The sequence below is a fragment of the Paramisgurnus dabryanus genome, chromosome 18, assembly GCF_030506205.2.
Source record: "Paramisgurnus dabryanus chromosome 18, PD_genome_1.1, whole genome shotgun sequence".
NCBI lineage: Eukaryota > Metazoa > Chordata > Actinopteri > Cypriniformes > Cobitidae > Paramisgurnus > Paramisgurnus dabryanus.
In genome coordinates this window covers 4,088,723-4,232,901 of record NC_133354.1, presented here as the reverse complement: position 1 = coordinate 4,232,901, position 144,179 = coordinate 4,088,723, and the positions used below count along the sequence as shown (strand labels likewise).

Here is a 144,179-nt window from a genome sequence, read left to right as displayed (position 1 = left end):
CGCTGCAGCATTGGGGGAATTGGTGATTCTCTGCCCATCTTGACCTCTGAGAGACACTGCCATTCTGAGAGGCTCTTTTTATACCCAATCATGTTGCCAATTGACCTAATAAGTTACAAATTGGTCTTTCAACTGTTCCTTATATGTACATTAAAATTTTCTGGCCTCTTATTGCTACCTGTCCCAACTTTTTTTGGAATGTGTAGCTCTCATGATATCCAAAATGTGCCAATATTTGGCATGACATTTCAAAATATCTTACTTTCAACATTTGATATGTTATCTATATTCTACTGTGAATAAAATATAAGCTTATGAGATTTGTAAATTATTCCATTCCTTTTTTACTTATAATTTCTACAGTGTCCCAACTTTTTCTGTTTTGGGGTTGTAGCTTAATTTTTATTGTATTATTTGGTGGTATATTGATAGAAAAAAATATATACTGCAAAACGTAAAATAAAATGAAACCACACCACTATACACTTGTTTCTAATTTTTTCAAAAGTCTTCATAAGCCTTTACCTTTGACAAATGTTAATAACGATATTGTAATTAACAAAGTATCTAAACCAAGTCAAATAACTGTAAATATTGGTATGTACCAGCAGGTGGCAGCATATGCATATTATACAGCAGGCATCTGCATACATTTTTGTTCAAAGAATATATTTGATTTGACACAACTTTAATAAAAAATCTAGTGCTTTTAACACAATCCACTCAGCAAAAAAAAAGACAATTGGGGTAATGCAGATTTACCTGAATGATCTCTTGGGTCATAAATAGTGTCTGAACTATTTGTAGGACCACCCACTTTTAAAATGTTCGCATCACATGAACTGAGACCCTGCTTTTCAGGGACTAAATTAGAATTGACAAAATATTATGTTTTTTGTAAAATGTTTCAACAATGTTGAAAAAAAGTCAAGAAACTTTGCTCTTGTTGTCGTACCATGGGTGCAGCATGCGCAATGATATTACACAGTGCCCGAAAATAGTCCCAACTGCAACTCTGCAACTACACAAACTAAGTTCCGGTCACATTAAAAGTTACCTTGCATGGGGACTATTTTTGTGCATAATATCATTTACCATGTTATAACATATACGTATACGTATACCTTTTTGTAAAGTGTTTACTATATCAGAACGCTGCAGTTAACTTAAACAAATGCGCTTATGGATGTTACATTTTTAAGTATACACTATTATGACGTTTGAAACACTCAGAAGCAACATAATTCAAAGTTGTTTACATTATTATTTAAGGTGTTAAGAAGTTATACTCATAGAGATTTCATGGTTAAATCACATGCTTTAGTGAAACAACCACAGACACACACAGCAGCTTAATTCTATGGAAAACCCACATGATGTCAATATTGTTTGCTATACATCTGCTGCAATATTTTACTGATATATTACTGCAGTTTGCATTGCAACAGATCTAATTAAGTGGAGTGCTTAAATGTGTGTACTATTTAAAATATAGAACTCATTCTCTTGAAAATGCACACCCCAAATGCATTGTACAGAAAGTAGGGATGCTTCTATTGTCATCCATTTTAATGTTACAACTAGGGCCGGGCATAGATTAATCTAGATTAATCTCATACAAAATAAAAGTAATTTTTTGCATAATATATGAGTTTGTGGTGTGTGTAAATATTATGTATATTTAAACACACACATACATATATATACATTTAAGAAATGTTTTATTTAAATATCATTTTTTATTTATATATAATTTAGAATATATAAAAATATAAATAAATATATATACACATGTAAATGTTTCTTAAATAATTACATGAATGTGTGTGTATTTATATATACATAAAAATTACACACAGCACAAACTCATATGTTATGCAAAAAATAACTTTTATTTTGTATGAGATTAATCTAGATTAATCTATGCCCAGCTCTAGTTACAACAGATTACGACTGATTGCCCCTTTGCAGTTAACCAGTAACTGATTTGAGAGACTGCCAGTAAAACCAATGAACATTTCTTATAAAATGATGTTCAACCAAACGATGCTGTAGGTGTGTAAACTCTTTTACAGGACGCCCACCCACATTTGTTTCAAGGTGCATTTTCTCATCACAGCCTATATCCTCATCTCTCATCAGCCATATACAGTAAAGGCCACTGACAAGGGTCTGTCATTTTATTCACCTCCTGACAGACCAAAGATGGATCTGAACATCGTCATTGTTCTCCTTGTTACTTTTATTGCTGGAGGTACAGTATAAAACACAAAAGCTTGCAGAGGTGTAAAGTACTCGAGTAAATGTACTTCGTTACTGTACTTAAGTATTTTTTGGGCTACTTTGTACTTGTACTGAGTATCAAAAATATAGGCAACTTTTACTCTCTACTCAATTACATTTTTGATTGGGTATTTGTACTCTTTACTCCACTACATTTGAAATGACACTTAACGTTACTCGCTACATTGTTTATTCGTCAAATAAAAACGAGACGAAAGTGTCAGAGGGTGATGATGGAAAGAATCTGTGATCGCGAGGTTACACGCACACACACAACTGAGGGACTTCATTTGGCTCTGCGCAGAGCAATCGTATGAAATCAAAGTACTGCGAGAGCGAATCAAATGCATATGGAGAAGTCTGGTCTCGCGGTACTTTGATGTCAAACGCTGAATGGCTTGCGTTGAGCCACCGTAGCGGGACATCTGCGTGCTGCGTATGCCATAAACTGTAGAGAAAAGTTCGCGTCTGGTCTGAGAGAAGAGATAAAGAGCAAACATATGGATGCATATCACATTTGCTTCAGTCAAGGGACCCTTTGTTAAACATGTGATGCTACAATCAAAACAGAAGTGATGCGCGATTGCAGGAGGGTCATCCCGCAACTCAAAGGCAAGCACAAATGTTTATATACTCTGATGCTACCTTATCAGCTAACCTGAGCTTGTACATAACTTGATATAACTTACTATATAAGCCAAAATAAACCAGCGAGGTCCTGTACTGATTGCCCGAGTAACTTAAGTACATTAGAAGATTGATAATAAGTGTAGCCTACAATTTCACTGTCCTCACATTTAATCAAGTATGCTGTAATGTATTTACTGTAAAGAGGGATGCATGACGGAAGAAATGTAGTGCACTTAATGTGAGATGGTGTTACGTACTACATGTGTTTTCAATTAATCTTTCAAATGAACAACTTCACGTTTTTAATATGCATTATCATATTTCTGTTAGTGTAATTTTAGTTTACTGGAATTTTCTAAATATAAAAATTATATCTTTTTTAGGATAGGCCTATATAAGAATATTTGGTAACACTTTACAAAAAGGTTCATTAGTTAACAGTAGTTAATGTATTAACCAACTTGAAAAAACCATGAGCAATACATTTGTTACATCATTTATTCATCTTTGTTAATGTTAGTTAATAAAAATGTAAGCTTTAATTGTTTGTTCATGTTAGTTCAGAGTGCATTAACTAATGTTAACAAGATTTTAATAAAGTATTAGTAATTGTTGAAATTAATATTAACAAAGATGAATAAATGCTGTATAAGTGCAGCTCATTATCAGTTCATGTTAACCAATGTAGCTAACTAATATTAACCAATGAACCCCACTGTAAATTGTTACCATATATTTATATCACAAAGTTAGGCTATATATTTTTCAGCATGGCACATTCAAGTACACAATGACACTAGACTAAAATTAAATGGGTTTAAATTAAATGTAATTTAGATTTCTAGACTAAAATCTTATGGCATTTAGATGAATAAAATTAGACAAAAAAACTAAATCAATTCAGATGACAAAAATATGACTAAAACTAAATAAAAATTTAGTCAAAAGAAGACGATGACTATGTTTAATCTGTGTTTGTTCTCCCAGGTCAAAATTTTGAGGTGTTTGATTTCTTTTCTATATTAGGAAATAAAACCTCATAAATAAACTTTCTTAGTTTTCACTGCCCAGACCTACAATGTCTCTTTGTGTTGAGGACTAGTGCATTTTTGAGCCAACATTCAGTACGAGTAAAAATACTTGAGTACTTTTAAATTGGGTTACTTTAATACTTTTACTCAAGTCGTATTTAAATTGGTGACTTGTAACTTGTAGTGGAGTAATTTTTACAGTAAGGAATTTGTACTTTTACTCAAGTATGGCTTTCAGCTACTCTTTACACCTCTGAAAGCTTGTTTAATATTTTATTAGCTACAGACACAGATAAATGTTTTTCCCTCATTTTGTTTTCTTTTAGGACACTCACTCATATGTTATGAGTGTACAGGTGAGACAGGTTCTTGTAAAGGTGTAATGAAGACGTGTCCTAATACAGCTAATACATGTTCTACAACTAAACTGGTGGTATCCATTGGTAAGTTCAGTATATGATGGAGAATACATTTACTGTAATGCTAAAAAGTTCACTTAACTGAAATAAATGCTAACTGAATATTTTTCATTATCTTAAAATGTTTTCTTGTGAAGGCATATGTCTACGTGTTTGAAATTATTTAGGTTTGGGAAATATAATTGTGCCACGATATTCATTTCTTTCATTACAAAAGAAAACATAAGTGACTTGGACTTAGTGATGATAAAAAACACCCATAAGAGCTCAGAATAGATGTGAACCTCTTCAGTATTTTGTAAAAATTATCATAGGGTGAAACTGAAGATGATAAAATAGAAAAAAAATATTTTATAGCTCTGATTTTTTGGATTTTTAAATAATAACATGAACATTGTTACTTTCATTTCAGTTATTTGATAGTTTGATGTGTTTCTTACTATTGTAAGTTTGAAAAAGGTGTTACCAATTATTTTTTAATTGATCCAACTATTTACAGTAATGTAAAGGATGACCTTTTAAAACATTTGACTGGTAGTGCATGATGGGAATAAACCATCTAAAATGCTTTGAATATTTATATTGCTAAATGCGATATGGTGATATAAATTAAGTTTGCGCTCTTGCTAAGTGCGTGGACGCGATTCGGATGAGCAATCCAGTCAAGCACAGCTCTTATCGCAAAGTGTGTCAAAACTATTATTTCCAAACTTCCCAATTGCCGAACACAAAATGTTGTTCTCGAGTGTCCGTACAGTATGAGCATAAACCTGTTGTTCATATAAAGCTCTCCTGTCTCTAGAAGACTTGTATTTGATCTAATAGGTTTGGGGGTGAGTACATGATGACACTATGTGCATTTTTGTATGAATTATACCTTATAAATACAGATTGTTTGAAAACACTAATTCTATATCAAACAACACTTAGATAGCCTATATATCAACACAGTTTTATATTGCAAAATCAATACAACATGTATAGTTACACCCCTACTTTTGTAGCACATTTCTTTCTGATAGTGTACTTGTTGTTGTTTAATCTTATGCTTGGCAATGTGTTGTCTTCACAAGTAGAGAAAATTGTGTCTCCATCTCAAGATTATCAGTTAAATTATCATTAGCTGTGAATCAGTAATTTTACACAATGTGATGCATGCCTGTTGGTTGCTTTTAAGAAACTCAAATCCTAAGATCCCTGATATGCAGATCATTTTTACTCGACTAATCAGATGTGAAGCATAAAGCATTTCCTGTTTTTTAGGTGACAATAAAGTCAACGAGCTGACTAAGAAATGTGACATGAAACAGAATTGTGTAAGTGGATCCCTGAACTTCGGAGTTGCAAGGACAACGTTATCTACACAATGCTGTAACACATACCTCTGTAATAACAGAGACGTCCCAGGTATTGTCTTTGAAATGTAGCACTATACACATATCCTAACATTGAGCATAAACATTGCAGATGAAAGAATAAGATTTGTTTTTTTTTACAGATTCCAGCTTTAACAGACCCAATGGGAAACAATGTTACTACTGTGATGGGATGAGTTGCTCAAACAAATTAAACTGTTTAGGAACTGAAGACTCCTGCATTACAGCAAAAAGTAAGAATTAAATCATTTTTTCTGAATAGATGATTTTCTCTCTCTGTACACTGTGTGAACCAAAAATCAGAGAACATGATTTTTTAAAATAATATAGGAATCAAATTAAAATCAAAGAAATGTGTCTGATATTTTCCATACATGAAAATGTAAACATCTTTAACATATTTCTATATCTACTGTATAAAATACATCTCAATGAATAGGTTTGTATACAAGATTTATCAGATTTTTAGCAATCACTGATGACTCGTTGACTTGTTTTCTTTACATTAGCAAATTCTGGGTCTGCATCGACAATTGTAAAAGGATGTGCCTCTAAATTTTTCTGTGATGCTGTCACATCAAAAGATATAGAAGGTAATACGGACTTCTCATGCTGTTACGGTAATCTGTGTAACGGTTTCACTCAAGACAATGATAAGATCCTCACTCAGAACATTGACGAGATCTCCACTCAGAACAATGATGAGATCCTCACTCAGAACAATGATGAGATCCTCACTCAGAACAATGATGAGATCCTCACTCAGAACAATGATGAGATCCTCACTCAGAACAATGATGAGATCCTCACTCAGAACAATGATGAGATCCTCACTCAGAACAATGATGAGATCCTCACTCAGAACAATGATGAGATCCTCACTCAGAACAATGACGAGATCCTCACTCAGGACAATGACGAGATCCTCACTCAGAACAATGATGAGATCTCCACTCAGAACAATGATGAGATCCTCACTCAGAACAATGATGAGATCCTCACTCAGAACAATGATGAGATCCTCACTCAGAACAATGACGAGATCTCCACTCAGAACAATGATGAGATCCTCACTCAGAACAATGATGAGATCCTCACTCAGAACAATGATGAGATCCTCACTCAGAACAATGATGAGATCCTCACTCAGAACAATGATGAGATCCTCACTCAGGACAATGATAAGATCCTCAATCAGAATGTCCTCATTTCTTTGTGCTTATCTTCCTCTACATCCTGATTCACTGAAATAAGCTTAACTTTGCACTTTGCTTTACTGTATGCAGCAAGTGAATGTAACATACATTTAAAAGAATATAGCAGCTTAACATAGCAACAAAGTTGACATATTTTGGAATAAAAGTGAATGCTTTTTTCGCAGTAGCCTAATTTCACTTCATTGTATTTTCCTTGATGTAATGAATTTAAGAAAAAATATATACTGTAAACAAAACAACATGAAATAACATATAACCACAATACTTGTTTCTAATTTTGTGTTTAATAAAGCTTTATAATACTGATTGACACCAGAGTGAAACAGAAATAATCAGACAAAATGTAATAATAATGTGATAAAGTTTTAAAACTAAAGTACTATTCGGACAGGATTAGTTTTACATAGGAAGGTGGGGTAAATAAATTTTTTATTAGAGCTTCCCAGTGTAAGGACAATTTCCTGACTAAAGATAGCCCCTTCCCGGGGAAGCACAGCATGACTATTTTTCCTCGGATAAAAGCCCAGGTTTTTTTTTCTCCTAGGGGGTTTTTCACCCCGGGGAGGCAGCCTTTTTGGGCTTTACTTAGCTTCCTCTTCTAGACGTTACTTTAGTAATACGTTCGCCTATAATATTGAGTCATAGCCACAGCAAATTTAACAGCTTATGCTATCATGTATTTTGTTGTGGTATCTGTCGTTTTTCTGTGCTTTTCACTGCTTCTATTTATGTAAAGCTGCTTTGAAACAATTGACTTTTGTGAAAAGCGCTATATAAATAAAATTGAATTGAATTGAAAAATTGAATTGAATGACTTCACCATGCAGGCCCAGGAAAACAACTCTCTACAATTCACAGTGGACTTCCCATTGAGACCATTTGGTTTTCAAAGATCACACTTTTAGGGTGTCATACATTTGTATTCTCATTCTCTCAAAGCAAACTGTATATGAAATGCTAAATGCACAAAGAATCTGAAACTGATCTTATTTGTTTTCACTTAATGCAAGTGGTTAATGGTCTCACTCATATAACTACAGAATTCAATGTTAAAGTATTAGTAAAACTTCATTCAATGTTGATAGACACCTCTCATGAAAACTAAGGACAGCCCTGAGTTTTACATCAACCAATCAGTACCAAATTCCTATATGCTTTGTCTCTCTGGATATTTAAGGAAATTTTGTAAATGGTTCAGCGGGGCTTTCTGTACTTAGAAATTCACCCCATGATGCTGTATCAAAGATCATGGGGTGAATTTCCAAGTACATGTATTTCATTTTACTTTGAGAAATCTGTAACCAGATCTTCATCATTTGCCATGTATGCATTATTCTCATTTGATTATATTTGTCTCTTCGTATTTGAATTGGAATGTAAATAGACCCTTTCACACATGTTGGGATCAGAAAAGTCATTACAGCAGACTGAGTTGTGTATTATTCGGTATCGTCAAAAATGACTACTTTCGTGGGCTTTGAAAATTATTCCGTAGGATTGAAATCAGGCTAGGATCGGCCCAATCCCAGTTAGATAGTGAATAATATAAGCTGAGGATTTGAGAGATACGACTATAGCACTTGCCGTTAGTTTAAGTGTACGTAGAAGCAGTGGCGGATGGCAATCGGGAGAGTCGGCACTTTTCCCGGTGGGCCGGTAGTGTTTTAAGGCTGCGAGGGCTGGTCTGATAATAGCCGTGCTTTCAGTCTTTAGTCATGCACTCCGGCCACACTAAAACCTATTTATCATATATTTAATATGCTTCAGCGCTCAAAATGTATCTGGCCGCACCGCTCTCTCTATCAAGCCCGTCTCCCCTGGAGTTCTATCAGCCAATCAAAAAATAAAGAAAGAGGCTACACAATAGCCAATCAGAAAATATGTGTACTGTTGTATCTAGGTAAGATTTAACGCAACAACCAATAAAAAAGCATAGCCTCGCACACCCATAGAGGAATGGAGCTCCGAGCATCACTTTGAGCAGCACAGAGTAAGTCTGATCTCCTGTTTTAATGTTACAACAAATGCACAACTTTGACACAAACAATGACAACTTGACTGCTGTTAGAGAATGTTTCCCAGATAATCAGCATCAGTTTTTCAAGAGTGTCTGTAACTTAGCCAACAGTTTACAGCCTGTTCACTGAAAACACCTGCTCAGAACACGCAAGTTAGTTTAAGCCTGGTTATATTTTCGTTATCACACAATGACTGACATTTTGTCACATAAAATATCTCTCTCCAAACAGGCTTAATAATTTTATAAGCAACTGCTTTGCAACCAAAGTAAGCTTTAGCTTACATAAAACAAGGGAACTGTTGACACGATTTATAGTAGGCTATCCATAGCTTGTGCATAGCTCTGCGTAGCCTGACGCGCACCTCACAAAATTTCTAACAGCGCGTTGGCTCTACGCGGACCGCAAGCGCTGTGATTGGTCCACCAGAACCCCTCCCGTCAGGTAAAAAAAACTGCGTCAAAGGTATTTCCGTTTCAGACGGTGAAAACAAAGATGAGCCAAGTTGAGGAGTGATTTAACTCAAACTGCAACATAAGTCGCTGTTTATTTACTTCCATCATTGCTGGTCTTCTCAAATTATACACAACAAGTTGCTATTTCTTCTTCGTTTGTGGGTTAACTTGCTTAGCTTCTTCTTCTGTGACGACTTCTGCTGCTACTGTAGTTACACGTGTGATTACTGCCAACCAGTGGTTTTGCGTGTGTTTGCACGTCGACGCGGACGGCGACGCAAAAGTATAAATGAAAACCGATGCGGAACCTACGCCGTCGCGGCTACGCCGTAGGACCTACGCACGACTATAAATCGCCCTTAACACCAGTGATTTTACAATGAAAAAAAACAATGTCAGTAAAGATTACAGCGACTTTCACCTTCTTTAAAAAGGTCCTAAAAAGGTGGGATGGTTTAATATAGTTAGACAAGACAAACATATATGTTAGGAAAAGCAATGTCTGGCCATATGCCATATTAAGCAGCAGAGGGGATTCTAGGGTTAGAGCTTTAGGGGTGCTGAGCACCCAATGAGCTTCCCTGCCACCATTCACCCTTTTTTTACACAAACCCCCCTAATATGTCTATTGTAAAAATAACTTTATAATTTTAACATTGGTTCAACTAAATCCAAAATTAAGTTTTTTTGGAGAACTTTCAGGCATGAAAGAAGGAGTGAAAAGGTGAAAAGGATATTACCCCTCTAGGGGGGTCTGGGGCATGCTCCCCCGTAAGAATTTTTTTTATATTACATATTTTAAAGCATCAATCTGATGAATTTTGAGATGCATTTTTTTGCCAAACTTTTTACTTCTGATTAATGGCGAGCTAGCACTTTTTTTGCCATTAATGCCATATTGAAGTCTCCTGAGGCATATAAGGTTGCCAACTGTCACTATAAAATACATGACAAAAGGTGGGCTACAGCAGCAGTGCGGGTATGGTTTTATGTAAATATACAGTGTATTGTTTTAAGCCTTTGTCAAAATGACAAATCTCCTAATTTATATCTTTTATGCCTACAACATATGGTTGGTTTATTAATATTTTGGTAATTTAACCATTACCTTTACTGTATGTCTAAAACAAAACACTTGTGACTCCTGCACTAAGGGTCAAAAAACATTATCCCCTTCATATTACTCTATGTGTGACAAAAAAAATGTATTGTCTAGTTTGATAGTTAGACACAACTGAAAAATAACAGATATAAATCTAGGAATAAATAACAATTAATTTAAAAAGCCATAGTTAGTGATTTCACACATAACTTACCGGTACTGCTGGTATACAGTAATATGTCGTTTGTTTTCACTCTGGTCTGGTCCAAACGCCATGTTTCCATGACGACTGACCAGAAAAGACGCACGTGGCGTCGTGTTTACATGACTCCTGATTGTTAAAATGAGTGAGTCTCAAATTAAAGATAAACTTTAAGAACAGAGACACGTACTCAACTACACACTGGGACGCAGTTTATGTTTCTTGCTCTAGCGGTTAATAAACAGAACTGCATGCGTCTTGCGGAAGAACATTGTAACCGGCGCTACTTCTCTCCGTTTAAGTCTACGGACAAGTCACCCAGGTACTGTGCTACTCCGCAGCCCCTAAAAAGGGGCTAGCCTCGCCCATGTTAAGCAGGCTACAACGTAAAACACTTTCCATTTTATTGGCGGTTCAATCAGGGGCATGTCTAGAGGAGGGGCACGGGGTGGCACCGGCCCCCCCTGGAATATGATTGGCCCCCCCAGTGCCCCCCCTCCAATCTCATTGGGCTAGCTAGATTTACTGTCAACCTGAATTGCCCACCACACAATTGGGCCAGAGAGCTGTCAATAATTGTTTGATTTTCTCATTACAGCTTGTGTATTTAGGTAAAGGTTGAGTAGAGGAATGATAACAGCAAGAAAAATAATTGATTATTAATATTTGTTTAATTAAATTCTTCATCTTTACCAAGCATTGTATGAAATTATTTGATTCTCAGTTTGACTTTTTTCTTTAAAACCAACAAAAACAAAAATATTCAACCAAAAAGGCTTTGATGCAAAGACTTAAATATCAACAATGTCTTATATCCCATATCAACAACAAGATATTACCAGAAAGTACAAGAAAATACATTCATAACACCAAAACTTGGTATAACACCAATGACACAATGTAACACCAATGACAAAATTAGAATATAATAATAGATAATGAATATGATAAAACTTAAAAAATGTTCCATCTTGTTTTGTTTTTATGCTTTTATGTTGGTCAGTTAAATGAATAGTGCTCAGGAAGTACTCATTAGAGAAGTAACACCAATGACGGGTAACACCTATGATTGTAACACCAATGACAATTTACAGAAAAAACTATTTTTTTAACAAAATGGCTGCCATTAGCCATGTGCTATTTCATCAGCGATGTAACAATCACATACTTATTCAGAATTTTTATTTTTTTTCACTCCCAGCTATAAAAAAAGAGTAACACTAATGAGATCCAAAAAAATCTTATCTCAAAATTCTTTGAAATATCATGATATTTTAGACAAATAAGATAAGACATCTCACAAACCTTTTGCCTTCCTCCACTGCACTTCTTCCACTGACCTCTTGACCCTTGAAAAACTTAAAAGAGCTGATGCATTGTTTCAAAATAAAAGTACTTTGGGTAGGGTAACACCAATGACATAAATTTGGTGGACAAATATTTATTTGATATTACTCATATTAATGTGTGTATTTGTATCATTTCAGTGTTGTAGTACATTAATACAGGGTTAAAGGTAAATGTAAATTAGATTTCTTTTATAAAAAACATGGTTTTAAATAATAAGTACATAGTTCAACTCCCATGTATGATCAAAGGGACAGGGCAATTTTCAGGACCAGACATTTAAAAAAAAGTTTAAAAAAGGAAAAAAAAAGAAATTTAAATAAATAAACTCTCTCATCATTTTAAGGATAGTCTATATTTATTAAATATATATCATTATGGGATTATTGGGTCAAATTAAATGATTAAGGGGTCTGCAAATGCAAGGGACAAGCATTTCCACTTTTTTGTAGAATGACCCTCCTAATGCTGACCAGGTGCTTCGAGATCAATTTGTGGAGCATGTAAGGGATGTTACTCTACGACGTGAACTCAGACAATTTGTGAGGTAAAAGCCTTCTTGTTCCTTACTAGATGTAAGAGATGAAGCAATTAGGTGGGTGGAGGAAGGAGAAATAGTGACTGTTACGTCAGTGCCACAATCATGGTGTAATAAGACTCAATTAGAGTAGTTCAGTTTGTCAAGAAAATAAATAGGTTTGGGGAGTCTACTGAATTCAATGAAATTAAAGACATGCTTAAGAGTCAGCAAAACAGACGCTATTACTAAGTGCCTTAATGAACTAAAGCCTACCTCTGATAATACCCTCTCTTCTCCTAGAGTGAACACTCGAAGATGCTTGCGCTGTAATAAGCTTGGCCATATTGCCAGATAATGTCGTTAGCCATGGCCTATTGATGTTAGCTCTAGACCACCAACAGTTGATATCAGTAAAGTTTCAGCTGAAGAGCCTTTAAACTAGTACCCTCTGTTGTCATGAGCCAGACAACAGAAGAGGGTAGTAATGGCTCAAAGTCATCTATGTTCATCTAGTGTTCTTCTGTTTTACAACGTTTGGTCTGCCAGTGTCCAAAAGTAATTGTTCAAATGGGGAAAGTCACTGTTCCCTGTCTTTTGGACACTGGTTCCATGGTAACTATGATAACTGAATCATTCTTTAATAGCCATTTTAAATCATTTGGTGAAGGGGTTCTTAAAGAATGTAGTTGGCTTCAGTTGAAAGCAGCAAATGGTCTAGAAATCCCATACGTTGGGTATTTCGGGACAGATATGTTAGTGTTGGGACAAACTATTTTGAAAAGAGGTGTTTTAGTAGTTAAATATTCTGTTGACACTGTTTTACATCAAGACAGGGTGCTCACTCCAGGATTGCTGGGAATGAATGTTATTGGCCAATGTTATAGTGAGTTGTTTGAACAGCATGGCACAGCATTGTTTTTAGCACCTTCAGTTAAACAAGCTGAGCCAAGATGAAAGGATGCCTTAGTGGAGTGTCAGAAAGCTGAGAACACCCATATAGCTGGCTTTGTGGGTCATGTACGAGTGCAGTCTGATTATCCGCTGCAGATTCTGGCAGGCACGTTAAGGTTAGGACCTCTTGTCCGAAAGGTTTTGGCTGCGAAAATACAGTTACATTATTGGAACCACAGGAATCAGGAAGTAATGGGTTACCATCAGGGATTTTGATTTCCCCTGCTTTGGTTCAGTTAAATCAAGGTCTGGCACTGATCCCTGTGATAAATGTTAGTACTGTCTCTGTCAGTTTGCAACCAAGAACTAGATTGGGAACATTGGTCAGGGCAGAAGTAATTCCTTCATAATATCAGGGTTTCTGTTTTGAAAAAGTAGGTAACACACATACTGTCATAGTTCAATCTCAGATGTGCGTTTCTACAGCAGAATCTGACATTGATTTGGAATTACCAGAGCTTTCGGAATCCGAACAGGGATTTGTTAAGGATCTCTTAGCCCTGTATAGTGATGTTTAAAAAAAAATTATGGTGATCTTGGATGTAGTTCATTAATTGAGCATCATATCCCTCTGACGGATGACATTCCAGTGTGCCAACGCTACCGTAGACAGTTGAATGCTAAAACTCATAAGGATGCCTTTCCTTTACCCAGGATAGAGGAATATTTGGATGTGTTGACTGGTGCAAAATGGTTCTCGACACTCAATTTGGCCAGTGGCTACAATCAAGTTCCGGTAGCAGAAGGGGATAAGCCTAAGACTGTTTTTTGTACACCTTTTGGTTTGTTTGAGTTTAATAGGATGCCATTTGGATTGTGTAATGCACCAAGCACTTTTCAGCAATTAATTGAGAGGATTTTTGGTGATCAGAGTTTTCTCTAATCGAAAAGGCAAGTCATCAAAGATGTGTCTAAAGAACAGCTGAAGATTGTGAGTATGCCTTCCAAACATTGAAAGGGTTGTTAACAAGTGCTTCCATCCTGACATATGCAGATTTTAGTAGACATTTTGTTTTGGAAGTGGATGCAAGCCATCAAGGATTGAGAGCAGTTTTGTCACAAGACTATCAGGGCAAGCTTAGACCTATTGATTTTGCAAGTCAAGGTTTACGACCATCTGAACGTAATAACTATAGTTCAATGAAATTGGAATTTCTTGCTCTAAAATGTGCCGTAGCTGACAAATTTAGAGACTACTTGATTGGGCATAAGTGTATTGTTTACACTGATAATAATCCTTTAAGCCATTATCAGACAGCTGAACTTGGAGCATTGGAGCAGAGTTGGGTTGGACAGCTTGCAGACTTTGATTTGGAAGTGAAGTATAAGCCTGGCCGATATAATGGCAATCCAGATGCATTGTCCAGACAATATACAGCTTCAATGGCTGAGATTTCAGTGACCACACCTATTCCAGAGAAAGTAAGACAACATGTCACCACTCAAAAGGATATTTACCATTGACACTATTTCTGCTCTTCCCATCCAACTAAGACTAGTTGAAGGTAGTTTCAGGAATCAGATCCAGTCATCGGTCGGTTTTTGGTGTATTGGGAGTGCCAGAAGCCCCCAACACAACAGGAGAGGAATTTTGAACCTTCTGCAGTGGCTGAGTTAGTTCGCCAGTGGCAAAGGTTGATGCTATTTTGTATAGACTGTTTCAGGCCCCAGGTGGATATAAGGAGTTTTGTCAAGTAGTTTTACCTCAGTGCTTAAGGGAAGAAGTGTTAAGTAGCCTGCATGATGATCACATCCATCAGGGGGTAGAGCGGACTGCTAGCTTAGTCAGAACACAATATTACTGGCCTGGGATGTACAAGTTATTGAGAATTGGTGCAAGCAATGTGAGCTCTGTACTTTAGCGAAAGAAGTTTGACCGAAAGTTCGGAGTTTTATGGGTCACCTTAGAGCAGAAAGGCCATTGGATATCTTGGCCATTGACTTCACATTGGTGGAACCATCATCCAGTGGAACTGAGAATGTGTTGGTCATGACTGATGTTTTCTTAAAATTTACTCAAGCCATACCAACAAAAGATCAAACGGCGCAGACTGTAGCAAGAGGGTTGGTTGAGCATTGGTTCGATTTGTTTGGGTTACCGAGGCAAATTTACCCCGATCAGGGCCGATGCTTTGAGAGTAAAATTATTCAAGAATTGTGCAGAATCTATGGCATTGTTAAAACTCGTACAACACCATATAGGCCTCAAGGCAATGGTCAATGTGAGAGATTTAATTGAATGATGCATGATTTATTGTGAACACTTCCCATTGAAAAGAAATATCATTGGCCAGAGTTTCTTTCGCAAGTGGTGTTTGCTTACAACACTACAGAGCATCAGTCTACAGGTTATTCTCCCTATGTTCTTATGTTTGAGGAGGAACCCCAGCTACCAATTGATTTTATTGTAGGCCAAGATAATCTGGAGCCCAGTGGAGAACCATGGATAGTCCAACATAGAGAGAATTTGTAACAAATATTCAACGACGCTAGGGCCCGCTTGAAAGCTGCAGCAGCTCAACATGCTCGATCAAATAATGAGAAGGTGCATCATGACTCTTTGCAAGAGGGTCAGTTAGTGTATCGAAGGCCCCATAAGGTTAGAGGGAGACATAAGATTCAGGATGTGTGGGATCCAACACTTTATAGGGTTGTCCAGCAGATGGTATTGGTTTAGTTAAAATAATACATCGAAGTGAGTTGCGTCCTGTTCCCAGTTCTTGTGATCCAGGCCTACCTCTGCATATGAGAGATGAAGAACTTGATTTAAACACAGAGTCTGTATTGATTATATCAGAGTTGATGGATGAGGTAGGGTTGCAGGATGAAAGTGTAGAAAATTCTAGGTCTCCAATTGTTGTATTACCACCTCCAGAGTGTGATGGTAGATTAAGACCCAGAGATCTACTGCAGGATGTCACCGGAACCCATATCATCTTCCCCAGTCTGTTTGTACTAATGATCAAAGAGCTCTCCCTGTGACAAGGTCATCCAACAATTCCCAAAGTTGTTTGTTTAGACCATGGGTGTGAAACGTAGGTTTATTGACAGGACGTCATTTTCTTTTAAGGGGGTGGATTGTAACGGGGTAATATGAGTTTGAGACTGCATTTCCCATAAGGCTAAGAAGTAGCGTAATGTTTACATCAGCACGCACTATAAATAGGCGCACGTAGCGTAGCATGCCCTCCTTTTTCATTAATTGATTCTGCCAACAAGCTAACATGTGCTTAATTATGTTTGTTTGTGCAATTATATAGGGTGTGCAGTAGCATAACACGCTTTAGTTTCATTCATGTATTGATTTTGCACACAAGTATTTTCTACTAGGTATTTTGCGCTCCATGCTGTCTGTAGGTACTATAAATAGACTCATAGTAGTGTTGATTGCTTTCACTTCATTCGTTCGGGTCTGCAAACAAGCGCATCTATCTTCAGGTAATATGGTCTCTGTGACTATTGAGGGGTATATTTTAAGTAAGCAAGCTAATTAATGCCAAGTAGTTGATCGCTTATCTTTAGAATTGTTTGTGTGTCTTTAGGTAACTGTTCACTTAATTTAATGTGGGTATAAGGCATCTTCATGTACGGATTTTACTGTTAAGAAAACCGTGCGTGTTAATGGTGATTGGCCTGACAACAGAGTCTTCAGAGAGTATGAGTGATGTGTGAGCGAAACGCTTGTTAGAGGTAATCAGTATTATGTATAAGTCTTTCTGTTAATATGCTGAAAGATGTTTGTGTTCATAAAAGGTTGTTTTGTAGGTTCCTTTTTAATAGAAGAAACAGATAATTCTCTCTTTCTCAGATCCAGATATATTTTAAAGGTATTTTTTAATTTGGTAAAACCTCTAATTTAATGTAAGGGTTGATTTAAGGAAGTCACATTAAGTGTTTGTTTTACAGGTCGAGCACGACTATTGTTACTATTTTATATTTTGATTTTTGTGTTGAATTACCCCTTTTTAATTGTATAAGTGATTTATGACTATTATTAGTAGTGTTATGATTTGAGGGTTTTCTATTCATCATTATTATTTTTATTTTATTTTTGTGAATGTATGTTTAATTTAGTTTCCTCTCTCTGTAGTTGTATCCTTTCTGACTCTCGGCAGCCACAGGGGCTTCCCTTGTGGGTGCGACTGGCACTGGTGCGGTGGTGGGATGTTCTTGTGACGTTCTTCTGTGGGCAGTTTTTGAATCAGTATCAGTGTTGCCAGGTTTGCGGTTTTTACCGCACAATTGGGCTATTTTGAAAGTACAGTTGCAGGAAAAATTTTGGAGCCACAGGTGGTTTTTTGGGCTATGTTTTTTTGGGCTAGTTTTATAATGTGGCATGGCCACGAAAATGTTTATCTGTATACTTATAAAATGAACGTTCTTTATATTCCTAATGTGCATGAATCCCATAAGAAATACCTGTCAACCCAAGGATTGCTGTTGCGTCAGGAAGTCCGTGGAAAAGTAAGTGGAGGGGCGCATTTTGCTCTTAGGGGCTGTACACACCAAAGCTTTTACGCCCGCGGCCGGCGCATGTTTTCAGTTGTTTCCAATGGAAGCTCGGCGTTTTTAAAATAAGCCAGCAGCTAGTGTCCGGCGGTTTTTCTGCGCTCAGCACTGAGCACCAAGAGGCATTCAGTCGTTTTCAGACGCGTTTAAAAGTTTTAGTGTACACAACCCCTAACACATCAGAAACAAGAAATTACCTTACGTAAGGAGTTACGTCTATACTGAGAGAATATTTACAGACCATGTGAACCCATCTTTGTATGATATTTTCAAGTTTTAAATACATAGATAGTACAAGGTGTTTTTAAATGAAGGCAGCTCAAACATGCATTTTAGTATGGGACTATGGGATATACCCTGTCCAGGAACCCCACCGCCCCATAGGACCTTTTTAAAAAAGTACCACCCCAGTGACAGCTTAGTTTTCTTTCTGAAAGTGTAGTTGTTATATTACTTTCCACCTTATGTTATTACTGTTGTTAATCTTATGTTTGGTGATGTGTTGTCTTCACAAGTAGAGAAAAGAGGGTGTCTCCTTACCAAGATTATCAGTTAGTCAAGATGATTAATAGCTGTGAATCAGGCATTTATTACTATGAGTACACTGTAAAAAATACTTTGCTGCCTTAAAAATTTTTGTTAAATCAACTCAGATTTACAAGTCATGTCAATGAGTTGTCACAACTTATAAAATATAGTTGAGAAAAGTCAACATAATTTTATAAGTTATAACAACTCACCTGTACTTGTAACAACTTATTTCTAGTCAAGATAAATAATAGAAAGTTGAAATGACTTGTAAATCCGAGTTGATTCAACAAAAATGTTTTAAGGCAGCAAAGTATTTTTTACAGTGTAGAAAGTTTGTCTGTTGACATTTAAAAAACTCTACAGTAGAGTATGAGGACTTTTTATTTCAAAATATTCACCAATAAATAAATTGAAGTGTTTTATTAGAGTTTAATAATCACCAGTCATCTTATTCCTCTAATATAACAGCTTACCTCTTACGCAGTCAGAATGTTATATTTTTTAACCGTTTTAGACATTTGTACTAAATTTCATAACTGAGCCCTTGGTGTGAGTTTATTCTGCACATGACAGAGAGCACTGCAGCAGTATTTCAGATACATTTAAGTTTAGCATTTTTGTATTTTCTGTATTTTTGTCTCTGGACTAAATACATTTATTCCTTATTCAACAATTATATTTAAATAAAAAAATGTTATAGTTAATGGTAGCCTTGGCAAGCTAGCAGCGTGTGATTTTGAAATGTTTTCCATCCTGTCTCCAGTGTGTAAGATGTGAGTTTAAGGTCAAGCTGCACCACATTAGAGAAAAGTGGTTAAATGCAAGCTAGAGCAACAGTTTTTCTGGTCAAAGAACTGTTAAAGTTTCCATTCTCACACCATATTTATTAAAAACAAAACTGCAGAGATGATGTTGGGACCGCAACTCTCTGTGGTCTAATAACTTCCTTTAAAACAATGTGTCAAAACCTTTTAAAGTACGTGACATAAAAAAAAAATGCATAAAATATATCTAGCTCATCTTTTGCCACCATCTTTGACCTTTACTGTGTAAAACATGCGGTGAGCCACAAAAGTTAACGGTGGTGAGAGACAGAAGCATGAATAGGTTTTTTTATATATATGTATATATATATATATATAAATACATATACACAGTATACATAAAGATTCTACTGCATTGCATAGATGAGCTGAACGTGCTGAAAGTCGCAGAGGGGAAGAGACAAAGTCTGCCCTGCTGACGTTTTCAAATGAAATTTAAAGAGAAATGACGCAATCACAAATTCCTATACAGTTTATGGGGCTAACATTTTAAAGGGGGTTGAGAGGAATTTTGGAAGGGCTAAAGCCCCCCTAAAAATGGCTGCTACTGCAACAACAACATATACATTTAAGGATTGTTTGTTGCTGATGTGTGCATTTTATGGTAACACTTTACAATAAGGTTATATTGGTTAACATTAATTAATGCATTAGCTAACATGAGTAACATTGAGCAATATATTTTTCATCATTATTAATCTTTGTTATTTTGTAAATTTATAAAATGCACTTACTGTATGGATGTTACATTTTTAAGTATTTACTATTAAGAAGTTTGAAACACTTAGAAGCAACATAATTCACTAAAGGGATAGTTCACACAAAAATGAAAATTCTGTCATCATTTACTCACTCTCATGTTGTTATAATCCCGTAAAATAAATTTTGTTCTGATGATCACAAAGGAAGATATTTTGAGTAATGTTTGTTCGTAGACCCCATTGACTTCCATAGTATTCTTTTTCCTACTGTGGAAGTCAATGGGGTCCACAAACGGTTTGGTTACAAACATTACTCAAAATATCTTCCTTCATGTTCATCAAAACAAAGAAATTTATACTGATTTGTAACAACATGAGCAGGGCCGGCCCTGGCCAATTTGCTGCCCTAGGCAAGATTTCACCTGGTGCCCTTTAGAATCACAGAATCACAATTGTGTTCCAATCATTTTATTCATAAACTTACACAGAAACAAACAGCACAGCTTTGTCTTGTTTTTCTTTATTTTGAAAATGTTTTGGAAACACACACAAACACACGAACACATACACACAATACCCTGTTACTCAGGCATTTGATCTTGACATTGTTAAAATCTTGTCTTTTTTACATGTTTTAACACTGTACATTTAACTTAAAATATTTAATTGTGTACAAGAAAACAGCTCTTATTAATGAATTATTAGTAGCATGTTGTAGTGTCTCGGGAGATTGTGCTCATTGTTAAATAGCTTTGTACTGCACTGAAGCGGCAGTTTAAAATATAAACCCAGAATTCAGCGAACGTCAAGAACAAGAAAAAAACAATAAGACCAAGACGCGGGATTTATACGTTACACGGACCATGTATAAATTTCAATGTTTCTGGACAGAAATACCAACTTTGTCTGGTATTAATAAGCTGCACATTGGAGTGCTGGCTGCTCCCCGCGGTGCTGAAGACGCGTGATGGCACATATACACAGATATCTACAGTACGTGCAATCTATCGGAAATGGAGGAGTCATTAGCTGGGTTAGTAAAATAACGAAATTAAAGCTTTTAAATAGAAGAAAAACGTTTTTTTTTTTTTTTTTTGTAAAGAGATATATTTTTTTTTAGTTTAAAAGTGCAGAACTCTTCTCAAGGGGAAGAAAGCTATACTTTTCTCCTTACGTGCAACCTATCGGAAAGCGCAGATGAGTTAGTTGGGTTAGTAAAATAATGAAATTATAGATTTAAGTACAAAATAGTATTTATATAAAGAGAAATATTGAAAAAAAAGTGCAGAACTCTTCTTAAGTGGAAGTAATAAAGTAAAACAACGAATACTAATTATATAATAACGAATAATAGTTTCCAATAGGTTGCACGTAAATATCTGTGCTGCCACCAGTACTCCATCCGAGCGCGTCTTCAGCACCGCGGCCAGCACTCCAATGAGCAGCTTATTAATACCAAACAAAGTGAATAAGTTGGTATTTCTGTGCAGAAACATTGCAGTTTAAACATGGTCTGTGTAACATTATGTAAATTCCGCGTCTCTGTCTGATTGTTTTTTCCATTTTCTTGTTCTTGACGTTCGCTGAATTTAATTCTGGGTTTATATTTTAAACTGCCGCTTCAGTGCAGTATAGCCACAGAGTTATTTAACAAGCACGATCTTCCGAGATACTATGCTACTAATAATTCATTGATAACTGCTGTTTTCTTGTGCAAAATATTTATATTATAAAATATATAAATATTTATTGTTAAATGTTTATATACATATATTAAAAAAATAATAATTTGGGCGCACGGACGCCCCAAGGGGTCGGCGGCGCCCTTAGCATTTGCCTATTCCGCCTATGCCCAGGGCCGGCCCTGAACATGAGAGTGCGAAAATGAAGACAGAAGTTAAATTTTTGGGTGAACTATCCCTTTAAGAGCAAGAGTCAAGATTTGGACGTTGTTATTGGTCACACAAGAATTATTTTCCCACCACCTCTGTGCGTGACTGATATGCAGTCACAAAAGATATATTTAAGGTGTTAATGATTCGTACTTAGAAATATCTTTTGTGAGTGAATGGTGTGCTTTTATAAAACAATCACAACCACAAACACACAGCGCATTTCTAAAGAAGTCAATTTTGCCTTATATCGGATGCAAGGATGTTTTAGTATAGACCATTTCAGCAGTAACAACATAAACAAGCCGCTGTCGCGGTCCGCACGTAACTTCCGGTAAACTCCGCTAATAATAAATAACAACAAAGTTCTTTAAACATAGTTTATTTATATAACAAGCAAACAAAACAACACATAGATTACCTAGGAAACGAAAACATTTGTTATTTTTGACGAGTTTAGCAACTAGTCAGACCATTAAAAAAACGAAACCGGAAGTAAGGTTCGGATCCAGACGTGTATCACGTGCGTCCGATGAAACCGTCTATATTTGTAAACATTAATGCAAAGCAAAATTGATGCTACATTTCAAAATTTATTTGAGCTTAAATTTGTGTTACTATTTAAAACAAAACTCATTCTCTTGAATATGCAAATTCCAAACATGTTTGGTGTAACATATATTACTTCACATACATTACTGCACTTCATCAAAACAACTCGAAATACAGGGTAATATACAGTAGTAACATGTAAAACAGTTGTTTTGGCCAACAAATGTAATTTAATCAATTCATGTTACTGTAGTTTTATATGCATCATTTAAATTCATATAGCATTTGTAATGCTACAAATGTAAATGTCAGGAAGAGGTTTAGTGTCAAACTAAGAGTTCTTAGTTTTCTACTACAAAAATTTATTTCCTGTAAGTTTTTCGGGAACACCTGTAAATATAATGATATGCTCTGTTAGCCTGCTGAAAACCTGTATTTCTTTCAGTCTGGTCAGTTAACATTCAGGTAATGATCTCTAATCAGGTTTAAACAGCACTGATGGCCCATTTGCAGTAAACCAGAACATTTAAGGACTGCTAAAACTAATAAAGTGCACATTTCTGACAGTATTTGTTACAGAGGTCAGTTTAGTTACAGTTTTCCAGATCGATAAACAAAGACCTGAAGTAAATTTTTGGCCAGACACGTAACCCTGACAACACGCATGCGATGCGTCCAATGAAATCGTCTATACAGACCCAAATATTTTTGTGCTGGTATATTTGAACCTTGAGTGAGTTCCTATTAAATCAATAACTGAACTTTGACAAAGTCCATTAAGAGCAAAAAAATTGACGATGACACCAAGCTGGAGTGCTTGTGTGTTTTAACCAAAAAGTCTATTTTGAATAGGTAGAGTTTAGTAATCATAATAAAAAACAGAAGATCCAGTGTTGTTGTGAGGGGGCTACTGTATGAGGGGTGTAACATTTTTTTACTTAAAAATATATACATTTTACAATTATGATTAGAAATCTGTATAAATCAGGATAAGAAAAAACAGATCCTGTTCTGACCAGCAGCTGGCCCTGTTGTCAACAAGCAAACTGTCACTGAACATCATTCACAAAAAGAGCTAATGAGGCAGGGCACCAGACCAACTTTTCCACTGGTTACACTGGTGCTACCAACTTTCTTAATTGGTCACATCAGCACATGATTTGGTCAAATCCTTTATTTTTACAACAACATGGAATTAATTAATACTGATGAATAGTTGTCTTAATCTTGCCTTTTGCACTGATGTAAAAACACTGAAAATAATACAAGACTCCAAACAAAATATGTCAGTAAAGAACATCTCTATAGATGATTACGCTTTTGTTCCATCTTGCCCAGTCGTGTGATACTGAATAGCAATCTGTCTTTTGAAGTCACTTTCTAATGTTTGTCACAGCATTTTTCCATCTTAGAAATATAAAAAAAAATGCACCACATTGTCTGCTTCAGATGCAGAGAAGTTTATCCGTGCATTATTGAACTCAAGAATTGACTATTGCAACTCATTGCTGGGGATGTCATGCAAATCAAGTCAATAAGCTCCAGCTAGTTCAAAATGCAGCTGCACCTACAAGATTAAAGAAATACGACCATAAGCCTGATTCCAGCATTATTACACTACCTGTCAAATATCGCATACATTTAAAAATATAGTCATATAGTTTGGAATGGAGTACTACTTCTTACATTATTTAAACAAGAAACAAATTGAATAACTCAATGTAACTACAAAGAGTCCATCCTAAACTATATTTTAAAACTGCCCTGCTTTTGATGTTCTTTGCTTTTCTGTTTTCTTTGTTTCTTTGTCTAACTGTAGCACAAAAATAAATAAATGAATGGAACCAACATACTTACATAATGGAATATCTAGCAAGTCATTTTGCATTAAAAGCTCCCATTGCCCCAAGAAGCGTATAATAAAAATGACAACAGTGTCACCTGCTGGTCCAAATAGGTACTGTTTGACATCCCAACAGGATGAGCTTCACAGTTGAGTTTAGAAAAAAAAAGTGTGAGCAGTAATCACAGACAGATTTCTTGTACTGGGAGAGCTTGTACTGTACTTACAGTATTCCACTGTATTAAAAATATGGATATCACTTGAGTTTTTATAATGCAATTGTTTATGTACTTAAAGGCGGGGTGCATGATCTCTGAAAGCCATTTGAAATCACCTAAACAAGCACACCCCTATACCCCAAAAGAATCTGGACCTTATTTTGATAGACCCACCCCACACATACGCAACCCAGGCAACGATGTTGATTGGCTACAAGTGTGTTTTGGTACTCTGCCCGACTCCCTTTTCCAAAGTGTTTTTAAAATTCCATGTACCCCGCCTTTAATTAAAATATATACTTATTAATTTTTGTAGCTCCAGATTTCACTCTCTTCAAAACGCACAGATTTGGAAAGCTCTGTGTCCCTGATTGGCCAGCTAATTTGTACGTTGTGATTGGTCTAAATACCTCTGAAGTCAGGCAGATGTGTAATGCTCCTTACCATGTTTGAAAGATTCGCTCACAATACAGTGCTAACACGAGTTAACTTACAGGTTGTGAGTCTGAAGTGGGAGGAATTATGATAATGTCGATCTTCTCTACATCACCAATCCCAGGAAGTAAACTGTTGCCTACAATCCGTGTGTTTGGTGTAGACCAAAAAAAAGAGATTTACGTCGGAGATGATAACTCATCGTCATCGTTTATTTTGGGCTTTGTACCTTTTGCATATTATTAACATGAACTAATACCCACTTACACACCAAAGGAAATGTAAAAACATGAATCGGACAATAGGTGCTCTTTAAAGGGGACTAAAGTGATCACGAATCCATGTACAGGTTGTGAAATATAGTTTTTTTTTGGGGGGAGGCAGACATTTCAGGGGGATAAAACTTAAAATTGGCCTAGTGACACCACAGCATAGTTGTCCTAGACGTGACCACAGACTGTAAAAAAGATGGACGCCACAATGCCGCTTCCTTCCATACTAATGAACTGAACGTAAAATGTACAACGATGAGCGCTGACACGTTACGCAAAAACGTCAGTTTGGAGCCAGGGCATGCAAAGAAGGAATCGCAGTATCACACTTCTGCCTAAACGCTTGCACGTCCAATTCAATCACGCCTCATTTGACTGATCTGCTAAAATAAGGTACGTTTAATACAACTTATTTTGTCGGGGTAAAATAACACAATAAAATTATTAGTTAGTTATATCTTCAAACTTTCCTCGAACCTTTGTGAGTCCGCTCAGAGAAGCTGTCAATCATAAATGTTAATTATAACGACACGCCCAGTTTTTATAGCATCAAATTATTAGCTAGAAATGAAACTTATCACAAAAATGAACAATTGAACATATATCAGCGTGATAACAACTACCTTAAAGGACCAAAAACATCTTTCAGAAAAATGTATTGGAAGTGTCATTTTTTTTGGCCCTAGTCCCGTTCGTTTGCATAAAGAGGGCGGGGTTTATGACTTGTACTGCATCCAGCCACCAGTGGGCGATCATAGAGCCAGCAGTTTCACTTTTTTTAGGATGTATGAGGCACACCTGGTACAAACTGATGGTAACGCTTTAGATTACAGCCCGGAAAGTACTGGGTATGTACAGCGAATTTACAGCGTATGTTTCTGTAATTATAGTTTACTTATGAAGTACGTACGTGTAATTATAAGGGAACAATTTATAATAATTGGGGAATAAAGGGGTAACAACCAGGAAAAAATACAAATAATATATGCAGTAAAGTACTGTGTAAGTACAGCAAATTTACAGCATACATTTCTGTAATTATAGTGTACGTATAAAGTACATACATGTAATTTTAAGGGAACAATTTATAATATTTTGGGAACAAAGGGGTAACAAGTGCCACTTTAATTTACAGCCCGCAGATGTTGTATTTACTCTGTAACTACGTGAAACAAGAGGGTAACAAGTGCCACTTTAATTTACAGCCCGCAGATGCTGTCCTTACTCTGTAACTACGTAAACCAAGGGGGTAACAAGCGCCACTTTAATTTACAGCCCGCAGATGCTGTACTTACTCTGTAACTAAGTGAAACAAGGGGGTTAAATTTTTTGACTTTGACTGTAACAACACAAAACAATGGTATATTTACACAGTACACACTCTTAGAAAGGATGTGTTAAGTTTTTAACACATTATGTGTAATTTTAACACATTATGTGTCATTTTGTGTTGATTTTGTGTTAAAATATAACACAAGATGTGTTAAAAGAACACAAAATGTGTTGTTTCCATAATAGCACAGAAGATGACCCAACAAATTCCTATACTCTTTTTCTTTTTTAATGTTAGTAACCTTTATTGAAAATTCTAAATAAATTGTATCGTACTAATAAATAGCATAAACACATTTACTGAATTTCAAGTTTTGTTGTTTAGTAATGTCCAGAGGTGGGTAGAGTACCCAAAATCTGTACTCAAGTAAAAGTACAAGTACTTATACAAAAATGTACTCAAGTAAAAGTAAAAGTATCAATCTAATTATTTACTTGAGTAAGAGTAAAAAAGTATTAGATGAAAAAACTACTCAAGTAGTTAGTTACTCGTTACTTCCGATCTGATAAAGAAGTAGCGCAAAAGCACTAAATTTAGACTACTTGGAGGGTTTTCACAAACCTCTCCTTAAAAGTCTCATTGTTCTGCTTATATACAAGTAAAGCAGCCTATCTCAGTCCTGCAATGGGTACATTAACATCACATAACGTGTCATTTGAGAAAAAATCTCAAACACACACACACACACACAGATGTTTTCTGACGGTTAACTCTGTATTTATTTTCATGTTCACAACAAAAACTTGTCAGCATCTGCCTTTAAACATGCAAACAGTAAACAAAAAAGGACATGTGTGTCTGTTTGTTATCATGTTTTTATATGAATAGGTTATTTTCATTGCCATTAAAGTGCAATTACTGAACATAAACACGAGCAAATCAACTCTACATTTATTATAATATATAATACATGTTTTCTTTAAAATTCTTTAAAACTTTATTCTTTTATTTTTATTCATACATGCTTTTAGAAGGATTTAAATAAAATACAATCCCGTTTATTTGAATGTATTTTCTACACATTAGTTACAGTAGGTGTCAGGATTTGTGTACAAATGCAAGACGTCCTTACATTTTGGTGTTCAGTGGGGAAATTATACGGAAATGTGCAGATGAACGTGCTGTTTGTATGGTTTAACTTACACTAGGTTTTGTCATCGCTTGCACAAGAGTGCATATGGCAAAAAAACTCGGACAGTGTGTGAAATGACCATTAATAGTGTTCAAATAGACAATACTGTGACACTTACTTCAGGTTGGATCTTGAATTCCTGTACGCTGAGATGTCAGCTCGTTTATTGAACAAAGCATGCATCACATTATGAAACTATTCTTTTTGACCTCTTGGAGTGAAAACATAGACCGAACTTGAAGCCGCCATGCATGATCTGCCTCCGATATCTCGCACAATGCACACGCGCCCTCATCTGCTTCTCCTGTCATCTACGCGCGGTCGCGCGCGCTAAAGGATGACCGCGCGGTCGCGCGCGCTACAGGGTGACGCAGCCTGTCTCGCGAAACTTTCGAACACGCCCTATAAACTTAAAAAATATATATTCATTAATTATTACCAGTTGAAAGTAGCGCAGTAACGCCGCCGAATGTAGTGAAGTAAAAGTACAGTTTTTTCACTAGAAATGTACTTGAGTAAGAGTAAAAAGTACCCATCATTAAATTTACTCTAAAAGTACTAGTTACCCAAAAAATTTACTCAAGTACATGTAACGAAGTAAATGTAATTCGTTACTACCCACCTCTGGTAATGTCCATCATCATGCATCATGAAATGATAAAATATGTACCCCCGGTTGTTAAAAAAATACTTAGCCTATGCCTAAATATATTTTAATAGCCTACCTTTATTATTACAAAAATATATGTGGTGTATGACTATGATTGAATGAAAACCCACAGTTTGCAGTATCCATGTGAAAGCAGCCATGGTATGACGGCAGTGCGATCACCACCCACCAGCTATATGGAGAGGAGTGTGATCGAGCCAAATCAGTGAATGTGTGTGTTCTCGCTAAATTACTCTCAAACATAAGATTGTTTTGCATGTAGCATATGCCATATCACGTAGGCCTAATATTTGAATCGTTAGTCCGAAGTTATGAATTACTGTATAGATAATTTGTAATTTCCCATGTTTTTAGCAAATAAGTCATACATACCATGTAATATTAAAATAGTTAGCCCTTAGTTATAAAATACTTACTGCATAAATTATTTGTATTTTTCCTGGTTGTTACCCCTTTGTTCCCCAAATATTATAAATTGTTCCCTTATAATTACATGCATGTACTTCATAAGTATACTATAATTACAGAAACATACACTGTAAATTCGCTGTACTTACGCAGTACTTTCCGGGCTGTAATCTAAAGCGTTACCATTTCAAATTAATTTTTTTTTTATTTTAAAATACTTTTACTTTGTTTCGGTTTCATAAAATGCCAACAAACCTAAATAAAGTTTGTACACTTGTTACATTCAAATGTGTAAGGAAGGGGTGTGACATAACATCATTTATTAAAAATATTTATTTATTGGGTGAGGCAATAAATCTATGCCGTGCAAAAATCAGGTGGTTAATTTACAACAAAATGTGTTTAGTTAACAAAGTGTGGATGTTGTTTTCAGTATTTACAGGTATAAACAAATAAACACAGCTTGTAAGGTGTAAAGGGGTTTGGTAAATGCAGGTGCTCAGGGGTAAACAAGTTTCATTTTCTCTGAAAGTATACTGATCACAGATATGGTTTCGTTAAAGCTTAACGTGCAATTCAAAAATAAATTTTGAGGTGTGTTGAACAAAATATCTTTTAATTCAATTGGATAAAATGAAAGAGGTTTAGAATAAGGATAAAAACATTATCAGTTTTAAAGCGAGTACTGTTAATTGCTGATGTATGCTCATGAATAGGCCAACCAATATTTTTTCCTAAATAAATGTTCATAATATTTTGAACATTCAATAAATTGACAAGTGCACTTCCGCTTACGATTTACTTTAGCTATTTAATTTAATTTATTTTTCATTACAATTTATTCACTTTAAATAAATTATAATATAAAATTATAGGATTAACAGGAAGTGTAGTTGCTAAACACCCCAGGAACAGTTTAAAAAAGTCTTAACTCACAACTCCAGAGGTTCACGGATCGGGAAGGGGGAAGAAGGATGGTGAACTTGTGAGCATGTTTTTAATTGATGATGGCTGTGCCTCAGAGTCAGACTCAGTCTCCATTTTTTGAATTGGAAAGCGCACATCTAAAAGTTCATTTTCAGTGTGTCTGGTATGCACGTGCATCGCTGCGTGCGCACTGCGCTGTCATGACAACAACAAAAAAGTTGACAACAACCTAGTCAGCCGTTGAGGGGTGGGTGTGACAAAAGTAGCGTGCGAGTAGAGAACTAGCTTGAAATGTCAAGCAGTGGTGTAGCGTCTGGGCATGCAGGGTATGCCCTGGGCCCGCCCCAGCTTTTAATACTTTTTTTTTGTGACCTTTGTGGCCGCAATAAATATATTTTGTATGCATATCATGTGTAGTGATTTCTTATTTCTCCATAATGTCTAATTTCTCCGTCATTTCTTGTTTGCGTTTATTTTTTTCACTCCGCAGCTGCCGTAAACTACTACGGCATCATTTTTTACATGACGCATCGCGGGCCAAAACAAAAAAAGAACACACAGTGTGAGAGGTTACTATAGCGGCTATTTACATGAACATTAAGGATGGACAAATATAAACATAAAAGTGGGGCCTTAAAGAGAAAAGAGAAGGCGGAGAAGGTAGTCACGAGTCAAAAACTACCCAAAACATTTAGTTTTTCTTTATTTAAATCTACCCTTTAAAGTAAAAAAGTAAAGTAAAAATATTTGACTTCCTTATTAAAAGTATATGTTGTTAACAGACCTGCGCGCCACAGTTAACAGTGCCAACGGGCAAGGTTGAGGGGGGCTTTGGCTTAAGGGGGCCTGTACATTTTTTTTGCATATGGGCCCAGGACTGACTTGCTACGCCACTGCTGTCAAGTAATGTTCGTTTGGCTGTGAACTTTTTTTGAGCAAGCATTGATTATGTGTGACACGGTCTCAATTTGCAGGGCTTCAAATGCTGTGTGCACACTCGATACACGGGACGGGTTGTCACTCTAACTTTATATAGCTTTAAAAAAGCCAGACATCAAGTGTATTATTATTACAGCTAAACGTTTGACTAAGTTGGTGCTTTTTTCCGCGCTCTGTTAAGCTGCTGAAAGCATTTAGGCCAGAATTTCAGAATTCAGATCTGGTCTGTTATGCTTTTCATATGCATATTTTGCTATAAATAACCACTGATATCCATCTGTGCCTTGTGTTTTTTACCTTTTACTTATTTTATATAACATTAATTCCTGATTCCCGCCTTTCTAGCCCACATCGCTTATGATTGGCTTTATCTTTACTCGCTGTCTGACGTAGGCTGCATTAGAGACAGAGCACAGTTATACAAATTTGAAAGGTTTTCAGGTTATGATGCGCTGCGCTCTGTCTCTATTGGAAGAACGCAGCGCGAAATCTCTGTCAACAAGACGTGATGTGCCTCATCATGTCATACTTGCAGGCTACCGGTGGTGAGAAAGAAAACGTTCTTATATCAACCGTTTTATTCACAAAATACCGGACAAGTTGTGACATATAGATTCAGGAACAGTGTTTTCTCATAATATATGATAATCCCATAATAAGCGGATGAGCACATTTTTGTGTCTGGACTCGTTTATATGTACAGTATAGTGCACACTGAGCTGTCTGTACAGTATGTAGTAAGCAATTATATTTTTTGTTTGTTGTTTCATTCACTGACAAGCTGTGTAATATCGCATTTATCATTGCAGGCGATTCAATAATTGACTTGCTTGTCGGTGAACTTCAGCTCTGTGTGCTGCTAAAATACCAGATGTGCATAACAATCACATGCGATTTATCGTGCAGCTCTAGCTTATTGTATATTTGTTGTTTTTGACCTGTAACCTTTATAAATAAGATTATAGCAACAGAAATACTATTTTAAATATTGTTCAAGTAAACATCAATAAACCTATGTGACTATGTGGCTCTAAAGACAATTTTACTTATGTCCCCACCAATGTCAAAATCAAATTTACGCCCCTTTTATTTAAGTTTCCTTTACTCATCAAAGCCTCGCCCCCTCTTTTGATCGTTCATATAAAAGTCACTGAAAGGGTTTGTGATTTTATTCACCTCCTGACAGACCAAAGATGGAACTGAAAATCTTCATTGTTCTCTTCTGCGCTCTTTTCACTGGAGGTACAAAACACAAAATCCTATTTAATGTTTTATTAGTTACAAAATATATTTCTACCTCATTTTTTTCTACCTTTTTTTCAGGACATTCACTCAAATGTTATGAGTGTACAGGTCCAATAGGTTCTTGTGTAAACAAAGAGACGACGTGTCCAAGCTTTGCCAACGTATGTTCAACTCAAACAACTGTGACTGGTGAGTTCAGTATATGATGGAGGATAAATTTACTGAAATATTATAGACTACCAATGGAAATTAGGGTCATTTAACATGAATGTTAGCTTAACTCAACTGAATTTTTTTTCATTATCCTAAACTGTAAAAAAAACCTAAAAAGCTCATGTGTAGTGCATCTGACATGTTTTCTTGCAAATTGTCATTTTTTATTAATTCTGAACAAATACTGCCATGAAACCGTTATTTCTGAATGGCGTGAGGCTGGGATTAAGCGGATTTGAAGTGAAAGTATTTGATGGTGTCAGCAATAAGGTACGAGAGGCTGTGCTGTATCGTGAATAAGTAACGGCTGAAGGGCGTTGTTAGGCATGACGCGAAGCGTTGTTTGCGCACTCACACCAGTTAAAGGAAAATTATTTCTAAATCTATAAAGTAATTTACATGTTTTTAATTTGAGCAATGTTTGGGGTGTACATACACTTTTAAAACAAATGTGTTATTTTTGGAACAACACACTTTGTGTTGTTTTAACACATCTTGTATTGATCCCACTGTCTGTAAAAGTGCCACAAATTAGATATTTTATCATCATTTAAATTTCATGTTCATGATTTTTTTAAAGAAAAACTGCATTACTTCATTAATATTGTAAACAGTTTTTATCAGTTTTATGTTACTTGATATTAAAAGGTGTCCAAATCATGTGTGTATGCGTCATTTAAATTTACTTTATCCTCTAAGGCAAATGTACTTAAAAACTATTTACATTTAAACACCGCATCTTTGGTCGTCTTTACAGCTGCCATCGACAACAATTTAAATTATAATAAAATATGTAATTTGTAGCACTTTTACAGACAGTGGGATCAACTATAATAATAAAATAATACTGTATATAATGTAGATAGTAATATTATGTATAGTTATATTACCGTAATTATTGCCTCATTACCTTACTACAAATCTCTGATAAAAATGTATGAACTTCTTATCCTCCTCTATCTCTCTATCAGATATCTGTTGTATGGGTGCCACAAACATTTCTCAAATTAAAACAACATGTAAACACATTTTATTTTCAAATATATATATTTGGCTTATATATTTCTATGAGCTTTGTTCGTGCCGCTCCATAAACGTTTAACTGTGAAGTCCACTTCCCCCAAATAATATAGTAAAAAATCAAGCTATATAGGCTATTTTAGTTCCGTCCAAATTATTACAAATTTTAGTATTACAAATGTTTTTCAGGGGTTTAGTTTCATGCAAAAATAGCATTAAAAACAACAGAAAGGAGAGTAAAGAAGGACTCAAGACCTATTTATACTGTAAGTGGAGATTTTTGCACGCACTTAGAGTGACATCTGTGAAAATAAGCAATTTCAATTACTGACTAGTAAAATTTTCAGTGCTATCAAGGAATTATTAAACCTAAGCATAAGAGTCTGATAAATAAATGCTCATTTACAAGAAAACATGTCAGAGGCACTTAAAGGGTTTTGCATCTGAACTCCTCCTAAACTAATGCAAGTGAAATGAGTTTCTTCAAAGCAGAATATTTGTGTATGTATATTATCTATGAAATGACTGAAATTCTGACTCATGAGTAAAAATCTGTGTTGTTTTTCATTTCTTATTTTCTTATAAACTGATAATTACCAGGTACACACACACACACACACACACACACACACACACACACACACGCTTTACAAATCACAATGGTCTTGTGTTAAGCATTAAGCATATTATTTTTTTAGGTGACAATGTATCTTCAATGCAGATTAAGAGTTGTACAGTGTCGGAGGCTTGTACAAGTTCATCTATTAACTTCGGAGTTACAAGGACAGTTACATCTACACAATGCTGTAACTCAGACCTTTGTAATAGCAAATACGCCCCAGGTATGTCTTTGATACACATCACTATATACATACACACATACATATATACACACACACACACACACACACACATATATACATACATACACACACACAGTACATATGGCATTAAGCTTATGTATTCCATAAAATAAAAAAATCTGATTTGTTTCATCTACAGATTCCAGCGCTAACAGCCCCAATGGAAAACAATGTTACTCCTGCGATGGACTGAGTTGCACCAACAAATTAAAGTGTATAGGAAACGAAGACTACTGCATTAAAGCTACAGGTGAGAATCAAGTCATTTTTCTGCATTATTATAGTTGATTGGGTTAAATTTTTAATTGCACTATTTGTAAGTGCATACCAATAGGACATACCAATATGTGATAACATGAATCAGAGAACATGGTTTTCTAATAACCTGTAATCACAGAAATATATTTATCATATAGGCTATTTACGATAAAATTGTGAAATCCATAACCATGAGTATAATGTATGTATTCTGTATGTGTTTTATCAGATTTCTGTGTTGTCAAGTTTTTGAATGATTCACTTAATACGCTTTTGTTTTCTTTACATTAGTACCTGCTGAGTCTGGGCCTCAGACTCTTAAAGGATGTGCCTCTAAATCTGTCTGTGATTCCACATCATCACAAGCGAATGCAGGTTTCACGGGCTCATGCTGTCAGGGGAATCTGTGTAACGGTGCTAAGAGCGTCACCCAGAACCTCATCTTTCTTTTATGGCCGCTCTTCTTCTACATTCTGCTTCACTGAATTCAGCAGAACTTCACTCTACAGCAGTAATGAGAGATATTTTGGTGGGATTAGTAAAATAAAAAAAGAGTATTTTTATGATTTATGCATCTTATCACTCCAGCAGCAGTATGTGATATATTTTGGATTTAAAAACAATGTTTAATTTAATATTGCTAAATTTTCATTGTATTTTTGGTGTTATATTAGAAAAAATACTGCAAATAGAGAAAACATGAAATAAAATGTAACCACACCACTATACACTTGTTTCTTTTTTTTTCAATGAGCCTTTACAAGCCTTAATATTTGACAATGATATTATAAAGAGCATAGTTTCTAAACGAAGTTTACTAACTGTAATTATTTATATGCATTAGCAGATAGTCATACATAGGCATCTGCATACATTTTTCAAAGGACACAATTCCAGTGCTTTTAACACAATCAACATTGCAAAAAAAATGAGGGGAAGGGGTAATGCAGATTTGTTCCTCAATGATCTCCTTGGTCAATGATCACAGCCCCATCCAACAGCGGGTAATACGGTGTACATTTTAGGACATCCTCAGATGTCAGAGTCAGCTATCATATGAAAAAAGTCAGGTCTCAGGAAAACCACTGTCAGAAAAAACAGTGTCAGACGAAAAAGCCTCAGACAACACGCTACCAGAGTGAGGTATCAGACATCAGATAAAAAAGTCAGGTCTCAGGAAAACCACTGTCAGAAAAAAACGTTGTCAGACGAAAAAGCCTCAGATGAAAAGATATCAGAGTCGGTTATCAGACATCAGATAAAAAAGTCAGGTCTCAGGAAAACCGCTGTCAGAAAAAAAACGGAGTCAGACGAAAAAGTGTCACATGACATGAAAAGTTATCAGAGTGAGGAATCAGACATCAGATAAAAAAGTCAGGTCTCAGGAAAACCACTGTCAGAAAAAAACGGAGTCAGACGAAAAAGTCCCACATGACATGAAAAGTTATCAGAGTCGGGTATCAGACATCAGATGAAAAGGAGTAAGGTCTTGCCAAGGGCGTAACTTTGGGTCTACCATTGGGGGGGTTAAACTCACGCCATATTTATTTATTTATTGAATCATTTTCTTGTGTAAAAGGTAACATGCTAATGTGCCGTTCCTGTATTAGAAATACATTGTGATACTTTTACTGATTTAGACTACTTAACTTAAATGCAGCTGTTCACTTAACTATTTATGACACAGTAGTTAAATTAAGTGTTCAATAGTTCATCAAAAAAGAAAAAAGAACTTAAAGATTAATCAATTGCATCACTGTATTGGCACCTACATGCAGAAAATGTATTATGAATGTAATAGAAATGTATTCTTTATGCTTCAAGCAATGACTTTATGATTTTCATTATTTGTCTGGCATGTCATTTTTATATGCTGAAATATGAACTTGAACAGGATGTCTGTGGTAAGGCCAGCTAAAGCTAAAGTTTTTTTCAGTCGTTTGTCCAACCAGTTGTCACATTTTCAAAACTCTGTACACAATTAGCACAGCATCGTTTTTTTGTGGCCATACCATTCACACATTTCATATCGTTTTCACACAATGTGCAGTCAGTAAACACATTTCCACAATGCTTACATTTTCTTAACAGACAAGCTATACCTCCCAACAAAACTATGGATTATTTTTGTAGTATTTACAAATGTTAACACACAACATCTCACAATAGCAAAAACAATATTCCAAACCTTAGATACAGTTTAAAAACCTTTATGTTGGGTAAATTGGGCCAACCACAGCTGATTCCAGTAGACTTTTACATTGATACTTTGTAACATTGTAATGTCTGGATGAGGAAGAGTAAGAGCAAGGGGCACAGGTAGAAGAGCAGGCCCAGTGAGAGATGCAGTGAGAGGTGCAGGAGCAGTGAGAGATGCAGTGAGAGGTGATGTGAGAGGTGCAGGAGCAGTGAGAGATGCAGTGAGATGTGCAGGAGCAGTGAGAGGTGCAGTGAGAGATGATGTGAGAGGGGCAGGTGCAGTGAGAGATGCAGGAGCAATGAGATATGCAGTGAGAGGTGCAGGACAGGGACAGATGCTGTGAGAGGTGATGTGAGAGGTGCAGGAGCAGTGAGAGGTGCAGGATCAATGAGAGATGCAGTGAGAGGGGCAGGTGCAGTGAGATATGCAGTGAGAGGTGCAGGAGCAGTGAGAGATGCAGTGAGAGGTGCAGGAGCAATGAGAGATGCAGTGAGAGGTGCAGGAGCAGTGAGAGATGCAGTGAGTGGTGATGTGAGAGGTGCAGGAGCAGTGAGAGATGATGTGAGAGGGGCAGGTGCAGTGAGAGATGCAGGAGCAATGAGATATGCAGTGAGAGGTGCAGGACAGTGACAGATGCTGTGAGAGGTGATGTGAGAGGTGCAGGAGCAGTGAGAGGTGCAGGATCAATGAGAGATGCAGTGAGAGGGGCAGGTGCAGTGAGATATGCAGTGAGAGGTGCAGGAGCAGTGAGAGATGCAGTGAGAGGTGCAGGAGCAATGAGAGATGCAGTGAGAGGTGCAGGAGCAGTGAGAGATGTGCACACACTGTGCACACACTGACTTCTTAATTAAGAGGTCCAATTTGTCCAGATGGATGTGACACACTGCAACATGGTTCAACATGGTTCAGCCTCTGTCATAGTTGTGCGTAACCTGGAGGCTGTTTACACTTGGTTTTAAGATGTGTTTTCATCGATCAGATCACAAGTGGATGAGAGAGACATTTGGGACCCCCATTTTCAGGGACTAAATTAGCATTGACAAAGAGATTACCCTGATAGCAATAAGCTCCGGGATGGATCCGCAACGGATCCAGACCGGAGCTGTCGGCTTCGGAGCAGATCCGTTGCAGATCCGTTCCGGAGCCTATTGCTATCAGGGTTACCTGATGTATTATGTTTTCAACAGCAGGGACGTGCACAGGGGGTTGCCCGGGCAACTGCCCATATGCCCTTCTCGACCCACTTTGCCCTTCCGAGGTGGGAAAAAAATCTTACTTTTTACTTCGTTACACTGTAATTTGCCGTTTTCAGAGCTCCAGCTCCCCCTCTCTGGTTCTAGTAGGTGTGGCAGCATCAACTGCGCAGGCACAGATAGAGTTTGTTTAAACTAACGGTACAGCCTGTATCAAGAACTCCAGACGGTAAGAAAACAATTATCACTGTCTCGACGTGATTTTTGGGAGTATGTTGAGTTTCGCGTTAAACAATTGATAGGTAACGTTAATGTGCTGACATTCTCCCGTCCACAACAATTGTGGTACGTAATGTTTTTTTGTAGTTTTTATTTTTGCATTTAAATTTTTATAAATGTATTAGTAAATGCTGAAATTAACATGAACTAAGATTCAGGGACGTGCACAGGAATTTTGAGGGGCAGTAAACCTAAAAAACAAAACACCCTCCCCCAAAACTCACGGACAAAAGAAGTAAAAGAAATACACAAATAAGTAAAACATACATGCTTTACCAACAAAGAACAACAGCATTAAATGTGACTTATGTGTGTTGTATGGGTGACCACCTGCTAATAATCCCAAGGGGGGACAAGGGGTGTGTTTCTGAGGGACAATGTGGGACACTGCCTGGCGCGGCGAAGTGCACTTCCACTTACGATTTACTTTAGCTATTTAATTTTATTTATTTTTCATTACAATTTATTCACTTTAAATAAATTATAATATAAAATTATAGGATTAACAGGAATTGGTGCTAAACATCCCAGGTTATAAAAAGTCTTAACTCACAACTCCAGAGGTTCACAGAACGAGAATGGGAAAGAAGGATGGTGAACTTGTGAGCATGTATTTAATTGATGATGGCTGTGCCTCAGGGTCAGACTCAGTCTCCATTTTTCGAATTGAAAAAGAGCACATCTAAAAGTTCCTTTCCAGTGTGTCTGGTATGCACGTGCATCGCTGCGTTGACAACAGCCTAGTCAGCAGTTCAACTGAGGGGTGGGTGTGGCAACAGTAGCGTGCGAGTAGAGAACGAGCTTTAAATGTCAAGTAATGTTCGTTTGGCTGTGAAATTCTTTTTGAGCAAGCATTAATTATGCCTGACATGGTCTCAATTTGCAGGAGGCATGAATTGGGCTTCAAACGCTCTGCACACATGCGCTACGCAGTACGGGTGGTCACCCTAGTTGTACCCAAATGCACAAAAGTGAATCAAACAGATCCTACACATTTTATGCTTTTCATGTGTGAACAATAAATGCATCAGGACACAGCTCATTACTTCAACACTTCAATATGCCCACATTATATAGGAGTATTAAAATACAAATGTGTTGTTCAATAGGCTTTATGCCCAGCTGCACTACTTCCTGAACTTTAGCCAGCTCCTTGTTTCCTGTCTTCCATTATTGGACAAACTGATTAATCCAGGTACATGACGTGACGCATGTTTTTTCTGTAATTAAGTGTAAATGTTTACTGAACTACATTTCTCAACTAAAACAACACATTCCAGTGGGGCATAGAAGATCATTTTATTTCAACATTATAATTTGGGGCATAGATGAACAGCAAAATGTCCTGCGGTGTAACTGTAACATTGATGACTCATCAAATGTAAATATTAGTAAAATAAAGCAGATATGTTTGGAGCAGCTTATAAATGCCTTGGCATTATTTTGTATATATTTGCTTAATTATCTTAAGTTTTCAAAATGCTAAAAAGTACTAAAATAACATTTACAGTACATTTAGTTTTGTAACACAAATGCTGTCCTGCAGTGTGACATAGGATATTAGATTTTTGTAATGGCAGTTACATTTACAGCCATAGGTGTCTTTTAGTCAACCCCCCTACCAGGAAATCCCCCAGATGTGTGGATGTGCTAAAGAGGTTAAAAGGTGAGTGTTAATCTCGTATTAATTTGATACATTTCATCATTTCTGTCAGACCATGAACGTGTCCATTTTTGATAGTCCTGTGGTGTGACTGATCTAGTTCGAGAAAAAAGAAAAATATAAAAAAATAATAATCATATTCAGGTTTAAAACAATTAAATTCAGTTACTGTAATGTCCAAGCTCAGTCTTGTATAGCAACGACTCTGCCAAGGTGAAAAAGTCCTGTGGTGTGACAGCCCGTCCTGTAGTGTGACATAATTAAGTCAGATGTCTGGCTATACTCTTGTCTGTTATGTTTGCATATTAAACATAAATATAAATATATATATCTGTCTCTATATATATATATATATATTAAACAAATATTGTCAATATTATATATAATATACCTATATTATACATATATTAAACATAAATATATATCGGTCTTCATACTATACCTATATTATACATATTTGTGGTTAACATGGTTTTACTACAGTAACCATGTTTTTTTGTTTGTTTTAACTATAGTAAAACCATGGTTAATTTTCGTAAGGGAGGTACCGGGAAAGGTTAGCACAGGATGAAGCCAGGCATAAGGAGATCCTTAGGGAGAGAAGGAGAAAGTAAATATGTTTATAATAGGGAAATTGAATTGGTAAAACATTCTCTAAGCCGTACACTTGTACAGAAAACATGTAATTGCTGTCTCTATTCCATCAACAGATATCAAGAAAATAAAGCTAAAGGAATGTCAAATGTCTCTTCACTGGAATCTTTGTTTAAAGAGCTGAATTGATGATTTTAACATGCCTTCAATTATTTCAGCATGATTGTAATGACTTTCTCCTGAGAAACAAGATATTTGTTTAGTCTTTTAAGTTAAAAATAGAAATTAATGGTCTTTATGACTATGTCTTGTTCACTGTTTTTAGTTCAAATTATTACACTAAGTAATAAGATTGTACTGATATGTTGCATTTTCATTAATGTTTAAATGGAGATGCAAATGAATTTGTTTGTTACAAAAGTATTCAATAAATTCCACCATAAATGTTCATACAGTGTCTCATTTCGTCCTGTGGTGTGACGGGATGTCCTGTGGTGTGACATCACTTCAAACACAATTAAACAACTTTTACTATGTTGTTAACTAGCTTAATTAATTATATGCATTTGAAAACATTGCATAATATAACTATATATATAAAAAAAATAAACATTTTGAAATATCTTTTCACATTATACACAATATTTCCACTGGAGTGAGTGGTAAAAGATGGCACAAGCTAAGAATATAATCAAAAAACAGCTGTGAAAAAATATATTCAGAATTTTAATGATCATTCTTTAAGAATATTTGTTAAAATTAAAACATACTTGATTTGTATTTGAAATGAATAATATTTAAATATTTGAATTTTACAGTAATGTCATGTCACACCGCAGGACATAATTTGCCTGGCGCTATGAAAACAGCTTAATAAATTACATAATGAGAAAAAAATCTGCTAACCTCTAACAGTTTCAAAAACAACAGCATTTGAACTTAGCAAATGCGTACAATTCTCAAGCAATTTAGAACTTTTTTTTAAAAAATGCTGTGCTACTGAGGTCAGGCACACCTGGATTAATCAGTTTGTCCAATAATGGCAGACAGGAAACAGGGAGCTGGCTGAAGTTCAAGAAGTAGTGCAGCTGGGCATAAAGCCTATTGAGGTGGAATATTGTCTATGTTAAAACAGGTAATAATTTAATGTGACAGATTCTGTACTTTTGTCTCATGTTCATCTTTAAATGTTTGGACATTTCTTGACTCCACAGCAAACAGAGGAACTTTGCCTGTATTTTCTCAATACTTATGAAGGGCACTAATAAAGAATGTATGAATGTAATATGAATGTAACTGACAAGAGTTTTGCATTCACTAGGCTATGTATAAAGTGGTAACACTTTATAAGAACTACTATGACGCATTAGAAGCATTAGTTAAGCAGTACTAAATAGCCAATTCATCATTTATAAAACATTACATTAGTAAGTAGTTTATAAATGTTTTTTTCTTGATTTATAAGCATGTATATAATGTGTTTAATAATTGTCTTTTCTTTTATTAATGATCAATTCATCATTTCTAAAATAAGTATTACATTTTTACAGACCAGTTATTAAGTTGTTAAGATCATTTAGGAAGTGTAAGTAAATGATTAATAAACTATTTAAACATTCATTTATACATCCTATTATTTAGACGTATGGTAATGAGTTAGTCAGTGTGTTAATTAATGCCTCATTAACACATATTCCTCCTGTAATTCATGATTAATTCAGGTAGTTATAAAACATTTAGAAGTGGTCAATTAACTATTTTGTGAGCTCATCTAAAGTGAGGACTATTTATGCTTTGTAAAGCTTTTATAAAGGAGATTTAAAGGCTCAGTTATCTTTTAAACAGAAAAAGGAAACAAACACAACACAGAGTAATATATCAAACAAAAAAATGTAATTTATATAAAACGTAGTTGTCAAATATGGTTTTATAATTTGTTGATTATATTTGTTTTTCTATATCTGTTATTTTGTTGCTTATTTTCTATTTATATTTCAACACATACGAACTGAGGCGTTTACTAAATTAGCGCCTCTACCCGCCACATGTGAAACTTTATATATTAGGGTATGAAATTATATTTTGGGGTTTAATTTTGCTGTAATGACATCCATTTGGATTTGATTTTCAGTTTAAACTGCCATGAGTAATTGTATTTTATTACACATTACACTTTTCAGGCATTTAGAGCAAATAACGTACCCATTTATTTATTATATGATATAAAACACAGCATACAAAACAATTAGTTGTACAGTTTAATTTTTGCTTCTGAAATAAATATTTCTGTGTTTTGTAATACTCTGTGTTGTTTGTATCCTTTTTCTTTTTAAAAGATAACTGAGCCTTTTAGTCTCCTTTATAAAAGATTTACAAAATAGTAAACTGATCACTTTTAAATGTTTTATAACTACCTGAATTAATCATGAATTACAGTAGGAATATGTGTTAATGAGGCATTTATTAACACACTGACTAACTTATTACTCTACGTCTAAATAATAAGATGTATAAATGAACGTTTAAATAGTTTATTAATAATTTACTTACACTTCCTAAATGATCTTATAAACCACTAAATACTTATTTTAGAAATTATGAATTGATCATTAGTAAAAGATGAAAAGACAATTATTAAACACATTATATATATGCTTATAAATCAAGAATAACGCATTTATAAACTACTTACTAATGTCTAATAATGTTCAATAAAGGATGAATTTACTATTTAGTACTGCTTAACTAATGCTTTACTAATGCTTCATAGTGTGCAGTTATCATGTTTTCTTATGTTGTGAATCTCATATCACGTGTGTGTTGTGAGAAGCACTTACATCATACAGTATACAGCGAATCAAACGCCAATCAAAGAGAGATTCTTTAATGTTTCTGGAGGTTGCGCGTTTAACTGTGTCTGACGACGAACAGGTCGTGCGTATATAATTGCCGAGTACATGTGTAAAGTTTTATTTTTGGTTAAAAGATTAGAAAATTCATATTCACGTCATCCAACACTGTTTATGTTTTGCGTGTTTCCACATAGGCTACGAGTAAAACAGCATCAGACGATTCAGTTTTTGCAGCGATCTGAACAATTCATTCTAACTGATTCGCGAACAAATTCAAAACGTTGGGCCATTTGCTTTGTAAAGAATCGACTCAAAAAACTTGTTTATTTGCAATACTTTGTAGGCCTACATAATCATATATAGCACACACCATTTTTTACTTTCACTCAAATACCTGTTAAATTCTTTTACTTCTACTTGAGTAATTATTACTTGTACTTTTACTTAAAGTTTTTGGATACTCTTTCCACCTCTATTAAAATCTTCATAAATCCAGGCTGTGTTTAGCCTAAATAATCAGACAGATAGCAGCTAGCTACTTTTTTTTGGTAGGCATTAGGCAATGTCTGCTGATAGTTAGTTTCTCACATTTCATTTTAGCAAAAAGAATGAATAATGGTAGTAATGCATCACATTAATTATTTTATACAAAATGGTTAAAGGATAAATGATGGTTAAATGATATTAAACCCATGATTTACTCACCCCCAAGCCGTCCGAGATGCATATGTTCATCATTTTTCATCAAACACATTTTCAGTTATTAAACTTGGAGAAACCTATCAGTGACTTGATAGGATATTGATAGGGATATTGATGTAGGGATTTTCATGACTCAAGTCATGTTCTTCTGTGTTATTATTAGTAAGGTGATTGTTCAAGTCCGTGAGGTTTTTTTTTTTTTGGTGGGGTGCCCTTTTTTTAGGTCAGAGCAACTGCCCCTCAAAATTCCTGTGCACGTCCCTGACTTGTATTTAGGTTTTCTTTTTTTTTATAAAGCCTCGCCCCCTCTTTTGAACATTTATATAAAAGCCACTGAAAGGGTTTGTGATTTTATTCACCTCCTGACAGACCAAAGATGGAACTGAAAATCTTCATTGTTCTCTTCTGCGCTCTTTTCACTGGAGGTACAAAACACAAAATCCTATTTAGTATTTAATGTTTTATTAGTTACAAAATACATAGCTCATTCTGTTTCTTTTTTTCAGGACATTCACTCCAATGTTTTGAGTGTTCAGGTATAATGGGTTCTTGTGAAAGCAAAGTGAAGACGTGTCCAGGCACTGAAACATGTTCAAGTGCAACAATTGCACTATCAACTGGTGAGTTCAGCATGATGGAAATTTTATTTACTGAAATATTATAGACTACCAATGGAAATTAGGGCCATTAAACATGAATGTTAGCTTAACTCAATTTACATTTAAACACCACATTTTCACTCATAATATTTACAGCTCCCATTACCGCCATATACACAGCTGGAAAAATGAGTATTTGACACATCAGCATTTTTATCAGTAAGAGGATTTCTAAGTGAGCTATTGACACAAAATTTCCACCAAGCCATCAAGGCAATTAAATTCATACAAAGAAATCAGAACATTTAAGTATACAAGTTGAGTCATAATACATAAAGTGAAATGTCTCTCTCTGATTCTCTCTCTGCGAGCCCCTTTATTTAGATGGGCTGACACGCAAAAAGACGTGTGCCCAAAGAAATAATATGCGTCATGGAATGATATGAGTCACACACAAACAAAAACATCTTATATTATATAATACTCCAATAATCCACGGGCTTCTGCAAATGCTCTCACGCAAACTTTAACCGAGCCTCAACATGTTTTTGTTCAACAATGGAGGCTTGCGTGGTGAGCGTGCATGGACGTGCTCACAGGAACATTCAGTATTCTGAAAATGCACCTATAACCATTCCCATCAAAATGGGATTTCTAAAATCGATAAGATTACGAAGATCTTGAGAGAGTTCTTTGCGTTTACCCATCATGTAATGTTTCCTGTGTGCCTCCTGGGTAATGTGAAGCCTTTATAGGCCATCAATTAGGACTAAAGCAGCTGATATCAATTAGTACTGATAGAGGGCAGAGTTTCTCTCTCAATACTGACAGATTTCAGGTGATCTCCTGGCTTTCTATGCCATTTTTCACCTTGTTCTCTTCATGTGTTCAATACTTATTCCATGTGTCATTTCATTTTATTTATTATGACTTAACTTGTATACTTAAATGTTCTTATTTCTTTGTATAAATTCAATATTTGGCTTGATGGCTACATATGGTGAAACTTTGTGTCAAAAGCCCACTTAGAAATCACCTTGCTGATAAAAATGCTAATGTGTCAAATACTTATTTTCCTAGCTATATATATGGGAACGCGATGAATTGATGCACACCCCTATATATTTCTATAACGTACATCCCAAAATTTTTTTTAAGAAAAATAATTTTCAGAAAACTTATTTCAATCATTTTTTTTCAGTGCATAAACGTTTAACTGTGACGTCCACTCCTGAATAAAAGCTCACAAAATCAAGCTATATGTGCTATTTTAAATTGTGAAATAAAGTCCTTCTTTGATTAGAGTTGTTCACTCTTTCATAAACAAATCATAAATGTTCTTCAAGAGCTTTAGTTTCATGCACAAATAGCATTAAAAACAACAGAAAGAGAGTAAAGAAGGACTCAGTACCTTTTTAAAAGAGATTTTTTGCACGCATTTAGAGGGTTTTGCAGCTAAAGACAGTCAATTTTGTTATATACGAATGAAATTACTAAAGTGGCATCTGTGAAAATAATACATTTCAATAACTGACTAGTAACCTTTTCAGTACCATTACAAGGAATTACTAAACCTAAGCAATGCTCATTTACAAGAAAACATGTCAGATGCACTTAAAGGCGGAGTTCACAATGTTTGAAAAACGCTTTGGAAAAGGAGACGAGCCGACTACCAAAACACACTTGTAGCCAATCAGCAGTAAGGGGCGTGTCTACTAACTGACATCCTTGCCGGGGTTGCGTTTGTGTGGGGCGGGTCTTTTAAAAGAAGCTCCAAGTTCTATTGGGGTAGGGGCGTGTTTGTTTAGGTGATTTCAAATATCAACATTGGCTTTCAAACATTGTGCACTCCGCCTTTAAAGGGTTTTGCTTCTAAACTCATCATAAACTAATGCAGTTGAAAGGAGTTTCTTGAAAGCAGACTATTTGTGAGTCTATATTATCTATGAAACGTCTGAAATTCTGACTCAGGAGTAAAAATCTGTGTTGTATTTTATTTCTTATAAACTGTTGTTTGATCGTATGATGTTGTCTTCACGAGTAGAGATGCGTATCTCAAGATTATCAGTAGTTGTGAAGCAGAATTGTTTCACTATGATGTAAGATGTCTGTACTTCAGAATTTTAGTAACCTCTCTGGCAACACACACACACACACACACACACACACACACACACACACACACACACACACACACACACACACACACACACACACACACACACACACACACACACACACACACACACACACACACACACACACACACTTGCTTTACAAATAACAATGGTCAGGTGTAAAACATTAAGCATATTCTTCTTTTAGATGGCACTGAACTTAAAATGCAGTCTAAGGGTTGTGCAGTGACGGAGAGTTGTATAAATGCATCTTCTAACCTCGGATTTACAAGGACAGTAACATCTACACAATGCTGTAACACAGACCTTTGTAATAGCAAAGACGCCCCAGGTATGTCTTTTATACACATAACTATATGTACACTCACCTAAAGGATTATTAGTAACACCTGTTCAATATCTCATTAATGCAATTATCTTATCAACCAATCACATTAAAGTTGCTTCAATGCATTTAGGGGTGTGCTCCTGGTAAAGACAATCTCTTGAACTCCAAACTGAATGTCAGAATGGGAAAGAAAGGTGATTTAAGCAATTTTAAGCGCTGCATGGTTGTTGGTGCCAGGCGGGCCGGTCTGAGTATTTCACAATCTGCTCAGTTACTGGGATTTTCACGCACAACCATTTCTAGGGTTTACAAAGAATAGTGTGAAAAGGGAAAACATCCAGTATGCGGCAGTCCTGTGGGTGAAAATGCCTTGTTGATGCTAGAGGTCAGAGGAGAATGGGCCGACTGATTCAAGCTGATAGAACTTTGACTGAAATAACCACTCATTACAACCGAGGTATGCAGCAAAGCATTTGTGAAGCCACAACACGCACGACCTTGAGGCGGATGGGCTACAACAGCAGAAGACCCCACCAAAATTGGACAGTTGAAGACTGGAAAAATATTGCCTGGTCTGATGAGTCTCGATTTCTGTTGAGACATTCAGATGGTAGAGTCAGAATTTGCATAAACAGAATGAGAACATGGATCCATCATGCCTTGTTAACACTGTGCAGGCTGGTGGTGGTGTTGTAATGGTGTGGGGTGATGTTTTCTTGGCACACTTTAGGCCCCTTAGTGCCAATTGGGCATCATTTAAATGCCACAGCCTATCTGAGCATTGTTTCTGACCATGTCCATCCCTTTATGATCACCATGTACTCATTCTCTGATGGCTACTTCCAGCAGGATAATGCACCATGTCACAAAGCTTGAATCATTTCAAATCGGTTTCTTGAACATGACAATGAGTTCACTGTACTAAAGTGGCCCCCACAGTCACCAGATCTCAACCCAATAGAGCATCTTTGGGATGTGATGGAACGGGAGCTTCATGCCCTGTATGTGCATCCCACAAATCTCCATCAACTGCAAGATGCTATCTTATCAATATGGGCCAACAATGCTTTTAGCACCTTGTTGAATCAATGCCATGTAGAATTAAGGCAGTTCTGAAGGCGAAAGGGGGTCAAACACAGTATTAGTATGGTGTTCGTAATCCTTTAGGTGAGTGTGTACAGTACATTTGCTAGCATTAAGCTTAGGTTTTCCATGAAATAAAAGAATAATATTTGTTTTTTCTACAGATTACGGCTCTAACAGCCCCAATGGAAAACGATGTTACTACTGTGATGAGAAGAGTTGCTTCAACAAATTAAACTGTTTAGGAGATGAAGACTACTGCGCTACAGCTACACGTGAGAATCAAGTCACTTTTTTCTGTCTTTCTCTGCATTATTATAGTTGATTAGGTTACATTTGTTCAAGACATATCAATAGGTGATACATGAATCAGAGAACATGGTTTTCCTATTTACTTTATCTAGTAATCGCAGAAATATATTTATTATATATTTAACATAGGATAGGGTCATGTATTTAAAATGTTTTATTAAATCCATAACCATGAATATATACTGTATGCATTCTATATGTGTTTTATCAGATTATTTGTGTTGTCAAGTTTTGAATGATTCACTTGATCAACTTTTGTTTTCCTTACATTAGAAACTGGTGAGTCTGTGACTCTTAAAGGATGTACCTCTAAATCTATCTGTGATGCTGCAACACAAGGGAATGAAGATTTCACGAGCTTCTCATGTTGTCAGGGGAATCTGTGTAACGGTGCTAAAAGCATCACACAGAAATTTCTCTTTCTCTTATGGCCGCTCTTCTTCTTCATCCTGATCCACTGAATTCAGCAAAACTTCACTAAATGTGAGATATTGTGGTGGGATTAGTTTTATGCATCTTATCACTTCAACAGCAGTATGTGACATATTTTGGATTTAAAAACAATGTTTTATTTCATATAGCTTAATTTTCCATGTATTTTTTGGTATAATTTTCATTATATTTTTTTTAGAAAAAGAAAATACTAGAAAATAGAGAAAACATGAAATAAAATGTAACCACACCACTATTCACTTGTTTTTTATTGTCACTAAGTCTTTATAAGCCTTAACATTTGACAATGAGTTTGACAACATTTGACAAGTTTCTAGACGAAGTTAACTAACTGTAATTATTGGTATGAACCAGCAGGTGGCAGAATATAGGCATACATATGCAGGCATCTGCATACAGTTTTGTTTAAAGATATATTTTTTATTTACTAGGAAACTTTGAAAAAAAACCTAGTATGAACTAGTTCAATTAGCGGACCCCCACCTGCTGTTAGCATTCCATTGACTCCCATTCATTTTGGCGTCACTTGGACAATGAATAACTTTACATCTGATGCATTTAAAGACTCCATTTGTCCATTAATTATTTCTAAAGAAACACGAAAATAAAAGGCTCCATTACCATCTACACTCACCGGCCACTTTATTAGGTACACCTAACTAATATCGAGTTGGACCCCTTTTGCCTTCAGAACTGCCTTAATCCTTCGTGGCACAGATTTAATAAAGTACTGGAAAAATTCCTTAAAACACAGTTGCTGCAGATTTGTCGGCTGCACATCCAGGGCACAAAGCTCCCATTCCGCCACATCCCAAAGATCCTCCATTGGGTTGAGATCTGGTGACTTTGGAGGCCATTTGAGTACAGTGAACTCATTGTGTTCAAGAAACCAGTCTGGCCATTCTTCTCTGACCTTTGGCATCAACAAGGCATTTGCGACCACAGAACTGCCGCTCACTGGATATTTTCTCTCTTTCGAACCATTCTCTGTAAACCCTTGAGATGGTTGAGTGTGAAAATCCCAGTAGATCCGCAGTTTCTGAAATACTCAGACCAGCCCGTCTGGCACCAACAACCACGTCACTTTCAAAGTCACTTAAAGCAACACTAAAGAGTTTTTGCTCTTTGCTCCCCCTACAGGTTGGAAGCGGAATTGTCCATTACCACTGTCGTAAATAATTTAGCCTACTGCACCAAAGCTGGCTCTGTTTGGATTGTAGGTCTGCCGTAAAGCAAGTTTTTGTAGTTTTCACTCGAACTACAGGACCGCTACCTGATGGTTGGAAACTTCTTTAGTGCGGTTTTGGCCAATAGAAGGCTGCAAAGCGAATGTGAAAGTGCCGTTCACCCTGTTTTGAGTGGATGAACGACTGAAACTTCTTTGGAAACGTTATTATAAGGTAAAAAAAACTCTTTAGTGTTGGTTTAAATCACCTTTCTTCCCCATTCTGACACTCTGTTTGAACTGCAGCAGATCATCTTGACCATGTCTACATGCCTAAATGCATTGAGTTGCTGCCATGTGATTGGCTGATTAGAAATTTGCATTAACGCGCAGTTGGACAGGTGTACCTAATAAAGTGGCCGGTGAGTGTATCTTACGTTATGGCCCAGTAGAAGCAGTTTTTGTAAAAATAGGCTAACGATTGCGTCATAACCTGCGACTCTCTGTCGCTATGTCCATTTCACAACACCAGAATGAACAAGTTCACAGTAACATGGGCTTGAGCTTCTCGTTACACCGCCACCTAGAGGTTTGGCATGCTCTTGACGGCATATATACACGGGTACGTGGCAATGAAAATCTTTCTGACAACTGACATGTGTGCACAAAGTTTTTGAAACCGGAGAGGTTGAAATGTCCGTTTATGAAAATAGCTGCCCACGTGTAAATGTAGTCTAAATTAGCATTGACGAAGATATTACCTAATGTATTATGTTTTCTATAAAATGTTTTCAACAATGTTTTAAAAATTCTGTTTAAAGTATTCAAGGACCATTTATTAAGGAACAGCACAAAGATTGTGAATTAAATCTTCTTCTAAAAGACCACTTAAACAGTCAAGACCAATGTGTTTTGTGTGGTAAAGTAGAGTACTACAAAAAAAAAAAAAAAACTAGCGATTGATTTAGAAGACATTTTATTTACTCTTGGTGATGTTCAGTGTAAATCTGGGTCCAGAGATAAAGACTGTTGTAAAGCTCTGGACTATATTGTACAGTACATGCGAAATTTTTCCAACACAAAATCCAAACAAAAGTTGATTCTCTTAAATACACTTATCAACATTTGAAGTGGATCGAAAAAGTTAATCAACGTTGTCACAAGAACGGATATTGTTTAACAGACAGCTTTTATTAAGGTTTGATCCACTTTTAATGTTGATTAGTATATATTTCATATTTATACCACGGGCTGTTTAAATACTCCATTCTGATTGGCTGGAAGTTGTGGAGTAGAATCGTTTAATGTACAGGTAAGTTAGTTCCAGTCAGTTTGATTATAGTTCAAAATTAATCCACTATAAACATTGGTAACCAGTTACCCTTGCAAGCAGAGTGAGAGACACATGTATAAAAATGTTTATTTATAGGTATAAATGGATGATTTTTGCATATCGGTAAATTTGTATGTGAATATGGCAATTTTGAGAATGGGCCCAGGCACAAAACGAAATAGAAGACTTTGAATGACAAAAAGCGGCACAAAGAATTAACACCGGAAGAGCTAGAGAAGATCGAAGATGAGGGCACTGACAGAAAACCTAGAGATATAGGCTGAAGGGGAACTAAACAGCAATTACCAACAACAACTGCAACAACAACATGTACATTAAAGGTTTGTTTGTTGCTGACGTGTGTGTGCTTTACTACATCAAATTTATTCATCAATTATCCATAAATCATTAAAATACTTTGATAAATTTGCAAGTATTAACAATGTAGAGGTTTAAAACACTTAAGCAACATATTTTACGCTCCATCACATGAATCAAAGTACTCCACTGTGTGGCTGGCTGGCCAGTAAAGGCCTTAAAGATGAAAAACTAGACATGACAATCTGTATTTTACAAAAAACAAGTAAGTTCCATGCCTAACATTACATAATATTTTTGGATTGTATTATTTGAGTAAATGTAAGCAAAAAATAAAATAAAAAAATAAAGTAGAGATCACATGTTCATTAAAAAAAATTACACAGCCAACAGTTTTTAATCAGCAGCAGAGGAAACTGCGTCTCTTTCAGGACGACAAACACCTCAGAAACTCCTCAAAAATACTGTTAAGTGTTAAGTTTATGACTACTTACACTTATTTTTCAATGAAATATTGGCTGTGTCCTTGCGTAAACAACTTAAGGTGTATTTATCTGAATACTTTCGGAGCCATACTGTAATGTTAACTGGGTACAGTAAAAGCTTTCTGTGCAAATACTGTTAGAATTATCGTGACTATTTTTATTTTACGTATTCAGGTCACCAAAGTGAAGAGTTGCTTTAACAAATTAAAATGTTTAAACTGACTAAATGACTGTCTTTCTCTACATTGTTTATTAAAGTAGATTAAATTACACTTCACTCTACAGCATTAATTTGAGATGTTGTGGTGGGATTAGTAAAATAAAAGAGCTTCATTCAGCTTATCACTGCAACTGTGGCATATATTGGAATTAAAGGCAATGCTTTATTTAATATAGCATCATTTCTATTGTATTTTTGGTGTTATATTGGTACACGAGGAAACATTTTTACTGAAAACAGAAAAAACATTAAATAAAATGTAATCACACCACTTCTACACTTGCTTTGATTTTTTCAATAAGCGTTTGTAAACTTTTACATTTGACAAAATGTAATAATGATAACATTTCTAAATTACTGTAATAATTCATATGTTACCAAACCATTAACTTGTGTTTCATAAAATATTTCTTAGTAAATGCTAGTCTTTATGCATAAAATACACATACATGAATTCATGTATATATATTTGTAGATTGTATTTCTTTATCATATAAATTATCATTTTACATTAAACGTTTGTTGTTTTTGTTGTCTTGCATTGTGTTTGTGTTACCATTGCATTAACAATAAATATGTGAATTTCTGCTTGCTCAGTCTAGTCTGTAGTTTGTATTTTTCTCACCAATAGTTATAGAAGTCCAAGCTGGTAACCAAACTAAATTTCTACCTTTAACTTCCATTTTAATGGACACAAAAATACAGAGATATTTCTCAAAATCTATTTTATTTTGTGTTCCTCAGTAGAAAGAAAGTCATAAAGGTTTGGGATGATATGAGGGTTATTGAACACAGAATTTTTATTTTTGTGTGAACATAACTTTAAAATGCAAAACTGTATATAACATATTTTACCAGTAGATGGCAGCAGATTCTTTGTACAGTAGAGTATGAGGACTTTTGAATTGGCTGATTATTGGAGACTCCTGGGCCCGTATGTATAAAGCTGCTCAGAGTAAAATTTTAGTCTTAAGTGTGTCAAAATACTAAGAATGACATAATTTTACTCTTATTCATAGACTTAAGAATAAGTTTGATTTATAAAGCCCCCTAAGTGTTAAGTCTAGGTCTCAGCTCCTAAATTATTTAAGAGAGCTGGAGAGGTCTCTTAACCTAGTTAAGAGTAACAAGAGGGCACCAGAGAGGCGGAGGTTCATGCACTTTACAACAAAGAATGTGTTAGAATTACTTTAATTCAAATGTATTTCTATAGCACTTTTGAAAAAAAATATTGTTGTATTGTTGCAGAGCAGAAAATGTACAATAAATACATGTTAGTAGTATATAGACAGATAGGAATTAATATAACATGATGTATAAAGAGTATAGGGTTTTTATACAATGTTTATTATCTTACACAATATAAAAAACAGTATAAGATGTATATTGAAACTTATTCAAGTGCTTGCACAGTACCAAGATTTTTTATGGGATTATCAAGAAAGCATACTTAAATGGTATATACATTTGCATAATATACACTGTAAAAAGTTAAAGTTGGATCAAATTATTGATATTACCAAAAAATTTAATGTTTTTTCAACTTACATTTTCTCAGTTTAAGTGAACTTATTAAAGTTAAAAATGTTTAAATATAGGTGTTACTAATTGAAGTAAGTTTTTTAAAGTATAGCTGCTTTTGTTTTTACAGTTTATGACAGGTAAATAAAATACCATAAAATGTAAATAAAATCTACAATAGCATTATCAACCTCAAAAATTGCTAATCTACAAGGTTGCAGTGACACATGTTAAGTGATATTAATAGAGTATAAAACCCTGACCCAAAACATGATGTTAGCAATGTTAGCAGTGAGCAAGCCAAATGTGAAAGTGACAAAGATGGCAAAAATTACAATTGTGTTTAAGTGGAGAAATCCAACTTAATTTGACCATCTTGTTCAGGCTTGGTCATCAAAGTATTTTTATAAGTGTTTGCAAACTTTAGTATTTTCTTATAAACAGCTTGTGAGTAAAATCAAAGTGATGTGATTCATCATCTTAATTTTTTAAATAGCATTACGTTTGTCCATTTCATTAACATGTTAAAAACTTAATCAAGATGGTACTTACTTGTAATATTATTAAACATTTCTTTTTTAAATTAATTTAAATTAAAAGCAAATTTAAATTTATATATTTAAATACTAATTGTAATGTCTTCATGATCAGGGCCGGCCCTGGGCATAGGCGGAATAGGCAAATGCTAAGGGCGCCGCTGACCCCTTGGGGCGTCCGTGCGCCCAAATTATTATTTTTTTTAATATATGTATATAAACATTTTACTATAAATATTTAATTCTGCAGCAGTTATTAATGAATTATTAGTAGCACAGTATCTCGGAAGATCGTGCTTGTTAAATAGCTCTATACTGCACTGAAGCGGCAGTTTAAAATATAAACCCAGAATTCAGCGAACGTCAAGACAAAGAAAACGGAAACAACAATCAGACCGAGATGCAGAATTTACATAATGTTACACAGACCATGTTTAAATTTCAATGTTTCTGGACAGAAATACCAACTTGTTCACTTTGTTTGGTATTAATAAGTGCTGGCCGCGGTGCTGAAGACGCGCTCGGACGGAGTACTGGTGGGACATGCACAGATATTTACGTGCAAGCCATTGGAAACTATTATTCGTTATTATATAATTATTATTCGTTATTTTACTTTATTACTTTCACTTAAGAATAGTTCTGCACTTTTTATTTCAACATTTCTCTTTATATAAATACTATTTTGTACTTCAATCTATAATTTCGTTACTAACCCAACAAACTCATCTGCGCTTTCCAATAGGTTGCACGTAAGGGGAAAAGTATAGCTTTCTTCCACTTGAGAAGAGTTGTGCATTTTTAAACTTTTTAAAAAAATATCTCTTTTTTTCTTCTATTTAAAATCTATAGTTTCGTTATTTTACTAACCCAACTAATGACTTGTCCGCTTTCCAATAGATTGCACGTAAATATCTGTGCATAAGTGCCACCAGTACTCCGTCAGAGCGGGTCTTGGTCTTCAGCACCGCGGGGAGCAGCCAGCACTCCAATGCGCAGCTTATTAATACCAAACAAAGTGAACAAGTTGGTATTTCTGTCCAGAAACATTGAAATTTAAACATGGTCCGTGTAACGTTATGTAAATCCCGCGTCTCGGTCTGATTGTTGTTTCCGCTTTGTTGTTCTTGACGTTCGCTAAATTCTGGGTTTGTATTTTAAACTGCCGCTTCAGTGCAGTATAGCCACAGTATGCGTGCGTGCGTGTTTGTTTGTGTGTGTTTCCAAAATATTTTCAAAATAAAGAAAAAAGACAAAGCTGTGCAGTTTGTGTTTCTGTATAAGTTTATGAGCAAAATAATTGGAACACAATTGTGATTCTGTGATTCTAAAGGGCACCAGGTGAAATCTTGCCTAGGGCAGCAAATTGGCCAGGGCCGGCCCTGTTCATGATTCATGAATGTATGGTGTCACATGCTGCTGTGAATGTACTGTTGCCAGCTTTCTATTGGCTGATTCAGAGGTTAAGGGCGGCCATTTTAGGTTGAAATCATTGTAGTCCTCAGTTTGGGCCCGTATGTATAAAACATCTCAGAAATGCTCTTAAGAATAGTTTTAAGCTATGACTTAGGTGTCAAAAAATTCTTAGTAAGGAGTAGGACCGGTCTGAGAATAGAAGACGTTTATAAAGAAGCTGAAAGCAACTTTATGTAAAGTGTAAGACTCATTCTTAAGTGCTGACTTAAGTGCCGCAAACTGAGGACTACAAGGATTTCAACCTACAATTATATTAGTATTTAAATATTTATTTGCTTCACAAAATGTTCAACAATATTACAAATAAGTACATTTATTTATTTTACACGATTTTGCACCATTTTGATTAAGTTTCAACATGTTAATGAAATAGACAAACGTAATGCTATTAAAAAAATTAAGATGATGAATCACATCGTTCTGATTTCACTCACAAGCTGTTTATAAAGAAAAGACTAAAGTTTGCAAACCCTTAGATAAAAATACTCTATATCAAGTTAAGTTGGATTTCTCCACTTAAACACAATTGTAATTTTTGCCATCTTTGTCACTTTCACCTTTGGCTTGCTCACTGCTAACATTGCTAACATCATGTTTTGGGTCAGGGTTTTATACTCTATTAATATCACTTTACAGTTATAGTGTCACTGCAACCTTGTAGATACTTCACATTTTTTATTGTAGATTTTATTTACATTTTATGGTGTTTTATTTACCTATCAATGTAAAAAGCTGCTTATTTCACTTAAACTGAGAAATTTAAGTTGAAAAAACATACAATTTTTAGGCATTATAAATAATTTGATCCAACTTTAACTTTTTACAGTGTATATTATTCAAATGTATATACATTTAAACATATAGCATTGCTGTCTTGATAATCCCATAAAAATTATTGGTACTGTGCAACACTTGAATAAGTTTCACTAATAAACATCTTATACTGTATTATATTGTGTAATATAAATTGTATAAAAAATCCCTATACTCTTAATATTTCATGTTATATTAATTCCTATCTACTGTCTATATACTACTAACATGCATTTATTGTACATTTTCTGCTCTGCAACAATGCAACAATCATTTTTTTCGAAAGTGCTATAGAAATACATTTGAATTAAAGTAATTCTAGCACATTCTTTGTTGTAAAGTGCATGAACCTCTGCCTCTCTGCTGCCCTCTTGTTACTCTTAACTAGGTTAAGAGACCTCTCCAGCTCTCTTAAATAATTTAGGAGCTGAGACCTAGTCTTAACACTTAGGATGCTTTATAAATCAAACTTATTCTTAAGTGTATGAATAAGAGTAAAATTATGTCATTCTTAGAATTTTGACACACTTAAGACTAAAATTTTACTCTGAGCGGCTTTATACATAAAGGCCCTGAACTTTGACCATGACACCAATAAGTCAATAAACAAATTGAAGTGTTTTAATGGGTAGTGTGTAATCATTAATCACCCTGATTGCACACATACATCGCGGAGACATACATCTCATTTTTGACACCAATAAGTCAATAAAATGTATGTGTTTTATTGGGTAGGCCTAGTGTATAATCATTTATCACCCAGATAGCACACATACATCTCGGAAACATACATCTCATTTATTGACACCAATAAGTCAATAAAATTGATGTGTTTTATTGGGTAGTGTGTTATCATTAATCACCCTGATAGCACACATACATCTCGGAAACATACATCTCATTTATTGACACCAATAAGTCAATAAAATTGATGTCTTTTATTGGGTAGTGTGTTATCATTAATCACCCTGATAGCACACATACATCTCGGAGACATACATCTCATTTATAAAACTGTGCGTAGGATCCTTACAACAAGTCTACGTATGCACAAAAATCAAAAATGGCATACGCAACAAATATTAAGACATATAACAAAGCAATGTTTCCTTTATAAATCACTAAATAAATCCATAAATAACTGAAATTGACCATGACACCAATAAGTCAATAAACAAATTCAAGTGTTTTAATGGGTAGTGTGTAATCATGAATCACCCTGATAGCACACATACATCTCGGAGACACCTAATGTCTGCATTTACATCTGCAAGACGTATTATTTAGAGCAAAACATTTTTTCATTTGTTTTGGAGTTGTCCTTCAAAAAAAAAAAAAAAAAAAAAAAAAAAAAAACAGGTTAGATTTGTGCTCTTTTGTTAGAATTCATATTTTGCTCAGACTTTGTTTTGAAAATATTTCATTTGTTTTTATCTCATATGATATCTCATTACATAAGGAATATTATTTGATTAATGTGTTACGTTTGTTGGCAAAGTTTAGTATGCATAAATGTAAATATGGTGATTATAAACCATTATTCTGTATTTTTCTATTGGAAGTTAAGCAATACCTAAAATTTATTTATAATCTGATAAACAAGAAAGCTGCTAAATGTATTAATGTATGTCAGCATTTCCATGTTTTTATTTAATTCTTTTTCTCTTTCATCCCCTGGCTAATGTAAAAAAAGTGTTGAATATGTTTGATAAAAAAAAATATATTCGAAACTTTTGCAGCGTCAACATAATTTGTATTAGAGCTTAGATCGGGCCCAAAAAAACCATAAACGAAGCCCCTGCACGTTGTGTCCGAGCCCGGCCCGACCGACACATTACCGACAATGTTTTAATAGTGCGCAAGTAGTTTGTACGTTTAGGGCTACTGTAGAGATATGGCGGTGACTTCCATATAAGGGGACCCGCCAGTGTTCGAATTATGTCAAAGCTTATTGGGGTCCCCTAGCTAACCTCTTCCCCCCATTATATGGTCGCTGTGATTTGACAAAGAAAGATGTGATCCTGGATTAACAATCATCTGATCCTGGACTGGTTTTAATCAAAGAAACCCCAAATTACTCTTAACTCAAACCCTAAATGTTTTTACCCCTCAAATTAGTGTGAAACACTGCAAGGCCAGACATTTTAAACAGAATAGGGGTAAAATAGGGTGGACCTCAATGCCTACTCTCAAATTACATAATTTCACTATTTAGTATTGGTAAAATGGTTACATTGCGTTTTTAAATCATAGATTGAATAATTTTCGGATCAGCAAAACTGGGGCTGGGAAAATAAAATAAGAACAAATTAAGAAATGATAAAAATAGAAAAGAACAAAGTTACAAATAAAGTAAGATCTAACAGTAGTATTTAGATACATAAATAGAATCAAATAAACAATAACACTGTCTTCTTTATTATATAAGTTAAATATAATTAATCTTTTTAAAGATACAGAAGTGCTTTTACTTTGTTTTCTGTTGTTTAATTAATATAAATGACAGAAACACAAGCAGATAAGAACTGCTACTTTCAGACCAACACAAAGATCTGACTTCTATCTGTACTGCTTCAACACAGACATAACTGAATGTTTTTATGAGAATAGGTGCCAAGACTATGGTATTTCAAAATAATTTTGTGTTTGCATGCTTTAGAATCGCGCGTCTATGTGCGTCCGCTTATGACTGTGCGTCCATTTGAGTATGTGTGTGCGTCATTGTCTGTGCGCACACAAAACAGCTCACTTTAACATCTTGCGCTCAAATTGTTTAAAATCGCTTGCATGTTAACATTTGCAAGGTTTAAAAAACATTTCTGAATGATGCATATTTGAGCGATTATAAAAAGGCTATAATTTATTATAATTTATGCGTGATTTCTTCTGCTTTCCCAATAAAAATTTTGTGTTTCTTTTGACTTGGTGGACCAGGCAGCTGTCAATTTGAGTGTGTAGCCTCGCCACTGTTATGAAAAAAATAGTTTGAGAAGAATTTAAAGAAAAAAAAAAAACTAACGCTAAAGATTACTAAATATTCTTACCGTCACTGAGGTGAAAATAATCCACATGCAGACAGAGTCATTAACTCATCTGTCAATTCCTCCAGAAAACAGCATGATTATATTTATTTCAGACAGAAATCATTTGAATTAGTTTATTACGAAATTGGGACAAATAACAGACAGTAGCCTATCGCTTTGTGACAGCGCAACGTGAGAATTTTAAATTCATGTAGTATTTTAATTTTAATAAAAACCAAGGCTTATAGCAGGTCGGGGAGCCCCCAAGCCCCCCCCCCCTCAATTCGAACACTGGGACCCGCCAGCCTGATCTCACGAATTTCCGTGTGATAGTCACAGAATTTTTTGCGCATTTTTCCGTGGCATTCTCACGGATTGGTTACTCAACTGTTTTGTCCTATTTTCTTACCATTTTGCTTCGGTTTAGGGTTAGATTTACATGAAATGATATCCCTACCCAAACCCAACTCTAACCCCAACATCAGGCGACAATTGTTTAAAGTTTAGAAAATATAAAAAATATATCAGAAAAAATAGTAAAAACCAATAGTTAAAGTGACATACTAACGCAAACACTAAATCGAACCCTAAACCGAAGCGATAATGGTTTGAAAATAGGAAAAAGCTGTTGCGTAACCAATCCGTGAGAATGCCACGGAAAAAGACAGTCCGTAGCAGGGCCACGGAAAAATTCGAAGATCCATGAGAATGCCACGGAAAAATGCGCAAAAAATTCTGTGACTATATCCCACGGAACTTTGTGAGATCATGTTGGACCCGCGGTGTATGAAGATGAAAATGGTTCCTTCTTAGGTAATAAAAACAATTCAGTTCAATATGTAAGGTCCTTATACACCAATGATAATATAGTTATGTATATTATTTAGCATTTTTGTCAAGGATCCTTTTAAAAGTAACACAATGCACCTTTAACATATACAGCATTCGATTCGCCTTGTGAAAATAATACCTTTCCCATAATTCCCCTAGTGCACTAAAGGACATGGAAGTCATGATAATCACACTGCCGGTGTAACATGATGAACTACGTTTGTTTTGTCCAGTGGAGCTGTATATAATACAGCAAGGTATTTTTTAATCTGAACTAACACTTAGATTTCACGCGTTGTTCTACAACACACGATTTAACCGATTGTTTGTTACTGTTCTCTGTGATGTCATTTTTTGTTTTTATGCTGTAAGTACTATTATATTCTCGGTTGTCATTTAAAGGTAAACATAACGGTTAGCATGCCAGGTTAACAGTGAACCAAGCAACATGTATAGGTAATGGTTAAAAATCAACTAGATGTTGGAATCTTAAAAAAGTAAATTAACGCTCAGCCCCCCAAAAAGCTGACTGAAGTTCAGATGTTTTGCGTACAACACAATAAATCAACATTAGTTGGAAATGATAGAAAAGAGAATCTTTATACTATATACTAATTTATATGTCTTATATTATGGTGTAACAAAACCGCTTTAAGAATACCTAGATATTTTTGTGAGGGTTCAGTTAGCCTATGTCTTTAGTGACTCTTTTATTTGACCATTTTACAATAAAAAGTTTACTTGTGTTTTTATACAATGAAGAAATCATGTTATTCAAAAGATGTTATTCTGCGTAAAGAGTAGTGTGAGTTTAATAGACTTCATTAAAAAATAAAACATAACAGTTTACATAGCCAGCAATTGTGTAAGTGATTTGATTTTGGACTTCTGTCTTATAGACATTACTAACTGAGAACAGTAGAAACAAAGACATGAGGGCATCAAAGCATGTAATGAATTAAGATTGTGTATGTTGTGTTCACTGAATGTATTTAATTTGTTTGTGTTGTATGTGGTAATTTGTCTAATGTTATTAAATATTATATTAAATACAAAAGCACTAAAAGTTTTAGTGTTTTGGCTAAGGAGTGTGAGCATGTTTAAAAATGTTTCAGGTACTTGTATTTCAGGTACAATAATAAATACTAGATGAAAACTTGAGTTTTTGAGATTAAAATAATTGTAATTGGTAAGTGCTTTATTCTTTAAGTTGATAAGTTCTTTTTTGAAAGTCTGAAAACTATACTAAACCTAATATACTAATAACCTAAAGTTAAAAGTCTCAGTATTTGTAGACAGGTGGTGTTTTGTACTATGTGCCTTTTTGTCTTTACTTATGCAGTACCTTTAAGTGGGCTGCTACATGCGGGTACTCAGTACTGCCACTTCCAAATATAGCTCTTGAGAGTACCACCACCTCTCCGTGCACCCAGAATGTGCTTTTAGCGTACCGGAACGCTCATTTGCACATCTGTTTAAATCAGAGGTTTAATTGTATCCTTTGGCTGCGCTGCCGCTTTTCAGAGCCCCCTTCACAATGTACGCTTCCTAAATCGTCCCACCGAGAGCAGAGACTACATTACCCATACACCCTTGAGTTTCACAAGTTAAAAGCGCATTTTGCTGCTGTCAGTGTCAACCTGGTCTGGAGAGGTGTGTGTTTGTGTGTGAAACGCGCAACCATAGCTGCTCGGTTAAAATGAAAATACAATGAACACTTAATATGCCTTCCTGGTTTTAGACTCTTAGTAGTAAGAGAACAAGGTCAGAATCAGAGGACTCGCTGGCTGACATCCTACCAAGCCAGAATGATAGCTGCAAGGTCAGACGCAAGCTTTTTCCAATACCCTTTTGTAGGTACGTGACAATCTACGCTGCACAGCTGTCAGCCCTCGATGCAACTTCGGATTTCCTCAGGCGATGTGTGGAGTAAAAACATTATTGAAATTGTACTATACATTTAGTTTAATTGTTTAACTACAAGTGAACGAAATTTCAATGAATTTGAACGACGCACACAGAAGTTTTACACCAGCAAAATGGAAAACAATGGGACAAAATAAAGTGATGACTTTTGAGTTTCAAATGGTCAGTATTTTGTTATTCTTGAACCCGTAGACATGGTCTTGGTATCATTTTAAAGTTTTTTTCAAGCTCTTTTTATCAGAACAACTAGTTTTAGCATTTAACCATGTTGAAAATTGCATACCTTCTGCACATTTTATGTTTATAGCTCAAGCAAATCCACAAACTTATAAAAGGATTTTTTATTTTTTACAAGGTCGTCTGTTGACTGCTGAATATAAAACCCCTTCAATATAGGAGTCGAGTCAGCAAAAAATAAAAAATAATAGAGTACCGGCACCTATTTTGGGCCACTTAAAGCACTATGCAGTACGACGAAAGCAACGCATGATGCGTTAATGCAGGGCCCTTGTATAAACAAAATTCTGCTATCTCAGGAGGACTGGAGATGCTTTACGAGTTAAATAACAAAATATCCCGGTCCTCACCCGACACTGCCATAACGATTTATGATCCGGAGTGGAAGCATCTCTCACGAATGCGGCTTTAAGGACCACGATCTGTGTAAGTACCACTATTATACAGACCATATCTTTGTATTAAAAACATAATTTTCGTTTTGAGAATCGTTGGAATCAGGTCATCTAGACAAAATGCAGAATAGGACATTCAAAATTTACACATCGATTTTTACCCTCAGGAGAAAATCCTCAAAAATGTTCATCTTGACAGAATTCATTGTTCATTAAACATATTCTTCTAGATTGTATTTCATCTGTCTCTGTGAGGAACCTTTTTTATTCTGTTGATACTTTTGAAAATGTTTTTTAATCTAGTCTTACTTTATTTAATTAAACTTCATTCTCACCATGAATATAGCCTTAGAAACCAGTATGGCTTTTAAAAGAAAAGAAAGAAAGAACACTTAATTTCTTTGATAATTTCACTTAAAAATCTGTGTTTAATGAAACTTTTCAATGACGAATTTCATCCCCTGATCAAAATAATTTGTAGAAAGATCAACATGTCAGAACGTGATGATGTCACGCAATCCTGGACAAAATGGCGCCAGTCAAAAGTTCAATGCATCGTGGGTGGATATGCCCGCGCTGTTTTTTCGGTGCCATAGTGAGATGATCCACGTGATTTGTTTGTGATTTTCGTTAACTCTGATTTCCCTGGCTTTTATTATGCATATTGGGGCCCACCTTATATAAATTATGATGGAAGCATGAAATGTGGTTTTAACGATGGCCACTTGTGTAAACATTGTTTTTATTGTTTTAGCGTAGGCGGACATGATTTACGGCGCACTGGAGATAACCCCGGTCATAAACATTTCAATGCATCGTAGGCGGTCGCTTCAAAAGCTCACGACGTGGGTGGAGGTTCAATAGCTCACAACGTGGGAGGTCCGGGTTAAACGTTCACGATGTGGGAGGTCCCAGTCAGAGGTCACCCCTCCTCCGAAGGTCAAAGGTTCCCCCTCCCCTCCGGTCAAAGGTCACCATCAATAATTTTTAGGTGACAGTATGTCGCCCCTATTTACTACACTGTAAAAAAATTCAGTAGAAATTGCAGCTGGGTTGCCGGTAACTTACCGTAGATTTAAATTTATGTTTTTTACTGGCAACATTTTGTTCAAAGTTAAATGAACATTAAACATTTACAAGTATTTGTCTAAAACTAAAAAACAGCATCAAGCAAAACATTCTGGGAAACAAAGTCTGAAACAAAAAACAGAAAAAGGTTGATGATGATTTCTGGTTCCCAGAATGCTAAGGCTGTTATTGTATAGTTTTATTCTGTAAAGATAAAGACTTGTTCATATTTATTTTTTTTTAACTTTTAACAAACTCTTGCCAGTAAATAACATTAATTTTAATACGGTAAATTACCGGAAACCCAGCTGCAATAACATTGTAATTTCTATGCAATTTTTTTTACAGAGTACTTATAATATATAGAAGGAAGGTAGCTATCAATAAATTATTTTTTAAATACAGAAAAGTAGGGTTTGATTTTGGTACATTTACATTTTTGAATAAAGAATTTACCTAAAATTAACATTGTGTTAACAAAAAAATTCAGCTCTACTGTCAGTATCAACATTCCAAATATTATATGGTCTCTAGAAAAAGCAGGCAGTGACTGTATTTTGGTTTCCAGCCAGAAGGACATGTTTTCCCCAAAAAACATTTGAGTGAAAGATGGTCAGTTGTCTCTATATCACTTTGGCAAAAAGTACAAATAATATGGTCAAAATTAAATCTAAGTCTTAAAAATTCACCTGAAGGGTATACACCGTTAAATATTTTAAAGTGAATTTCCTTTGCTTTAGGAACTACTGGAAACATTATATATTGAACTCGTAATTTTTTGTACAATAAACTTATCATAAACCCGTACACTGAAAAAAAAAATCCTTTCAATTTACGTAATTTTAATGTGTACATCGGTCCCACATAATCCGATTGTGTAAAACCAACATAATTTTCCTCATTTAATTTTTATGTGTCAGACCAAAACATTTTAATTGTTTTAAGTAGTCTAATATAAATATGTTGACTCAAAGTGCTATTTCTCTTTCCTATAACACATTTATTTTGTAATGTTTAAATAATTTTATTATGTAAGGGGACTAGATTTTCATCTGTAATTCCAACATGCACTGTAAAAAATGCTTGTGAAATCTACAGTAATTAACTGTGTTCATGCACAGCAAATAACTGTAATAAAGTTCACAGTGGATTACAGTGCATTCAGTGTGAAATCACAGTAGTGTTTTTAAACTGTAAAAATCACAGTAAAAAGGTATGTGCTGTAGAAAATCACAGTAAATTAAATATCCTGCAAAGATTCACAGTAACCAGCAATGTACTGTAGATACTCACAGTAACCAACACTGTAAAAAAATTCCGTAGAAATTGCAGCTGAGTTGCCGGTAATTTACCGTAGATTTACATTTATGTTTTTTTCTGGCAACATTTTGTTCAAAGTTAAATGAAAATTAAACATTTATAAGTCTTTATCTTTACAGAGTAAAACTAAAAAACAGCATCAAGCAAAACATTCTGGGAAACAAAATCTGGACCAAAAAACAGAAAAAGGTTGATGATGATTTCTGGTTCCCAGAATGCTTTGCATGAGGCGGTTATTGTATAGTTTTATTCTGTAAAGATAAAGACTTGTTAATATTTGAAATTTATTTAACTTTGAACAAACTCTTGCCAGTCAATAACATAAATGTAAATCTACGGTAAATTACCGGCAACCCAGCTGCAATAACATTGAAATTTCTACGGAATTTTTTTACAGTGAACATTGTACTGTAGAGACTCACAGTAGGGGTGAGCAGGGGCGAAAGTACAATTTTTCAGAAAAACTTAATTTTAAAAGATAAAGTTTTAGACAGATATATTTTTGCTGTGATCAGTAACTCAAGTGTGGACTATGAATTCCAGGTGAAATTTTGGAAACAAAATGGCCTTAGACTCTGTCAGCAGGGACGAAAGTAACACATAGGTGGCTCAAAAGCAGAACAGAACAAGATAGTTTTTTGTGTTACACTTGTTTTTAGTAAATAAACATGACTATGATCTTGTTTATATGTATTTTCGGTTAAATTTTGGTTTCATCAAATGTTTCTAAAGCAACCTGACAGTACAAACTTGAATTGTTGAAAAAAAAACATTTTTAACAGTTTGAACACAATAAAATTAAATCAAATAAAAAATATACATTTTCAACATAATGCAACAGTATTGGCAGTAGGAGAAGAGTAACAAGTGTTACTTTCATCCCGACAGGAACTCCTGACATTTAAACCCGATTGAGTTTTATTTTTAAAAACTCTGAGAAATCAAACTTCATGATGTGTTACAGCTCATTTTACAGTAAATGTATTTAAGTCCAGTCAACAACAATTTTTGTTAGCAACATGCTGATGTCTAATCTTATTCAGGATACTCAAAATAAACTGAAGAAAATTATTTCTTCAATAATCTTTGTTGGGAATTCCTTTTTAAAGTATATTTATTATATTATATTTGAGTATTATGCTAGTAATGACAAATTAGATTTATTTTCTATTTCTTTAAAGGAGAAAGTCACTATGATTATTGTTTTGTCTACAATATGGTACACACAACATTCCATTAAATATGCTACCACACTGAAATAAATTGTAGGTTACACTTAATACTTATACAACTATAAATAAGTTTTCAACTATGTGAACCAACTTTCACTAATTTGCAACTATATCTCAACTAACTGTCTAACTGTCCTTAGAGTATTAGTTGACTGTTAGGGTTAGGGAAGAGGTTAGGGTTAGTGGAATAAGTTGACATGCACCTGCAAAGATACTTATCACAATATCATCACAATAAAGTGTGAATAGATATTAAGCAGACAGTCTACTTATACGGTAAAGATTGGTAGGATAAATAGTTGCAAAGTTACTTATAATTAGTAAAATGTCTAAAGTGGACTATCGAAAAAAAGTGTTACCAAATTGTATTGGCTGACTCGTCATGTTGCTTTGAGTATAATTGGTTAATATGACTGTCATTCAGTAAACTGGCCAATGACTGCTGTGTGAGCACTGGTTTAGTTTGAACAAACTAAGGGTGCATCCCAATTCAGGGTCTGGATCCTTTTAAGGCCGCGGACTTTGAAGGCAAGGCTCAATATTTGAAGGCAGCAGCCTCTAAACGCCACGGAGTGAAATGAAATGAGACGGTCTAGCCTACGGGGGCATCACTTGCTTTTCCCGCCCACTACGCTTGTCACTGGGACACAAAAGCTGAGACCTATCAGACTTTTAAAAATAAATATGGTGGCAGATTTTTTTATTTTACTTTAGAAAATATTCAAACAAATTAGCGTCGCACACCTGAAGTCAATAGATGGGTGCGTAGGATAAGACGACAAAAAGTCTCAAAATATACAAAGAACAATTCCCGCACACTATCTGCTTGCTGAAAAAATGTATTTAATGAAAGTTGCGTTGCAACGTTTCGATCAACTGATCTTCATCAGGCAACATGAAGAGCAACATGATCTTCATCAGTTGCCTGATGAAGATCAGTTGATCGAAACGTTGCAACGCAACTTTCATTAAATACATTTTTTCAGCAAGCAGATAGTGTGCGGGAATTGTTCTTTGTATACTTTAGAAAATATAACACATTGATGCAGATTAAACTATCCAACAGTATGTAAAATTCACCAACCTTAGAAATATACAAAAGCAAAATGCAACACACAACATTGCAGCAATAATATTAATTTACATCACTAAAACATCATTTATAATAGTAAAACAGACACAAGGACCTTTAATTAGCAAAATATACAATTTTATTTAACTACAGTTTTGAATGTTTATTTCAAAATACCCAGACTTCATATTGAATTTTGGGATAGCCAAGGCTGTGAAGGATACATCTATGGATCCTCGGTAGGGCTGTAACGATTTATCGTGCAAATGCGCGTTTTCTCAATTAATGAATTTGCATGAATTACGGTGAAATGCCGCCACATCCAAAAGCCAGGGGGCGCTCTCGTGCAGAAACTAACTTTGTGCCACAGAAGAAGTAGGCTAGAATTGCAAACGCTGCTCCAGGAAATGTCTACAAGAATATTTATATTGCTGTTCTTCAAATAGTTTCAGGTATTTTCATGATAATAAAGAATAGTTTGAATGATTTTGAATGATTTTGTTTTATTTTGAATGATTATGATTTTTGATGCATAATCAGGCAGGTCTTTATAATGGGACAAGCTATAGCGTTACAGCCCTAACTCGGAATCAGTGGGGAAAAGGCCACAGTAAGAGGCTTTTATATGAATGAGCCTTCGAATTGTGACAGCCTTCGTCACAGCCCGGTGATGTCATTTGCCTTCAGATACGGCCTTGGAAGGCCACAGCCCCTGAATTGGGATGCACCCAGTATGTCAGTTTAAAGGGCGATTTATAGTCGTGCATAGGTCCGTAGCCTGTGCATAGCTCTGCGTAGCCTGATGCGCACCTCACAAAATTTTTAACAGCGCATCAGATCTACTGATGCCCGTCTATCTACAGCGCGTCAGATTGGTCCACCAGAACCCCTCCCGTCAGGTAAAAAAAACTGTGTCATAGGTATTTCCGTTTGTGACGGTGAAAACAAAAATGAGCCAAGTTGAGGAGTGATTTAACTCAAATTGCATCAAAAGTCGATGTTTATTTACTTCCATCATTACTGGTCTTCTCAAATTATACACAACAAGTTGCTGTTTCTTCTTCGTTTGTGGGTTAACCTGCTTAGCTTCTTCTTCTGTGACTTCTTTTGCTGCTAAAATATTTAATTTTAGAGAAAATACACATGGTAGGCTAATAGATACTTTAAACAGTATTACACTGAAATCATCTTGGCCATATGCTGGTGAGACATGAAAACACATAAGCCATCTGAATGGAGAGCAGTCCCATTAGTTTTACCAGTGGCTAAATATGTTTAAAATAAATATGTTTATTCATACTGTAGGATCCAGTAGATTACTAGCAATTTAAATGAAAACAGCTTTTCAATTTCTTAACATTGTCTGTTGTGGTATGGTTTCACTGACCTTTTTGGGCATATTTTAATGTTACTTATACACTGTAAAATTAGGATTCTGAATTTAGAATCATTTTTAGAATCAATGGTTGTGTTGTGCACTAGAACTATTTATTTTGGAGTGAAAATATTGTAGACATAAATTTGTTTTGCATTTCAGTTATTATACTTCACAGTAATATTGTGTTTAATAAAAATTGGAGGAAACTTTAACAGTTTACTTGAAGTGTACTTTTGATTTATAATTAATCATTTTGTTTTATTTACAGATTGTACTGAATTATATTTAGATATTTTTAGATTGTAACAAAAGTTTAAGATGTTTTAAGATACATTTCTTGGGAATTCATACTTTTTCATCCAAATAAAAATGTTATTTTACAAATGTTAGCATGCATTTATTGAATGTATTTGACTGTAAAAAAAATTTTTTTAATTTAGTACATATCTGTGAAATAGTAGCATTTTCCCTCAAATCAGAAAACTTATTGTATTGTTTTGTAATTTAGCATATTTAAATTAGATCATTAACGTTGTGACATGATCACACAAGATACATGTTTTACCACTCATTATATTTTGACTTATGTATATTTGAGTTTAAATTAGTTTTACGTGTTTTCTTAGCCATTTTATCCTTTTGCTATTTTATGTGTGTATGTCTTTTATTTTGCTTCGTCTGCCTGTCATGTGAGGGGTCACATGACATGGAACTTTGTATAAAAGGAAGGAGCAGGAGCACATGGTTAGCTGACGCTATAGCTAAAACAAGCGGTTGCTGGGTTGTGGAGTTTGTGTATTTGGGCTTACCTGTCCAGTTACGTTTTATGGACTTTGGATATCACTTTCTTGGATTTTATATACACAGTGGAAACTTTGCACATTTGGACTTTTAACACGCTTGGACTTTTATATTGTTTTAGATTTGTTTTTTGTATTTCCACCTTTTGACAGTCTTGAGTTTTTAAATAATTGTAACTCAACCTTTAAGGCTGGCCGTTACAACTTTATTTTAACATTGATGAATGTTTACAGAAAATAACTAACCAATCAAATGCTGTAGGGAAAACCACAATGAACTATATATTAAAAACATATAATCTCTGCTTAGTTACTTGTCAATGACTGCCAGTAAATTACTGTGGAAAAAAAATCACAGTAGTTACCTGGCAGCCATTGACAATAGTAATTTACTGTAGAAAAGAAATCACAGTAGTTAACTGGCAGCCATTGACAAGTAACTTACTGTGGAAAAGAAATCACAGTATTTAACTGGCAGCCATTGACAAGTAACTTACTGTACGGAAAAATCACAGTAGTTAACTGGCAGCAATTGACAAGTAACTTACTGTACTTAAAAATCACAGTAGTTAACTGGCAGCAATTGACAAGTAACTTACTGTACGGAAAAATCACAGTAGTTAACTGGCAGCAATTGACAAGTAACTTACAGTACGGCAAAATCACAGTATTTAACTGGCAGCAATTGACAAGTAACTTACTGTGCTTTTTCTAAAGTAAGTTACTTGTCAATTGCTGCCAGTTAATTACTGTGAATTTCACAATATGTTTTTTACAGTGTGCTTTTTTAATGCTTATATTATGGGATTATGTAACTCTAAAGCAATTTCATTATGTCACTGGCCCCAGAATAATCACCCATAATTATCCAAATGTTATTTATTTCTTTTTTAAACATAAAATACATTTGCATTGGCATAAAAAGCAAAGAGTTTTGAACAAATGTTTAGTGATATTGAGGCAAACCACTGCTTTCAGATCATCAATTCATTTAAATCACTACACATTAATTCATTAACAGTCAATAACTATTACAACAATCAGCACATGCAGTACATACAAAGGGGCAATTTCCCAAACAGGTTGTAGATTAATCCATGACTAGGCCCTAGTTATATTAGAATATTTTTTACAAAAAAAAGTTTACAAACAAACCTACCTTACAAAAACAACACTGGAGTACATCTTGAGACAAAACAATGGCACTGATATATGTCAAGATATGTCAGTGCAATATGTTTTCAAATTAAGGCATTGCAAAAGTCTGGGACTAGAAAAAGCCCCATCTGTAAAACTGACCCAAATGTTTAAAATAGTTACTATCACAGTAGATTTAGAAGTGCTAAAACACAAACACTTGCATTCCAAAGAGACATGCAAAACAGTAAGTACTATTATTTTTTAAATGGATTTACAAACTGGAAAATATCAATCCTTCAGAAAGTCAGAGCTACAGCATTTGTATAAACTGATAATCAAAGATTCAACAAAAACAAAATACAACAACCATTTCCAAAATCAACTCTGAGCAACTGTTAATGTTTTAATAAGAGAAAACACTTAAAACAGATAAACAAAGTCAAAAATGAGCAGCAGTCTTTCTGATCCTTTCACTGAAAGAAACTGTTTGTTAAAGTTACGCTCAATGCAGTTCCATTAAAATCTTTTGGATTTCCTCAAAAATAAAGCGGAGATCAGGATAGCTCAGGTTTAAGGCATACATCAGCTCAAACAACATGGCACGATGTTGCAACACCTTCATGGCTTCCAGGACTATACAAAGATCCTCTTCTTCATCACAAGAAGGATGTTGTTTGAGAGCACAAATCCCAACATTGGTGTCTTCAAATGACCTCACTGATGCTGACTTCATCCATGCCCTGTACAAAACATACAAATGTAGTTAAAGAAACAGAAAAATGTTACTGTTACAATAAAAGTGTCATTGGAAATTAGTACAATGCAAACAAATATAAATGTAAGTATACAGACCCATGTGCATTGCCACAGCATGTTACAATTGGTTACAAATATATGGGTTACAAAGCAAGGCAGCTGCACTGTCCACTGCTCCAGGTGTGTGTGCGCGTTTACTAGACTGGAATGAGTTAAATAAAGAGGCCACATTTCGAGTGTGTGCTACCATACCTGACAATCACATCAAAAGTAAATGTTCTCATTTTCTCACTCTCATGTTGTTACAGACCTGTATAAATGTCTTTGTTCTGATGAACACGAAGGAAGACATTTATTTTGAGGAATGTTTGCAACCAAACTGTTCATGAGCCCCATTCACTTCAATAGTATTATATTTCCCCACTATGGAAGTGAATGGGGCTTATGATTGGTTTGGGTACAAACATTCCTCAAAATATCTTCCTTAGTGTTCAACAGAACAAAGACATTTATAAAGGTTTGTAACAACATGATAGTGAGTAAGTGATGAGAATTTTTATTTTTGGGTTAACTACCCCTTTAAATCTTCCCAGGTGTTTTAATGACCCTTGTGCCAAAAGATGTAACTAAAACATACTACATTTTCTGTACTTCAACAAGGTTTACACATTTTTATGTCTATGAATCTATATTACTTACTTCTGTCATTTGATCATTAATTGTTCCAAGCCTTTTTGCTAGCTGTCCTCCTTTCTGATAGAAGAGTTTCGTCAGGTTTTTGGATTGGAGGTCCAGGTGACACGCAGGAACATAAGACAGTAGTGATTCTTTTAAATTCAGCATTTATCTGAAAACAAATTAACCAACCATTGTATATTTGAGTACTGCGAGTCAAAGAATAATATATGTATATTAGTTACAAAAATAAGATTTAGCTCCTAACAGCAGTAAAACAGTGATAGGAATTACTTACCAATGCTTTTGAGTGTGTGCAAGGATGATGGACCTATAAGAGGAAATATTCAGAGGTGAAATCAACACATAACCTCAAATGATGAAGGTCACACATACACAGAGCATGAATAATAATAATGAAATAAGTATTAACGTTATATCAGTCATACAAAATTTTGACAAAATGAGACCTTAAAACAACAAGGTTCTCTTCTGAAAACGTCAGCTTTAAGGTGTGGCACTTCAAAGCGATTTTTTTCAGTTAATATACCAGACGTCACGCGAGATATTTAAAAAAGCTTTTTCTAATAGAATCAAGTGTTGCTCGTGGCGTAGCGAAGTCACGAATAACTGATGCGGGTCTGTTCATCTGATTAAGCAGACAGTTTGTTTAATACGCAATGTCATTATTAATGTAGTCAATTGATATCATCTGGTAAATTACTTACATGGATAACGTTACTCTGGACAGAATAACATTTGGTTAGCGTTTTAATTGTCCTGAACCGTTTCCATAGAACAACTGAGTAAAAAGTGCCTCAAAAGTCAACTCAGAGCTGACAGTTTTCAACTCAGATAAAACTACCAAACGTGAAATAACGTTATACAGCTGACATTTTTAAAACGCTGTTTTTCTTTATGAGCCTTACACTTACTGACTGACTGACTGTAACGTTAACTTACTCCACCAACCTCCTCCAAACTAATTTTTACTACAAGTCATTGCAATGGCTACATATTGTAAAAAAAACCTGTCTATCTAGTGAAGATGTATCACGTATAAAGTGAACATAAATAAATAATAGAACTTACTTTAATAACGTGGTGTCCGTCTGAGAGAGTTCTTCTGACTGACTGCTGCTGAGTCTTCATTTTGGCGCCCAAAACAAACGATATTGATTCTCCTTTTATGGCAATTGACGTCCTTTTCATTGAGCTGTACTGCCACCTTCTGCTCAGGAGGTGCCATTTTGTGTGCAAACTCAATTTTATTGCTTTAAGTATTCAATTCAATCAATTTTAATCAATGTGAGAATAATGTGTTCATTTTACATTCAAACAAAACATTTTAATCCTAATCAATTAAATTATGTTTACACAAGGAATATAAATATTTTGTGTTGCATATACATGTTTATTTTATTTAAATTCAAAGACCCACCAAGTCCATTTTTTTCAGTGTAATACCTTATTACGGTAAAAATTCCCAGAATACTACTTTGACTTAAAAGAAGATCGAATGAGTTTACTGGAAATCATTGCAGTGAGATCATGATCATAAAAAAAGAGATGGGAGTTCACATGAGTTATCTAGATCTACACTGAAGGACCTTCGCACCTAACAAATAAAATTCACCAAATAATTGATATTTTGTACAAAAATTTTCCAAAGTAAGTGATGTGCCTTCTTCATTCGTTAAATGAGCCACAGACCAAATGCCTTTCTCAAGCCAAGTTAGATTGCATATAGATTTATGTCTAGATAAAACAAACCTATTATTCCAAATTGGAATTCTGAGGTGAAAAGTAATGCTGGTATAACATCCAATACAATAAAACTTGTTGGTGAAAGGAAGATTATTTGACCGGCAATTTTGAAACCAAAAATTCACATTTTGGTAGGAAATTAACTCCACCCAATCTCTCAAATATCCCTCTACTGACACAAAACCAAAATCTCTATCATAATCTATCCAAAAGTTATTTTACTCCAACTGAAGGGAGGAATAATACCCTTTTTGAATACAATTTCTGCCTAAAAAAGTGTCCCCATAACCACATACAGTGGAATAAATGCAATTTCTTTATGTCATTTTGCAGAAAACCCTTTGAAGTTACATAAAAAGCTGCTGTTTGTGACAAATAGTGTTATTTATGTTGTTTTTCATATGATAAAACACCAAATTTTCTTTTTTTATGTTGTAAACACTGCCTTTGATAGGGTATAACTCTGGTTCTGGGTGCTCTAGCAGACTGCAGATAGTTCTGGGCTGCGTTCCCCGAAACCTTCTTAGCTCTACGTCGTTCTTAAGTTGTACCTTAAGCTGTACCTTATCGTTAATACGTGTTTCCCGAAACGTTCTTAGTTACGTATCACTTCTGTAAGTCGTTCGTTCGGAAGGTTGGTCTGGAGCACTCTTAGCTATACCTTATCCCACATGACTCCATAGGGGCCATCACTGTGATAAAAGCTTGTGTAGATTGCAGTCTATATAACTAAATATTTGTAAAAAAAAAAGTTGAAGTACACTCCGTGCTAAATTAGGCTTTTTTTTAATTTAAAGAATAAAATATTCACATAATTAGACATTATTACACTGATGGTTGTTAGATTTTTAATATTTTTTTCCAAAGGAACATCAGCTTCGAACTATTATTACAGGCTTAAGAAACTATTAAAAAAGAGTTTGGGTGGAGGAGTTGGTGAAACTATGGCAGGCAGCTACACAGCGAATCTTACTAGTTCATTTGTGCATTTCAAATCCGTTAAATCTTTAGTTTACCGGCTATTTTTGCTGCAAAAAAACAAATCAAGTAAAATCGCAGACCACGGGAGCACATTCATAACGAAATCATAATTGTTGATTTTCCTAAATATTATTATTGATGTTAAGTCGACTTTGCATCGAAGTTTTTTAATGTTTTCTAACTTTGAGGCAGCTGCATGCCATATTCTTTATAAACACTCAAAAGAAAATGCTCCACTTGATTACTGCTTGTATAAGGTCAACAAATTTTCCATATTAAAACTAATCAAAGGTAAAACCTAAAACAATCATAATATATATTTATACATCATATATATTTTTATGTTATATTTAAGGTAAACAGACAGGCGCGGCTCCAGAAATGCGTCCATTAAGCGTTATCCGCATTGAAAACGCGCTGCTTGCGCAGTGTCCAAGCACATAAACGCGTGAACTAATTGAACAACAATTTGTTTTTATATATTTTTAGTGTAATGCCAAGCCAGGTGACTTGCACGACCCACCTTATTCCCCTGTGCAACGCATTTATTGGGAACCCCTAATATAAATTATGCTTTAAAGTGAAGGAATAATGGATGCAGTGGAGCAGTTTATGCATGATTCTTTTGGACATGAAGTTGCGGGTTTTGCATGGGTTCGATATAAAATAAAATATACAAGGTTTATATTTAGTTGTTTGCAATTTGAAATATTTTTACCAGATATTCCCTAATAAATGTAACTTGAACTATTTCTGAAATGTTTCTTTAATAAATAACACCGCTCTCTCATAACGCAGCGAAGTACATAAAGTGAACAATTGATTGTCGAGCAATCGATATCCACCTATTCAGCACCATCGCCATGGACAGCACCTGGTAACGTCGTACGTAAGAAAGTATACCTTAAGAAACCCGCTAAGGTACAGTTCGGGAAACACGCCTAGAAAAGGTAAACCTGTAGTTAAGGTTTAACTTAAGAGTCTTCGTAGCGCGCTAAGAGACAACGTTGTCGGGAAACGCAGCCCTGGTTGTTAGCAGCAGCAGACAGTAAACACCCAAAAAAAGAATGATCTCTTTAGCATGTCTCATTCAAAAGTTATTCTTATTTTACTGAAGGGTGCGAAAATACATTTTTCATATAAATATTAAATTTTTGTTTTGCACATATAATAAATAGCAAGGAATTATTAAGGAACACAAACAAAGAAAATGCTGTGAATGGACTCATTTTGTAGAGTAGAACCTAAGAGAAAAGATGGTGTATCATTTGTGGCTATCTGTGCTATCTGAGGCAGTTCACACTCAAGTTTCACATAAATTTACAAAAGACCATTTTTTACCTTATTATTCATTCAATGATTGTTGGATATGTGATGATAATAGAACAAAAATAACGCTGTAGCCTTATTCCTGAGAATGAGAGCTTTCGTTTGATATAAGACTTGCCCATGTTTGTCATATTTGAAAAATATGAAATATGTGAATATTAAATGATATAAAAATATGGGGGGGGGGTGATAGTGTAAATTAAGTGTAAATTAATTTCTTACAGTAAAATATATGTCAAAGTGATGCATATGTGTTACTGGGGTCCATGACGGACCATTAAAGATTAAAAGAATATTTTATATTAAGTCAAAATACTAAATTTTGGACCCGGGACAGGGTCCTCAGGGTTTAAGAAGTTATTCTATTTCTTATATAAAATTAAAATTAATTTGATTAATGGTCTTAATAGCTGTATTAGGAACGAACAGAGGTGGAAAGAGTAATAAAATATTCTACTTAAGTAAAAGTACAGATTTTAAAAACTACCCAAAAAAGTAAAAGTACACAAAAAACTACTCAATTAGGGTGGTTTCACATTTGGTGCGATTGCCTGGTCCGAACCCGAGTTCGATTGCTTCCCCCTCCCCATGCCCCCATCAACTGTGTTCACATATTATTTTTGCATCCGAACCGTGGTACGCTTGCATCATCAAGCTGCAGCTGGCCTGTTCTCATGTTGCTTGGCAACCGCTGTAAATGAGAAGACGACAAGCGTGATTGACGAACGGCAAGCAGAGAGATGAGCTGTTTCTCAATACCAAGTACACCAAACACTGTAAAAAAATTGCCTCCCTAACTCACAATTTTCTAGTGACTGGTAACATTGACATTTTTCACTTGGGCCAATAGATTTTCTGTGAATTGAATTTTATCAATTGTGGCAACGATCTTTAAACATTAGCTCAATGGGAAATAACAGGTTGAGCCAATTGAAAATAAAAAAACATGTTTTTGCCCAATAAACTTTTTTAAATTGTGATAGCATTCTTATTTTAATTTACCCAAACTGAAAATGTATATTGGTAAAATTATATTGGTAAGGAATCATGCTGAATTGTTTATTCCCCGTTGTCCTAATAGAAAAAGAAACACTCAAACTATTTTGTAACATTTTATTCATTTTTATTTATTAGTAATACCTTAAAATTGTAAACATACAGAAATGGTCTGCATACAATTGCACAGTAGACATAAGAAAATAATTTTTTAAATAAAAAATATACAATAAGTCACAAATATTTTGTGAAAATGTAAATAAAATGTAAGTAACTGAGTGTACCTCTCCAAGGGGTGACTTCCTGGACAGTGCTTATCCTAGTTCCAGACTAAAAAGCATGTTTAAGCTGTCTTAATTTAAAATCATCTTGCACCGACATATCTTAACCAATATCAGTGCCATTGTTTTGTCTCAAGATGCACCACCAGTAATGTTTTTTATAAGGTTTGTTTGTAAAAACTACCTAAATGTCCTAATATAACTAAGGTCTAGTCCTCTAGATTGATATAGACCCTGTAAACGCCCAAGTGTTCAGTAGATAGCTTCACATAGATTTTAGCATTCTTACTCAAAGATCACGTAAAGTACTCAAAGCTCATGGACCCGCCACTTAACAATTCAAACTTTAAACATGTAAACCTTTTTTCAAATATCTCCAGAAACACCAATATAAAAGTGGGGAGAGATCCTCGCCCAATATTAATCACAATTTCACTTGAATTTAACATTCTCACATGAAGTAAGAGCTTATGAAACTACTTTCAACACTTTAAACATTTAAACAATGCCTCAAAACAGTTTAACATTAAACACCTAAAACATTCTACAAATTAAAGGCATAAAGTCTCGCAAATTTTTCCAGCACAACCTGCTCATGGAAATGAATCTTGACATGGATCAGCAACTGCTCGGAGTTTCATGAATTCCCATTTTCATGTCACATGCGTAAATCTCCAAAGCCTCAGTATTCTGTAAGAAGTAAAAAAAAAGTATCACTGAGCGTTCATGTACCAAATGAAGCCAAGGTAAGGGTGGTTTAATATTTGATTACTTACAGTACAGTCAATGCGCTGATTATTTAAACATCTCGTCCGTTGTGGGCGGTGTTCGTGCACATATTTGAGACTCGCGACGTTGAGTATCACCTGCAGCTTTACAACACCAGCTGATAGAGAGCGTCCTTTTCATATCTACCCCTCGTGGATTTCCTGATGCAAGATGACGACGGCAGCATGCGCGGGGCAGATCGATTGGCACATGAGATCAATGTAACGCGAGATATAAGCTTTTGAATGGCTCTCGCGGAACTTTGATATCATGGGTTGATTTGTCTGCACATTGCTGCATGCAGTCGAATACATGTATACAATGCGCCTGTTTCGTTACGTCCAGGCCAAATACAGATGCCCCTACACTTGTAATATATGCATTTATTTAAAAAACACGGCAATTTCTCTCTAGAAAGGTGCAGGTTGCAAGCAGCCTTTCATGTCTATGTGTGCACGTGTGTGGGCGTGGCGCAGCCGCTTTTAATAAAAAAACACACCTAAAACAGTTTTCACACAAATATGTTATATAACAAATACAAATATAATATACTCACTGTGAAAGTTGTAGTTACCTTGCCATTTCCTCACTAAATGAAGCGTTAGCTCGGTGCGTTACACTGAGGAGAAAACATCATATGCTTTTTGTTTGTATGCTGTAATTATTCAGATTTTCACTCAGTTTAACTTGAAAATGACTTTAAAAATACTTAAAAATGAATTCAATGTAAATATTTAAGTACTTACCATAACTTTATTGTAGAAAATGCCGACCATCAACTCCCGAGCACCCAAGCCAATTAATCTCAGCTGCATTGCCATACGCTTTTCTGGCTCAAACTACATTCAGCAAACTCAGTTTTTTCATTTGACATGATAAATTGGCTGAGCAGAGTTTAATATGTTCTGTGAATATACATTTTTGTTTTACCCCAATACCTTAAGTTTTAATTACCACAATGCATATTTTTGTTTGGGGAGAATTATTTGAAAGGAATATGTTGAGTCAATACTTAATTTTCAGTTTCCACAATTTTTTAAAATATAAATTTTTTACAGTGAACTTGGACTTGTGTCCTTCGTAGTTCGAACTTGCAAGTTCAGACTCAGAAGAACGAACTCCTGACGCAAAAAGCATTCTGGGAAACTTCGCTGTCATAAGTCCACACAAGTCACCTCTGATGCATCCTCGATAAAATGGCCGGATCAAGAACAAATCCGGGGATTTTATGTGAACTTGGGCTTGATGCGAACTTTGATTTGGAACAGTACTTGGTCCACGACTGATGACGTTTCACAAGAACACAAGTACAGACAAGAACGCATATTGAGAAACAGCTATGATTTCTGAATGCCTCCGCAAAAATTTACGTTGGCGGATAGCCCGTTGTCGTCAAAATGACTTTAGTATATATAATCTATAAAAATCTAGAAACAAAATTACCCCATAATCTTTTATCTCTTTATTGTATTCTAGCAGGTCTAAAACCAGTCGAATATTGTTATATATAGATCTACATTTAATAAATCCAGTTTGTGTCTCCTCGATAATTTTGGACAATCCAAATTTTAGGCGATTATTATAAATATGAGTTAACAATTTGTAATCTGTATTTAATAAAGAAATAGGTCGTAAATTGTCCAAAAGTCTGAGGTCGCAATTGCTAGTTCTGCATCATGTGATCTTAAATTGTTCATCTATTTGAGGGAAAAATTGACCAATTTTTTTCTAGAAGGTAGTTATAGTCTAAAATTGAAGATGATGATGAGTATAAGCTCTCATAAAAATCAGTAATCTCTTTTGATATTAGTATTGCATCAGAACATTCTACACCATCAATTATTGTCTTCACAGCATTTTTTCTTGCCGTTGTTTTTCTATTGAATGAATAACTGAACTTTGACCATGACACCAATAAGTCAACAAACAAATTGTTTTATTGGGTACTTTGTAGTTTTCTTTTTGTTTCGGTTTCATGGAATGCCAGTGAACCTAAATGAAGTTTGAACACTTGTTACATTCAGGTGTAAGGAAGGGGTGGGAGATAACATAACTTATTAAAATATTTATTTAATGTGTAAGGGCAATAAAACGATGCGGTGCAAAAATCAGGTGGTTAATTTACAGTAAAAATGTGTTTAGTGAACAAAGTGTGGATGCCATTTCTGGTATAAACAAATAAACACAGCTTCTGTTGATTTCATCATTTGTAAGTTGGAAAGGCGTAAATGTCAGAAAAGGGGTTTGGTAAATGCAGGCGCTCAGGGGTAAACAATACTTAGGTTTTATTTGTGGAGATAGTTGACAATTTCCGGTTCCTGGGCATACAGATCACTTCCTCTTTATCATGGTCTCTCAATACAACATGCATCCTTAAGAAAGCCCAACAGAGACTATTTTTTTTGAGGAGACTCAAAAGCTTTGGGGTGGGCACAACTTCTCTCATCAACTTTTACAGGTGCACTATTGAAAGCATTCTGACTGGTTGCATTACAGTATGGTTAGGTAATTTGTCCACCCGTGACCTCAAACTCTTATCAAGGACAGTTCGGTCTGCTTCCAAAATTATTGGGGCTGACCTTCCTTCACTATCAGATATTTACCCTGTGCGTTGCAGGAGTAGAGCGGAGTCTATCATTAAGGACTTAAATCATCCAGCTCATCATCTCTTTTCATTACTCCCCTCTGGTAAACGTTATCGGAGCATGACTTCCCATACGACACGTCTTAAGGACAGTTTTTTTCCCCAGGCTATCAGATTATTGAATGGTTAGTGACTTGAATTCATGTATATTTTAACTTAATTCCTCAGTGACTTGAACTTTTCTTCTTAATAATACATTATAATTATAATTCCTCAGTAATACATTTTAATATAATTCTTCAGTCCTCATATCCTAATACAATTGCTAGTGTCATCACTATGGTATCTATGTATTACAGATTTTTATATTTTATATTTTATCGTGATTACATGCATTTCTTATGTTTGTACATGTTTCAGGTCTCACATGTATGAATGCTGTTTCTTTTGTATGTATGTATGTATGGTCATTCTCACCTTTTATACTATTTATTGCTTATTTATTAATTATTGCTTATTCTGTGTTTTTAGTCTTTTTTTTTTTTTTCTTCTTCTTTCCCTCTTACCCCTTGTAACTTGTGGCACAAGCATTTCACTGTACTGCAAAGTATATGTGACAATTAATTAAACTGAACTGAACTGAACTGAACTGATTTTCTCTGAAAGTACCTGATGACAGATTTGAATTAATTTCAGCTTCACATGCAATTCAAAAACACATTTTGAGGTGTGTTGAACAAAATGTATCTTTTAATTCAACTGAACAAAAGGAAGCAAGTTTAATCTTTCAAAAGAATAAGGATAAAACATTATCAGTCTTTAAAAAGAGTACTGTTATCTGACCACCACATTTAGGTACTGTATATAGCTTTAAAAAAAGCCAGAGTGTATTATCAAGTGTATCATTAAAAGAGCTAAGCTTTCTGTAAAAATAACGCAAGCTGTAGTATACAAACGGTTAACAAATCTCGCTCTATGCAACAAGTCCCGTCAGAGACGTCATGCCCATTCAAACTAAGGGGGCACGTGCCCCCTTGGTTTTTTTGAGCCAATGGATTTTGCATCCAACCTCAAAATCAAATAAGCGTCCAATTAATCTGTTATTTGACTTTTAATCTATTTAATATGCACACTATTATACATTCTGTGCTGCATCCTTGTCACTTTTCAGAGATTTTCGCCGTTTTGATCATGTTACATTACTTTTATTGTGGCGGCAGCTAGTGCTGCAGTCAGCACAGTTGCAGACGTCATCAGCGGCTGGGCGCGCTCACGAGCTCTCCCCTGTTGCTGGCTTGCTGCTGCATTTGGCTATCTGAGGAATTAAAACGTGTTAGAAACGCTCACCACATTTCCAAACCCCAGTACGGTAATGTGCAGTTGACCTCCTCTGTGTAGAAAATGTATGGTTTTAAATGTGACCGTCTCAACGTTATATTAGTAGAGATTCATCTTCTTGGCACAACGCAAAGTTCGCCAGAGTTCACGCGGGCGCGGAATCTCACATGCTCACATATGAGGTAAAATGTAATGCAAAAATCCTTTCGTCTAATAATTTTTATCTAAACATATTTTTTAAAATCATTATTGAACATTAAAATCAATCACGTGGCTATAGCTTATGTCATTTTCGTTGTTTATATACTTTATGGATTTAAAATTACATACATTTTATATGACAATGCAGTTGTTGTGCAAAATGCATTAATGACACAATTAAACAAGCCATTAAGACTTAAATAAATAAAACATGCTGTTTCAGATGTAAATATTATGCAAGTGTGTCATTATTCCGATTGAATAGTATTTGATATTAAAGTTAGTCAACACTTTTATTTTGGAGGTTTTTGCATGAAAGCAGGGGTTTTCAGATTGTTAGAAATGTAAGTGCCATGGAAAAGACTGAAAGCTCTATAATATTTCGTTTGATGTCTGTGTATGCACAAATTTTTGTGAGCTGTTGACACTGTGCCCCCTTAAAAAAAATTGGTGCATGACGCCCCTGAGTCCCGTCTCCGTAACTTAAGTCACTAATATGATTGGCTTTGCTTTTCTTGATTCCCGCCTTTCTAACCCACATCGCTTTATGATTGACTTTATCTTTATTCGCTGTCTGACGTAGGCTGCAATTGGAAGTCTGCAGCGTGAAATCTCTGTCAACAAACGTGATGTGTCATCATGTCATGATTGCAGGCCACTGGTGGTGAGGAAGAAAATGTTCTTATATCAACCGTTTTAATCACAAAATACAGGAAGTTTTGTGACATATTGATTTAGGAACTGTAGAGTTATGCACTGTCACTTTAAATATCAGTGTTGATGTTAATGTCACTGGGTGGCGACCCCTGTTGGTGAAATGGGTAACGTAAATAAACCAGTCTAGTGTTGACACTCACACGAGCTGCATGTGTAATTATACGACACATTACATGGTGTCAGAAGTGTCTGATAATGGCTCAAGGACTCCGTCATATCGATCCACTACTGTTTAATGACAACATTGCCGACAACTGGCGGAAATTTGAGAAAGAATGGACAATCTACTGCAACGCAGGATTGTCGGATAAATCTAAGAAAGTTCAAGCCTACATCCTGCTGAACCTTGCCGGCCCGGAGGCTGTTGAAAAGTCAGAATCATTTACAAAGACCCGGAGACACTACTGGTAAAGTTTGCTGAATTATGTTTGCCAGCGAAAAACATCATTATGGACAGGCATGCTTTTAACACCGCTAGCCAGGGAAGGTGAGTCGATTCAAACGTATGTCGCTACTTTAAAAATACTGGCAAAGAAATGCGATTTCGGCGCACTCCATGATGAATTGATCAGGGATCATATCATCTGCGGGATACAGAGTGACATCCTCCGCAAACAACTATTACGTGAAAAAAGCTCACTCTTGAACTGGCAGTTAGCATTAGTATGCTCCATGAACAGTCGGAGAAAAGCTCTAAGAAACTTCATAAGGAAGCTGAAGTGTGCTCAATTCAGAAGGCTCGCTGTGGCAATGGAAATGGCCACACTTACCTGGCCGCAGCAAATATTTTGCTTTTAATAAGATATGCAACAACTGTGGAAAAACAAATCACTTTGCTAGATGTTGTCGCTCTGTACCAGCGCAGGCCACAGCTCGCCCCACAGCCCGCACTCTATACAGAAGAAGAGAAATGCAAAGTAAATGAATTTAACATTGAACCAGATTATCAAATTGTTGACACTTTTTACTGTGACACAATACTCACACCCACACAAAAGGGGGAAATCTTTGCCACATTTGCAATGAAGAACGGAAATGGACAACTTAAGGTAAAAGTGGACACTGGTGTCAAATGTAATGTGCAGCCCAGAAAAATGTTCAGTTGACCACTCTGTGCACGTAGATCCAAATGAAAAGGTCAATCTAGTGGTTTATGGAGGTGAGACAATCAAAACAGATGTAACACTGTAACACTGCATTGTACACAGAGACAGATGTCACGAGTGACTATGGGGGCAGAACCAAAGTTGTGAAGAAAAGTTTCGCCTGGACCGATTTACACAAACACCATCACTTCCGGGTAATCCCGGGCAACGAAATCAGTGAAAACAAGCGTCAGGTGTGTGTGCTGATGTGGCGAACGCTGACTGGGCGGTTCACAGGAAGCAGGAAGTATAAAAGGAGCGTGTGAAACACAGGAAGTTGTTCTTGTTCTTTGTTTGTTGTGGATGGTTGGAGAAGGGCGTTGTGGCGAAGAAGTGTGTTATATGGCCAGGCGGACGAATAGAAACCACTGAGAGGATTTGCTGCAGTATAGAAGGAGAGGAAACAAACCATTGAGACAGGTTTGGAGAGAGACAAACTACCTTAAAGAGGTATACTCTTACCCGTGTATGCATGTGTATTTGAAGGCTGCGTCGAGGCACGATCTCTGGCGGAGATTTCGCAGAGTGACTATGCATCTGGTTTAGGAATGCACAGTGTGAAACGTCAAATTATGAATAACCAGGGTTATCTCTTAACCACTGGTTAAGTTTGAACAGTGTGAAACATGAAAAAATAACCCAGGATTCCATTAACCCTGGTTTTAGAATAACCCAGGGTTAACAATTTCAGGTGTGAAAAGCCCTAGAGTGTCTTTGATGGTTAATTAATTCCTGTTACAATACATTCTAAAAGTAAAAAGTATACACATTTAATGCCAAGACCCCAAGTTTTCATTTCATGTATGAATTACTGCTGAAAGATTTTTTGAAGATGAGCAATTCATGAATGAGTAAAAATTGTGACAACCAACCACGATCTCCCCTACTTACCTCCACGTCACGTTCCAACTTGACGTAGGGGCGACCGGGGTTGGTAGTCACAATTTTTACTCATGCATGAATTGCTCATCTTCCAAAAATCTTTATATCTGTATAACAAAGCCCGTTGTGTCTACTGCTGTTGCTCACGTTGGAAAACCTGTCTGCGTACTTACCATTGCTGCTTGTATAGAAACGTCTCTTCTGCTTCCATTACTGTGTGCTTATGAAGGCGCAGTAACACCCTCCCTCTCCCATTATGAGAGGTGTGTGTGTGTGTGTGTGTGTGTGTGTGTGTGTGTGTGTGTGTGTGTGTGTGTGTGTGTGTGTGTGTGTGTGTGTGTGTGTGTGTGTGTGTGTGTGTGTGTGTGTGTGTGTGTGTGTGTGTGTGTGTGTGTGCGCGTGTGTGCATGTTATATTGTGGTTTTATGTATATTTCAGTTTTAAATAGGTTTTACATGTTTTCTTACATGTTTACATGTTTCTTTTATTCCTTTTGTAATAGCAAATAAAATATTGTTTGTTGTTATTTTTATTATTAGCCTATACAATTATAAAATCTTAACAGTCTGACTCCATTTTAGAAAAGGTTCATAAAGGAACCTTCAAAAAAGGTCAGGATCTAAAATGAACACTTTGACCACAACAAAGGTTCTAAAAAGAACTGTCTAAATAACCAAGGGGTATTTATAGAATCTGTAAGTTCAATTTTGAACCTTTAAAATTACTACAAGTCCATATTTGAACTTCTTGGTTCTTTTTTTAACTCTAAAGGTTCAATGTCTTCTAAGAGTGTATAAAGCCTCGCCCCCTTTTTTGATCGTTTATATAAAAGCCACTGAAAGGGTTTATGATTTTATTCACCTCCTGACTGACCAAAGATGGAACTGAAAATCTTCATTGTTTTCTTCTGCGCTCTTTTCACTGGAGGTACAAAACACAAAAGCCTATTTAATGTTTTATTAGTTACAAAATATATTTCTAACTCATTCTGTTTCTTTTTTCAGGACATTCACTCAAATGTTATGAGTGTACAGGTGAGATGGGCTCTTGTGAAAACAAAGAGGTGACGTGTCCGGACACTGCCACTGCCACATGTACAAGTGTAGCAGTTGTATACTCCGCAGGTGAGTTCAGTATGATGAAAAATAAATTTACTGAAATATTATAGACTACCAACGGAAATTAGGGTCATTTAACATGAATGTTAGCTTAACTCAACTAAATGTTTTTCATTATGCTAAACATTAAAAAACTAAAAATCTCATGTGAAGTCCATCTGACTTGTTTCTTGTAAATGATCATTGTTTTATCACTCTTAACAAATACTGCATGAAACCGTTATTTCTGAATGGCGTGAGGCTGGGATTAAGCAGATTTGAAGTGAAAGTATTTGATGGTGTATAGTATATGATAAGTGTTAAGAGCATGCGGTTAATATCTGTTCCGCTACATTAATTCGGCCATTGCTGCCCGCCACAGCTAAAATCGTCCCCACAGGTCTTGATATACTAGTTATTGTAGATATACTGGCTGTGTCTCATTTCAGAAGGCTGCATCCTTCACGTCCTCTGGAGGTTACATCCTCTAAAGCAGTTGTTCCCATAATTTATAACTTTGCGCCCCACTTAGACAGGTATAATCTATGTCAGGACCAGAGGTGGAAAGTAACGAATTACATTTACTCACGTTACTGTAATTGAGTAGTTTTTTTGTGTACTTTTACTTTTTTGAGTAGTTTTTAAAATCTGTACTTTTACTTTTACTTAAGTATGTTTGGTTTAAAGTATTGTACTTCGCTACATTTTAAATCATATAAGTTACTGAGTAAAAAAAAGCAAGGTGATAAAGACGCGCAACGGATGATTGATGAGCGGGGCCCGCGGGGGAACGCGCAAAAAGAACCATGGAGACGGATGAGACAGGCACGCGCTAAAGGCCGGGATATACCTTTTTTCCGCGTCCGCGTCCGGCTCGCGCGCAGCTTTTTGAGTATACTCCCCGCGGCTACACGCGGACGGCCGCGTTCGACACTATACGCAATACAAATGATTTCTTATTCAAATTATTACTCTACCAGCCCGTCAGGACAGCACTGATTTGGTGACATTTACAGTACATTAAAACATTAGGATAGGTGAAGAAAAGTAACCGATCCACCATTACAAACACACTTTAGAACAAACAACAAGACAACAAAGAACAAGAATCAAACAAACATGCTCCAGAGCTTTCTGTTCTTGGAAGAAGTAAAAGTTAAAGAAGAAAAACGATAGTGTGTGTGCAAATGCTGTCTATTTACTTTGTTTAATTGTTTATAGTGGAGTGTCCTGTCTAAATATTTTCACGCGCATGCGCTGTTGTACGCGGACTGTACGCGCACTGTCCGCGCGGTCTCAAATTTTGTACGAAATTGCCACCCGGTTTTTACCGCTCATTTGCACGACGCGTTTTTAATACCATGCGCATTATCTTCCGAGGTCTAGCAGCTTCGCGTCAAGTCAAACTTCAAAACGTCCTCGAGAATGCGCAGGTCATTAGAGAGAGAGAGAGAGAGAGAGAGAGAGAGAGAGCGAGAGAGAGAGAGAGAGAGAGAGAGAGAGAGAGAGAGAGAGAGAGAGAGAGAGAGAGAGAGAGAGAGAGAGAGAGAGAGAGAGAGAGAGAGAGAGAGAGAGAGAGAGAGAGAGAGAGAGAGAGGAATAAAGGTCTGACATCAGGTACCCAGGTCAGGGAAGTTAGAAGATAATAAACGTGTCAAATGTATATAGACATGGCACTCATCTCATTATATGCTCATTTAAACTAGATATAGTTTAATAAAATAATGTATGTTACCAGCAATACATCAATTACAACCTTACTATAGTGATTGTATTTACTAGCTGCTGACCACCTTTCAAAAGTGCATAACTCACATGTAAAAATCATTAAACAATTCCTTAAACATTTCTTACTTTAAAAAAGCTTTTTATTTTATTAACTTTTTGTTGTTGCACTTTAATTGTAAAGACGTTCCTACAATTTAAAACAACTAGTTTGAGATTTATATTCCCTTGTTGTTTTTGAACTATACTAGAATCCTTCACCTCTTCCCGCTGTAAAAAAAGTAACTTTTACTCTGAGTAAAGTTAAAATCACTTACTTTTTTACTTTTACTTGAGTAGATTTTTTGACAAGTAACTTTACTTTTACTTAAGTAAAATATTATTAAAGTAACTTTACTTTTACTTGAGTACAATATTTTAGTACTTTTTCCACCTCTGGTCAGGATCCACTAAAGTGTTTGATTTTTGTTTTCATTTAATGTAATGCATTTCAACGTGTCTTTATAATCGTGGTTAGAGATGCGGTTTTATTTCACACTTTACATAATTCATTTAAATAAATGACATGATTAGTTCAAATAAAGATTGCCTTGTCACTGTCAGTGTTGCCTGTAATTTATAAATTATTTTAATAAATCAATTAAAGAATCATTAAGTTAGCTATAAGCAACGAGGGGATAGACTTTAAAGAAGAGACGCACACAGCCACAGGTAACTCGCGCACGCATCTCTCTCTCTCTATCTCCCCCTCTCTCTCTCTCTCTCTCTCTCTCTCTCTCTCTCTCTCCCCGTCGGGTCTTTCTCTTTCAGTTTTCTGTCTCTTTCTTTTAATAATGAATTTAAATTAATGTGATAATTAATTTAAATAAAAGCAATACAATGGCACTACTTTATTTAAAGCGGACGGAGTGTGTGTGAGCCTTAACTTAAGAAAATGACCGTCATTTATCCGTCTGTTAAAAATTTACACTGTAAACATTAATTACAGCTTTAACTTGGCAAATAACGGCGGCTGGTGCTAAAAAATTTGGGTGGGCGCAAACACACTCAAAATCAAACTTTTACTGTAATGCAGTACTCTTAATAGCCATTTATCAGGTGATGAGTATCATTAGGCTACTACTTAGCTAAAATGCTGAAAATGTTACAGTTGAAATCAAACGCACGAAATAAATGTACTATGAATCTGTTAATGAACTAATATCAAGGTAATCATTCACACACACACACACCCACACACACACACACCCACACACCCACACACCCACACACACACACACACACACACACACACACACACACACACACACACACACACACACACGCTTTACAAATCACAATGGTCAGGTGTAAAGCATTAAGCATATTATTTTTTTAGGTGACACTGAACTTAAACAGCAGTCTAAGGGTTGTACAGTGAAGGAGCATTGTATAAGTGGATCTTTTAACCTCGGACATACAAGGAGAGTTACATCTAGAAGGTGCTGTAACACAGACCTTTGTAATAGGGAAGACACCCCAGGTATGTCTTTTATACACATAACTATATATACACTCACCTAAAGGATTATTAGGAACACCTGTTCAATATCTCATTAATGCAATTATCTAATCAACCAATCACATTGCAGTTGCTTCAATGCATTTAGGGGTGTGGTCCTGGTCAAGACAATCTCCTGAACTTCAAACTGAATGTCAGAATGGGAAAGAAAGGTGATTTAAGCAATTTTGAGCATGGCATGGTTGTTGGTGCCAGACGGGCCGGCCTGAGTATTTCACAATCTGCTCAGTTTACTGGGATTCAAGCTGATAGAAGAGCAACTTTGACTGAAATAACCACTCGTTACAACCGAGGTATGCAGCAAAGCATTTGTGAAGCCACAACATGAACAACCTTGAGGCGGATGGGCTACAACAGCAGAAGATCCACCGGGTACCACTCATCTCCACTATAAATAGGAAAAAGAGGCTACAATTTGCACGAGCTCACCAAAATTAGGCAGTTGAAGACTGGGAAAATGTTGCCTGGTCTGATGAGTCTCGATTTCTGTTGAAACAGTCAGAATTTGGCGTAAACAGAATGAGAACATGGATCCATCATGTCTTGTTACCACTGTGCAGGCTGGTAATGGTGGTGTAATGGTGTGGGGGTGTTTTCTTGGCAAACTTTAGGCCACTTAGTGCCAATTAGGCATCGTTTAAATGCCACGGGCCACCTGAGCATTGTTTCTGACCATGTCCATCCCTTTATGACCACCATGTACCCATCCTCTGATGGCTACTTCCAGCAGGATAATGCATCATGTCACAAAGCTTGAATCATTTCAAATCGGTTTCTTGAACATGACAACGAGTTCACTGTACTAAAAAGGCCCCCACAGTCACCAGATCTCAACCCAATAGACCCCTTCAAAGTTTGTAAACATTGAATGACTATCAGGTGCGCGCGCAGCATGGGGTCAAACTGTTCATACCATCCAGGCTTTATAATGTAGTCTAACAGGGCTGAAAAATGATGACTTACCTCAAATGAAGTGAGCACTACAAACACAAGCCTCTTTGATATTTGCATTGTTTCAGTCTGCACGTTAATTGCTTGCAGCTGCAGATGTTGTATTTTTTTGTTTTTGAGATTCTGCATGAATCGCGAAAACTTAACGGAAGACCTCGTGCGATTTTCACAACCCACGACGTAAGTAGGCATTTTTGACGATACCGAATAATATGCAACTCTATCTGCTGTAATGGCTTTTCTGACCCCGACATGCGCAGTGGAAACTGCCTGTGACGTGAACCGTGAAGGGGTCTATAGAGCATCTTTGGGATGTGGTGGATGTGCATCCCACAAATCTCCATCAACTGCAAGATGCTATCCTATCAAAATGGGCCAACATTTCTAAATAATGCTTTCAGCACCTTGTTGAATCAATGCCATGTAGAATTAAGGCAGTTCTGAAGGCGAAAGGGGTCGAACACAGTATTAGTATGGTGTTCCTAATAATCCTTTAGGTGATATATACATACATATGTTAGCATTAAGCTTAGGTATTCCATAAAATAAAAGAATAATATTTGTTTCTTCTACAGATTCCAGCTCTAACAGCCCCAATGGAAAACAATGTTACTACTGTGATGAGAAGAGTTGCTTCAACATATTAAACTGTTTAGGAAATGAAGACCGCTGCTTTGAAGCTACAGGTGAGAATCAAGTCATTTTTTTCTGTCTTTCTTTGCATTATTATAGTTAATTAGGTTACATTTTTAATTGCACTATTTGTTCAAGACATATCAATATGTGATAACATGAATCAGAGAACATGGTTTTCTAATTTACAGTACACTCTAAAAAACAAACGGTGCTATATAGCACCAAAACAGTTGCTTTGGATCGTAACGATAGAAGAACCATTTTTAGTGCCATATAGCACCGGTGAAGAACCAGTGAAGCACCAGTGAAGCACCTGTGTAGAACCATATAGTGCTATGTAGAACCATATGTGGTGCTATATGGCCCCTATATGGTTCTACACTGGTGCTTCACTGGTGCTTCACTGGTGCTTCACTGGTGCTTCACTGGTTCTTCACCGGTGCTATATGGCACTAAAATGGTTCTTCTATCGTTACGATCCAAAGCAATTGTTTTGGTGCTATATAGCACCGTTTGTTTTTTTAGAGTGTATCTAGTGATCGCAGAAATATATTTATCCTATATTTAACATAGGATAGGGTCATGTATTTAAAATGTTTTGTGAAATCCATAACCATGAATATTTACTGTATGCATTCTATATGTGTTCATCAGATTATCTGTGTGGTCAAGTTTTGAATGATTCACTTGATCAACTTTTGTTTTCTTTACATTAGATACTGATAGGTCTGTGTCTCAGACTGTTAAAGGATGTGTCTCTGAATCCTACTGTGATGCTGCACCACAAGGGAATGAAGATTTCACGAGCTTGTCATGTTGTGAGGGGAATCTGTGTAATGGTGCTAAGAGCATCACACAGAATCTCCTCTTTCTCTTCTGGCCGCTCTTCTTCTACATCCTGATCCACTAAATTCAGCAAAACTTCACTCAATACAGCATAAATGTGAGATATTGTGGTGGGATTAGTAAAAAAAAAAGATTATGTTTTATGATTTATGCATCTTATCACTCCAACAGCAGTATGTGACATATTTTGGATTTTAAAACAATGTTTTATGTCATATAGCTTAATTTTCATTGTATTTTTTGGTGTAATTTTCATTATATATAATTAAAAAAAGAAAAAGAAAATACTGCAAATAGAGAAAAACATTAAATAAAATGTAACCACAGACACCACTATACACTTGTTTAATTTTTTTCAATAAGCCTTTATAAGCCTTAACATTTGACAATGATGTTGTAATGAACAAAGTTTCTAAACTGTAATTATTGGTATGAACCAGCAGGTGGCAGAAGATAGGCAAACATATGCAGGCATCTGCTTTAAAGATATTTTTTTTATTTACTGGGACACAACTTTAATGCAGACTTGTACCCAATGATCTCCGGGGTCAATGATTTCAGCCCTCATTTGCACAGCTGGGACACAACTTTAATGCAGACTTGTACCCAATGATCTCCGGGGTCAATGATTTCAGCCCTCATTTGCACAGCGGGTACCTTTTTATGGTATCTGAACTATTAGAACGTTCACACCACCACTGTTTAAAGTATTCAAGGACCATTTATTAAGGAATAGCACAAAGATTGTGAATTAAATCTTCTTCTAAAAGACCACTAAACAGTCAAGACCAATTTTGTTTTGTGTGGTAAAGTAGAAGACTTACTACCAAAAAAAAAATAGTGATTGATTTAGAGGACAGTTTTATTTACTTTTGGTGATGTTCAGTGTAAATCTGGGTCCAGAGATAAAGACTATTGTAAAGCTCTGGACTATATTGTACAGTACATGCAAAAAAATTCTAACACAAAATCCAAACAAAAGTTGAATCTCTTAAATACACTTATCAACATTTGAAGTGGATCAAAAAAGTTCATCAACATTGTCACAAGAACAGATATTGTTTAAAAGACAGCTTTTATTAAGGTTTGATCCACTTTAAATGTTGATTAGTGTATATATATTTCATTCATATTTATACCACGGGCTGTTTAAATACTCCATTCTGATTGGCTGGAAGTTGTGCAGTAGAATCGTTTAATGCACAGGTAGTTCCAGTCAGTTTGATTATAGTTCAAAATTAATCCGCTACTATAAACATTGGTAACGATAGTAACACAGTTACACTTGCAAGCAGAGTGAGAGACACATGTATAAAAAATTTATTTATAGGTATAAATGGATGATTTTTGCATATCAATAAATTTGTATGGTGAATATGGCCATTTTGAGAATGGGCCCAGGCACAAAACGAAATAGAAGACGTTGAATGACAAAAAGCGGCAGAAAGAATTAACACCGGCAGAGCTAGATAAGATTGAAGACGACAAAGATGAGGGCACTGACAGAAAGCCTAGAGGAGATGATAGGCTGAAGGGGAACTAAACAGCAACCACCAACAACAACTGCAACAACAACATGTACATTAAAGGTTTGTTTGTTGCTGATGTGTGTGCTTTACTACATAAAAATGATTCATCAATTATCCATAAATCATTAAAATACTTTGATAAATTTGCAAGTAATAAGAATGTAGAGGTTTAAAACACTTAAGCAGCATATTTTACGCTCCATCACATGCATCAAAGTACTCCACTGTGTGGCTGGCCAGTAAAGGCCTTAAAGATGAAAAACTAGACATGACAATTTGTATTTTACAAAAAACAAGTAAGTTCCATGTCTTACATTACATAATATTTTTGGATTGTATTATTTGAGTAAATGTAGGCAAAAAAATAATAATAATAATAATAAAGTAGAGATCACATGTTCATAAAAAAAAATTACACAGCCAACAGTTTTTAATCAGCAGCAGAGGAAACTGCGTCTCTTTCAGGACGACAGACACCTCAGAAACTCCTCAAAAATACTGTTAAGTGTTGAGTTTATGACTACTTACACTTATTTTTCAATGAAATATTGGCTGTGTCCTTGTGTAAACAACTTAAGGGGTATTTATTTGAATACTTTCGGAGCCATAATGTTAACTGGGTATAGTAACAGCTTTCTGTGCACATAGTGTTAGAATTACCGTGACTATATTTTACGTATTCAGGTCACCAAAGTGATAATAGCTAGACTGAAAAGTGTGTAAAATAATCAATTTCTAATCATTTAATTACTGCACAATGAGTCTGTATGTAAACAAACACATTATCTGTAGTAGGGTGACAGGCGGTCAGAAGGAGGCTCATTTGACTTAAGCATTCAGGTTGAGCTTAAGCATCCAAATGAAAGATTAAGATTTGTTTCTTCCACAGTTTCCAGCTCTAAGAGCCCCAATGGAAAACAGTACTGTGATAGGAAGAGTTTGCTTCAACAAATTAAAATGTATAAACTGAATAAATGACTGTCTTTCTCTTCATTATTTATTAAAGTAGATTAAATTAAACTTCACTCTACACCATAAATTTGAGATATTGTGGTGGGATTAATAAAATAAAAGAGCTTCATTCAGCTTATCACTACAACTGTGGCATATTTTGGAATTAAAGGCAATGTTTTATTCAATCTAGCATCATTTCCATTGTATTTCTGGTGTTATATTGGTACAGTAGGAAACATTTTTACTGAAAACAGAAAAAACATTAAATAAAATGTAATCACACCACTTCTACACTTGCTTCGATTTTTTTTCAATAAGCGTTTGTAAGCTTTTACATTTGACAAAATGTAATAATTTCTAAACTAAGATAAATTATTGTAATTATTCATATGTTACCAAACCATTCACTTGTGTTTCATAAAATATTTCTTAGTAAATGCTTATTTCTTTATCATTTTATATTAAATGTTTGTTGTTTTTGTTGTCTTTAATTTGGATGTGTTACCATTGCATTGACAATAAAGATGTTGTTTTCTGCAGGCCAAGTCTGGTCTGTAGTTTGTATTTGTCTCGCCAATAGTTTCAGTAGTCCAAGCTGGTAACCAAAACTAAATTTGTACCTTTAACTTCCATTTTATGGACACAAAACTACTGAGATATTTCTCAAAATTTATTTTATTTTGTGTTCCTCAGAAGAAAGAAAGTCATAGAGGTTTGGAATGACATGAGGGTCATTGATGACAGAATTTTTATTTTTGTGTGAACAAATGCAAAACTGTATATAAGGTCATTTACCAGTAGGTGGCAGCAGATTCTTTGTACAGTAGAGTATGAGGACTTTTGAATTTGCTGATTATTGGAGACTCCTGATATGCATTTCTGTTTGACTATCAGAATAAAAAAAACAATTATTTTTTTAAAAACATTTCATTTGTATTTAAAATCTATTGTTCTTTTGTCCTATTGAATGAATAACTGAACTTTGACCATGACACCATTAAGTCAGTCAACAAATTGAAGTGTTTTATAGTTTGTAATCATTAAACAGCCTATTTTTTTAAACACTTTTACTTTGTTTTGGTTTCATAGAATGCCAACAAATCTAAATGAAGTTTGAACACTTGTTACATTCGAAGGTGTATGGAACATTATATATTATAATATTTATTTAATGGGTAAGGCAATAAAACGATGCTGTGCAAAAATCAGGTGATTAATTTACAGTAAAAATGTGAACAAAGTGCGGATGCTCAGATATAAACAAATACACAGATTGTAAGGCGTAAAGGGGTTTGGTAAATGCAGGTGCTCGGGGCATAGGGGTAAACACTTCTTAGGTTTCGTTTTCTCTAAAAAGTAACTTAAACTGATCACAGATTTGATTTCGTTTCAGCTTCACTTGCAATTCAAAAACACATTTTGGGGTGTATTGAACAAAATATCTTTTAATTCAACTGGATAAAAGAAAACAAGTTTAATCTCTCAAAAGAAAAAGGATAAAAACATTACCAGTCTTTTAAACGAGTACTTTTATTCGACCACCACAGTTAGATACTGACATCAAGTGTATTATTAATAGAGATAAACGTTTGACTAAGTTCATGCTTTTTTCCGTGCTCTGTTAAGCTGCTGAAAAGCATTTAGGACAGAATTTCAGAATTTATATCTGGTCTGTTATGCTTTTCACTTGCATTTTTTATATATATATAACCACTGATGTCCATCTGTGCCTTGTGTATTTTACTTTTTACTTATTTTATGTAACATTAATTTACACAGGAATAATTTAAATGGGATTTAAATCGATTATAACCGCGTTGTGTACGCAGTCTGTGGTACACAAACGGTTAACAGATCTCGCTCTCTGTAACGAGTCCCGCCTCCGTAACTTAAGTCGCTAATATGATTGGCTTTCCCTTTCTTGATTCCCGCCTTTCTAACCCACATCGCTTATGATTGGCTTTATCTTTACTCACTGTCTGACGTAGGCTACAATTGGAAGTACGCAGCGCGAAATCTCTGTCAACAACACGTGATGTGATCATCATGTCATGACTGCAGGCTACTGGTGGTGAGGAAGAAAGCGTTCTTATAGCAACCGTTTTATGCACAAAACACAGGACAAGTTGTGTGACATATTGATCCAGGAAAAGTGTTTTCTCCCAATATATGACAATCCCATATTAAGCAGATGAGCAAATTTAAACTTTGTGTGTCTGGACTCGTTTATGTACAGTATGGTGCACACTGAGCTGTCTGTACAGTATGTAGTTAGCAATTATATTTTTTTGTTTGTTGTTTCATTCACTGACAAGCTGTGCAATATCGCATTTAATATCGCAGGCGATTCGATAATTGGCTTGCTTGTCGGTGAACTTCAGCTCTGTGTGGTAAAATACCAGATGCGCATAACAATCACATGCGATTTATCGTGCAGCTCTAGCTTATTGTATATTTGTTGTTTTTGACCTGTAACCTTTATAAATAAGATTATGACAACAGAAATACTATTTTAAATATTGTTCAAGTAAACAGTAATAAACCTTTGTGACAATGTGGCTCTAAACTAAAGACAATTTTATTTATGTCCCCACCAATGTCAAAATCAAACTTACGCCCCTTTTATTTAAGTTTCCTTTCTCATCAAAGCCTCGCCCCCTCTTTTGATTATTCATATAAAAGCCACTGAAAGGGTTTGTGATTTTATTCACCTCCTGACTGACCAAACATGGAACTGAAAATCTTCATTGTTCTCTTCTGCGCTCTTTTCACTGGAGGTACAAAACTTAATTACACTTAACCTATTTAATGTTTTATTAGTTACAAAATATATTTCTAACTCATTCTGTTTCTTTTTTCAGGACATTCACTCCAATGTTATGAGTGTTTAGGTATGATGGGTTCTTGTGAAAGCAAAGAGACGACGTGTCCGGACACTGCCACATGTGCAAGTGCAACAATTGTACAATCCACTGGTTAGTTCAGAATGATGGAAAATAAATGTACTGAAATATTATAGACTACAAATGAAAATTAGGGTCATTTAACATGAATGTTAGCTTAACTCAACTGAATGTTTTTAATTATGCTAAACTGTAAAAAAAACTATAAAGCTCATGTGAAGTCCGTCAGACTTGTTTCATCACTCTTAGCCAATACTGCCATGAGGTATTTCTGAATGGCATGAGGCTGGGATTAAGCGGATTTGAAGTGAAAGTATTTGATGGTGTATAGTATATGATAAGTGTTAAGAGCATGTGGTTAATATCTGTTCCGCTACATCAATTCTGCTATTGCTGCCCGCCACACCCAAAACTGTCAAAACAGGTCTTGATATACTAGTTATAGATATACTGGCTGTGTCTCGTTTCAGAAGGTTGCGTAATTCACATCCTCTGGAGGTTAAATCCTCTAAGGCAGTGGTTCCCATACTTTATAGTTTTGCGCCCCACTTAGATGGGTATGTCAGGACCCACCAAAGTTTTTTTCAATGCTCAAAAAATACATTTAGAAATAGGCCTACAAAAATAAATGTGTTCTCTTTTAGAAGAGAGTAGTTTATATTTTTATTGTCATTAAATGTAAGTTTAAGTGCAATCCCAAAATACCTTATATCAAAATCATTGCCATTAATTGTCATTAATAGGACAAAACAGTTTTTGTAGGTCTGCCGTAAAGCAAGTTTTTGTAGTTTTCACTCGAACTACAGGACCGCGACCCGACGGTTGGAAACTTCTTTAGTGCGGTTTTGGCCAATAGAGGGCTGCAAAGCGAATGTGAAAGTGCCGTTCACCCTGTTTTGAGTGGATGAACGTTTGAAACTTTTTTGGAAACGTTATTTTAAGGTAAAGAAACTCTTTGGTGTTGCTTTAAACACCACATCTTCACTCATATTATTTACAGCTCCCATCACCGCCATATATATATATATATATATATATATATATATATATATTAGGGATGGGCACGAGTACGTAATGGGCACGAACGTGGCATCGATGATCGATCACGAAAACGATGATCATGTGGGTTTATTTATTTTTTTATTGTGGATATGGCGGCATTTGGGTGTCTGGTTAGCGTTACAAGCGCATGTGGTGTGGTCTGGAGATGCGTGTTTGACGTTGTGTCGAGCTACGCAGACAGACGTATGACATGAGTAACATCACCATGCGTGATTCAAAAACAAACAGATAATTCTGCGCGACCGCGCCGCAGCTACCCGCCGATCGGCGCAATGCGCTGCAGCCCGCCAGCCCATGAAGCCGGCCACAACTCATATCACTGAGGCACTATGGCCTCTTATTGCTACCTGTCCCAACTTTTTTTGGAATGTGTAGCTCTCATGAAATCCAAAATGAGCCAATATTTGGCATGACATTTCAAAATGTCCCACTTTCAACATTTGATATGTTATTTATATTCTATTGTAAATAAAATATAAGTTTATAAGATTAGTAAAATTATTCCATTCATTTTTTCTACACAATTTCTACAGTGTCCCAACTTTTTCTGATTTGGGGTTGTAAATCAAGTATCATAAATGTTCTTCGAGGGGTTTAGTTTCAAGCACAGATAGCATTAAAAACAACAGAAAGGAGCGTAAAGAAGGTGTCAAAACATTTTTAGAAATGAAGATTTTTGCACGCACTTAGAGGGTTTTGCAGCTAAAGACAGTCAAAAAAAATTTTCACACACACGCTTTACAAATCACAATGGTCAGGTGCAAAACATTAATCATATTATTTTTTAGGTGGCAATGAAGTCAAAATGCAGTCTAAGGGTTGTAAAGTGAAAGAGAGTTGTATAAGTGCATCTGTTAACTTCGGAATTACAAGGACAGTTACATCTACACAATGCTGTTCCACAGACCGTTGTAATAACAATGACGCCCCAGGTATGTCTTTGATACACAGAAATATATATATACAGTACATATGCTAGAATCAAGCTTAGTTATTCCATAAAATGAAAGAATAAGATTTGTTTCTTCTACAGATTACGGCTCTAACAGCCCCAATGGAAAACAATGTTACTTCTGTGATGGGAAGAGTTGCTTCAACAAATTAAACTGTTTAGGAGATGAAGACTACTGCCTTAAAGCTACAGGTGAGAATCAAGACACTTTTTTCTGTCTTTCTTTGCATTATTATAGTTGATAAGGTTACATTTTTAATTGCACTTTTTTCAAGAGATACCAATATGTGATAACATGACTCAGAGAACATGGTTTACTAATTACCTAATCACAGAAATATATTTATCATATATTTAACATAGAATAGGGTCATGTATTTAAAATGTTGGGTTTATGTGTTTTATCAGATTATCTGTGTGGTCAAATTTTTAATAATTCAATTGATCAACTTTTGTTTTCCTTACATTAGCAACTGTTGGGACTCTGTCAGAGACTGTTAAAGGATGCGTCTCTAAATCTGTCTGTGATGCCACATCACAAGCGAATGCAGGTTTCACGGGCTCATGCTGTCAGGGGAATCTGTGTAACGGTGCTAAGAGCGTCACACAGAATCTCCTCTTTCTCTTATGGCCGCTCTTCTTCTTCATCCTGATCCACTGAATTCAGCAAAACTTCACTCTCTACAGCAGTAATGACAGATATTGTGGTGGGATTAGTAAAAAAAAAAGTTTTATGATTTATGCATCTTATCACTGCAACAGCAGTATGTAAAATAATTTGGATTTAAAAACATTGTTTTATTTCATATAGTTTAATTTTAATAGTATTTTTTGGTGTAATTTTCATTATATTTTTTTTTAGAAAAAGAATATACTGCAAATAGAGAAAAACATTAAATAAAATGTAACCACAGACACCACTATACACTTGTTTCCAATTTTTTTCAATAAGCCTTTATAATGCTGCGTTTACACCAGCCGCAGTAGAGGCGGCAAAAACACGATATTCGCGCGTAGTTGGGCCCTTGAACATTTGAGTTTACTCGCTTCATTCACGCGTGAAATTCGAGACAATTCGCGTCATGGGAGAGGCTTCTGCGACTCTGCTGAGACTCCGCTCCCTTCCTGTAATCACGTCACTACTACAGCAAGGTCCTGATTGGTTAACGTGGCGCGGAAATCCACCAAAGTTCAGATTTTTCAACTCGCCTTCTGCGCATACCGCGCCGCAGGATGCCTAATCCCGTCTTTGCATTGATTTAACATGTAAATCACCGGCGCTTGCCGCCTCTACCGCAGCTGCTGTAAACGCAGCACAAGCCTTAACATTTGAGAATGATATTGTAATGAACGAAGTTAACTAACTGTAATTATTGGTATGAACCAGCAGGTGGCAGAAGATAGGCATACATAGGCAGGCATCTGCATACATTTTTGTTTAAATATATATTTTTTATTTACTGGGACACAACTTTCTCCGGGGTCAATGATTACAGCCCTCATTTGCACAGCGGGTACCTTTTTTTGGTATCTGAACTATTAGAATGTTCACACCACAGGACCTGGGAACGATTTTATTATTAGAACACCCCCCCATGGACTTAGGCCCTGTTTATACGTAAATGGTTATTTTGAAAAACTGAGACATTCCCTTCGTCTTGGTCTTCGGCCAGAGTGCAGATTTGGAAAATCTTCGGTTACATGGTTGCATGTTAACTGAGACAAACGGATGTTTAGCCAGCCAACGTCACAGTATGCGCCAGAGCTCACATCTACGGCAAAAGTGCGACCTTGTTCAAAAGAGGAACAGAAAGTGATTCGTTGCTGTTCTGATTTCTGTAGAAATTACAGTGTTACTTGCAGCTGGTTACCATAGATATAAATGTATGTTATTTACTGTCAACATTTTGTTCAAAGTTAAATGAACATTAAACATTTACAAGTCTTTGTCCTTATAGAGTAAAACTAAAATAACAGCATCAAGCAAAGCATTCTGGGAAACAAAATCTGAAGCAAAAAACAGAAAAAGGTTAATGATGATTTCTGGTGTATAGTTTTATTCTGTAAAGATAAAGACTTGTTAATATTTACATTTTATTTAACTTTGAACAAACTCTTGCCAGTAAATAACATACATTTAAATCTACGGTAAGTTACCGGCAACCAGCTGCAAGTTTCTACTGAATTTTTTTACAGTATGGGCTTGAGCTTCTCGTTACACCGCCACCTAGAGGTTTGGCATGCTCTTGATGGCATATATACACGGATACATGGCAATGAACACTTTTCTGAAAACTGACATGTGTGCACAAAATTATTTTTGAAACCGGAGAGGTTGAAATATCCGTTTATGAAAATAGTTGCCCACGTATAAATGTAGTCTAAATTAGCATTGACGAAAAGATTACTTGATGTATTATGTTTTCTGTAAAATGTTTTCAACAATGTTTTAAAAATTCTGTTTAAAGGAGTCATATTGCCAGATTGCATGTTTTCCTTTGTTTTTAGAGTGTTTAATGATGTCTGTGCACATAAAAGATCTGTAACGTTGCAAAAATTAAAGTTTCATTGACATTTCTCTTTGAAATAAAGGTGTTTGATTTTGGAAGTTTTTGTTGCTTATTTTGCATAATATTCACAATAATGCATATCTTAAGCAGTTGTTTTTAGCCCTGGGAATTCATTGGGCAAGTTCATTGGGAGACTGATATTTTAAATATCAATGAAGAATTTTTAGAAACTGCTAAATTTATGTTATTTCTAATACAGTAAAAAATGCTGCATATTTCTGTGATTATTTGGAAATTACAATAATATTGTTTAGGTTGTTACTTTTAACTTCTTACAACCTAAACAATATTATTTTAGTTTCTAAATAAATCACCGAAATATGCATTTATTTTTTACTGTATTAGACTCTGAAATCATTTAACAGTGTGACAACAGAAGTATTCTGTATTTCTGGTTTACAGACTACTACTGTAAAGTAACTTTACATATGAATACTGTAAAAATAACTGTATACTGCTGGCGTCTCTGCTGCCAGCTCTTTACTGTAAATTATATAAATACAGAAAAATACAGTTTTTCTGGTTTACAGACTACTACCGTAAAGTCATTTTACGTATAAATACTGTAAAAATAACAGTATACTGCTGGCGTCTTGTTTTTACAGGAAGGGAGCTGTACAGTGTAGTTCCAGTCAGTTTGATTACAGTTCAAAATTAATCCGCTACTATAAACATTGGTAACCATAGTAACACAGTTAAACTTGCAAGCAGAGTGAGAGACATGTATAAAAAAATTATGTATTGTAGGCTAAATTGATGATTTTGCATATCGTTTAATTTGTATGGTGAATATGGCAATTTTGAGAAATGGGCCCAGGCACAAAATGAAATAGAAGACGTTGAATGACAAAAAGCGGCACTAAGAATTAACACCGGCATAGCTAGATAAGATCAAAGACGACAAAGATGAGGGCACTGACAGAAAGCCTAGAGGAGATGATAGGCTGACGGGAACCAAACAGCAACCACTAACAACAACTGCAACAACAACATGTACATTAAAGGTTTGTTTGTTGCTGGCGTGTGTGCTTCACTACATAAAAATGATTCTTCAATTATCCATAAATCATTAAAATACTTTGATAAATTTGAAAGTATTAACAATGTAGAGGTTTAAAACACTTAAGCAACATAATTCACATTTGCTTACACTAACATTTAAGAAGTAAATCTTTGTCAGATCTTTCATGTGTTACCCACACAACATACATTTATTATGACACAAACACACACTTCATTAACACTGTAATCCCACAGCACGCTGATGTCAGTGTTGTTTCTTTGCTATTTTTTTGCTGTACTGATTTTTGTGGCTATTTAAAAAAAACACAAAGCATAAACTGATGTTGTATTACACAGTTTGCACTGCAACATATGTAATAAAGTGGACAGCTTGTGTCTGTTTTTTTATTATTATGGAGTGTTATTCTCTTCAATGTTTTTAAAAAATGTTTTTGAAATCACAAACATTAGAGTAACGTGTATAGATGGTTTCAGCAGTAACAACATAAACAAGCGGCTGTCGCGGTCCGCACGTAACTTCCGGTAAACTCCGCGAAGAATAAATAACAACAAAGTACTTTAAACGTAGTTTATTTATATAACAAGCAAAAAAACAACACATAGATTACATAGGAAACCAAAACATTTGTTATTTTCGACGAGGCATTTGTTCAAGAGATCAGTTTAGCAACTAGTCAGACCGTTAAAAAAACGAAACCGGAAGTAAGGTTCGGATCCAGACGTGTATCACGTGCGTCCGATGAAACGGTCTATATACTGACACACACACACACACACACACACACACACACACACACACACACACACACACACACACACACACAAGAAAACAATCTAGGAGAAAAAAAATTGTACAAATAAGAGACATTTAAAATTAATTTACATTAAGGCATACAATTAGCAATTGTACTTCACATTGGATTAAGATCTCTTAAATATTCTGAATAAGTAGCTAAACAGTATCAATACAAACCCTCAAAAAAGGTCAGATTCGTTGCTAAGGTGTTTTTAAAACCTATTTTTCAAAGATAGTATCAGTGAAAAATGTCTGTAGTTGAATCCCAGATAGTCAAAAAGACAGTCTGTGAGTTGTTAAGAACCTTTCTTCCTTTGTTACTTTCTCTTGCTGTAAAAGCTGTATTTTCTTTTACTTTCACTTTCTCAGAGATTTTCCTGTTACCATTTTCCCTCTTATGTCACCTGACCACACCCAGTTTTCGTTATTGTTTTTTATGATAATTGTATGTTTTTGCACGATTAACTTCGTACTAATTCATATGAATTAGCCAACTTGTAAAATTTGTAAGAATTATTGTGAGATCAGGCTGGGTTTACAGTAATATTTGTTATAAAAAGTTTTTTGTACTTTTATTATTTTTATTATAAGAATAACAGTTATGCCATCTAATATTTTGAATGTTTCTAATGCACTGAAACACTCTTTTGTTTTGTAATTGTTTATCATAACTATCATCTGATTGACTTCTGCTTTCCAAAAACTGTGTCAAATATTGAGAGAAATATGCGTTAGAAAAGAAAACACACCATAAACATACAACCCAACATGTGACCCTGGACCACAAAACCATAAGTCGCATAGGCATTGCTTGATTTTTCAGAACATTTTAACCAAATGCTTTCAAAAAGTGGTGGGGACAAAATCAGCCATTTCAAAAAATGGTGGGGACATGTCCCCAGCATCCCCAGTGTAAATGACACCTATGCCTTTAAGTTACATTTGCATCACAGCCTCGCCCTTAGTCATATAAAAGACACTGACAAGGGTTTGTCATTTTCTTCACCTCCTGAGCCCTGACTGATCAAGGATGGATCTGAACATCTTCATTGTTCTCATCTGCACTCTTTTCGCTGAAGGTAAAGTACAAAACACAAAACCATATTTAATGTTTTATATCTACAAATACTGAAAATCAAAAGTTTCATCCTCATTTTGTTTTTTTAGGACGCTCACTCAAATGTTATGAGTGTGCAGGTTTGATGGGGTTTTGTGTAAGCAAAGAGAAGACATGTCCCTCTAATGAAACTTCATGTGCAAGTGCAACATTTGTTCAATCCATTGGTGAGTTCAGCATGATGGACTGTACATTTAACGCAATGCATTAAACTGACTCTTCTACTGGATGAGCCTTATGAATGTGATAGGGTTGTTGACTATAATGTAAAGTTTTTTTTTGTGAATGCACTAACCTGTTAACATCAGCACTAACAAATATGCATTGTGTGAACCAGAATTAGCAATCACTGTTTTGGTTCCCCTTTTCTTACTACAAAACACTTTTTACTAAAGACTGTAAAAAATAATACGCTGAATTTACTAAAAATATAGTGCATAATTTTTGCGTCTGCTTTAAAGCAATTGCTTACATTTTTTAAGCTAAAACTGCCTAAAATTCCATGTAAAACTTACTTAAAAAAGTAAAACTATGCACTATAGGGGGCTTGATATATCACTTTTCACAGTGAAAAATATGCTTAACTACACAATTAAATGTATGCGTGGAAAAACTTCTCAAATACATGATGGTAAAACATACAATATCTCTGGTAAATGCGTACTGGTACACTGAAAAAATGATTCATTCAATTTACTCATTTTTTTAAAGTTAGTGGTTGCAATCAATTTATTTAAGCTACATTTTTAAAAAAAATGAAAAAGGCAAAACAGGCTTAAATAAATTAATTGCAACCACTTACCTTAAAAAATTGAGTAAATTGAATGAATCATTTATTCAGTGTAATAAAATAACCTAAATACATAATGGTCAAATAATTAGTACATATAAATGGTTATTTACATAGATCTTGATTCCTTTTATATTTTTTATATCTTCTTCATCACGTGTCTGAAACTGCCTAATGTTGCATGTATTTGCATGGTCTGAGGTGGTATTAAAGAGTGGGGGGTAATTTGCATATTTGTATCCTAAAGCAAGACCTGTCAGACAGGCACGTGCAGAGGGGGGGGCGGCGGGTGCCCAAGCACCTGCCCCTTTACCCCTGGATGACCAAAGTGCCCTTGTTGTCAAGGCATTTTTTTGTAATTAAATGCCCTTTTGTGAAGGCCTGCCCAATCTAACTATTAGTAAAATTAATAAAAAATAATTTAGCCGCAAAATAAAATTAGTCACATGATGACGTATTGATCTTTTATTGGACAATCTCTTTAGGGAAACCTCACAGCGCTAGCAGCGCCCACACGTGCACGACACAGTGCGCAGTACAGGGAGGATCCCCCTCAAGCCGGCATTGAACCGAAGCGGTATGCTTGTTATATTTTTATTATTTTACAAGAACAACGTGAGGAGAGCATGCACAGCTTTATTGCTGTCTGTGTGTATTAACATCTCTAGAACGTTAGATGCAAACAGGGCTCTCAAGTCTCACGCATTTCAGCCTTCACACGCCACTCCTTGTATTTCTCACGCTGAAAATAAAACATTCTTCCCATATAAAAACAATAGATGAGCCAAAGGCAGGGACGTTCTCTACCGGGAGTTCATACAGGTAGCTGTCTCGAGTTTTTAGGTGTGCTCAACTTCACGCAGCAATGCAAGAACCGAAACGCACATGACATCAAAGTACCGCGAGAAATAATCGGGAAATCATACGGAGGAGTTTGATTTCAAATCGCTCTCGCGCTGTTCTAATGTCATCCACGTGTCACGCGGAGTTTGTTGGAAGAGCAAGATCCGATGAATACGGTAAAAAAAACTCTTAATTTTTGTATCACATTGAATTTACGATTCCTGGACTCGCCTTTGATAAAAGACAATGTGAGCTGATGTTGGGTAATATAGCCATACTTGTGCTAAATTATTAACTCAGTCAAAAACTCTCCAGCTTTGCAACCAGTTTTAGTTTACCTGAAAATAAAGAAAGTACTAGAGGCTTCATGAAATGAATGAAAGGAGAGATGAATGTCATTATTTTATTGCCCTGGCATCAAGGCATCAAAGTGTGCAAAAACACAACAAAAACACGATTCAAAACTAAAATATGTAGGCTACTCTCTTTGTATACAAATTTCGAACAGGATTAGAATAGAATAGAATTATATTTTAAATATGACAACAAAAACACAAGCCTGTAAACGTTATAATATCTTAATGTCACAATGCAATATATAATATCATATGATTTCAAAACTGCATATACTGTGTTGACACACACAAACACTAAATGAAATGCACTGTAAGTCGTTTTGGATAAAAGCTGCTGCCAAATGCATAAATATATAGATATAAAACTCAGTCTATATATATTTTTCTGTCTCACTCTATTTGCAAAGAAAATAAAGAAAAACGTTGGACTTATCATCTTTCTATTCTGTATTACTTTATTATTTGTTTCAGTTGTGTGCTTGCGTGTCGGCGAGCAAAGTGCCCTTTTTATTCTTTGAGCACCTGCCCCTCCAATGGTCTCTGCACGGCCCTGCTGTCAGATACTGTGCAAAGTTTAAAGTTTACCCAAAAATGAAAATTCTGTCATCACATACCGGTACTCACTTTACAAATCTGGGTAACACTTTATTTTATGGTGTGTTACACATTTTACATGTGATTATTTTAGTAATAACAGTTAATTATGCATAATTACATGCAACTAATCCTAAACAAAACCCTATTCCTAGTCCTTACCCTACAGTAAGTACATGTTGTTGATGATTATTACTTGGTACTTAAATATATAATTACAATGTAACAGTGACGCCTTAAAATAAAATTTAACCCAAATCTGTATAAATGCCTTTGTTCTTCCTGACCACAAAGGAAGATATTTTGAGGAATGTTTGAAACCAAACCAATCAGAAGCCCCATTGACTTCAATAGTAAGAATAAAAGAATACTCCTGAATTGTAGGAAACAAATGGTCCCGGAGCTAACAAGGATTGGCATGGATTAATTTAACAAAGGATTAATTTAACCAAATAAAATGAATAAATCTTGTTTTTAATCAAATTTTAGTAAAAATAACACAAAAAAGGTCAGTAATTGTAAATGAACACATTATTTAGTAAATTCAACTAAATTATTTCATGTAAATTAAGAAGGAAATTAAATTAATACTTTTTGGTTGAAACTAATTGAATTATTTTAGTAAATATAATTAGGTGTGGACTTAAAAAACGGCTGTATTTGGACCACTGTTTTTGAAATGAAATGATTTCTTTATGTCTAGTGACATATCAGGGCCATTTTATGATTAATTGACATACATTTCTATACTGTTCCTTTAAAATATAGTCCATCATTTTAACATCCACTTTTTAAAGTAATTTTATAGCAATTGCTTAAAATTCCATGTAAAACTGACTTAAAAAAGGGGATGCAAAAATTATGTATTATTTCTTTCAGTGAAGTGTGAAAAGTCAGATTGTTTACCCCTCTTTAAGTAGGAACTTTTTCATGTGTGAAAAGCCCTTAAATGTGAAATTGAAATAGAGAGAGAGAAAAAAGAAAGAAAGAAAGAAAGAAAGAAAGAAAGAAAGAAAGAAAGATAGAGACAATAATCTTTTTGATTTTTTGTTTGTGTTTGTGTTTTTAGGCGAGACTAGGTTTACCAAACAGGCTAAGGCTTGTGACGTGAAACAGAACTGCGTAAATGGATCCATTAACTTTGGCTTTGGAAGTACAGGTTTTTCCATGCAGTGCTGTAACACAGATCTCTGTAATAGCAAAGATGTCCCAGGTATTGTCTTTGATATACTACAGTATATGGGGCGGTTTCCCGGACAGGGATTAGACTAGCCCTAGACTAAAATAAATTTAAGATCTCTCCTGAAAACAACTTGCACTGACAGTGCCTTTTGTTTTGCCTCAAAATGCACACCATAATGTTTTTAGTAAGGCATATTTGTTAAAACTAGTTATATTTCCTCATTAAACTAAGGCCTAGTTCTGGCTTAAGCTAATCCCTGTCCAGGAAAACACCCCTATATGTGCAAATCCTAACATTAAGCTTAAGCATAGCAGAAAATGTTATTTGTTTCTTCTACAGATTACAACTCTTACAGCCCCAATGGAAAACAATGTTACTACTGCGATGATACGAGTTGCTTCAACAAATTAAACTGTTTAGGATCTGAAGACTCCTGCATTACAGCAAAAGGTGAGAATTGGTGGTTACAGAATAAGTATGATTTTCCATTAGGTGATTGTCTCTACATTATCATAGCAGATTCTATTCTATTTTTAAATGCGGTATTTAGTATGTGAAATTATAAAAAAATATGAAATGATTAACACATCACCTATCAATCATTTATAACTCAACTTCTTTTATCTTTACAGTAACAGCTTCTCAGACTTTAAAAGGATGTATCACTAAAACTATCTGTGATTCAGCATCACAAGCGTCCCAAGGTTTTAAGGACTTCTCATGCTGTCAGGGGAATCTGTGTAACGGTGCTAAGAGCATCACACAGAATCTCCTCTTTCTCTTATGGCCGTTTTTCTTCTACATCCTGATCCATTAAATTCAGCAGAACTTCACAGCATAAATGTGAGATATTGTGGCAGGATTAGTAAAATAAAGAATAACTTTTATGCAATGTTTTATTCAATATGCTGTAGCTTAATTTTCTTTGTATTTTTTGTAGTTATATTGTTAGAAAAAATATATACTGGAAACAGAGAAGAACATGAAATAATATATTACCACACCACTACACTTCTTTCAATTTTTTTTGACAAAATGTAATGATATTGTGATGAAAAAAGTTTCTTAGTTCATGTGCTGATATTAATTAACATTTACCAAGATTAATAAATGCTGTAGAAGTATGTTCATTGTTTGTTCATTTTATGAAAAGCATTTACCAATGTTAACAAATACAACCTTATTTAAAGTGTTACCCATTTTACTATATCAGAACGCTGCATGAATTATCCATAACTTTAAAATATTCACTTATAGATATAAACATTTTTAAGTAAATACTAATAAGCCATTAGAAACACTTAGAAGCAACAGAATTCACATAATTTTGTTGTCGTATTCTAAATATTTCATGGTTAGTGAAACAACCACAGTTTCTACGGAAACCGCAAAGGATGCTGATGTCAATTTTGTTGTTTCATTGCTGTATGTCAGCTGCAAAGATTTTTTGGGGATATTGGTAAAAATGAATGCAAAGCTAAATTAATGTTGTATCACATAGTTTGCATTGCAACAGATCTAATAAAGTGGAGAGCGTACTACACTGTAAAACCTAAAAGTTAACACAACTCAAACCATTTAAGTAAACCGGTTGCATTCGTTTTAAAACACATACATTTGAGTACTGTGAACTTAAACAAATTGAGTCATATGCAGTTATGCACTTTTATTTAAGTTCACACTACTTAAATATAAGTGCATAATGGCACATGACTCAAGTTCACAGTACTTAAATTTATGTGTTGTAAAACTAAAATGGTCTAATGCAACCGGTTTACTGCACTGTTCACGTGTATCTTCATTATATAGTGGAGAGAAATACGACGAGTTAAATGTGGTGCATGCATACCAAAGGAAACACTGATCATCTGAACGATGTCTTCACAAAAAACTATAATTTACAAAAAAACAAATCAATAATGTTACAAAGAGTTTAAAACTCTAAGAAATGTTATTATAAACTGGTTGATATGTTCTATCAATTGTTATTCTTGGACCAAAGATAAATCATTCATAATTTTCAGGAACAAGAGCTTATGGGTATTCTTCACAGAATTTTTAACTGATAATCTAAAGTTAATTGCACATTTATGGTTTATGTAAGTGAATAAGTGGAATGAACAAAGATAGTTTGATTATGGATCCGAAATGCAAAATTGAAGTCATGATTGCTTGACTTTTTGATTACAAACAGCAGGGCTTCCAGTAAAGAGTCACAAACTAACATTTAAAACAGTTGTTTGGCCAACCAATGTAATTTAAAACAATTTATTTATGCTTATAATGTGAATGTCATGAAAGGGGTTTATAATCAGGACCTTAGGGTTTTTCTACCACACAAAAAAACTATTTCCTGTAAGTTTTTGTTGAAGTGAACACCTGTATAGTAAATATCAACACCTTAAAGCCTTCAGACCACAATTAATTTCTCATGCGATAGTTTCACGTGCGCACGCATAACTAAACTTTATTTAATGTTTGCCCACATGTCCCCTTAGGGGCTCTGTAATAAAGTTACCTGGTTGCCTTCAAATGTTAGGTTAAGGCAAAATATTAGTTGACTGAAATAAGTTGTGTAAAAATCTAGTTTGTCAACTAATATTTTTAAGTTGAATTAACTCAACCAGGTAACTACTTTTTTTAAGTTGAACCAACTTTTTTTACAGTGATATATTCAAGATTGTACAAATTTTTATGTTTGTTTCCATTTGAACGTAAATTTTCTTAACAAAAAACATGGTTTAAAGTGTCTGCCAAAAATGATCTGATGATAGCCGTCTGCGGCTTAAAGCCTCACTTACTGATACAGAGTTTAATATCTTTTTCTATTTTTATGTTTTCTGTCCTAAAAAAATTAAGCGTTCTGGTGCACTATTGCTGTTCTTGTGTTGTTCTAATTGCTTCTATTGTTTACCTCATTTGTAAGTCGCTTTGGATAAAAACGTCTGTTTAAAGACTCAATGTAAATGTCAGGAAAGGGATTTGGTTAAATGCAGGTGCTCAGGGGTAGGTTTCGTTTTCTCAGAAAGTCACGGATTTGTTTCGTTTCAGCTTTACGTACAATTCAAACAAAAATTTGAGGTGTGTTTAACAAAATGTATCTATTAGTTCAACTAAAAGGAAGCTAATTTAATCTACAAAAAGTATAAGAATAAAAACATTATCGGTCTTTAAAGCGAGTACTGTTATCTGACCAACACAGTTAGATACTGTATATACAGTAGCTTAAATAAGCGAGACATCAAGTGTATTATTAACAGATATATAGATGTTTAACTTATAGTTCATGCTGTGTCTTCCATGATCTGTTAACCTGCTGAAAAGCATTTAGGCCAGAATTTCAGAATTCATGTCTGGTCTGTTAAGCTTTTGCGTATTTTGCTGGTAAACAGCACCCTTGCAAAATATTTTAAACCCAGCGCTGGGAAATGCTCCCCTTCTTTTATATTTGGGTTCAATATCCAGGGAACACTGAATTGTCCCTAAATAATTTCACCAAACAGTTAATCTGTTGTGTAATACCACTGAGGTCTGTCTGTGCCTTGTGTTTTCTACTTATTACTTATTTTATTTAACATTAATTTATGCAGGAATCATTTAAAGTATGAAAATAAATTATATTTTGTTTTGTAACATTTCATTATTTTTTTTAAATTCATGTGCCCTCATAATCTTTAATTAAAAACGTGAATCTCTCTCGCTGCGATTAGCAATTAGCAACACTTCACTCTACAGCATTAATTTCAGATATTGTGGTGGGATTAGGAAAATAAAAGAGCTTTATTCATCTTATCACTGCAACCGTGGCATATTTTGGAATTAAAGGCAATGTTTTATTCATCATAGCATCATTTCCATTGTATTTTGGTGTTAAATTGGTAGAAAACATTTTCACTGAAAAAAAAATTAAATAAAATGTAATCACACCACTTCTACACTTGTTTATAAGCCTTTACATTTGAAAAAAATAATAATAATGATAACAACATTTCTAAACTAAGTTAAATTACTGTAATTATTCATATGAAATTTTCATATCGGATTCCCCCCACAGACACTTTATTTACCACGTGTCGTGCACTTTATGGGGTTGTACAGAAAGATCTCTGCTCACAACATCCTTAACATAACTGCTGATACAAAACTAAAATGAACTTTTGTGTTAACAAACAATTCACTTGTGTTTCATAGAAAATTTCTTAGTAAATGGTTATTTCTTTATGCATAAAATACACATACATTCACATATATTTGTTATATAAAGATTATATTTCTTTATCAAATAAATTATCATTCTACATTAAATGTTTGTTGTTTTTGTTTTTGTTGCTTTAATTTGGTTGTGTTGTCCTTGCATTGACAATAAAGATGTGGTTTTCTTCTGGCTCAGTCGTCTGCAGTTTGTATTTGTCTTCCAATAGTTTCAGTAGTCAAAGCTGGTAACCAAACTAAATTTGTACCTTTAACTTCCATTGTATGGACACAAAACTACTGAGATACTTCTAAAAAATTTGTTTTATTTTGTGTTCCTCAGAAGAAAGAAAGTCATAAAGGTGTGTAAACTTATCTTTAAAATGCAAAACTGTATATAAGGTCATTTACCAGTAGGTGGCAGCAGATTCTTTGTACAGTAGAGTATGAGGACTTTTGAATTTGCTGATTATTGTAGAATCCTGATATGCATTTCTGTTTGACTATCAGAATAAAAAATCTATTATTTTTTTTCAAAAACAAAGTCATCTGTATTTAAAATCTATTGTTCTTTTGTTCTATTGAATGAATAACTGAATTTTGACCATGACACCAATAAGTCAATAAACAAATTGAAGTGTTTTATTGGGTAGTTTGTAGTCAGCCTAGTTTTTTGTTTCGGTTTCATAGAATGCCAACAAACCTAAATGAAGTTTGAACACTTGTTACATTCCAATGTGTAAGGAAGGGGTGTGACATAACATCATTTATTAAAAATATTTATTTAATGGGTAAGGCAATAAAACAATGCGGTACAAAAATCAGGTGATTCATTTACAACAAAAAGTGTTTAGTGAACAAAGTGCGGATGCCATTTACAGTATTTACAGGTATAAACAAATAAACACAGGGTGTATGAGTGAGGAGTAGAAGAGGGGCGCGAGCGGTGCTAAACCTAAAATCTACCTAACCCAAAACTAAAAGAGAAAATTCAATTATTCTTCAGCGTCCAAGACGACCTACACTGTCTAACCAAAATGACAGGAAAAAAAATGGGAGGGCCGAAACGAATAACCTTTTTATAACATTTTTAAAATATATATCATGAATAATATATATTATAATTGTATTATAAAACTTGAATTAAACAAAACACATTACATTTTACCGAGTGATGATGTCAATGAACAAGAGGTGGTAAATGACAAGGGTGCTGACCAATGATGGTGTTTGAGAAAGTGAAAGCAAAAGAGACAGAGAGAGAGAGAGAGAGAGAGAGAGAGAAACAAACAGATGGCACACAGACGCAATGACACTGTAAAGAAAAGATTTGTTGGTTCAACTTTAAAAAGTTACCTGGTTGCTTTAAGTTTTAGGTTAAGACAAAACAGTAATTGAGGCAAAAAGTTGTGTAAAAATGATTTTGTCAACTAATATTTTTAACTTTACAAAATTAATAAGTTGAACCAACTTTTTTACAGTGTATGATATATTTAAGACTGTACAAATCTTTAATTGATTTTTATGTTTGTTCCCATTTGAAAATGATTTTTCTTAAAAAAAAAACAAGGTTGAAAGTGTTTGCTATAAATTATCTGCTGATTCTGTTGTAATTTTTAAGAATCAGCTTAAACACATTTCTTTCGCCAACACCTAACTTACTATAAAGAATTTAATATCTTTATCTTTTCTGTCTTAAAAAATAACCCTATGTATACTGTGTTAGGCTTAATGAGACTAGTTCTTGTGCTGTCCTTGTGTTTTTCGATTTGCTATATGTTTATCCAATTTGTAAGTCACTTTGAATAAAAACACCTGCTAAATAACTAAATGTAAACGCAGGAATGGGTAACATGCACATGCTCAGGGGTAAACACTACTTAGGTTTTGTTTTCTCTGAAAGTTTCTGACAGATTTGAATTCATTTCAGCCTCACGTGTAATTCAAACACAATCTTTAAATTCAACTGGATAAAAGGAAGCAAGTTTAATCTCTCAAAAGAAAAAGAATAAAAACATTATTATCAGTCTTTAAGTACTGTTATCTGACCACCACAGTTAGATACTGATAGCTGTTAACCTGCTGATAAGCATTTAAGCCAGAATTTTCTGAATTTAGGTTTGGTCTGTTTTACTTTTAACTAGTGGTAGCCGGTGACTTATTTTTTCGAGGACGCTTAATGTGAAGTTCCTCACAACATGTATGTGTTCTGTGCATCGAGTGACCCTGTGTGCATCACGTGTTTTGTCAAATAAGTGCTTGCTCAGACACGTCTAAAGGGTTTATGATAAAAGAGATGCTTGCGTTTGCCAAATACTCTCATAATCTCATGCATAATCAGAGTTTACTGTTAAGGAAGTGTCTTGCGTGTATTTTGTGTATTTTTTATCAAAACCGATTTTGACGCGTGTGCAGCAGGCACTTATTTTGACAAACGTGATGCACATGGTTTACATGATGCAACAAATACATATTTTGAAAACGCAAGCAATACACATGACACTCCGAACACTTATTTTGAATTAGTGCCTCTCGGATGAGCAGTCATGAGCTACCACTGCTTTTAACATGCATGTTTTGCAGGTGAACAGCACCCTTGCAACTATTTTTAAACCCAGCGCTGAGTAGGGTTGCCACCCAGGTCTGATAAAAAACCTGGACATATCAATGACCCGACCAATTGTTTTGCTCACAAGCCCCCTAACCCCCCCCCCCCCAAACAGCATAATATTTCTATAGACCTATGCAATTATTGGCAACACTTTACAATTCTTATTTGTTAACATTAGTTAATGTATTAACTAACATGAACTAACCGTAAGCAGTATGTTTGTTACTGTATTTGTTAATCTTTGTTAACATTACTTTTCATGGTTTATTCATGTTAATTCACAGTGTATTAACTAATGTTAACAACATTTAAATAATGTATTATTAACATTAACAAAGGTTTAAAAAATTGCTTTATAAGTGCAGTTCATTATTAGTTAATGTTAAAACTAATGTTAACTAATGAACCTTGTAAAGTGTTACCCAATTATTTGTTAATTATACATAGGTAAATCACTTTTACAATTTATATAAGCTGCTTATACCATTTATGTAAACTGTTTTATTTATATTCCATTTAAACAGGTCTAAATAGCAACTAGCCAGCCTGAATAATGCACATGAAATTAAACGTGTTGACTCACCTCAACATGTCTTTTACAATCATTTAACCCACATGGGCAATGCTTGAAGTCACTGTTACAAACTGTTCACTGTGCAAGATTGTCATTATTTTTAACTTTTATAAGACAGGGGTACACTTTCGTGTAGTCTGGCGTAAAACGTGTCTTATATTTTCGCTTTTGGGGCGCTCCTGTTTCTGAGAAGAGATAAAAGCCCGCCCATACTGACAATTGATTGGTTGATTTACCGAAACAGGCCAATCAGGATGCTCTTTGTCTTACACGCGCTTACTGAGGTACACACACACACAGACGCAAGGTCTCTGTCTCTGCCGTGCGCGCGCTAAATAACATATTCACATAGCTTTTCGAAAACCGGGACATTCAGTGTCCCAGGAGAGTTGATAAATTTCCCGAGACAGGTTATTAAAAAGAAGGACAATCCCGGTAAAACCGGGACAGGTGGCAACCCTAGCGCTGAGCCATGCATGCCCACCCTATATTTAAGCAAAATGTATGGTAGCAACTATCTATATCCTCATTTCGACCAAACAATGAATCTGTATTTACATATAACCACTGATGTCCGTCTGTTCCTTGTGTTTCTTTACCTTTACTTATTTTATTTAACATTTGTTTACCCAGGAATCATTAAAAATGAGATTTAAATCTTGTATAACAGCGTTCTGTAAAAATAACGCAATCTGTGGTACACAAATGGTTAACAAATCTGTGTTGCCTGAATTATACAGTTTGGGCGGACTAAACCATTTTATGATAATTGAGAGGGGGGAAAGGGGCCCACGGACGTTTGTGTTTCCTAAACAAATAAATTTTTTGATACCAGGAAACAGCAAATAGAATGATTTAAAGTTAATAATTGTTACTATTAAATATTTTTTATGCACCACAATTTTGGGGGCTTCTCTGGGCCCCCTCTTACTCGTGGGCCCAGAGAATCGTCATTGTTTACCCCCCCCCCCCCCTTTACAGCACCCCTGCACTGAGCTGTCTGTACAGTATTAGCAATTATATTTTTTGTTCACTGACAAGCTGTGCAATATCGCATTCATTATTGCAGGCGATTCGATAATTGCCTTGCTTGTTGATGAACTACAGCTCAGGGGTGCGTTTCCCAAAAGCATCGTTAGCCAATTAACATCATAAGTTCAGTCATTCCTAACATAGTTCAACGATTTGGTGCTTCCCGAAACCATAGTTCAAACGAACATTCGCAAACTGCATTGCAAACTTGTGTGGTTGGAACGACAGCTCTTCACCTGTAGTTAGAAGAATAGTTCCTTGTTATTATGATATGCAGACTTGCATTGATCATGCTTTTGAACAAAATAACATGAAGTGCATTCTATATTCATTTAAAATATGTACAAAGGCCATTTAACATCTTTTAGTATGTAAACAGAATTAAAGCACTGGTTTTTAAAAAAGTGCGCATGCGTGGAGCCCTAATGGTGCATTCACACCAGCCGCGGTAGAGGCGGCAAAAATGCTCTATTTGTGCGTAGTTGGATGCTTGAACATTTGAGTTTACTCTCTTTATTCGCGTGTGAAATTCTAGTCATTCGAGACATTCACATGTAAATTTGCATCATGGGAGGGGCTTCTGCGACTCCGCTGAGACTCCACTTGCTTCCTGATTGGTTAACATTCCCGTGGCAACGCTCAATTTGCGCGTACCGCGCTGCAGGATGCCTAATCTTGTCTTTGGATTAACTTAACATGTAAACCACTCGCGCTTGCCGCCTCTACCGCATCTGGTGTGAACCCTGCATCAGGGATTTATGACCCCGGGGAATCCCTTGGAGGAGTGATGTAAGAAGGAACTTGCACATATTGAAATAAAACAACAGAGAACTAAATCACAATAACAAAATCAGTCTTTAAATGCAATGTACGTTATTTAAAGCAATAATCTGACATTAAATCAATTTGAACAGATGAATTAAGACCTATCACGTGACATTATCAACTATATAGTTGAACCAACATGGTTCAAATGACAAATGTGCGACAAAGTTACTCTGTAAACAGTCTTGACTAGGCAGTAAGTTTCTCCAACTATGCAACATACTATGGTGGTTCAGCAGTGAGTTACATCGTTGTTTAAGAAATGCAATGCAACCCTGTGTAGTAAATGCCACTACATCTGAAAGCAGGTGATGCCGATTTTCTACTAATCACGGATCCGGCTTTACTAATGGGATACACATGACAATATGACAAAGCAGGTGATATATACGCCCTGCCCTATTAGTAAATAATAATGTGTTTTGCATTTAAGTATATTTTTTTCTGGAGCAGATCTTGAGGATTTTTTTGTTGTTAAGTTTTGAACTTGCCCTGCCAGAATTTTCACTGGCATCACAAAAAAGTTACAAATAGTGAGAACCTTAATAAATAAGATTATGACAACAAATACTATTTTAAATATTGTTCAAGTAAACAGCGATTAACCATTGTGAGAATGTGACTCTGAAGACCATTTTATTTATGTCCCCACCAATGTCAATATCAAACTTACGCCCTTTATTTTAGTTTCATTTTCTCATCATAGGCTCGTCCTCTTTTGATCGTTCATATTTAAGCCACTGAAAGGGTTTGTGATTTTATTCACCTCCTGACAGACCAAAGATGGAACTGAAAATCTTCATTGTTTTCTTCTGCACTCTTTTCACTGGAGGTACAAAACACAAAGACCTATTTAATGTTTTATTAGTTATAAAATACATTTCTACCTCATTCTGTTTCTTTTTTCAGGACATTCACTCCAATGTAATCAGTGTTTAGATATAATGGGTCCTTGTAAAAGCAACGTGACGACTTGTCCGGACACTGCGGTATGTGCAAGTGCAAGAATTGTAGAGTCCGCTGGTGAGTTCAAATGATGGAGGATAAATTTACTGAAATATTATAGACTACCAATGGAAATTAGGGTCATTTAACATGAATGTTAGCTTAACTCAACTGAATATTTTCATTTTCCTCAACTGTAAAAAAAAAACTAAAAAGTTCATGCACTCTTAGAACGGATGTTTTAAAAACAACACAATCAGTGTTAGTAACATCTCTGTGTTATTGTTTGAACGATCCATTTTGTGCTTCTTTTAACACAAAATAAACAGAAAATATGACAGGGATGGTTTTCTGGAGAGGGATTAGCTTAAGCCAGGACTAGGCCTTACTTTAATTATTATAAAATACACAGCAAAAAATTATTTTCAAGGAAAAAATCATTTTTTTCAGTGTGTAACTAGTTTTAACAAATATGTCTTACTAAAAACATTACTTGTGTGTGCATTTTGTGTGCAAAACAAAGGGCACTGATGTATTTTAAAATATGTCAGTGCCAGTTGTTTTCGCTATGAACAGCTCTTACATTTATTTTAGTCTAGGACTAGTCTAAACAGGAAAACCCCCCGATAATGTGATAAATAGCACAAAAATAACACAAAATTTCTTGTAAATTAGCATTTTTTTAATCACTCTTAAAGAATTTTGCCATCCAGTATTTCTGAATGGCCTGGGGCCAGGATTAGGAATTTGAAGTGAAATTATTTGATGGCATAAAGAAGAGCATCCAGTTAATATCTGTATCCGCTACATTAATTCTGAGATCCGCCACACCTAAAACCATCCCCACAGGTCTTGATATACTAGTTATAATAGATATACCGGCTGTGTCTCATTTCAGAAGGTTGTGTCATTCCAGTTCTCTGGAAGTTGCATCCTCTTAAGCATTGGTTCCCAAACTTTTTCATTTTGCGATCCACTTAGATGGGTATAATCTCAGGACCAAATAAAATATTTTTTATAAAAATATGCAAAAAAAAAAAAAAAAAAATGGGGTTTGAAAATCCCTGCTCTAAAGAATGCAATATGGAGGGTCCTTAACTTTGAATTAAACTAGACGTTCTTCATAGGGCAGAAAAGGAAACAATTATGGCGCTATCACACCAGTTAGAGGAAAATTATTTCTAAATTTGTAAAGTAATTTGTTTTTACATATTGTTTTAATTTGTGCAATGTTTGGGGCATCCATATAACAGATATCTGTTACGGTGCGTTTACACCACCACCAGCCAGTCCCGGCACCATGATAGTGCCTACCCTGGACGAGCCTGCGGTCTCCCTTCATCTTTTCACCAGCTTCATGTCCCACCAACCAACAGTCCTTGCTTGTTTTCCCCTTTTTTATCAATAGGCTACTGTTATCAAAAGTTATTGTTTTGTATACATACAACTCCTGTATAAAAATAAAAATGTGTTTGTCTGATTTAAAAATATATATATTTTAAACATATTGATTGACTTGTCGATAGTGAGCATGGAAATGTTTAGTTGTTTGCTAAGCATAGCATCACCACTTAATGTTAGTTGTAATAAAAAAAAATGCTAAGCGATCTCGCAGTGCTATGGATATACGGCGTTTCTTTAACAAAAAACACCAAAATTGGCAGGAGAGCGCAGACAAAATTTTAATTGAAGGGGAAAGACGATGAGTTCTGCTGTGATCTTTGAACTATTTTCGGTGCTGAAACAACAAAAATAGTCAATATTGAGTCTAAAATGTAAGTGACTTAATATTAATTACTTGTTTAGTGAACTGTCTGTCATATGAAATCAGTGTCACATTTTCAATCGCGCTGTTGTTGCTTAACGCCTCATTCAGACAGCCAGCGACCAGCAGTAGAGGAGCGATGCGACGCAATCTCATTCATTTCAATGGAAACCGGGCGACTTCCAGCGGCACGAGCGAAAGTGACTGTTGCCGACCGTATGGGCGTGTCCAATGACGCGAGAAAGTTAAGAAAAGTTTAACTTTATGCAAATGTAGAGCAAATTTCGGGAATGACTACCAATGAGAATGAGCAGTTCACGTCATTCTTCTCTCATCAGTTACTGGCATGGATGGTTCTCATTTGTTTATGACAAGCAGATTTAGAAACGCCTCATTGAAAGAGATGGGCGTCACACAGCGATAACATCGCTGGCTGTTTGAATGCGGCTTAGAGGTTTTTTGGTGATTATTATTGGCGTTTTAATCAGGCTAGGCTACATGTCCGGTCAGGCAAGTAAAATTTTCTTTCACTTGGCCTTTTAAGAAAATCCACTTGTCCCTGATAAGCAGACAAACGTTGATGTCGAGCCCTGCGATGTGTGTTTAGACTGCTTCTGTAGGCTAGGTCCAATCTTTACAACTCCTCTGTTGTATTGTGTCAATAAAGAAGTATGTCAGTTCTAATTCGTTTCTTGTCCATTTAATTCATTATTTATGCTATTATCCAATGCAGTGAGGTTATTCTCATGTGTGCCCCCCTGAAAAAAATGAAATGCCGGTCCGTGAATTTATCAATTTTTACCAGAGATTTGAGGTAATTTGTAGGTTAATGAGGCACTAATTATATAACTGCATTTCTTTAAAAATACATAATATTACTATATGATACACTCACCTAAAGGAATATTGGGAACACCTGTTCAATTTCTCATTAATGCAATTATCTAATCAGCCAATCACATGGCAGTTGCTTAAATGCATTTAGGGGTGTGGTCCTGGTCAAGACAATCTCCTGAACTACAAACTGAATGTCAGAATGGGAAAGAAAGGTGATTTAAGCAATTTTGAGCGAGGCATGGTTGTTGGTGCCAGATGGGCCGGTCTGAGTATTTCACAATCTGCTCAGTTACTGGGATTTTCACGCACAACCATTTCTAGGGTTTACAAAGAATGGTGTGAAAATGGAAAAACATCCAGTATGCGGCAGTCCTGTGCTTGAAAATGCCTTGTTGATGCTAGAGGTCAGAGGAGAATGGGCCGACTGATTCAAGCTGATAGAAGAGCAACTTTGACTGAAATAACCACTCGTTACAACCGAGGTATGCAGCAAAGCATTTGTGAAGCCACAACACGCACAACCTTGAGGCGGATGGGTTACAACAGCAGAAGACCCCACCAGGTACCACTCATCTCCACTACAAATAGGAAAAGGGGCTACATTTTGCACAAGCTCACCAAAATTGGACAGTTGAAGACTGGAAAAATGTTGCCTGGTCTGATGAGTCTCGATTTCTGTTGAGACATTCAGATGGTTGAGTCAGAATTTGGCGTAAACAGAATGAGAACATGGATCCATCATGCCTTGTTACCACTGTGCAAGCTGCTGGTGGTGGTGTAATGGTGTGTGGGATGTGTGTGGGAAATCTTCTTGGCACACTTTGTGGGAAATCTTCTTGGCACACTTTAGGCCCCTTAGTGCCAATTGGGAATCGTTTAAATGCCACAGCCTACCTGAGCATTGTTTCTGACCATGTTCATCACTTTATTACCACCATGTACCCATCCTCTGATGGCTACTTCCAGCAGGATAATGCACCATGTCACAATGCTCGAATCATTTCAAATTGGTTTCTTGAACATGAAAATGAGTTCACTGTACTAAATTGGCCCCCAGAGTCACCTGATCTCAACCCAATAGAGCATCTTTGGGATGTGGTGGAACGAGAGCTTCGTGTCCTGGATGTGCATCCCACAAATCTCCATCAACTGCAAGATGTTATCCTATCAATATGATCCAACATTTCTAAAGAATGCTTTCAGCACCTTGTTAAATCAATGCCACATAGAATTAAGGCAGTTCTGAAGGTGAAAGGGGGTCAAACACAGTATTAGTATGGTGTTCCTAATAATACTTTATGTGGATGTAAACAGTATTGTTTTATTATTACAACTTACCATACCACAAATCTCTGACAAAACTGAATCAAATTCTTAATGTCCTCATCTGTATGCAGCAAACAAACGCAAGTGAAGAGACTTTCTATAAAGAAGACTTTTAATAATAAGTATATTATTTTTTAGGCGACAATGAAGTTACAATGCAGTATAAAGGTTGTGCAGTGACGGATATTTGTATAAGTGGATCTTTTAACATCGGAGATACAAGGACAGTTATATCTACACAGTGCTGTAACACAGACCTTTGTAATAGCAAAGACGCCCCAGGTATGTCTTTGATACACATAATACAGTACATATGCTAGTATCTATGTTTTGCATAAAATGAAAGAATAAGATTTGTTTCCTCTACAGATTACAGCTCTAAAAGCCCCAATGGAAAACAATGTTACTACTGTGATGGGAAGAGTTGTTCAAACATATTAAACTGTTTAGGAAAGGAAGACTACTGCCTTAAAGCTACAGGTGAGAATCAAGTCATTTTTTTCTGTCTTTCTCTGCATTATTATAGTTGATTTGATTTTTAATTGCATTGTTTGTTGAAGACATATCAATATGTGATAACAAAAATCAAAGAACATGGTTTTCTAATTTAACGTATCTAGTAGTCACAGAAATATATTTATCATATATTTACCATATAGGATAGGGTCATGTATTTAAAAATTTTTGTGAAATCCATAACCATGAATATATACTGTATGCATTCTATATGTGTTTTATCAGATTTCTGTGTGATTTCAAGTTTTGAATGATTCACTTACTCAACATTTGTTTTCTTTACATTAGCAACTAATGGGACTGTGTCTCAGACTTTTAAAGGATGTGCCTCTAAATCTATCTGTGATGCCAAATCACAATTGACTGCAGATTACAAAAGTGTCTTATGCTGTGAGAGAAATCTGTGTAATGGTGCTAAAAGCATTACACAGAATCTCCTCTTTCTCTTATGGCCGCTCTTCTTTTACATCCTGATCCACTGAATTCAGCAAAACTTCACTTTATACAGCAGTAATGTGAGATATTGTGGTGGGATTAGTAAACAAAAAAAAAAAAAGTATGTTTCATGATTTATGCATCTTATCACTGCAATAGCAGTATGTGATATATTTTGAGTTAAAATGCAATGTTTAATTTAATATACTGTAGCTTAATTTTCATTTAATTTTGTGGTGTTATATTGTTAGAAAAAAATATACTGCAAACAGGAGAAAACATGAAATAAACTCTAACCACAACACCTCTACACTTGTTTCTATTTTTTAAATAACCCTTTGACAAAATGTAATAATGATATGAACAAAGTATATAAACTAAGTTAACTGTAGGTTAACTGTAATTATTGGTATGAACCAGCAGGTGGCAGCAGATAGGCTGATATGCAAGCATCTACATGTTTTTGTTCAAAGAATATAATTTATTTATGTGACACGACTTCAAATCCAGTACTTTTAACACAATTCACTCAACATTTAAAAAAAAATGGGAATGGGGTAATGCAGATATTTGATATATGATCCCCTGGGTTAATGATTACAGCCCCATTTGCACAGTTGGTACCTTACCTGGGACTAATTCCTATTCAGGGACTAAATTAGCATTGAAGAACAGATTGCATAATGTATTATTTTCAAGAGTGTTGAAAAAGTTCAGTTGAAAGTATAATTTTTTTATAATATAATGCCAAGGAAAGAAAGAATAAAAACTGTGCATGGCCTTGGAGTTTAGGAACTTACAACTGTGACCACAATTTTGCTCGAGACAGCACAAGCACAAAGGTAAAACTAATATGACGTTTGTAGTGACTAATATGACGTTCAGCTCGGTTCACTTGGAACCTCAACCGAGGTGGTACTAAAAAAAAAGTATCAGGTACTACGTACAGTACCCAGGGGAAAAGCCCCCAAAGTGAAGCTGACCCAACCCGTGGGTTACTATGAAAAGGAAAGCGCCATAAGATTTTACATGATGTAAATAAAAGGCCTATTTGCATAGATGTATGCATTTTCTTGTAACCCCCCCCCCCTTGTCTTCCGGTTATTTTCAGTGCTATTGCTTCGTTAGCTGATTTCACCCTGAATATTCGGATAAGATGTCGATGGTGCTGAAAGCTCATCAGGCGTTAGATCACCTGCAGGAGCATCAGCTTTGCTTATTTGTGACCCTGAACTTAACTGCACTGCTCTTAGTAGATTGCATTGGTCATTATAGAAATCAGCTGTTTCATCTGTGTTATTTAATTTGCGCATTTTTACCAAATAACCTGCAGATATTACCACTCCCATCTGCGCTTTTTTGACATTGCGCTCTCATGCTAATTTGCCCCATTTAGTAAATCTGGCTTTTTGTATGTAACATTGGAATGTCATCTAATTATTAAATCTTGAAATAAATAATTTGTTTGTGCGTGTGGGTGGGTGATTCTCACAAAATTAGACTTATGAGGTGTCATGAAACATTTTGATAAAAAAGTAAATGCTATCAAAATAAGCAGCATACAGTTGCAAACATCTCTTCATGTACTATTTTGCATATGATTTCAGATGACATCATACAACCAATTTTTTCCACATTTAAGGGGAAATTTTTCATTACCACAATGTGCCCATGACTGGATTTTGGTTCTTTGACATGGAAATATTTATAATTAAAAAATCTAAAAAATAAAAACCTTCAGTGCATTATAAACATTTACAGTAAAGAAACATGTGGTATTTGGTGATCATTGGTAAATGTAGAGACAATAATAAGGAATATTAATCTGTCCAAGACCAATTTTCTCATCCTCCACAACAATTTTCAATCATTGTTTAAGCCCTCAAGGAACTAACAATTTTCAAAAAAATTTTGGAAGGGACATAATTGACTGTGACACTCAAGATGGCTACCAGGTAAGCAGTTCTTATTTTTTCTCTCCAGATAAAAGTTAAAATTTTGTTTGTCGTAGTACCTAGACAACTTTTTAGTTCTCATTACCGAAACATGAGTTTGTAAATGCATATATTTAATGTAATATCATGTTGCCGTAATGATAATTTTTGATATTGATTATTTAAAAAAAAATTAATAATTATATAGGAAATGTTTTAAATCCTCTAAAAATAATGGTTATAGTAAGTTCAGACCTTAATTGTATATGTGCAAAATAAAAAATTGGTTCTAATGGCTTTTAAAGTCTGGATTTCGTGAGAATCACTCGTGTGTCTGTAAACATTTAGTGTGGTGAATGTAAACCCAGCTGACATAGCTTTTACCATTCTATTAAAAATTTTCAATTAACCTACCTATGTCAAATCTTAAACACTGGTCTATAAAAAGGTTTTATTGTGGTACATAGGCAGTCATCTAGGCACAACAATGGTTTTCTGGTTGAATGTTCAGCTCAAGTCTAGAAGGCCCAACAAGTCATGATGCCAAACATGAATCAGAATAAGTTCAGGTATTGCACATCTTTAGCAGACCACCCAAAATCCACTAGAATGCAGGAAATCACATCTACTTAAACCAAATTTTCTTGGAGTGGACCTTCAGCTATGTCTGCCTCACAGAATGTAACCAATATTGTCCATCTCCAGGAGGCTAACAAACCATCAGTATGGATGGTACAACATCAAATTAACTCAAATTCTCTGATATCTGAGCCACCATCTTGTGTGGCTGCATGCATGCGCTGCAAAATTTTGATCACCCCTGACAAAATCTCACTTTTATGAAAAGTTGTCAGGTATGTACAATATCAGAAAGATACGCCCCTTCCTTACGGAGCATGCTGCACAACTCATGATCAAGGCTCTGTTAATCTTTAGGTTGGACTTCTGCAGTGCTCTCCTTTGCTGGTTTTCCTGTACAAAGCATCAAACCACTCCAACTGGTTCAGAACGCAGCAGCCAGACTCGGCTTCAAAGAGCCCAAAAGAGCTCATGTAACGCCGCTCTTCATTTCTCTCCACTGGCTACCGACTGAAGCGCGTGTCAGATATAAGTCACTGCTTCTCACTTACAGAACTTTCACTGGCACTGCACCGGCATACTTTCACACTTTCCTGCATTCCTACATCCCTCCAGAACTTTACGTTCAGCAAAGGAGCGGCACCTTGTCTTACCTTCACAAAAGGGCACTAAATCACGTTTCCACTCATTTTCCTTCACTGCTGGTGGAATGATCTTCATAAAAAGATTTGTTTTTTTTTCTGCTGGCCCAGTCTAGTCTGTAGTTTGTATTTGTCTCGCCAATAGTTTCAGTAGTCCAAGCTGGTAACCAAACAAAATTTGTACCTTTTAACTTCCAGTGTATGGCCACATAACTACGGAGATATTTCTCAAAATTTATTTTATTTTGTGTAAAGAAAGAAAGAAAGTCATAGAGGTTTGGAATGACATGAGGGTCATTGATGACAGATTTTTTATTTTTGTGTGAACTTATTTTTTAAATGCATAACTGTATATAAGGTCATTTACCAGTAGGTGGCAGCAGATTCTTCGTACAGTAGAGTATGAGGACTTTTGAATTTGCTGATTATTGGAGCCTCCTGATATACATTTCTGTTTGACTATCAGAATAAAAAAGTCATCTGTATTTAAAATCTATTGTTCTTTTGTCCTATTGAATGAATAACTGAACTTTGACCATGACACCAATAAGTCAATAAACAAATTGAATGGGTAGTTTATATTCATTAGCCTATTTTTTTTTTCTTAAAAATACTTTGACTTTTTTCGGTTAAATAGAATGCAAACAAACCTAAATTAAGTTTGTTCACTTGTTACATTCCAATGTGGAAGGAAATGGTGTGACATAACATCATTTATTAAAAATATTTATTTAATGTGTAAGGCAATAAAACGATGCTGTACAAAAATCAGGTAATTAATTTACATTAAATATAAATGCGGATGCTATTTACAGGTATAAACAAATAAACACAGCTTCTGTTGTTTACCTCATTTGTAAGTTGGAAAGGCATAAATGTCAAGAAAGGGGTTTGGTAAATGACAACACATGATGTGCATCATCATGTCATGATTGCAGGCCACTGGTGGTGAGGAAGAAAACGTTCTTATATCAACCGTTTTATGTGTTTTCTCCCAATTTATGACAATCTCTGATTAAGCAGATGAGTCAATTTAAACTTTGTGTGTCTGCACTCGTTTATATGTCTAGTATAGCGCACACTGACCTATCTGTACTTGTGTATTTGTTGTTTTTGACCTGTAACCTTTATAAATAAGATTATGACAACAAAATTACTTTTGTAAATATTGTTCAAGTAAACAGTGAAAAACCTTTGTGACAATGTGGCTCTAAAGACAATTTTATTTATGTCCCCACCAATGTCAAAATCAAACTTACGCCCCTTGTATTTAAGTTTCCTTTTCCCATCAAAGCCTCGCCCCCTCTTTTGACCGTTCATATAAAAGCCACTGAAAGGGTTTGTGATTTTATTCACCTCCTGACAGACCAAAGATGGAACTGAAAATCTTCATTGTTCTCTTCTGCGCTCTTTTCACTGGAGGTACAAAACACAAAAGCCTATTTAATGTTTTATTAGTTACAAAATATATTTCTAACTCATTCTGTTTTTTTTTCAGGACATTCACTCAAATGTTATGAGTGTTCAGGTCCAATAGGTTCTTGTGCAAACAAAGAGACGATGTGTACAAGCTTTGCCATATGTTTCACTCAAACAACTGTGAGCAACACTGGTGAGTTCAGTATGATGGAGGATAAATTTACTGAAATATTATAGACTACCAATGGAAATGAGGGTCATTTAACATGAATGTTAGCTTAACTCAACTGAATGTTTTTCATTATCCTAAACCAGTGTTCTTCACTCCCAACCCTGGAGAGCCGGTGCCCTGCAGAATTTAGCTTCAACCTTAATCAAACACACCTGCAAGCTATGCAATGTCTTCATGATCACTAGAAAATCATGTGTAGGTGTGTTTGAAGGTTGGAGCTAAACTCTGCAGGGCACCGGCTCTCCAGGATTGGGAGTGAAGAACACTGTCCTAAACTGTAAAAACCTAAAAAGCTCATGTAAAGTGCGTCTGACTTGTTTTCTTGTAAATTATTATTTTTTATCACTCTAAACAAATTCTGCCATGAAACCGATATTTCTGAATGGCATGAGTGATTAAGCAGATTTGAAGTGAAAGTATTTGATGGTGTATAGTATATGATAAGTGTTAAGAGCATGCGGTTAATATCTGTATCCACTATATTAATTCTGCTATTGCTGCCCGCAACACCTAAAATTGTCCCCACAGGTCTTGATATACTAGTTATAAATAAACTGGCCGTGTCTCGTTTCAGAAGGTTGCGTCCTTCACATCCTCTGGAGGTTACATCCTCTAAAGCAGTGGTTCCCAAACTTTATAATTTTGCGCCCCACTATACAATAGTATTTTTAGAGTACAAACCTTTTCTTCCATATTTGTAATTTTTTTTTAGATAACACTGATCATGTAGGCCAGGGATGGGCAACTTTGGTCCTGGAGGGCCGGTGTTCTGCAAAGTTTAGCTTGAACCATAATCAAACACACCTGAAGCAGCCAATTATGGTCTTACTAGGCATACTAGAAACTTTTAGGCAGGTGTGCTGAGGCAAGTTGGAGCTAAATAGACCTTTTGCGTGTTTGCAAACAGAGATGACGTTTTTTTGTGGGCGGAGCCCAACTGGTGGCAGAAAGTGAATGCTTCTCAATAGCTGTGTGAAGTGTTTTAGCATTAAACTGTGATTTTTAAGGATCCGGTGTTCTGTAGAAGTCTGTGTCCCCTATATTTCTCTTAAGTGTAATGTTTCTTATGACGTTTTCACCAAGTTACGTTTATTTTTTAAATAAATTTAAAGTTTAAATGGCTTGGCTACTAATTGTGTGCATGTATGTAATGTATATGTATTGTTTTTTATTGGTAAATCGGTTATTTTTATAGTATGAATCGCTGATGTACTTATAAGAGCAATATCATGTATTCTGTATAATATCATTTATTAAATATTTCATAATTTTCCTGTTTTCAATTTCTTCCTTATATTTATAGCCTACGTGTTTGTTCTAAAACTATTTTGTTTACATACAAATTAATTTGTATAGGCCTGTTTATATATTATTAACACTTTACATCGTGTGTGTGTGTGTGTGTGTGTGTGTGTGTGTGTGTGTGTGTGTGTGCGTGCGTGCGTGCGTGCGTGCGTGCGTGCGTGCGTGCGTGTGTGTGTGTGTGCTATGTTTATATATTTATTAGTAAACATCATAATTTAGAACAAACAGGAAGAAGACATAGGCTAAGATATAAGGTAAAAAGAAGTAATAGAAAACTGAAAAAATACGAAAACTTTAATAAATGGTAATATTATTGATATTATGAACTCATTCAAATCTTTAATCTTTCTGAATAAATTATAAACGTAACGTGATGAAAACGCTATAAGAAACACATAGAGGGATCAGACTTCGACAGAACACCGGATATCTTCTCTAATTATTTTCTATTCAAATAATTAAAAGATTTTCAGATGATTTCATCACTCCAGTCTGTCCGGTTGAGGGCTTTTATTGCAATCATAAACACCTACGTTTATCTTCAAATGGTGTCTTCGACGACGGTATACTACAAAAATGAAGGTCCTCTATTTTGGCATTCCTACTCTGACACTCAACAGCACAACAAAACATTTTCTAGTGAGTTATATTGTTCGTTTCACTCGTGTCTCATTCATTTCCACTGTTTTTCTGTCACCACATGCGCGCGTGACGTAACTGTGACGTCGACTCGCAAAAGGTCTATTCTGCAGGACACCGGCCCTTCAGGACCGAAGTTGCCCATCCCTGCCCTACATGATCTGTCAGTGTTATCTCAAAAAATTATTAACAAATATGCAAGAAAAGGTTTGTACTCTAAAAATACTTTATTTGTAACAAGCAACGAATTTACAAACGTGTGGAGAGCCTTCAGCACTCGGACAGTGCCATGAGTGCTTTGAAAAGCATTACATTGCGCAATTGACTTTAGACTTTAGAGCAGGTTTAAGTTATTCAATGGGATAGTCTATTCTAGATGCCTTGTCTTCAGAGCAGGACGCCCATGGGAGCAAAATTGGGCCCAAATGCATTTGCTATTTAAACAACATAGCGCTAAACATGAAAATGATAATTGCGCCGGATTGAAATTTGCAAAAGACACTTGTGTCCCGCATTGCGCTGATTGTATGATAGAGCCATTAGAGGGTTTTGCAGCTAAAGACAGTCAAATTTGTTAAATATGAATGAAATTACTAAAGTGACATCTGTGAAAACAAGGCATTTCAATTACTGAATAGTAACCTTTTCTGTACCATTACCGGGAATTACTAAACCTAAGCAATGCGCATTTACAGGAAAACATGTCAGATTAGAGGATTTTACATCTGAACTCCTCATAAACTAATGCAAGTGAAATGAGTTTCTTGAAAGCAGACAATTTGTGTGTGTGTATTATCTATGAAAAGACTGAAATTCTGACTCAAGAGTAGACAAAAATCTGTTGTTTTTCATTTCTTATTTTCCTATAAACTGACGTTTGATCGTATGATCTTATCTTCTCGAGTAGAGATGCGTTTCTCAAGATTATCAGTAGTTGTGAAGCAGAAAATGATGTCTGTATTTCAGAATTCTAGTAACCTCTCAGGCAACACACACACATTTGCATTACAAATCACAATGGTTAGGTGTAAAGCATTAATCATATTTTTTTAGGTGGCACTGAAGTTATAAAGAAGTCTAAGGGTTGTACAGTGAATGAGAACTGTGTAAGTGGATCTGTTAACAACGGAGATTTCAGGACAGTTACATCTATAAAGTGCTGTAACACGGACCTTTGTAATAGCAAAGATGCCCCAGGTATGTCTTTTATACAGATATTCAGTACATTTGCAGGCATTAAGCTTAGGTTTTCCATAAAATAAAAGAATAATATTTGTTTCTTCTGCAGTTCCCTCTAACAGCCCCAATGGAAAACAATGTTACTACTGCGATGCGCAGGGTTGCTTCAACAAATTAAACTGTTTAGGAGATGAAGACTACTGCTTTAATCTTACAGGTGAGAATCAAGTCATTTTTCTGTCTTTCTTTGCATTATTATAGTAGATTAGGTTACATTTTAATTGCACTATTTGTTCAAGACATATCAAAATGTGATAACATGAATCAGAGATCAGTTTTCTAATTTACTGTATCTAGTAATCACAGAATATTTATCATATATTTAACATAGGCAGGGATGGGCACACTCTAAAAAATGCTGGGTTGTTTTTAGGGCTGGGTCACCATTGGACAGAACACACTGCTGGGTTCAAATGACCCAACGACCGGGTTATTTTAACCCAACTGATGGGTTGTTTCAACATGGCTGATTGACAATAACCCACTGATCTATATAAATGACTGGATTGCGCATAGAACGCTTGACGTAACTGTGTGAGGTGAAGCCAGCGCAGAGTTTGAGCTGCCATCTTTGTATACCGAACCGGCAGAGAGCGTCATTGACTTCCATTCAAAATCATGATCACCCCCTTTACAGCGTATCAGTTACTCAGGGTTAATTTTTAGGATATGTGTACGTTAATTATTTGTTAATTCTGGTGTTATTTCCAATGTTTATGTTTTAATCGGACAGAATAATGGATTTATAAAAACCGTTAAGGTGAGTGTGTCTGTTGCATTTGTTAATGACACGGGTATAAATAAAGTTTTTTTTTGACATTCAGCTACACGGTGACGGTCAGCGTTATATCTCTAAATAAGTTTAGGTAACTTGTAAGTTTAGATAACATAATTACAAAACTAGCAAATTATTGCATGCACATACGGTACAAAAGACGATTATTTAATTAGATTTCAGAATGAGCGCGTTTATTGTCATTAATACTAAATATGCTGCGGTCTGTCTGCAGATCTGATACTGTAATAAAGATGAATGTATAATAACTGATTAAAACGCAAAATTTACAACTTTCAGTAAATAACTATTTACATGCTTTGGACGTTTTTGTTGTAATAATGTACAGGGTAACTTCACATATAAAAACGAAGACGAGTAAAGTGATGTTTTATCATTAAAATCTGATAACGTCCATGGATTTAATAGAACGTTTGGGTATACCAACATGGCGGCACGGTGGCTTCACAAGTGTGACGTCATGCGCAATCCAGTCATTTATATAGATCAGTGCAATAACCCAACAATTAGGCTAAAACAACCCAGCAGTTGGGTCATTTGAACCCAGCCGTGTGTTCTGTCCAATAGTTACCCAGCCCTGGGTTAAAACAACCCAGCATTTTTTAGAGTGCAGTATTTCAAATACATGTACATATTTGAAATACAAAATAGTATTTTGTATTTTAAAGCCTTTGAAAAAAATGAAATGTAATTTGTAGTTAAATACATTTAAGATGAGTATTGTTGTATTTTTAAAATACTCAAAATACTTTGAGCCAGTCAACCAGTCAGGGTGCTGTTTTCATGCATCAACTAGTTCAGACCAGACACCAGAGTTCAGGTAAGCAAATATATCTGGGCAATCATTCAAATGTTGGAGTGGGAAAAAACGCAAGGGCGATTGCGTTATTGGGTGTGATGTGATTTGTGTTATTATAACTGTCGCGAAAGGAAATTCAAATTCACACTTGCACGTTGGACGAATGAGACAGAGTGTGGAACAAACAAATAGGCCTACACTTTTGACTTAAAGGAAAACCAAATTTTTTTAATATTTCACTATGTTTTTACCTCAACTTAGACAAATTAATACATAACTATGTATTATCAATGCATGGAGGAAGAGCACTTAGTTTGCAGCATTTCGACCTCAGCGGCAGGAACATCTTCACAGGAGTGATGATGTTACTGCGCCAGAGGTCGAAGTGCTGCAAACTAAGTGCTCTTCCGCCATACAATATAGTTCTCATTTTTTATTCACTTAAAAATCAAGTTTTATTTTGTGCCACCATACTTACTCGTGTAACTACTCATGTAACAGTCTTTGAATGGGGAAAACATGGAAGTGTTTGGTGGCTTCTAAATTCTTCCCTGTTTAGATCCTAAGGAATAAATGGGACTAGGCTAAATGCTAACACATTTATGACACGCTGTGCGAAGATGAAATGCACATATTGAAAAAAGATAGGCATGTATTCATTTATCTAAGTTGAGGTAAGAACATAGTAAAATATTGAAAAACTGTGGTGTTTTCCTTTAAAGGCCCTTTCACACATGACGCGGCAAGTGGTGGAATCAGCACACAGTTGCTGCTTTCTCTTTAGCTTTGTGCAGTTGAAGCCTTGTTTACACTTTTGCAATTCGCATGGCTCTACTCTACGGCATGAACCTGCGGGCTCCTCAGTAAACCTACAAGACTTTTACGCTTGACATGCTCTCCGTTGTATAATTCTGTAAATGACAGAGGGCGACTCTTGAGTAATTGTTCTCAAAACCATCAAAAAGCAGCGATGAGAGAAAGTAGTTGGCTGAATAATTTGTCAAACACTCGTCTCGTGAGAAGTAAATACGTGGATTTCTTCACATATAAACTGTTTAGGTTGTGGGTCGACGACACATGAAAAAGTTTTATGATGTTTTTATAAAACATCACTTTACTTGAATGGGTGTTCATAAGGCTGACATGACACCTTCATAATCATGACATGACACGTGTCATGAACATGAAGGAGATTTTATGGACGTTTAAGATAACTGTCATTAAGTGTCATTTGTTCAATTATGTCATTTTTTATTGCAAAGACGACATTGTTTGAGATGTCTTTGTTATGACAACTTGACATTAATCCATACATCATAACTTGTCATGACAACTTGACATTAACCAAGACAACATAACTGACCACTTTTTACCAGTGATACACATTGAATTTGTCATAAAAATGTCATTAAGTGTTAATACTCTGTTAGTTTTATAACAGCATCATGAATATTCTTCAGTTCATAATGTTTATTTGACCGAGTATTAATAATATTTGACATAGTATTAACACTTAATGACATTTAAATCACAGTTTAATTTAATGTTAACCCACAAAGCTAGATAGTTTCTTAAGTTTGATAATTATTGTTTATGATTTATAACAAGTTGTGTTGTATTGGTTTATGTGTCAAGTTTTCATAACAAAGATATCTCAAAGAATGCCATCTTTGCATTAAAAATTACATAATTGAGTAAATGACACTTAATGTCAGGTGTCATAAATGTGCATAAAATCTTCTTCATGTTCATGACAGATGTAATGTTATGATTATGAAGGTGTCATGTCAGTCTTATGCACATCCCTTCAAGTAAAGTGTTACCAAGTTTTTGTTCTAGTTTTTTTATTTCCTATAGGGCAGGGGAAAGCAAGAGGTACATAAAATAAAATGAAAGTTTCTAAGCAGTTGCACACATCTAAATGCTTTTTGGCATTCAGAAATAGACCCACATAGATTTCGGCCTAATAGGGATACTTGCACTGAATCACCAATTTCACATTTATTTTGTGTATTTTCAAAATACAAAATACTGTATTTGTATTTAAATACATTTTTCCTCACAGTATTTTGTATTTGTATTTAAATACATTTTTCGACACAGTATTTTGTATTTGTATTTGAAATACATTTCCATGTATTTATGCCCATCTCTGAACATAGGATAGGCTCATGTATTTAATATGTTTTGTATATGTGTTTTATCAGATTATCTGTGTTGTCAAGTTTTGATTGATTCACTTGATCAGCTTTTGTTTTCTTTACATTAGAAACTGGTGAGTCTGTGACTGTTAAAGGATGCGGCTCTAAATCTTTCTGTGATGCCGCACAAGAGAAGAATCACAAGAACTTCTCATGCTGTCAGGGGAATCTGTGTAACGGTGCTAAGAGCGTGACACAGAACCTCCTCTTTCTCTTATGGCCGCTCTTCTTCTTCATCGTGATGCACTGAATTCAGCAAAACTTCACTCTTTACAGCAGAAATGAGAGATATTGTGGTGGGATTAGTGAAATAAAAAAAGAGTATGTTTTATATTATTTATGCAGCAGCAACAGCAGTATGTCACATATTTTGGATAAAGAATAGCGTTTTATTATAGCTCAATTTTCATTGTATTTATTTTTTAGAAAAAAAATAATGCAACTAAAGACAAAACATGAAATAAAATGTCAGACACCACTACACACTTGTTTCAATTTTTTCAATAAGCCTTTACATTTGACAATGATATTGTAATGAACAAAGTTTCTAAACGAAGTTAACAAACTGTAATTATTGATATTAGAATGTTCACACCAAAGGAACTGAGAACGATTTTATTATTAGAACCCCCCCCCCCCCCTTCAGGGACTAAATTAGAATTGACCAAGATATTACCTGATGTATTATGTTTTCTGTCAAATGTTTTCAACAGTGTTTTAAAAATTCTGTTTAAAGTATTAAAGGTCCAATTATTAAGGAACAGCACAAAGATTATGCATTAAATCCTTTCTAAAGACCATTGAAAAAGTCAAGACCAATGGTTTTGTGGTTGAGTACTTGCTACCTAAAAACTAGTGATTGATTTAGAGGACATTTTTATTTGCATGATGTCCAGTGTAAATCTGGGTCTAGAGAAAGACTATGGTAAAGCTCTGGACTATAATGTACAGTACATTCAATATTTTGCCAAAACAAAATCCAAACAAAAATCTAATCTCTTAAATATAGGCTATATATATATTTTTTTCAATCATGTAATTAAATGACTTTACAAATTACTTTCTCCAAAAAGTATTTAATTACTTATTACTAATTACTTTCTAAATCATTTTTGGATGATACAAAGATAGGTTTGAAATGTCTCGAATAAACAATATATATAAGTACATAAATTATTCTGGTCCCACTTTAGGGTCCAATTCTCTCTATTAACAAACTATTAACTAATTTTTGCCTCAGTATACTCCAACTGCTGCTTATTAATAGTAGTTAATTTTAAGTATTGGTAGAAATGTGGAGGGTTAAGGATGTAGAATAAGGTTTTGCAGAATCATGCATTAATATGTGCTATTTAAGTAGGCCTATTAATAAACAGCCAACATCTCAGTAATATTAAAGGTGTAGCGGAGGATTTTCTCGAATTTTATGAGAGGCAGAGTGTTACTGCTCCGAGTCGAAGTACTCCCAAAAGTGCTATCAGTGGCGGTTCTAGACAAATTTCACTAGGGGGGCCAAGGAGGGGCCAGTGTTTTACCAGAGGGGCACATAAAAAAATGGCAAGAAATTATATTTAAAGATTTTAGGGGGGGTTACAGGAATTAGTTTAAGACAGGACTAGGCCTTAGTTTAATTAGGAAATATAACTAGTTTTAACAAACATGCCTTACTAAACACATTACTTGTGTGCATTTTGAAGCAAAACAAAGGGCACTGGTGTATTCCCTGCTGAAAAAAACAGCATGCCCACCAGCTAAACCAGCATCAAACCAGCATAGACCAGCATAATTCCCATGCTGGTTTGATGCTGTTTTTTTTCAGCAGGGTTTTAAGATATGGCATTGCAAGTTGTTTTCAGTTTGGACAGCTCTTAGTCTTACATTAATTTTAGTCTAGGACTCTAATCCCTTTCCGGGAAACTGCCCCGTAAACTTTATTTTACTTTACAATCATATAAATATTTATTTAATAAAAGAGTGAGTGCAGGTGCAAAAGGGGAGCTGGGCTCTTTTCTAAAGCCCCCCGACCGAAAATCATGCGAGCCTACTCAATAAACTTTATGAAATGCAAACTTTTATAAAGACAAACGTTTGTTTTAGTTTACATATAAACACACATTGCTAGACAGTTAGGGACCACAATCTAATCAGTATTTAAAATAATATTTATTTTAAATTGTAAACATTTTTATATGTAACATTTAATTATATTCCTCCAATTGTATGCACGTATATGTAAGACCATAATTACAGCGCTGTTTACAATGTGTAAACTTTAAAAAGTTAGCGAGATGTTGGTTTTTCCGGTTGTTGATGAGTAACAGCTGTGAATGATCACCCCGCTTAAGCAGCCACGTCACAGGAGAACAAGTGAACTGTGTCCCAATGTGAAGTAAGGCTGTCACTTTTTATTCGATATTCGAATATGCATTCGAACATGACGTGAAATATCCGTATTCGAACTATAAATAAACCATTCGTTTTTTTTAAATGCAATGTGTAGCGCATTTTTTACAGTAACACCTCGTAATAGGAAGGAGGCTGAGAGTGAGACCGACGACGGCAACTGTGCGCAAGAGAGGGAATCAAATGGGACCAAAATGAACCTCATGTGCATGTCAAGATAGAATTATAGTTTGTATATAAAATTACACATTGTTTATAGTGTTAATTATTATAGCAGAATAAAAAGCTTGTGTTAATACGTTCACATTATGAAATTAGCATGTATGAAGATAATTTCATCATGTTTACAGCGCAATGTAAACTTTATATTGAACAACAACAGCATTTGCCTTGTAAACGGATTTGAAATGATCATGTTCTGACTGTTGCGCGTCACATTGACGACAAGTGAGATCTGCTTAAAGCGGTAAGTTTAATTTCATCTCAAGTCTCAAAGGGTTTGTGCTCTCTATCATTGAAAACGGGCAAGCAAACAGCACGTGCAGGGTTAATGTACTTGTGAATGACGGCTCACAAACGCACGGGATGGGCTCTGTATGTGTGCTTGTTGTCAATGACAGTTCTGGGGCCTATACCATGAAGCCGGTTTAAGTGATTAGCCAGGTAAGTTTAAGATTAGTTTGCGCCAACCCTGGGTTTTAGGTTTACATGTTAATGTAAATGTTATATTAAAAAGAGCAGAGGCAGTATTATTTCGCTCTTGAAATTAATCTTCATACTTTTGTATAATTAGCTCATGCTCCTCCGCTAAAAAATACACAGCTCGTACGTGCTCTCTCTATTTCTATTCCGATTGGTTGTTCGGTGCCGACGTCATTTTTTTATGTGCACGCGCGGGTGGAGTAATCATAGCCTAAAGATCAAAGCCTGAGTTGACAGTGAAAGTTGATAAGCCGCTTCATGGGACCAATAAAGCCTGATTGCATCGGTTTGGTTTTGTCAACTCAAAACCAATTCTGTAACCCCGAGTTTGTTCAGCTACCTTCATGGTATAGGCCCCTGGTCACAAACACACTCAAGCGCGGGATATGTGTGCTTGTCAATGACGGGCATTAAATCCGCGGAATTTTCTGCCGAAATCTGCAGGCGCGAATTCCGTTTGCGTCTGCCTATATACTCCTGCTGCTTTTTAAAGGATAATTCCGGTATTTAACACTTTGAGTCTCATTTCTGGTTTGTTTTGGATGAACTACAGTGATGAACACAGAAATTTTGACAATGGGTCGTGTCTTGAGCTTTTGACTTGTTTAGAAGCGTCTCTTGACTGCTTCAGAATGGAAGTCAATGACCATGCACAAACATGTCATTAAAACAACACTTAACGTTCATTTTCAAAACTATACTACTCACCGAGTGGTGCGTGGTGTTCGTTGATGATTAAAAACAAATATATTGGCGCAATGTATGATTTCAATCCGTGTTATTTGCTATAGTGGAACTATTTTTTCAGATACCTCACAACCGCGTATATACTTCCACTCTATATTTGAGTCTGAAGCGTTAGCACACTCGGCATGCCTGTCACGCGTCCTGCGAGAACAGCATTAGTGAAACAAAACACAAGAGCACTTTTAATAAGGTAGCCTTACATTTTTCTAACAAACAAACACTCCCGTATCAGAAATTAACAGCACAGTAATTACTGACAACGTAAAGGGTAGGCTATTTAAATAAAACAACGAAAATAAATGAACGAAGTTCAACAAACTAATAAAACGGTAGCATACTTTCCAAATTAAGTTTATTTATAACACTTACACAATCCAATATGTTTTTTTCATCAGCAGAACAATAAAGAAGATATTTGCAGAAACCCCAGTGCCCTGTCATGCAAGTCAACCGATCCGCACACTTTAATAGCTAAAGCATATATATCCAATACAACAGTAATCCCCCATAACTCCGTGTGACATATTGACGTCTTGTGAAGCAAATCAATCAGTTTTTGCAAGAAACTGGACGTTATTTACAACACTATTAGCGTGAATACCAAAGCAGGAAGCGCGCTTTCCGTTCGAGGCGATCTCTTCCACTGGTGGCGTTTGGTGGCTTTTGGCTATGGATGTTGGTCTCTCTGCGCCACCTATAGAGCGGGAGCGTGAAGCGCACGTCCTGCTTGGCAAAAGCTCTGCATTAACGCTGTAAAATATTACTATATATATTCGAATCTCAAAACTGAAAATCGAATGTCAACCCACGGAACAAATATTCAAATATTCTGGTCCAGCCCTACAAATATGGGAAAAATTTCTTCTGAGAGAAACCGAGCGAAAAAACTACAACCACATGTAAACAGACCTTTTTTCTGTTTCCCAGTGGCGGAGTGATATATCAGCGAGCAATGAATCTTACAAGAGAGATCAATCGAATTTTACAAAATGCCAAATAAAACACGACAGAAACTGTATTTCGCTTCACAACTTGTTTTTAAACATCAACGAACACCACGCACCACTCGGTGAGTAGTACAGTTTTGAAAATGAATGTTACGTGTTGTTTTAATGACATGTTTGTGCATGGACATTGACTTCCATTCTGAAGCAGTCAAGAGACGCTTCTAAACAAGTCAAAAACTCAAGACACGACCCTTTGTCAAAATTTCTGTGTCCATCACTGTAGTACATTTAAAACAAACCAGAAATGAGACCCAAAGTGTTAAATACCGGAATTATCCTTTAAGTTGTCACGTTATTGTTTGTAACTGTACTGAATCATTTTTTTATATAGGCCTATATAAGTTTGTTATTCATAAGTTGATAACCTGCTGTTTCAAACATTAAGTAAAAAAGTAATCCAGACAACCCTGTTTATGACTGTCACTGTTAATAATTTTGTGATTGAACCTCCATTACGGTGGGTTTTTGATGCGCGTGGGGGGGGGGGCGACGCCTAGATATTCGAATATATTGATATTCGAAATCCGTTCAAATTTGATTTTTCTCAAAAGTGACAGCCCTAATGTGAAGTGAGCTAGAGTCCTTACCACACTCTAAAAAACAAACGGTGCTATATAGCACCAAAACAGTTGCTTTGGATCGTAACGATAGAAGAACCATTTTTAGTGCCATATAGCACCGGTGAAGAACCAGTGAAGCACCAGTGAAGCACCTGTGTAGAACCATATAGTGCTATGTAGAACCATATGTGGTGCTATATGGCCCCTATATGGTTCTACACTGGTGCTTCACTGGTGCTTCACTGGTTCTTCACCGGTGCTATATGGCACTAAAATGGTTCTTCTATCGTTACGATCCAAAGCAATTGTTTTGGTGCTATATAGCACCGTTTGTTTTTTTAGAGTGCAGTGCCCAAACCTGCATACACATTCTCAACATCGGGCGATTGAAAACGAATTGAGACAGCACCTGTGTCATGACACCTGCAGCCAGCTACAGTGGTTGGGTGCGCCGCTCTAATTTGCCCGTGTAGAACGTTGCGTCGCATTAGTTCCACTTTTGGCACTCGCGTGTAAAATCAAAATAAATGTATACTTTTTTATTTGGTTAGCACGGGGTGGCCACAGGGGTGGCCAGGGACATGTCTACAGAGGCACGGGCCACCATGGCCTCCGTGTAGATCCGCCACTGAGTGCTATTCCGCCATACAATATAGTTACCATTTTAAATCCGCTTAGAAAAGCACTTTGGTACCATTGAATTAATGGGGCTAAGCTAAATACTATCGAAGTGTCGCAGCACGCCACAGCGCTTACGTGCACGCACTAAGATGATAGAGGTATGTATCAACTCTTCTTAGTTAATGTAATAACTAGTGATGCACCGATGTATTGGCCGCCGATATTTATCGTCCGATTTTGGATGAATTTGAAACCATCTGTCACGGTACGTTTCTAAACAAAGAGAGAACCCACACGCAGACACGACTTAAATAATAAATAAACTGAAAGTTTATTTAATGAATAAACACCAAAACCCACGTGGGGGTAAAACAGGTAATAAACACGATGATGAACACGGACTCAGAAACAAACACTGGAACAAATAAACACTAATACAGAAACAGCTCTTCAGCAACACGGTGAACAGGAAACACTGAAGTACGACAACGAACGCGCACACCACAGACACCGCGAGGGCATTATAAAGACACCACATCAATGGGGAACAGGTGAACATAATTAATGACACGAGACACGAGTACATAAGGGAGTAGGGTGAAAGTGACGAGACACTGGGAACACGTGACACAAATACATAATGTGAACACACGTGTCCCCACACAAACCACAATGCTGCCATGGCCTCAGAAGTCAGACCTGAACCAAGGTCTGGCAAGACCATGACAGCCACAAGACACTGGGAACACGTGACACAAATACATAATGTGAACACACGTGTCCCCACACAAACCACAATGCTGCCATGGCCTCAGAAGTCAGACCTGAACCAAACACCAAGGTCTGGCAAGACCACGACAGCCACAAGACACTGGGAACACGTGGAAGCCACACACACAATATGACTCCACATGTCCCCACACAGAACATAGTACTGTCATGGACTTTTGAAGGTTGTCATGCTGTCTTATTATATTAGTTTTAGCTTAATTTGTGCCTCTCTTATTATGTTGGTCAGTTGAATGTTAATTAGATCCAATCCATGTTCAGTAAAAATAATTTGATGCAGAAATAAACTAGCAAATAGACCAACTGTATAGTATTGTATACAAGTGTTTAATATCGGTATCGGCATCGGCCAGAAGTTGTCTGTTTAAATCTTATCGGCCAAAAAAATCCTATCGGTGCATCCCTAGTAATAACATAGTTTAATATGGAAAAAGGATAGACTATTCCTTTAAATTACAGTAACTAATTACTTAGTAACCAGTTACACCCAACACTGCTGATGAACAAGATGGCACACAGAGGAAGGGAGAACTGGGGCAGATGGCAGGTGAGACAGAGAGAAAACGAGAAGAGTCGGCACTGACAGATATTTGGAGCCTAGAGGAGATGATAGGATGAAAGGAACCAAACGGACAATCACAACCAACAACTGCAACAACAACATGTACATTAAAGGCTTGTTTTTGCTGATGTATGCATTTTATGGTAACACTTTACAATAAGGTTGTATTTGTTAACATTAAGTAATGCATTAACATGAATTAACAATGAGCAATATTGGTCACACAAGTCAAACAGTATTATTTTCCACCACTTCTGTGAGTGACTGATTTGCAGTCACAGCAAAAAAATATTTTGAAGGTGTTAATGAGTAATACCAAGAAAGATTGTGTGGTGAAACGGCGTGTTCTTTAGAAGAACATTCACAACCACAACACAACCAGCTCATTTCCACAGAAACCCCACAGAATGCTGACGTCAATTTCGTTTTTTTTATATGGGATGCAAAGATGTTTTAGTATATTTGTAAACATTAATGCAAAGCAAAATTGATGCTAAATTTCAACATTTAAATTTCAATATAATGAATTTGAGTTTAAATGTGTGTTACTTAAAACAGAACTCATTCTCTTGAATATGCAAACTCTAAACATGTTTGGTGTAACATATATTACTTCACATACATTACTGCACTGCATCTAAACAACTTAAAATACAGCGTGACATACAGTACAATGCTTATAAAGTAAACGTAAATGTCAGGAAGAGGTTTTGTGTCAAACGGAGGGTCCTTAGTTTTCTACAACAAAAATATTTTTCCTGTAAGTTTAACACCTGTAAGTATAATTATATGCTCTGCTGAAAGCCTTTATTTCTTTCAGTCAGGTAACATTCAGGTAATGATCTCTTATCAGATTTAAACAGCATGGTTATGGTAGTTCAATGAATAAACTACAATGTAGAGAACATAGGAGCGCTTTTATTGTCACCCATTTTAAGGTTACAAATATTTTCAAATTGATGAGTTTTGTACAAAATCAGTGTGTTTCAGTAAGACATGTAAATCTTGAGCTACAAAA

The 144,179-nt window shown here is 35.4% G+C and overlaps 6 protein-coding genes and 2 long non-coding RNA genes across 11 annotated transcripts; 7 read left to right on the top strand and 1 right to left on the bottom strand.

Annotated features, from left to right (window-relative positions):
- The first annotated feature begins 2,157 nt into the window (after positions 1-2,157).
- On the top strand, positions 2,158-6,979 carry LOC135721333 (uncharacterized). Its single transcript, XM_065243520.2, has 5 exons — positions 2,158-2,254; positions 4,271-4,387; positions 5,627-5,770; positions 5,862-5,972; positions 6,249-6,979. Exons 1-5 carry the CDS (start codon positions 2,206-2,208, stop codon positions 6,977-6,979), a joined length of 1,152 nt encoding a protein of 383 aa, XP_065099592.1. The 5' UTR covers positions 2,158-2,205.
- Positions 6,980-31,863: 24,884 nt separating this feature from the next.
- Positions 31,864-35,054, top strand: LOC135721524 (phospholipase A2 inhibitor gamma subunit B-like). Its single transcript, XM_065243828.2, has 5 exons — positions 31,864-31,979; positions 32,061-32,171; positions 33,914-34,057; positions 34,218-34,328; positions 34,628-35,054. Exons 1-5 carry the CDS (start codon positions 31,931-31,933, stop codon positions 34,819-34,821), a joined length of 609 nt encoding a protein of 202 aa, XP_065099900.1. The 5' UTR covers positions 31,864-31,930; the 3' UTR covers positions 34,822-35,054.
- A 9,111-nt stretch (positions 35,055-44,165) lies between these two features.
- Positions 44,166-100,574, top strand: LOC135721523 (urokinase plasminogen activator surface receptor-like). Of its 2 annotated transcripts, none has more exons than XM_065243827.2 (5): positions 44,166-44,244; positions 97,602-97,715; positions 99,494-99,637; positions 99,739-99,849; positions 100,128-100,574. In XM_065243827.2, exons 1-5 carry the CDS (start codon positions 44,196-44,198, stop codon positions 100,316-100,318), a joined length of 609 nt encoding a protein of 202 aa, XP_065099899.1. In that variant the 5' UTR covers positions 44,166-44,195; the 3' UTR covers positions 100,319-100,574. The 2 variants fall into 2 exon arrangements, with proteins under 2 accessions (XP_065099899.1, XP_065099898.1); XM_065243826.1 differs by lacking the exon at positions 44,166-44,244 and adding an exon at positions 97,369-97,517.
- On the top strand, positions 46,751-48,677 carry LOC135721794 (uncharacterized). The gene is made up of 3 exons (XR_010521578.1): positions 46,751-46,887; positions 48,132-48,242; positions 48,553-48,677. It is a non-coding gene; the product is annotated as an uncharacterized lncRNA (long non-coding RNA).
- On the bottom strand, positions 70,798-74,036 carry LOC135721795 (uncharacterized). 2 transcript variants are annotated; one of them, XR_010521579.2, is made up of 4 exons: positions 73,545-74,036; positions 72,751-72,783; positions 72,477-72,624; positions 70,798-71,761 (listed from the first exon to the last, which is right to left on the bottom strand). It is a non-coding gene; the product is annotated as an uncharacterized lncRNA (long non-coding RNA). The 2 variants fall into 2 exon arrangements; XR_012335383.1 differs by having other exon boundaries at positions 72,751-74,036.
- A 4,129-nt stretch (positions 100,575-104,703) lies between the features above and the next one.
- LOC135721796 (urokinase plasminogen activator surface receptor-like) lies at positions 104,704-109,905 on the top strand. The gene is made up of 5 exons (XM_065244249.1): positions 104,704-105,125; positions 105,214-105,330; positions 108,816-108,959; positions 109,269-109,379; positions 109,562-109,905. Exons 1-5 carry the CDS (start codon positions 105,077-105,079, stop codon positions 109,744-109,746), a joined length of 606 nt encoding a protein of 201 aa, XP_065100321.1. The 5' UTR covers positions 104,704-105,076; the 3' UTR covers positions 109,747-109,905.
- An 8,969-nt stretch (positions 109,906-118,874) lies between these two features.
- On the top strand, positions 118,875-124,296 carry LOC135721518 (urokinase plasminogen activator surface receptor-like). The gene is made up of 5 exons (XM_065243821.1): positions 118,875-118,994; positions 119,072-119,185; positions 123,174-123,317; positions 123,405-123,515; positions 123,840-124,296. Exons 1-5 carry the CDS (start codon positions 118,946-118,948, stop codon positions 124,031-124,033), a joined length of 612 nt encoding a protein of 203 aa, XP_065099893.1. The 5' UTR covers positions 118,875-118,945; the 3' UTR covers positions 124,034-124,296.
- Positions 124,297-128,467: 4,171 nt separating this feature from the next.
- LOC135721797 (urokinase plasminogen activator surface receptor-like) lies at positions 128,468-136,508 on the top strand. 2 transcript variants are annotated; one of them, XM_065244252.2, is made up of 5 exons: positions 128,468-128,562; positions 128,639-128,752; positions 131,789-131,932; positions 132,024-132,131; positions 135,839-136,506. In XM_065244252.2, exons 1-5 carry the CDS (start codon positions 128,514-128,516, stop codon positions 136,018-136,020), a joined length of 597 nt encoding a protein of 198 aa, XP_065100324.1. In that variant the 5' UTR covers positions 128,468-128,513; the 3' UTR covers positions 136,021-136,506. The 2 variants fall into 2 exon arrangements, with proteins under 2 accessions (XP_065100324.1, XP_065100322.1); XM_065244250.1 differs by lacking the exons at positions 128,468-128,562; positions 128,639-128,752 and adding an exon at positions 130,300-130,942 and having other exon boundaries at positions 135,839-136,508.
- Positions 136,509-144,179: the final 7,671 nt, after the last annotated feature.

Coding starts and splice junctions, on each gene's coding strand:
- LOC135721797 (XM_065244250.1), top strand. CDS start 130,570: ATGATTTCATCACTCCAGTCTGTCCGGTTGAGGGCTTTTATTGCAATC. Junction 130,943..131,788: donor TAACAAATATGCAAGAAAAG/GTTTGTACTCTA, acceptor ATATTTTTTTAG/GTGGCACTGAAGTTATAAAG. Junction 131,933..132,023: donor TAATAGCAAAGATGCCCCAG/GTATGTCTTTTA, acceptor TTTCTTCTGCAG/TTCCCTCTAACAGCCCCAAT.
- LOC135721518 (XM_065243821.1), top strand. CDS start 118,946: ATGGAACTGAAAATCTTCATTGTTTTCTTCTGCACTCTTTTCACTGGA. Junction 118,995..119,071: donor CTGCACTCTTTTCACTGGAG/GTACAAAACACA, acceptor TTCTTTTTTCAG/GACATTCACTCCAATGTAAT. Junction 119,186..123,173: donor AAGAATTGTAGAGTCCGCTG/GTGAGTTCAAAT, acceptor ATTATTTTTTAG/GCGACAATGAAGTTACAATG.
- LOC135721796 (XM_065244249.1), top strand. CDS start 105,077: ATGGATCTGAACATCTTCATTGTTCTCATCTGCACTCTTTTCGCTGAA. Junction 108,960..109,268: donor TAATAGCAAAGATGTCCCAG/GTATTGTCTTTG, acceptor TTTCTTCTACAG/ATTACAACTCTTACAGCCCC. Junction 109,380..109,561: donor CTCCTGCATTACAGCAAAAG/GTGAGAATTGGT, acceptor TTATCTTTACAG/TAACAGCTTCTCAGACTTTA.
- LOC135721333 (XM_065243520.2), top strand. CDS start 2,206: ATGGATCTGAACATCGTCATTGTTCTCCTTGTTACTTTTATTGCTGGA. Junction 5,771..5,861: donor TAATAACAGAGACGTCCCAG/GTATTGTCTTTG, acceptor TTTTTTTTACAG/ATTCCAGCTTTAACAGACCC. Junction 5,973..6,248: donor CTCCTGCATTACAGCAAAAA/GTAAGAATTAAA, acceptor TCTTTACATTAG/CAAATTCTGGGTCTGCATCG.
- LOC135721524 (XM_065243828.2), top strand. CDS start 31,931: ATGGAACTGAAAATCTTCATTGTTCTCTTCTGCGCTCTTTTCACTGGA. Junction 34,058..34,217: donor TAATAGCAAATACGCCCCAG/GTATGTCTTTGA, acceptor TTTCATCTACAG/ATTCCAGCGCTAACAGCCCC. Junction 34,329..34,627: donor CTACTGCATTAAAGCTACAG/GTGAGAATCAAG, acceptor TCTTTACATTAG/TACCTGCTGAGTCTGGGCCT.
- LOC135721523 (XM_065243827.2), top strand. CDS start 44,196: ATGGAACTGAAAATCTTCATTGTTCTCTTCTGCGCTCTTTTCACTGGA. Junction 44,245..97,601: donor CTGCGCTCTTTTCACTGGAG/GTACAAAACACA, acceptor TTCTTTTTTCAG/GACATTCACTCCAATGTTAT. Junction 97,716..99,493: donor AACAATTGTACAATCCACTG/GTTAGTTCAGAA, acceptor ATTATTTTTTAG/GTGGCAATGAAGTCAAAATG.